The following is a 129,058-nucleotide window of genomic DNA, read 5'->3' as shown; positions in this document are numbered from 1 at the left end:
TGGCAAGTACGGTGGACGAAGGCTTGAAGAGCACGGACTGAACACAGTCTGCGAAGTTTCTTCTGATCCAGCATTGTGAATGGCGGAGGACAGAAGGCCTCAAGGGGGACCGGATGTACGGTCGAGAAAGGAAACTTAGGCATGTATTTAGGATGAGGATGCAATATCGCTTTCACCATTCCTGGGGCAAAGTCTAAGCAGGATGGCAAGACAGACAGAGCATGCAAATCCCCAATTCTTTTTAAAGTAGTAATAGCCATAAGAAAAACCATCTTCAGAGTCAGAAGCTTATCAGACACCGACACTAGAGGTTCAAATGGGGTCTCAACCAGACCCTCAAGGACTATAGCGAAGTCCCATGAAGGGATCCTGGTTCTAACGACAGGCCTCAGTCGCATGGCCCCATGAACGAAGCGAGCAAGCAAATTATGTTGCCCCAGTAGCACCCCATCAATCAAGGCATGGCAAGCCGACAGAGTGGCCACATAAACCCTGAGAGTGGCGGGGTGTGTGCCTGCTGATAATTTCTCCTGCAGGAAGTCCAGAATTGAAGCAATCTTGCAGTTAACTGGATCTGCATTACTTGCAGTGCACCAGCTTTCAAAGACACCCCATTTATTGGCATAACTTTTTCTAGTGGAAGGAGCCCTAGCACTCAGAATGGTCTCAATAACTTGAGGTGAAAACCCAGTGTCCCTTAGTAGGTACCCTTCAGGGGCCAAGCATGAATGTTCCACAGCTCAGGCCGGGCATGAAATATTGTCCCCTGCACTTGAGAAGGAAGGTCCCTCCTCTCTGGTATCGCCCAAGGTGAGCTGTCGAGGAGAGATATTATCTCAGAGAACCATACTCTGTTAGGCCAACTCGGCGCTATCAGTAAGAGGCAAGATCCTTTTTGGCGAACTCTGGCTAGAACTCCTGGGTGCAGAGAGACCGGAGGGAATTCATACAGGTGCATTTTAGGCCATTTATGTCCAGACCCAGGGGGGCTGGGTGACTCAGAAAGAAGTAGAGGGGACATTGCGCTGTCTGTTGGGAGGCGAAGAGGTCCACCTCTGGTTCATAAAATCTTAACCAGATTTGTGTCTGAGTTTCCATTCTCCCATCTGTATTTTCTGTCTGGACAATAAATCCGCTCCCATATTCAGGCATCCGGGGATATATACTGCTTTGAGTGACAGGAACTTGCCCTAGGCCCAAAGGAAAATTTCTGTACAAGTCTGTTTAGCTGGCGTGACCGCAGACCTCCTTGGTGATTTATGTAAGAGACTGCCGCTGTGTTGTCCATCCGCACCAGGACATGGCAGTCTCTCAGATGCTGGAGGAAGTGCATCAGGGCCAGAATACAGCCATCAACTCGAGTTGATGTGCCAATCGAGCTGATGACCCTCCCATTCCCCTTGAGCTGGATGACCACTTAAGACCACTCTCCAGCCCGACAGGGAGGCGTCTGTCGTTAACAGTCTGCGATGAAAAGATGCACCTAGAGTGGGACCCAAGGTGAGGAACCAGGGTCTGAGCCACATAGAGAGGGTATGTAGCCCGGTGCGTAACCCTTAACTGCCTTCAGGAAATTGGCCCGTGGATGAAATCCCCTGGCTTTGAGCTACAACTGGAATGGTCTCATATACAAAAGGCCCATAGGGATCACAGAGGATGCAGATGCCATGAGACCTAACATCCATTGATACTGAAGAACAGTACGATCTTGGCCTAGCCGGACTTTGCTCAGGGTATTCTGAATGTCTTGATTCGAGCAGGAGTCAGCTGTGCCTGCATCATGATCGAATTCTTTACGATCCGTAAATATGTCGTTCTCTGGGCAGGAGAGAGAACGTTTTCCTTGTAATTGAGTCTCAACCCCAGAGAAACCAGATGAGCTAAGACAATATTTCTGTGCTGTAATTCCTGTTCTTGCGATTGTGCTAGTATCAGACAGTTGTCTATATGCAGTAATTCAAAATACGGATGCCCTGGAGTGGCAATGGTGCCAGTGCTGCGTCCATGCACTTTGTGTATGTGCGAGGTGATAAGGCTAGGCCGAATGGAAGAACCCGATATTGGTAAGCTTCGTCTCCAAAAGCAAACCTCAGGAACTTCCTGTGTTGTGGCAGTATTTCTACATGAAAGTATACGTCCATGAGATTGATCATGACTAACCAATCGCGATGATGAATTAGTGATATGATCGTCTTGACAGTTAACATCTTGAACTGAGCGGTTCAAGCCTCGAGGTTTCTAAAATCAGACACAATCCCCCCTCCTTCTTGGGAACCAGGAAGTATCTGCTGTAGTAACCTGACTCTCACTCTAGAAGGGGAACATGTTCTATGGCCCCTTTGACCAGAAGAGATTGCAGCTCTTGTGACGGTAAATGTGCTTGTTCCGGATTCATGGAACAAGCCATTGAAACGCAGAGGACAGTGAACAAATTTAATTCTGTAGCCTTTTTCTGATGTCTTTAGGACCCACATAGAAATTCCCTAGTAGCTAGTAGAAGTAGCTTCCACGCTGCCAGGTTCTCTGAAATTGGTACCAATTTTGGTACTTCTCATTGAGGGGATGTCGGATGTTCCGTGTCTTGGGCGACGCCGTGTCCTGGGAAGCAACAGAACACCAAACATTTCGCTGGAAACCGCTGCCCCCCGAAACTCCAGAGGCGGTGGGGATAGAAAGGTTTCGTGGGGGTGTCGGGAAGGAGCAGGTAGATGTTTTGCGCACCCCGTCCCGAGGGGGGCTACCCCCACAAGGCTGGGCGCATTATAATTTTTTTTTTAATAATGGTCCTGAGGTTTTGCTTTGGAGGATGCTGAGAAGGGGTGCGACTCGCTACTCTTTGTTTTTGAGCCTCCTTTCTAGAAGGACTGGGGCGAGGCTGGGTGGCCAACAGCCCCTACCCCTGAGTGCAGCTAGGAAGGAGTTGCACTAAGGCTTCCTCGTGTTTTTTCACCTCCCGAAATCTGGTGATGAATGTATTCACTGAATCGCCAAACAGGCCAGAATGTGATACCGGGGCATCAAATAGGAATACTCTGTCCTTATCCCGTGAGGTTTAGCCACAGATGCCTCTCCATGGTGACCAAAACAGCCATTGAACGGCCGATAGCGTGAGCCACCTGCTTGGTTGCACGGAGAGATAAATCTGTGGCTCGACGAAACTCTGAGAATGCTTCCTCGTTGATTGTACTACCTGCACTCAGGTCCTTCAACAGATCAGCCAGGTATGCCTGTGACACCGTCATGGTGTGCAGCCTGGCACCAGCCTGACCAGCTGCTTGTTAAGCTTTCCCCACAAGCGTTGAGATGTTTTTTTCAATGATGGCGCTGAACCAGGCGAGAGATAGCCCGTGAGCGTCACTTCTACCTGTGGCATCATCATATACCACCATGCCTTAGCACCCGCCATAGTCGAATATGTTGACGTCGACGGCACAAAGATACGGGAAGTATAAGGTATCCCCCATGAACGAGTTAACTCGTCATGGAGTTCTTCAAAGAAGGGGACAGACTGATTTTGTGTTCACATCCCCTGGCCACCAGATGGAAATCTGTCTTCTAGTTTCAGTCATTTGGGGGTCTCTTGTATGTGTGGCCAGTCTAGCTGTAATCTGGCCAACACACAAGTAACGACCTTGAGTAATTCCTCAACCGCTTTGTCATCACGTGAGGACCACTCAGAGGTAGGCAACTCAAAGTCTGCAGACCCAAGAGATTAATTTACCCCCTCATGAACCAAAGAGGCACCGGGGGCACGCTGGAGAGAGAGCGAGTGATAGGGATGGACCCGTCTCTCGCTCTTCAGCCAGATACATATGCGAGCCCCATGATGGAATGGTGGGTGCTGGCTCTTGGAAGCGAGACTAGCGTGCAGCGTCTTCACTGTGAACAGCTCACAATGCTCACACTTGCCTCGCTCCAAAACAAGAGCAGCTTGCTCTTCCCCAAAACAAACAAAGCAAAACTGGTGTGTGTCCGATTCAGCCATAGGACGTAAGCATGGAAACACACAATGCGCACACTCGCCTCGCTCCAACGCAAGAGCAGCGTGCTCTTCCCCAAAACAAACAAAGCAAAACTGGTGTGTGTCTGATTCAGCCATAGGACGTTAGCATGGATTGTTGATTGCTCATTATTTTTTGTATTTTTTTTTTTCACACTTGAATGACAGTTTTCTGCACACTGCCTGACAAATTGAACTCTTATCAGAAGAAAAAAAATAGAGAGCTTGAGAAGCACAAACACATCACAGAGTAGTCTGAAGACAAAAGACCGGACGATGCAGCTGTGGCACATCTATTTATAGCCCCTGGTACTGGCGCATTCTAATAATGTCACCAACAGAGGCTATAATGGTTCTAGTCAATTTCATTGACGTGTTGCACACGTATTCACAGCTGGTCACTCCTAAAGATGTTCCCATAAGCGCTGAATCAAATGCAGCATTAAGTGTAGCTTTTGACATGGAACCCCATGAGGTCAGTAAAAGAAGCTGTTAAAATCGCTCCGTGATAATTAAAAGATATTTGCAGTAGATAATGTAATGTAATTTGTAATGTTTACATGCTGCATTCATGCCACTAAGGTTAACAGCATGCTAACCTTGGCCATATGCATCTATTACCCTCTGTTTTTGTATTTTATGATGGAATGTGTGAAAAAGTCCACACAAGATTATAAAAAATATTTTTATTCTTGTTTTATTAAAGAAAGACACGTATTGTAATACTGTAAATATTTGTGTTACTTTGGCAGAGAGATTAGTCTAAACAATTATAATTTTTAGATTTAAATTTGGCAGAAAATTTGTCAATGGACAAAAGAAGAGTAATTAGAGGAACATCAATGTGTCACATGTGTGAATGGTTTAAAGACTGCTGATCCATCCAAAAATTAACTTTTCTAGTGCTGCCATGTGTCCCTGTTACAAAGGACATAAATCATCCTCTGAAAGGCATTTCGTTGGGAGGACAATCATCATAGCCATGCTGTAAAATTATTTCAAATTTAATTTCCAATAAAATATTATTTAAAATGTGAGTTCTGAACAAACATATTTTTGAGCCCTGCATCTTTCAGCTCTCCAAAGCGCTCACAGTGGATGATAAAGACTGTGAAGGGAATTGGGCATATGGATGATCACTTCTGAAAGAAATGCCCACTGTGGTGGTGTTGCTGCTCTGTTCTGTGCTTTGTGTTGTGTTCGACTTCTGCTTAAATACACGTTGAGACCTTTGTTGTTTTGGAGCATGCGCAACAATTTCAGTCAGACTAACACGTTTACATGATATTTTAAGAAGACAAACTGACCGACTGAAATCAGACATTTGAAGTGCATGTAAATGTACTCATTGGGGCACTGAGGCCCCATTTACACTGCATGGTTCACTCTCATGTGGCACAGATCGTATATGACCGGTGACCGTGTAAGCAGGAAAAAAAGGCATGGATTCCGATTTTCTCAGATCGCATTCAGGCCTCACTCATATGTGGTAATAAATCGGATATGAATCGGATACGTGCATTTGCGTGTGTCATGTAAGCAGACAAATCGGATATTCCCCAGTAAATGCGAGTCGTACGTCATTAAAGTGACGTCAACTCAGGTGGACGCCACCAACTGAGATCACGTGACTTATTATAGGCGCGATGGAGGACAAAGGAAATGCACGGTGGAGCAATGCGGAGGTTTCATGTCTTTTGAGTGTTTGGGGCGAAGAGACAGTGCAGGCAAAAACGCAGGGCTGTTATCGAAATAAATCAATTTATGAAGACATTTCACGAGATATGGGGAGGCACGGTTTGGAGCGCTTCACCTTCTGGCAGCTTGATGTACTCGCGCATCATCTCATTTCGCACGGCATGGCAAAACTCCCGGACTATTAGGCATACTGATGCGTCACTTATGCCAAACAGATGTGCCAGTGTTCGATAACCAGCTCCTGTCGCAAGCCACCATAGTCCAACTCCAACGCACTTCTGCACTGAGATTGCCTGTGAAATGTTGTGTCCTCGTATGAGAGCATTGGTGACAACCGCACACACAACATTTCAAAAGTTTCTCGTCGCATACGAAAGTTGCTGATCCACAGTTCTTGACCCCAGGTTCCAACAACGCGATCCCACCAGTCTTGAGTCCTTTGCCGCATCCAAACCTCCCTTTGAACCAATGTTGCAGCGATCATCGCTAAATTCGCCCAGGCTGCAACAAGGGCTCTCCTCTTTTTTCTCCGCCGTACGAGACCAATGTTTTGCTGACTGTTTTGATGACTTTTCAAAATACTGTGGAAACCAAAACACTGTATAATTTTATTCGCGTCTTAAATCCATTGCATTTCGTGCTGTTTTACTTCATTTTCCGGGTCAGAACGTCTACATTTGGTAGTTTCAGCAGTGTATGTGTAAATGCAAAAATCGGATACGGGTCACTTTTAAAAGATGATGTAAGCGTGTTGTCAAAAAAATCGGATATTGTCAGAAAATCGGATTTGGGCATCAAGACCTGCAGTGTAAATGGAGCCTAAGTAAATGGTGTTAATCTGAAAACGTTAAAATACTGTTTCAAACATATAGCCACAAGACACAAACAACATGCATGTTAACACGATTTTAATGTGATAAAATCACTTACTAACCTTTTCTGTGTGAAGTTAGCTCCTATTTTATAACTTCTTTTGCCATGAAGACAACATTGTGAGCCCTTAAACGATCATAACGGTGACGATATAAACAGCTTTAATGAAACAACTAGTTGTTTAGCTCAAATAATACATGTGTTTTAAACTAAGAATTCATGTAAGTGCTTTTATAAAATTATGAGTTTCACATTTCTGCATTCAAACCCTTTAAAAATTGACCCCATTCAATTATTGAATGGCTTTCTATTGGGCTTAATTGTATTGAACCTGGAATATTACTTTAAGTTTAATAATATATCATTATGTGTTTTATCTTCCATTAAAACAAATCACCATTTAGTTCATCCGAAATTGATATAGGACTTTGATTTTGCCATTTGTATCATATTTTAAAAACAATTCCAATGAGAAGAAATTGTCCCTTTCTTTTTTTTTTTTCTTCCCCCAACTTTGTTGAGAGAATTTTTATATTCAGTATATAAAGTCACATTTTGACTCTCACATACTGTAGTGAATTACAGGAATTTTATTTGTCCTTATTCCTTATTTTTAAAGACCAAAACCATGAAGAAAAATAAGAAACACAGAAAGAAGAACTTTGTTCTATTTGTTTTGTTGGTGTGTTTTGTGGGGTAGTGTTGTCGAAGACCTGCAGCTGTGGGTCTTTTTTGGGTTAGAGATCAGAACTTCAGTTGGATCACAGACAGACAGACACAATGCTGCATGTTGTTCTGGTGGTGGCCTTCAGCGGCCTGCTCCATGCTGAACCTCTGGCCTCTGAGCCTCTACTGCAAATCCAAGAGAACTTTAACTTAAACAAGGTAAGTGATGCCTAGTAAGAGCTTAACCACTTCCTGTTTGTGCTTAGAAAAAGTCTTGCCTATGTTTTTCCTTAGGTCACTTAGGTTGGGGGTGTGGGGGTGGGTAAGACTGGGCTTTTCAAATCTACAGTAAAACACATTCAAGTCGTCAGCCAGTTTTTGGTTCCCTACAGCGTTGGGAGATGGTGTCATGAAGTTAGAAATGTCTTTCAGGCCTCTCCACACTGATGCAGGGACGTTAGCTGAAAAACAAGCTTCTTTTAGCCACTTTAGTTTCCTTAGTCAGTGTGTTTTGGCCTGATTATACAAGATTTTATCACGCTTCTGTGAGCTCCCTCTTTGGCATGACGAAGCTGTCTGAGTTTTCCTGTAAACCATGGTTTGTCATTGTTGAATGTTAAATAAGTCCTAGTAGGAATGCACATATCCTCACAGAAACTGATATATGAAGTAACAGTATCTGTGAGCTCGTCCAGATTGGTGTCTACAGCTTCAAAAACACTCAAAAACAAAATTATAAAGACCAAATTCCAACATAAGTGCAACAATCAAACCCAGAACTTCCCCCAGAACCAGACAAACAGAAAAAAAGAAAAATGTACACATTAACCCTGTGCACGACAGTGCCAACCGACGTCCATCCCTCTAAACTTAAACAGTCCATGTACTCCTACAAGAGCCCCCGCTAAAACGTTGCCATCAGATTGCTCAAGTTCAGTGTTTCTATAAAAATTTTGTGAGACAGAATTACATAACAGAAGAAAATATATTAAACAAACTCTTGCCAATAGGTGGGATAAACACAAAGAACGTGCAGATTCATCCATAACACTGTCCCGAAAGAGCGATACTATACAAAACAAACTCCAGCCGGTAGGCAGAACCAGCACAAAAGAAACAAAAAAGGCACCCAGTTTCCTCAGACGGTCAAGTGAATGTTCAATGAGTCAGGTCCACTCTGCTGCAACACGAGCACCACACAATAACCCACTCACTACATTGACTTCATGAAGGACATCGCAAATTGTGGACATGTAAATAATTTGCGGCCATCCTTAACATCTATTCTCAACCTGGTCGGCAACATCAGTGCAAAAGCGACTCTCCATCGATGCAAGAGTTTCTTGAAGGAGTGTTACAAAACAAAACAAACTCCAGCCGTTAGGCGGAACCAGCACAAAACATTGGTAAATGGTGGTACATATACCTAACCTCAGATTGCCAAATTGGCCCGGTTGCTAGGAAGGGTAGAGTCACACGGGGTAACCTCGTGATCGCTATAATGTGGTTTGCTCTCAGTTGGGTATGTGGTGAGTCATGCGTAGATGCCACGGTGGATGTGATGGGCCTCCACATGTGCTATGTCTCTGTGGTAATGCACAAAGTCATCAAGATGCGCGGGTTGACCGTCTCAGACGCGGAGGCAGCTGAGATTTGTCCTCCGCTACCTGGATTGAGGCGAGTAACTTTGGACTTTGGAGCGACTTGGAGAAAATTTGGAATTGGACATAGCAAACTGGAAGAAAAAGGGTAGAAAATAAAATAAATTAATAAATAAAACATGACCGAATCACAAAAATTTTACTCTGTAGTCCCGTGTTTTATGAAGTCAAAAAGCCTTCCCAACATGTCCAAAATGACTGGACATCCATAGCTAGTTGCGGCATCTCTTTTGCAGATGCCTTTCCATTTCTTCATGGATCGGACAAATCAATCCTATTGCTGTTTCCATTTTATCTTTACAGTATCAGAATTTAGGGAAGCTAAAATTTCTTGCGAAGCATTTTCAATCGCTGTTTTATTCGAATGGAGTGGGGACGAGGGGTCGTAATATGTTTGTATAACTTGTATGGCAAGACTCTCCTCAAATTACTGCTCTGCCATGACAGTTGTTGACTGAAAACTCCCGCTTTAGCGCTCTTTGAATGCAGCGTGTACTTGCATTGGATTATGAATTGAGCGCTGACACTTTTCACCACGCAACGACACGTGGAATTAAGCTTGTGTAGCAATTTGCGTCTGCATTCACGTATTTGCGTGAAGTATGTTTGGGCCTTTAGGCCGTGTCTTGTTTCGAAGGCTTCATCCTCCGGAAGTTGCATTTGTTGGCCTTCTTTCATGGGAATTCGGAGGATACATGAGGTTTATCCTCTGTGGCACTCACAACCCTCAATTCTTTGCTTCAATGGAAATGAACATAATATGTATAAATAAATTACGCCAATTTGTCAAAAAAATGTTATGTTCAAGCACAAGTAATGGTAATTCCCAAGTTGAAGTACCTCAGTAGACGGGTATAGATATGTATAATTACAGTATTATATAATCAATATAAAGTATTATAGACTAAATATACACCTGTAAAATATATTTTCATTTCTCTCTACATGATTATAACTCTCCTAAAATTTACCTCATGAATTCCCTTCCAAAGAGACTTTGTTCCCTTCTCACACAAAGCGCTCGTGCTTGTTAAAGAGTGGCGTGCTGTCATAGCAACCATGATAAGTTTTGTTTCCGTTTGTCCTACGAAGACCGTATCGTTTAAACAACGCTTGTTTAAAGAGGACGCTTTGTATATTGCAGCAAGGACACACCCGAGCTAGCATGTAGCCTTCAAAACGAGACAAAACTTAAATCTTTTATTTATTTTTTTTTTTGAGAGGAGTCAAAGTGCCATTTTTTTTTCTGGTCAATGGCTGTGCCGACACTCCCCTGCTTTGATTACTGATCATGAAAGTGTGGAATCTTAAATATTCAAATCACAGAGAGGTAATCACTAGCACACAAGCAACAGCAAGAAAGAAGCAAGCTTTTTTATTTATATAAAGTTTTTCACACCTGACCTGCGTTTCAATTTACATCTTGATGTAATCCTTCATGATCACGCAGCATGTTTTCTTCAGCTGATTGTGAAACTAATCACTATTAAAGTGTGACAAGAACATCACATGTTGTTCTGAAAGCAAAAAGAAACAAATGAAACATGGAATGTAGGCTGTAATCCACGCAGCCTGACCCAAGCAAAGTGGTCATGTTTACTCGCATGATTAATTGAAAGTGATGTGCTGCCGGCTTATGATGAGCGAACGGTTTTCAAGCGCTACACGAGTCTGTTGGGTATACTGCAGTCTTGTCACATTTTAACTTCTTGTATAGTCTCCCATTCAGCTCATGAAAACATGTTGTTGATCATGAGGAAGAATTACATCAAGATGCAGTTTGGAAAGCAGGTGCAGAATTTATATAAATAAAATAGTCTACTCCTCTCGCTGTTGCTGGTGTGCCAGGGATTTCCCCACGCATGCCATAGTTTGCCGCCCCCTGCTCTAAACAAACAGCTGTCTGTATCACTTTATGTCTGGAAAATTTCTTTTGTCAGAATATAACTTGTAATCTTGATATTTTTTTTTAAAATTTTTATATATAACTATAATCTGATAAAAAATGTTATGTAACAGTTAACACATTTTTGTACCCTGATTACCTAACACCATTACTAGTAATCCGGGATTCCCCAATCCTGTACACAGGTTTATTTGTAAGGTATTGTGGACAGTATTTAGAGTCTGTTGGCAATTCTTATAGGTGTCTGACAGATCAACGGATTGCTTTAATAAACTGATGCAGAAGAAAAAAAAACTGTTTAATGCCGTGAACTACATGTTGCACACCCACAATAATCTTACATTTATGCACTTTTGAAGCACTCTGTTTACACATAAGCACAACACTGAGCTCAGGATGCACATAAGCGGTTGTGCCATGGATTGTGTGTGTGTGTGTGTGTGTGTGTGTGTGTGTGTGTGTGTGTGTGTGTGTGTGTGTGTGTGTGTTTTTATATTTACGATTATCTGAACCGGTCCCGGGCCTACCCTAGGTCGACTCAGCCTAAAATGAGTGCCTATGACTTTTTTGCATCAGTGCTGTTGAATAATATGAAAATTTGCAAATAATTGTAAAAACAGTGAACCGCAATTTATTTTTATTTATTTCTCAGACGGTAATCCAACCGTCCAAAACTCACACCACGGCATCCCTACACTGAATATACATTATTTATATGTGCATTCATTTTAACAGTTATTATGCAATGTGTTGTAATGAAACATAACATTTCCAAAACATAACCAGTTTTAGGCTGCAGATGATGCTTGGACTGCTCGACATGGGACAGTGGTATTCAGAACTGAATTGGTACTCTATATGGTTGGCAGTGATTGGACGATGCTGGCCTTTACTTTGAATAATCAGAATGAGTTTTATTGCCCAGTGTTCTCACATACACAAATAATACTTTTTTTTGGTGATGGGAGAAACAAGTGCACACAGAACATAACAGTGAAATAAATATACAGAATATAAAACATGTTAAGAGTATAAATAGACACAAATAATAGGACATATAAGAGAATAGCGTCTGTAAATTTGAAAGTGTAATATATGTGCAAGGTAGGGGTATGTACAGTTTTTGAATTCAAAATATGTGAATTTATATATGTACATGAGATATGTATTTACATTGTTGCACTATGGGGGAGTCCTGAGGCAGTATAATTGTTCATGTGAAAATTTTTCTGAGGGTAAAAACTGTTCTTGTGCCTGGATTTCCTGGCGCTCATTGCTCTGTTGCGCTGGCCAGAGGGCAACAGTTCAAAGAGGGAGTGGACAGGGTGTGTGGTGTCCAGAGTGATTCTACCTGCACGTTTCCTCACTCTGGAGACGTACAGGTCTTGGAGGGTGGGCAGGGGGGCACCAATAATCCCCTCAGTAGTCCTGACGGTCCATTGTAATTTCCTTCTGTCTGATTTGGTGGCAGAACCAAACTATTTTCTCCTGAAGTCCACTATCAAATCCACTTTTTTGAGTGTGTTCAGCTCAAGGTTGTTGTGACCACACGAGACAGCCAGATGATCAACCTCCCATCTGTATGCAGACCCGTCACTGTCTTGGATGAGGTAGATGAGCGTGGTGTTGTCAACAGCCTTCAGGAGCTTGACAGCGTGGTCCTTTTCAGTGCAGTCATTCGTGTACAGGGAGAAGAGCAGTGGAGAGAGAATGCATCCTGAGGAGCACCAGTGCTAATAGTGAGGGTCCCAGATGTGAGTTTCCCCAGTCTCACTAGCTGCTGCCAATTTGTCAGAAAGCTGGTGATCCATTGACAGATTGGGGTGGGCATAGAGAGAGTCAGTTTGGTTAAGAGAAGATCAGGCATGATGGTACTGAAGGTCCACATACAGGATCCTTTCATAAGTCCCAGGTCTAAAGGAGTGTTGCAGGATTTAATGCAGTCCCATATTGGCAGCATCATCCACAGAACGGTTTGCTCAGTTAGCAAACTGAAGGGGGTCGAGCAGGGGTCCAGTGATGTTCTTCAGGTAGGCCAAAACCAGTCACTGGTTTACCCAATACACATTGTTCCAAAACAGCTTTACAGAAAAACGGCTGTAATGTCTGTAACGTCTAAAAAACTTGAATAACCAACACACTAACCATATATTAGGAAAACATTTTGCTCTAGAATTTTCTATTTTTTGCATGTTTATTAGGTGCTACAGTTACAAATCAAAAAGAGAAATGGAAAATGCTCACAGCAGTCATGCTCAGGTTTCAGGATACTGTCATTCTTCTGGATACTTATCCTTCTCTTCTCTGCCCTTCTGCCCTTATCTGTTGTTTGTCTGTGTAAGTTTGTGTTATGTATGAGCACATGGCTTAGTCTAGTGTTTTGTTTGCCATGTGCTCTCCAAACTCCGCCCCCTTGTTCCCTCTAGTCTCACCCCTAGTTTAGTCCTTGATTGTCTTCAACTGTTTCCTCTTGTGCCTTGTGTCTGTATTTATTGTGCTCTCTTCCTCCTGTGTTTGTCGGATCGTTTTCATTCCCATGTCTGTTCACCAGTGTTCGTGTGTTACTCCCCTGTCTGGTTAGTTTATTACTGATTATCAATTATCAGTTTTTTTTTTATCATGTTTTGTTTGGTTTCTTACAAGTTTTCTCCCACATGAGTGTTTTGTGTTTCATGTTTTGTTTTGTTTTGTTTTTTCTTTAATAAAATTATTTGTTTCACTCATTCCTGCATTTGGGTCTTCCTTACTGTGAATCCCCTGACAGATATGGACTACTTTTATAGTACATTGTGGAGCTTGACAGCTCCAGTCCCCATTGACTTTTATTGCATAGGAAAATGACCACAAGAAATATTTTCAAAACAAAATATATTCTTTTGTGGTCCACAGAAGAAATGATGTCATACTGGTTTGCAATGGAAAAAAACAAACATTTTAATTTTGGGGTGAACTTTTCCTTTTTTTTTTTTTTTTTTTAAAGACTTATTTTATTTCATCAAATTAAAAATGAAGCCAGTTGGTGTGGGAAAATGTCTTCTAAGTATCAAACTTATTGGTTTCATCTAAAACTGCCTATGTGTGTCTTGACACCCTGTATGCCAGTTATTATTCACTTATTTTGCAGGCATGGAACCTGTAAATCAATCAGTGGAGAGTATCAGCTCACCAAAACACCTGGAAGATACCAGTGCCACAATGCCAGTGGGTACAACATCATAATTGGCTCATTAGCCAAATCGTAATCATAAGTGTTCGCTGTTGAAGTTTGAGGATTTGTGACTGTCTTTCCTATAGAATGGAAGGCTGATGTTGATGCATACATGGTGCATACTAACTATGACGAGTATGCACTGGTGGTGATAATTAGTCACAAGATGGGTGGCAACAAATCCACATCTGTGAAACTATGATAAGGAATCTAAAACTGTTATCTTAAGGAATAAATGATTAGTTCAATATACACTGTGTATTCAGAGGTTAAATGAGAACAAAAAATTTTGTCTGTCACATCGAAAACAATTATCTATTTCTGTCACTCACGTCACCTCAAATTGCCAACTCTCCTTAAAACTGTGTGTGTGGGTGGGTGTGTTGAAATGTTCCAGCAGTACCATTATAACTCGTCCATCCTGTCCCAGTGGCAGAGCCAGGAGTTTTTCGCAGGGGCCAGCAATCAGACTGTGGTGGCACAGACATTTTCGGCCAGTACATGTTAAGTCTTGTGCTCAAAACCGGCTATTGTATGTGGGGTGGCCAGGCTTCAGTCCATAGTGGCCACCCCCTAGCTCCACCAATGTCATGACCGGTCAGGTGTTTATATTTGGAGGCTGCACGGGCAATTAAAACAACTTTGACTGAAAAGGAGTGTCAGCAGAGCTGTTGCACTGAGGGTAGGTGCATGTAATCGTGAGCATGTTCCGCTGACGTTTCTGTACTATTGTATATTGGGAGGTCTGAGGCTTTGGTTTGGGAATAGGAATTAAGAGAAGTGTTTCTGTGTTTGTGATCCTAAAATGCATTCTCAAATTTGTGGGCCTTTGATTCAACCATTGGAAAGTGTGTGTCTTTCAAATATGGAGGCTGCAAGGGCAACGGTAACAAATTCTACAGCCAGAAAGAGTGTGAGGAGTACTGTGGAGTTATTATGAGAGATGGTAAGAGACACACACACACACACACACACACACAGTTTCTTTAAAGGATTTTTTTTTTTTTTAATTAACTCGCCCTCATGCCATCCCAGATGTGTATGACTTTCTGTCTTCTTTGATGTGACGTTTGATGTGTAGAAGTACACCTTATGTTGCTAGCGTTGCAGTTGTGAATAATCTGTTTGTAATGTGCATTGTTATATGTTTATGTCAAATGTGTACGTTATGCTAAATAGTGCAATATGTATATAGGATGTGTAAGAGGACTGCACATTGGTGGAACAAGCATTCAAAAATTTCACTCCTAGAATGTTAAAACAAAGTAGAATTGAACTGTATTGACATGCTATTCATGTAGCTTATGGTGTCATTTTTGTAGGTAATATTGACGATATGAACTCTTATCATTGGACCTAAATATGAACATAATAAAAATGTATATTAATGAATCTGTATCATGGTTTACACATAAAATGTCATAAACATACTAAAGTTCATTGATACAGATCTGCATCTGCGCAGTTAACCCTGCGCTCAAAACGCGCCAAAATGACAGATGATTGTCGAGTTCACAAAATAATCTCCTTTGCATATTAAGATTTCGAATTTACGGTAGAGGATTAGGGCCAAGCAATAATAATAAAAAAAAATAAAGCCATCTCGAGATTAAAGTCATTATAATGCGAGATTAAACTAGTTAAATTTCGAGAAAAAAGTCGAAATACAATCTTGAGAATAAACTCATTAAATATCGAGAATAAAGTCGTTGTGTTTCGAAAAAAAACAAACTCGTTAAATTTAATCTCGCATTATAATGACTTTATTCTCGATATTTAATGAGTTTATTCTCAAGATTGTATTTCGACTTTTTTCTCGAAATTTAACGAGTTTAATCTCGCATTACAATGACTTTAATCTCGAGATGGTTTTATTTTTTATTATTGCTTGGCCCTAATCCTCTTCCGTAATTATCCGATACGACCACAAGGAAAGGTAAATGCATATCATTTCATTATCCAGAAAGATTCATATGTAAAATGACTTTTCAAATGTTTGAGGGTTGTCAGTAAATTAAAATAAATCACGATTAATCTCATGTTTTGTAACGCGACAAGTTTGAAATGACCCGACAATTACCCTATAAATGTCATGCCTTTTCTAAACCTTCTCAACAATCAACATATAGGCCTACCATAACCATTTGTTGGCAATATAAAAACATAACAGGCAGATTTGCAGTCACAACACTTCATTTATAACATGACAAGCAGTATAAAATATATCAGAATGACTCGTGACGAAATCCAAGTGCTCTCATAGTGATTAGACTTCTGAAGACTTTAACTAAAGCCCTTGAATGCAATACCATTATGACTATTTGATATAAATGTATCTCTGAAGGGAACTGAATGTCTTCAGGAAAGTTTTGATGGCATTTTCTTTTCATCTTACCTCCATATAATGAAATAAATTGTTGTTTTTAATATATATGTATAACACATTACTGTTATACAATTCATGTAAAAAAAAAAAAAAAAAACTAATGTAAAATGTGTATAATTTCAAATTTTCAGAGCAAAAATAAATATTTATTTGAAAAATTAACCTCTTTGTTTTAGTACTGTGGCTTGACTTGACTTGCTTGAGGTGAGTCACTGACTTGACTTGCTTGATTTGTCTGCACTGCACTAGAGACTTGACTCCAGACTTGATGGTTAAGACTTGAGACTTGAACATGTGTGACTTGCCCACCTCTGGTTAAATCAATATCTTCAGAAGAGATGTGATAGGTGTGGGTGAGAAACAGATCAATATTTAAGTGCTTTTTTTACTATTAATTCTCCTCCCTGCTCAGTAAATCTCCACTTTAACTTGAACATTCTTCTTTTGTTTTTGGTGATTCACATTCTTCATGCATATTGCACCCTACTGGGCAGGGAGAATCATTTCTTGGAAAAAAGGACATAAATATTTATGTTTCTCACCCAAACCTATCATATCACTCCTGAAATTATGGAGTCATTTGGATCATTTTTATGATTTTTTTGATGTGCTTTTTGGAGCATCAAAATATTGGCACGTTAACTTGTATTGTATGGACAAAAAGAGCTGATATATTCTTCTAAAAATCATAATTTATGTTCAGCAGAAGAAAGTCATACACTTCTGGTATGGCATGAGGGTGAGTAAATGAAGCAAATGTTCATTTTTGGGTAACTATCCCTTTAAAGCCATTACAACTGCTACCTGATACTTTTCTCACAGAGGCCAGTAGAGGTCAATGTTGTCTACCAAAAAGGCTCTTCTTACCAGCTCTGATGAAATTGCCCTTTTACTGCTGATCTGTGATCAGTTTAGAGGTCTTGTTATAATGCTGCAACATTACATACAGGCAAATAAAGCTCCAAACAGCCCAGCCAGGCTTCCTGTCCTCTGTTTCCCTGAATTCACGGCTGGTGATTTTGCCTGGAGAATGCTGGGAATATCCGGAGAGGAAAAAGGAACTGACGGCTTTGAGTGACCTTCCGGTCGGGGCCACATCACCTGCTCGCACACACACTCACATGGACACAAATGCCAAAGACAACCATATATAAGGGGCCCCTAAAAGTATTTGACTAATTAAGCCACACTTAAACATCTATGGATGTCATTGCATTAGATAACAAAATATCAAACGTGTCATTTATTTTAAAGAAATATAATAATATAGCAGAAGCACACTTTTCAACAAAACACTTTTACAAAAGGAAGTTTGATCGGTTTTAAATAGTAAATGAAGACAAAATGTATTTGTCTGCATAAGTCACACTTAATAATCATGTATTTCTCTACATTATTACATAACAAAATATCAAATTAAGTGTCATCTGCAAACAATTGTTGCTAGTGCTTTTCTGAGCCATTTATACAATGACTTTTAACCAACTGGTGTCAAGGTGATTTTTAGTGGATGTATAACATCAGTTTCTCTCTGATTCACTGAGGTGTCCAGAGTAAGCACAAGTGTAGTTCATTACATTGCTGACATATTCCACTAACATTTGACAACTACAACGTGTTCAAATATTTTGTCTTCATTTTGATCATTATATTGCTTTATAATGTAAAACTTAAAATTAGTTTTGACAATAGTGTGCTTGTGCTCTCTTTCTACAATAAATGCCACTTGGTTTGATATTTTGTTATCTAATGCAACGTCACTGGCATTTACATGATTTTAAGTGTCTTAATATTTTTAGGATGTAAGAATACAATCAAACTGCACAAGATGCATACACCCCAGAAAATCTTCTTTCTGCAGTGTATTTTGTGTAACGTTCTAGTAAAAAATATCCTTAAAACAAGAAAAAATTACTTGTGAGTCAGAATGACGTGAGATATTTTGTCTTATTTTCTGAAAAATGTAACATGATTTTATGGGGTTTATGCTTAAAACAAGAAAGAAAAAAACTCCCATTGGGGGAGAAAACATATTTTCCCTTTGAGTCAGGGGCGAAAATTTCATCAAAATGTTGGGGGGGACAATAAACACAACAATTCTCAAGAGCAATTTTTGAAGGGGACAGCAAGGTTTTTTTGTTGCCCCGTTTGCATTTGTATTTTATTTCTTAAACAATTATTTTAAGAATATATTATTATATTATTTACAATACACATATTTTAATGATATTTCAGGGGGGGACAACCCTCAGATAAGGTTGACCCCCGACCCCCCCGCGATTTCCGCCTATGCTTTGAGTCGCTTTTTTTTTTGCATTGTAACAATACAAACCCACACAACAATCAACATTTATAAAAACATGCAAAACCACAAAGAGTCACTCCAGCACACTACGAATCACACAAACTCACAATCATAGTTTGACTTAACCACTAATACTACAAAATCTGAACTTCCCTTTGAATCGCATTCATTTGTCACATGCATTCACAGAATGTGCTATGTGGAAATGTAAATACACATTTTTAGCAATTGTGCCTAGAATTCCTTCACTTCTCATTTATTTTATAATACTGCATCCACCTATACAGTTATTATTACAATTATTAATAGTGTTCATGAACTCAAGACTACATTATTGTAAAGCATCACTGGGAGGATTTCCTGCAGGTTCAATAAATAAACTTCAGTAAGATCAAAATGCAGCAGCTAAAGTGCTGGCCCAATAAATATGACCATATCAGCCGCATTTTATTGTTGCTTCATTGGCTTCCTGTAAAATTTCTAGCTCCACAGTGCCCTTCTATTACACTATATTCCATCGTTCACTACGATCACAAAATTCGGGCCTGTTAATAGTCCCTAGAGTATCAAAATCCACACAAGTTGGTAAATCCTTTTCCTATTTGACTCCTAAACTATGCAATAGTCTTCCTAGCACTGTTCGGGGCTCAGACATACTCAACTTATAGTTATGCTGTTTAGTTAGGTCTGCTGGAACCAGGCACACTTCTAATAATCTATAACTCTGCTTTAAACTAAATTACATCTACGCTAATATTATTCTATTGTTTCCCTGTCTCAAACTCGGGATGCATATTGCAATGTTACCAGAGCCTGCCAGATCCAGCTCCCGTCCTGCCTGTTTTTCGACTCCCACTGCTACGGGTTACTGAGTGATGATGACTAACTGCAGCCTGTGCCAGCCAGACATCACTTTAGCCTATTAAGATGGGCTTCACAGAGGATGAATTGATGCCAACTCCAAACGTAAGACATGCCACTTCCCGAATCTTGGATTTAGGATGAACCTCACTGAAATGAGCTTCCAGTTGAATTGCAATGCTCCTCACTGATCTCTCCTTGCATCACCTAAGGATGTCTATGGACTACACTGTTAAAATGGAATACACGGACTATCAATTATTTTCCAATAAAAGCCTTCATCAGCCCACTAACAAAGGACAATGCATCAATATAAACTTCTGCAGTTAATCCAGGATGGACCTCAAAGCAGGGTCCCCGCGGATCCTTAAAAAGTCTTAAATACAACTTTCTGTTTTTAAGGCCTAAAAAAGTCTTAAATTGTCTGGAATGTCTTGAATTTTCGAAAGGGAGGTATTAAATTTCCCAATTCACAGAGCGAGTGAAATGTCTCCATCTGGTTTCGTGTATTTTTTTAACCGCAATTTTATAAGTGACCAGCGCACCTTTAGGGGCAGCATTTGTTCTTTGCGGGTGTCATCTGCATTCCGTAGAACTAGAAGGCTACTGGAGGAAGTGTAGTGGTTGCAGAGTGAGAGGGAGCGGGCGCGAGCAGAAGAAAGCGGGAGAAAGAGTTGGTAAGCCAGTTAGCGAAACGCTTAGTGACATTATGGGCAAATGTCAGTTTAACGACAAGTGGTTGGAGGATGATAATCATAAGGGTTGGTTGAAGAAAACTGGCATGAGGGAGGCCCGATGTGATCTCTGCATAAAAAATATACAGTTGGGGACAATGGGTCAAACAGCCCTAGATTCCCACGTGAAAAGTGAGAAACACAAGCGCTACATTGCGGATCAGTCGGGTAGTTTACCTATTCAAATATTTACAACACCATCACCAAGTGCTCAGACAAGTACACCTGCTACTAGTAACGTTAGGCTTATTGCGTCTACCTCCAATGCGTCTAACTCTGCCTTCAGTGCGTTCTCTAACACAGCCACGTTAAAGGCAGAAGTGCTCTGGGTTTTACGCACAGTTAGCCGCCACCAATCTTACACGTCAAACGATGACATTCACACTGTCTTCCAGGCGATGTTCCCGGACTCCGAGTGTGCGCGCGCGTTTCGTTGTGGCAGAGACAAGACGCCGTATCTTGCGCGATTTGGCATTGCTCCATATGTGAAAAAGGAGCTTGTGGCACGGATTAACCAGGGAAACTTTGTCATCATGTTTGACGAAAGCATGAACAGCGCAACAAAAAGTAAACAGTTGGACCTGCATGTCAGATACTGGGCAACTGACCAGACTGGCACTCATCACGTTCAATCCCGTTATTTTGGGTCCCAATTCATGGGCCATTCTACATGTGTGTAAGTCACTTGAAAGTGACGCAGACCGAATGGCAGAACAGGCAGAAAATTCTGCAGGCTCCAAAATGGCCACGCTGATTACAACGTTTAACACAATGAGAAGACGGGCCAAAGAGAAGCAGGAGGAGTTGAAGGGAGTAAATGGACAAATTGAGGACAAACACTCTGAGCTCAAAAAAATGTAACACTTCAATCTTATTTGTTATTTTTTAAATGGCACTTTATTAATTTTTTTCTTTATAATTTTTTATACTGATTTTGTTACCATTTGCAGTGCATATTTTATGTTATGTACTTTGAGGTGTACATTTTGAGGTGCAGGGGGGCGGCTAAGGATCACCCTCTACATTAGGGCTCGTCTTATACAGTTTTAATTTCTCAGATAGTGTCAGCTGCTGTTGTTCAGCTGGTACTATTTGCCGTTTATTGCTTCGTTTTTGAAATGTTTCAAGGTGCTTGCTCCAGTAACTCAGTATCTCCTTGCTGCTACAGTGGGAACTGCACTTCCAAAACACAAGACTTGGCTTATCTAAGCAGTTTGCATGTCTAACCTGTTGTTCACAATGTGTGTGCTAAAGTTAGAAAAAAAAAACGATTACATAAAACAGTTTTAAGTTGTCGTATTTATCTTTTCTGCCGTGGTATAGTCTTAATTTTTCCATTTAGATGTTTTGAAAAGGTCTTAAAAGTCTTTAAATTTGCACTTAAAAAATGTGCAGATACCCTGTCAAAGATATTATCATTAATCTTATAGTTCATACAAAATCATTTTGTTTAAACATTGGCCCTTAACACTTACTTAGTTTAATCATTTTAAACCATGACTTGCACTACACATAAATAACTAATACTGGCATTATTTTCATGCTGTTTAGCCAAAGGGGAACTGCCCCCCACAGTGAGCCTGTTTCCCCCCAAGGTTATTTGTCTCCATTTAGCAACATCTTATGGAGTTTTGTGTTTCTTGCTACAGTCCCATTCGGCTTGCTCACTGGCGGTCTAAATATAATAATTATTTACTTATTTATGTAATTATTTTTTCTAAGACACAATTTAGAATCACATCGATGACTCTTAAGACATTACTAAAGCATTATTTTCTGTAAAGCTGCTTTGAAACAATGTTTTGTGAAAAGTGCTAAGAAAAATACAATGACTTTACTTGACTTGTTTGCCATGGCCGTTTCCTTTTGCACCCCCCACCCACAATAAAGGTCAAAATGCCCCCAAAAGATCACATCCGGTAGGCCCTGGTATTTGCAACTGCAAGTATGACTGTTACTATTGCTCACAGAGTTGAACAAACCCCTAAACCCAAGTATTAAACTTCGACACGTCCCACTAGCGATGCACAAAAACAAAAAAACACAACAATGCTGGAGACTTTTGCAAAGGCAAGGAGCACTCACAATTGCATCAAAAAGTGTACAAATACATATCTTATGAGAGATCAGTTAAATAGTCAGGCACAGTAGACATAATTGAGCCTTCTTTCTATATACATGTTGAGTCATGAACACAGATGAGTCTTCCAGCTGTGGGGTTCCTGCAAACCTTTGATGTGCATGCTTCCCACAGTCTAGCAGTGGTGTTGATAAATGAACGATATAGAAAGCAACTAGCATATGTGCGTCTGCATGTGTGTATTTGACTGGGGCCGGTAAGTGGTGCGTCTTTGCTGTAGGAAGACTGCCGGTGTGTAAATATGAAGTGTGTGTGTGTGTACATGTGTCATATCTGTTGGCAATGCAGGAAAAGGGTTTCAGACCACTGAACAGGATCAAAGCGAGTCAGCTCTGACATGAGGGTTCACTTCTCCTTCCACATACACATATGATCACACACACATATACATTTTCACACATGCATTCAATCACATCCAGACTTTCCCACAGACGGATAAGTCATATGCGGTTTTGCTGAGTATTAAAGCTCATGCACACACCTTTTAAGGGATATTTCATCCCAAGATGAAAATGTTGTCATGATGCTCTCACCCTTGTGTCGTTCCAAACCATGGAACAATACGACAAACACTAAAGTCATTTATTTTCAGTGCAAATACAATGATTGAGGACTTGATCTTTCAAGCTTCAAACAGGCCACAAAAGCACCATAAAACTAGTCAATATGACAGTCTTCTAATGCCATATAATAATAATAATAGCTCTCTTTTGCACATTCATGAGTATAGAATGATGTGTAATTTGTGAACAAATCATTAAATCAGTCAGATGAATCAGTTGAATCACAAATTTATTCACAAATCGGATTGATTCGACTCTCTAGTTCAACTTATTGACTCTATGATCCGGTCACACCAATTTACAGCTATCTGGAGGGGAAGATTATCTGTGAATGGGTCATTGACAAATAAGGTTGTCCGAGGTAATAAAAATGTAAAATCTTTTAAAACAATCTAGTTTAAAACACTGAAGTTGGTAGAAATGTTATCTTTGTGTCAAATATATATATATACAGTATATATGATATGATAATAATTTTATATTCAATATATATTTTATGTTTGCTCAGGGTCTACTCTATATGACCTGATCAAAATGTGCCTTTTCATAAAAATTTCAAAATATCAGGGGGGTTTTTTCACACAGTCTTGAGGGTATAAAAGGGGTCCTCTTTGTTTTATTTGTTTCAAATGACAACAAAACACTCTGCAAAAACTCTGTGAATTTAAATGCAAAATCCAGAAATAATAATAGCAACATAAGTGTTGGCACTCCTCAGAACATTTCATATTTCATTTCTATTTTGTCATTTTTACATTAATAAGGAATTAATGGAATTGTGGACATGACAGTTTGTAAAAACAGCCCTTACTGTTCAAGATGAGGAGAAAAACATCCAAAAACTTTGAAACCTCCAGACTTTGACCTCTGAGACATCAGTAAAGAGATAAATGAAAATTAATATTAAAATGAAAATTAATCATTAATAATTTAGTCACCCTCATGATTTTCTTCTGCAGAACACAAAGATTTTTAGAAGAACATTTCAGCTGTGTTGGTGCATACAATGCAAGTGAATGGGTGCCAAAAATTTGATGCTTCAAAAACCACATAAAGGCATCATAAATGTAATCCATGCTACCCCAGTGTTTTAAATCAATTTCTTCAGAAGTGATATGATAGGTGTGGGTGAGAAACACATCAATATTTAATTCCTTTGAAGAAATTCTTCTCCCAGAAGGGGGTGATATGCATGAAGAATGTGAATCACCAAAAACACAAGAAGAAGAAAGTGAAAGTTAAAGTGGAGATTAACTGAGCAGAGAGGAGAATATATTGTAAAAAAGGACTGAAATATTGATCTGTATCTCATCCACACCTATCATATCGCTTCTGAAGACATTGAGACTGGAGTCTTATGGATTACTTTTATGGTGACTTATGTGATATTTGTATCTACAAAATGTTGGCACCCATTCACTTGCATTGTATGAACCAAAAGAGCTGAGAAATTCTATTAAAAATCTTCATATGAGTTTAGCAGACGAAAGAATGTCATACACATCTGAGATGGCATAAGGGTGAGTTAATGATGAGAGAATTTAACTTTAATGCTGCAATATTGGCCTTTGGCGATTACTAAACCGTAAAATGGAATGACATGAAGGTAAGTAAAGACAATCTTAATTTTTGTGTGAACTAGTCCTTTAAGCCTTTAAGATTCATTATATCAATACAAATGCTCTCAAAAATACAAACTTCAACACAGTGCATTTTCACTTACAAAAGACCTGATCAGAAGAAAAAGAAATAAGACCAGAGATAAACGGCACCTTCCGTATTTTACATAGCAGTTAAACTCAAATTGCAACTAAAAACAGACCCTGGGGTCTTGAAATCCTTTCTCCTTACAGACTCTGTGCTCGACTGTGACCACAGGAAGGGCAAAGGCACTGATTGGTCAGTGAGTTTCCACTCAAGCACATTTGTCGGCTCGGTTGTGTACATAATAAAGCCCTCAGCAAAGGTTGGAATTAACTTGGTCAAACACTTCCCTTGCATATGATCAAAGCGATGGCCTTTTAACACCCTTCCTGTCTAGATTTGCCCTTCCTGCCATTTGTGACTGTTTCTTTTATTAAACATAACTTAGAAATGTATTGGAATATCATTTGTGCTTGAATGTAAACAATGTCAGAAATCAGCATCTTCAAAATTCTTGCTTAATTTGGAAGTATTAAAAATCAGTTAAATTGAGGAATTTTTATTCTCTGCTGTTTAGAAATGTATGTAAACACACAGTTGAAGGGTGTATTTCTATGTCACTAGTGGCACCATACTAAAATGCAAAAATAATGGCTTTGAAATTGAATATTTATGGAAACCGTCTGTATTTGCACTTTTCTGCCTTATATAGCAGCATGAATCTAGTTTTAGGATAGTTTTATAAACAAAAAATATATATATTTTTGTCAATTTATAATATACTTTGTGTTATATTACTCTGGTGATGGGGTTTCAAGTACTGCTGCTGGAGAGTAACTTTGCCATCTATCTCTCTCCTGACTATTGTAATCCACCATTGTCTATTTTTTATTTTTTTTTCCTGTTTTAGAAAGTTGTGTTTTCGTAATAGTGGATTTTGTTTACATCCATATTCCAAACCCAGAAAAATGAAGAGGGTCAATGATAAACATTTTAAAAAATCGAATGCTACACTGTTGTCACATGTCCAGGTATTCCATGAACAGGTATACATATTATGTATTACAAAAATAGAAGTATGGTAAGATGTATGGTATATTCCGAACATAGCCATTCATTATGTTTAACAAATACTTCTACCGCCTCTTCCACCCCTTATCTGCCATACTACTTTGGGACATTGACATGTTGGACCGCCTAAACAAATGCAGCAACAATGATTACACATTTCAGGTGATTCAACATAAAAATGGCTTACTTATAGATATAGGAGCAAGTATTGCTCACACTGAAATTGTTTTACCTTTGATGTATTTTATTATTATAATTTGTCAAGACTAACAAGACTAAAAGTGAAATGAGAAAAGATCTTCAGATGTAGCCTTGGGGTACACCTATCACCATCCATCATTAAAACATGTTTACAGTAACCAACAGCCAACCATGAAAGTTTATGGTTCGAAGATGGGGTTTTGGGGTAAATCAGAAAGACCTGAGGAGTTTTCTGTTGTTTTTTTTTTACTCTCTCTCTCTCTCTCTCTCTCTCTCTCTCTCTCTCTCTCTCTCTGTGTCTCTATTCAGTCTTTCCTTGTTCATCCCATCCCCCAATCCTCTTTCCCACCCAAACATCTCTCTCTCTCTCTCTCTCTCTCTCTCTCTCTCTCTCTCTCTCTCTCTCTCTCTCTCTCTCTCTCGCTACTCCATCTCTCTGTCTTGGGTTGTATAGGGCAGCAGAGAGAAGGGGAGATGACAATGGATAGAAAAGAGGGTTGCAGTTTTGGGGGTTTGCTGAATAGTCCCATTCAGCCTGCCCAGTCAAACAGAAACACATCTCCCCACTCACTTACAACCCATAGTTCCACTGCAAACAACCAGGGCTTTATTCCCCACAACCACTCACCGGTGCACACACTCACACTTGTGTAGTCCACAAGGAGTGATGGCATGGTCAGACATACATACGTACATGCACTCACACACAAACAAGATGAAGAGCACTGGGGGTGACATACATAGAGCACACTCAGTAACAATGTGGAGCAGAAGTGGTACTGGTGAGCGCGATCTAAAGTGCTCTCCTGTGCTCTAGTGCTGTGTCGACATGTACATGGTCACATGGAATGATCACAGATTCAGTTAATTCCTTACATTTATATAGCACTTTACTAGGCACTCAAAGAGCTTTACATAGTATAGGGGGCAATTGAAGACATGGGAGTGTTGACGTGGTAGTCAAGAGGTTTGTAGTCTATGTGTCGAGCTGTCGTTTTCAAAGTAGAAGATGCTTCCAATTCTGATTGCTATTGGAAGGAGAACTAGTACACTTCAGCAATGCAAGATGGTTTTAAAGCAAAAGGAAGAACTTTTGTTGAAGGAATTTAATAATTGGCAGTTGTTCAAGGCAAAAACAGATGTTTACTTTTAAATGTCAGTTTTTTTTCATGTTTTCAGAAAGTTTATATAGTATGTTTATTGCTCTCATTTAGTTAATTGATTGTGTTCATGGAAAGAAACACATTGTTACAAGGTGTTTACTTACTGGCCCAAGCTAAAAGAACCCACTCTCAAGTCCCTAGGCATCGCTCGGGTCTATGGAATATTGTCACCCATTTTATTGTCCGCTAGGTGAAAACTGTTCATCTGACACTTCTCCTCAACAAGCTATTTCCGCCAAACCCAAATCATAACAGCCCCACATGCTAACGCCAAAGTGCTTCTTTCAAATACTTCAAAAGAAGTTCGAAACAGCTGAGCAACAACATACTTTTTGCAAACATTCAGATACCTCCCACACTACTGGAGTAGGTGTATAGAAGAGCATTTAAATATGAGGACGCTCAAGACTACATGTAAAACATCAACTAATATGACATTAAAATATGATATCAGTGATTTTATGCCTCATTCTATGAGTGTAATTCACAAAAAATCAGTAAAAGAAGCTGTTTTAACTACTCGATGACTACTCTGTTATTGTGTGAATGGCTTTCTGCTGTTGACAGCACATAAGGGAATGGAAAACTATTTGAGTAGATTTTATTCCTTTTGTAGACTAATTAAACAAACAAAAAAAAAATCACATGACAAGTTCATGGAAAATGTCTACACAAATGATCGTACAGATGCATGTAAATTTGCACCAACTCAACATGCCGGTGTGTTCATCTTGACTTATCTTAACTGTCTGTATGGGAATTAGGTGTTGGCATCAAAGTAGGTTGAGCTCCAGGGCACACCTACCAATGACGTGTTTAGCAGCCGGTAAGAAGTTTTCCTGAAAGTTCGCCCTGGCAAGCTGTTACGAATCACCAATACAAACTCAAAAGCACCTTTTTTTGGTCAGATTTTGTTATAAATAATGTCACATCCATTCATTCTTTGATTTTGTAGGAAAGGTGCAGGAGTCTTAAGTCTGATCGCTTCACCTAAATAAGCCATATTGTTTGAGATATCTTTCATGTCTGTAGTACAGACAGTGTGGGAAACCCAAAAAGTATATACATGAAAGAGTGTATTTATTGTACTCATATCACTTCATTCTTAGTGTTTATCTAGATGGTTGCTAGGGTATTTTGGGTGGTAGTTAGGTGGCTGCTTGCTAGCCTAAGTCAAAAGATTCCACCCCCAATTCCACCTCTATACTATTCTTTAACAAAAATATGGCATGTGTAATAACCTTGTCTCAATAACTGGTTTTCATCTTTTACAGAATATTTTCTTATAGAATTTATATTGGAATAAAGATGCAGATCATTTAAAAAAAAGAGCCAAAGTGGCTCAATTTCCATTTTTACTTCTAGTTAAGCAACATTTTGATTTGTAAAACACATGTGCTGCTTTATTTGCTATTTCTTTTTTTTTCCAAATTTGCACATAAATTTGTAACTTGGATGGAAACATGAATATTGTTTAATTTAATAATTTTTTTAATGCACTATTTTCAGTTCATTGATTGTGTTTACAAGAAATGTATCAGTTTATCTTTAATACTTTAATGACAATTTTAAAATTTGTTATATTGTCCCTATGAAGACAAACCCAGACACAGACTGACTCTCACGTCGGAGTGTCCAGCTGGGTGAGGTCAGTGCCCTGTGGTTACAGAGACCTGAACATGTGTAGAGAGGAGAAAGTCTGACACCACCGCTCGCACCCTACTCCTTAACCTCAGCTGTTTGTGTGTGTGTATGTGCATACACAGGGCATTGCCCTGCCCTTGAAGTCTGTTGTACGAATACATCGCTGACCAGACATGCACTCCTAAACACACACACCCACCCTCTTTATGGTCTGTGCAGGAATGAGGCAAACAGCAGCGAGCGAGACACACAATAGCAGAACAAAAGGTGCAGGCAGCAGGGTACAGCGATGTGACAGGGCGAGGGCTGTGTGTACGAATGTGCGTATGCTCCATATGGGCACTCCCTCGCGCAAAAAGGCAGATGTCACATGGGTGGCCCCGCCCTGCAGGCCATTGGGTCACGCCGCTCAGGGACACGTCTAAATAGCTGAGCAGGAGCGAGGAGAACAGGGGCCTCTCCCCAGCTGCCTGCTCCACATACACATAACCATTTCCATGCACCCTCTGCCATACACCAAAGGCTTGAGTTCCCCTTCTATTCTCATTTTTGCTCGCTCATCTTTGTTTGCATGTTTGTTTACTTTTTCGTGCTGATTTCTGCTTAACTGTCCTTCGTCTATCATGCTTATCGTGCACACACTTCACTCTATTTTTTTGGACAAACATCAAACCATACTTTTGATTCAATCCTCAAACAAATTCCAACCATAGAGAGTGCTTCAAAAGTGGGGGTATAAACTTAAGGTGCACTGTGGTCAATGGTTCATCCCTTACAAAAAATCTAGAGCTGCTGCAAACTTGCCACACAAATTCACCACTCATTAATTTTCACATGCTAATGAGCTTTGCTGCAAACTCTTCATTGTCGTCTAAGGTTCGCTGCAGTTTTACCACTACCGGTGAAAAGCAGCAAATTCTAGCAAATATTTGGGGCAAATATCAAGCTCATTTGCATGAGAAAATATTGAATGGTGAATTTGCAGCAAGTTTGTGGTGAGTTTTTTTTTAAGGGATATTAAACTAAAAAAGCAATTTTTAGTTGATCTGAAATTGGTTTATTGTCATATCACAAGTATATATTAGCAAAATCCTATTATACAGTATATACACCTACAATATATAGCAAAAAGTCAATAGAGAATGGCCTTGTATCCCTTTTTGCTTTTCCAAAATGGTTACAACATAATACAAAATACAAAACATAAAACCAAAACGGTTCCATTTGTTGCTGTGTTGTTGATTACATCAAAATATTTAATCACAACATTAATTCATAAATTCACTTCTATATGTTCTTGCATGTTAATGTTTAAGAGCAAAGTGATCCAAGTAACAATGGCAAAACCAAAAAAAAAAAGAACTATATGAAGTTCTATGAAGACATTAAAATGTTTTACTGCATTGTGTACTTTCACTGATTCTAGAGATAAGGGACAAAACATGTCTTATATACAAAAATCATAAATATCTCTGTTAAAAATCAAGAAATTCATAATAATAAAAATATTGTAAAAGTTAAATCTAAAGGAAATTTGTATCCATTTATTACTTTTATTTTTAAATCATATAATTAGATTTGGAGCAGCTGCCCCTGCGACCCGACTTCGGATAAGCGGTTGAAGATGGATGGATGGATGGATAATTAGATTTTTTTTAAAACATGCTGTATATTTGGAAGAAAATGCAACTTAACCTGTCCTCACTAGAGGTCACAAAGTCAGACTGCCAAACAAAGTGTTTAAAAATGCAACAAATTCATAATCCCCCACTTTTCTACTGTTTCAACTGCGTGTATATTACTGTGTGCACCTCTTTTTCCGCTTGTCTACATCGCACATTTCGACTGCGTGCATTAGTTTTCTCCTCTGTGTTTTACACGGATTGTTGCATCAATCTCAAACATCTGCTGATCAGGATCCAACACAACACCAAACAATTGTGCGGGATACACATCAATCTAAAACCCTCACCGCTCAAGAACAACAACAACAAACAATTGCGGTAAGTCATGGCATCAGCTCATATTATTGCTTCCTGCATTGCATGCCACATGTTTACTATAGCTTCTTCCACCAGTAGTGAGGGGTATACATGTGATAAATGTAAGGAATTAGTCAAGCTGATGGAGAAGGTTAATGACTTAGAGGCACGCATTCGAATGCTGGTAAGAAAGGTAAGAAAAGCCAGTAGATACTCTTTCGGATGCTGGTAGAAAAGAGAACAACACACACACTTTGGCTCCGACTGTAGAGCCCCTGCAGCAGGGTGTTTGGGTGACGTCTCCCACTCTCCCATTCCTGCTGAGGTTTCCAATCGATGCTCACCACTCAGTGATGCACCCACTGAGAATCATGTTGAAAGAGCCCTGATTATAGGAGATTATGTTGTAAGGAACCTGGAGATAGAGACTTCAGCCACTATATCTGACATCAGATCAAATTTATAAGTGCTGGCTAATGCAAAAATGTAGATTTTCTACAATTGTTATTCATGTCGGCAATAACGATGTCTTTGCCAATTGGAGATCACTAGAGGTAATGTTAAAGAGATGTGTGAACTTGCTCGTCGTGGTGACAAAGTTTATTGTAGATTAGTGTCAGTGAGTGGCTGGATGTCTGTGTGGTGTCCAGAGAATAGCATAGAATTCATAGACAATTGGAAGACTTTTTTGGGGTATACCTGAACTGCTAAAGAGAGACAGACTCCATCCTTTCAGGGAAGGTGCCGCTCTCCTCTTTAGTAATTTGTCTCAAAGTCTTAATAGTAATAGCATTTGACTAACTGGGGCCCAGGTCAAGAAACTGGCTAATCTGAACGTCTGCTAGCTGCCTTGAGACGTCACACAGGTCACATAAACTCAACACATAGACACTGCATCACCTAGATATCATCTAGAGACTGTCTGTTCCCCGAACTACCAAACACAAACCCATCACTTATGCACCCATTTAGAAAAAAATGTGATTTAGGTAAAACTTAAAAATAACAAATAAAATTAAGATCATATAAAAGTAGGGCTACTAAACATTAAATATCATGACAACTCATATCATTACCTCGTCTCTTGTATGCTGCGATTAGCTAATGTTACTACTCTTACTAGAACTATTCTTTTGACCACTAAAGACAGCTTCTCTAATAATCTTCCAGATTTATCTCATATACTCAGTAAGCCAAAAAGTCTAGAAGAACTTGAAATAATAACAGAAAATATAAATACAGTCTTCTCTAGCACTCTTGATAGTGTCATCCCCTTTGGCTGTGGCTCAGGTGGTAGGGCGTGTCGGCCACTAATCGCAGGGTTGGTGGTTCGATTCCTGGCCCACACGACTCCACATGCCGAAGTGTCCTTGGGCAAGACACTGAACCCCAAGTTGCTCCCAATGGCAGTCTAGCGCCTTCCATGATAGTGTGAATGTGTGTGTGAATGGCTAAATGAGTCACAGTGTAAAGCGCTTTGAATACCGCTAAGGTTAAAAAGGCGCTATATAAGTGCAGACCATTTAGTTAAGTCTGTCGGAACCAGAAACATTAATCATGATCTATACCTCTGCAAAAAAAAATTATGGCATCTACGCTTATATTATTCAGTTTGTTTCCCTGTCTCAACCTCAGGATTCATATCCTGAGGTTACCATAGCCGACCTGGTCCAGCTTGGTGTAGGACCCATGCTACGTGTCTCTGAATGATGGCGACTAAATGCAGCCTGTGCCAGCCAGACATCACTTCAGTCAATTACAATGGACATCATGGGATGAACTGATGCCAACTCCAACCATAAGGCATGGGATACTTCATATGCCACTGCCTGAACCTTGGATTTAGGACAGACCTCACCAAAATGACCTGCCGGTTGAACTGCGATGCACCTCACTGATCTCTGCCTGCATCACCTTGGTCTAATATTGGACTACACTCTTAAAATGGAATACATAGAAAATCAATTATTTGACAACAAAAGCCTTCATCAGCCAATTAACAAGGACAATTCATCAATGTGAACTTCTGCAGTTAATCCAGGCTGAAGTTCAAAGACATTAGTCTTTAATCTTACAGTTCATAAAACATCTTTGTTTAAACATTGTCCCTTAACACTTACTTAGTTAACTAATTTCAAACCATGACTTGCACTGCACACAAATAATTATTATTGGCATTATATTCATGCTTTTAGCCAGAGGGGAACTGGCCCCAACAGTGAGCCTGGTTTCTCCCAAGGTTATTTTTCCTCCATTAACCAACATTTTATGGAGTTTTGTGTTCCTTGCCGCAGTCACCTTCGGCTTGCTCACTGGGGTTCTAAATGTAAAATTTTTATGATCTTTTAGTGCATAATGTTCTGTAAAGCTGCTTTGAAATGATGTGTTGTGATACATTTTGGCATTTTAGTTTAAGTTATCAAAGCAGCTTTAACTGAGGAAAAACTAAATGGCTCCAGTGTACAACACATAGTTAAGATAGAAAAATATTCAATTTTGTCAAATCTGTCAGAATTTTCAGAACAGTGTGAAAACAGAAAAGAAATGTATAGGAAATATTTTATCACTAAACTCATTTACAGAACACCAAATTCAAGAATTTGATAAATAAAGATTTACATTCTTGTTGGATGAATCATATTAAAATAGTATCCTTTTAGTGTGTCTGACAGAGTTGACACAAATTACAGTAAGATGTGATTTATGAAATGAACAAATGTCCATTTTCAGAATAAAGCGTTTTTTAATTTTATATAAAAACCTGTTCCCTTACATAAGCTGAGACCTTTGTCTACAAAAAATGTAACTAAACATGTTTTGTCCCTTATCTCAAGAATCAGTGCTTTATTTTTGTCTCTGGAAGTTTGTACTGGCAAATCAGCATCCAGTTATGTTTGTTATGAAGATACAGAAGTATGAATCCATGTTATGATTTTCTCTCTGTCTGTCCTTTCCATCTCTCTATTGCTGAGGTTCATTAGCATAGCAGCTGCTGAGTGCAGGGTGTTTGAGATGGAGATTGCTGGTGTGTGTGTGTGTGTGTGTGTGTGTGTGTGTGTGTGTGTGTGTGTGTGTGTGTGTGTGTGTGTGTGTGTGTGTGTGTGTGTGTGTGTGTGTGTGTGTGTGTGTGTGTGTGTGTGTGTTTTGTGGAGGGCTCTAATCAATGGTGGTCCGTCTGGGAGCTGAATAGCGATAGAGCAGAATCCAGCAGGCCGGACAAAAAAAGAGGAGAACAGAGAATAGAGCTAGAGAATGAATGCGCTTGTCACAGTGTGCTTGAAAAAGCACTGAGCAGAGCGAAAGAATAAAAGAGAGTTCAAACAGGAGAGGAGGGTAAGGAAAGACAGGCCTAGCCACCTGTCTCATTCTCTCGCTATCTTTCCTCTTGCTGTTCAACGAGAAAGCACTTTGTTTTACATGTTTAATAACATGCATTTTAATGCGGTTTCTCGCATTGAACAAAACTGTGCAGCTTGATTTTGCATAGGCAGGGTTTAAGATCACTTATGTATACATAAAAAAAGGTTTTGGGTTTAGTATAAATTAAGCTCAGCCGACAGCATTTGTGGCATAACGTTGATTACCACAAAAATGTATTTAGACTCGTCCCTTGTTTAAAAAAATTATAATAAATCAGTTACTGTATCACGGTTACAATAGAAGTGAATGGGGCCAGTCCATAACCATAAACATTCAAATACACATGCAACTGTGAAAAGTTCCACAGAGTGAAGCTAAAGCTAATGCTAAAAGAAAACATGTTAATAACTTATTATTGTATTATTAATATTGAAATATTTTTATGATGTGATGATTATTTTAATATTACTTTCATTTATATTGTGTTACATTTGATAAGCTAAATGAAGTGTTGGTTTGAATATCCAAATTATCTCAAATTAAATACCTTGAGAACCTCAATTGAACTTTTAAAATGGTCACATGTTTTTCATGACTATTACTAATTTCCAGTGTTGCTCAAAACTACAACTTACTAGATACTCCTATAAAAATTACAATCAGATTACTTGACTGATTACTTAACCAAAAAGTAATCACTTTTACTTTTACGTTACATTCTAAAAGACTTTTCTCAGAAAGGTTTTAGTTTTTTTGTTCTATTTGTCCCTTGTTGGTTGTCACGCACTCAGAACCACACGTTTCTCCTTTACAATAACTTATTAGTGGCCGTTTGCTCTTCATCTGAAATTATGAACATATGATAATTCACAAGTTAAATTCTACAATACTACTATAGAAATGTGCAACCCAACTAATGTACTTCAAAATAACTAACTGAACTGAAAGTCAGTAACTGTAATTTAATGACTACAATTCAAAAGTTACACTGTTTTTAAACTAAAAGGTGATTAGATTACAGTAACTAATTCCTTTGTAATCAGATTACACCCAGCACTGCTCATTTCACACCAGAAACCAGCAGATTATACTGTTTGAATGGAACTTTTCCTGGTAATATTTGTGGTCATTTCTAAACCAGTGGAACAACTCTTCATCTCGTTTCCCTTCTGGCAGTAATGTTCCTATAGCTCTGTTAATTTGCACACATTTTAGGTTAACATGGCCACAAACATGTTTTCCCTGCATGAGTATACTTTTACAAGGGCAAACAATCTTGTAAGCTTTGAGCATTCAATGCAAAAGTATGTGAAACCACTGACAAGAATCTGTCCATGCAGAAGAGGTAGTTTTTGAGTTCTGGAACACTTAATGGATTTGCAGAGCTCTAAATGTACAGAAAAACGAAACATTCCTGTGCACCTAACTACAAACAAAAGGCCCACTTCACATTCTCCACACTAGGATAGGAGCATGTTTCCTTCTCCTCTCTGAAGTATATTCACAAAATTCTTGTTCACATCATTGGGTTTGTACCATTCCTCCCTCTTTAGCTGGTGAAGGGTGAAGGCTAGCGCTAAGAGCGACAGGACTGTTAAAATCATTTCCAAATTCCTGCGATGATGTGTGTCGGGACTGAGGCACATGAAGAATCTATTAGGGGGCCTCTCTATTGCACTCTGGGAAGGTGGCCAACTCAGCCGCCGGACAATGGAAATCCAGCGCAACAATAACATCCTGCCTGGGGGATGGAGGGGGGCAGAAACAGAGAGTGATGCCATTGATGTCACAGTCTTCTAGTGAGGGTTGTCTTCAAAAGCATGCAGGAAGCAGCTCTGTCTACCTGCAGAAAAGTCATTCAAAGCAATTTCCTCGTGCTCTGTGAATGTAGTTGTTGGACGATAAGTCTATGCACAGCATGGCTTTTGGTTTATTGTGAAATTCTGAAATTTACAAGCTGAACATTCCACACTTTGCACAACTAGTAAATCAGGAACAGAAATCAGCATGACATCCATCAACATTGTTTTTAGTGATAAAATGTACCGCATATTGGTGTCTGTTCAACTTCAGGCCATTTTATGTCCCAGTATAATTATAAAACATAATTATACTTTTGTCATTTGGATATATGAGGGTCTCATTAAAACCATGAAAGGCGATATTAAATTATGAAAATCCATTATGTAAATGCAAGTTATTACATGTTAAAAAAATTATGGTGATCAACAAAGAGTGAAAAATTATTTCTAGTTAAGTTATGTATTTCATACTACTCATGATCTTAAAGAGAAACCTCCACCAATCGGTGTCACAGTATACAAACAGCAGCAAAAAGTGCTCTGCAGCGACCGCCCACTTCCATGATGCACTGTGCATGACACAGTGCCCTAACCAGACTTGACGCGATGCCACGTCATGTGATAAAAGGTACCTTTTCCATGTTAAACAGAGTTTTTGTCCTAACCACCAGCGACATGACGAGCGACAGGGCTTTCTATTTTTTTAATGGTTTCTATTTCTGCGAAGTCATGTCGGCCAGCGTAGACACCAAATGGGTCTAAAAATATTCTTATTACAGTATATTAAAGTCGGCATCTCACTAGCCGGTTCAGAACAACTTGATTTTGGCCGAGGGTGTCTCACACCTACCATATGTTGTGCTTGAGGTTTCGCTCTTTTCAGCCAAAGCTCTCTACACCCACACACTCAGACAAACCAACTCATTCGAACTTTCTCTCCGCTTCCCTGTCACGTGGGGATCGTGTAAGTATTTGTAACCGAATAAGGATCTTCTCTGACTCATTTCTCGGCTGCATAGTTTGGTTCAATGCTTTTATGAAGGATTTTATTAAATCGCTATGGGGAAAAAACACTTCCGGAACTAAGCTGGCTGTGTCTCATTTGGAAGGATGCATCCTCCGGAGGTCGCATTTGTCAGTCGCATACGACATCGAGGCTGTCTCGTTTCAGAAAAGCGATTAGGACACTGCAAATGCAACCTTTGAATGCGAACTTCTTTCACTGGAATTCGGAGGATGCATGACCGTGCGTTCAGACCAGAAGCGTTGAAAGCGTTGAATCAACCGGAAGTCATTCATTTTGTATGACAGCCAGCGTCTCTCGGCGGCGAGAAGCGGCGCGCGAGTCTTGAGCGGTGTGGGCGTCACAGGAAAGTTCAAGTGCAGCCAACATTATGGTAATGAGCTTTGACGCAGTTCGGCGGCAACCTATTGGAATATAGAAGTGCTCCGCTCTAGGGAAGTCTAGAGAACACAACCATGTATACTTTGGTTCCCACCAAACATTAGTTCCGAAGACTGATTATTGCCATGGTGGCTTTTCCCGTAATATTTGATCTGTCCCCGTTTGCTTACAGAGATATAAATAAAATAATAAAACGATGAGTGGACAAAGGTGTTTGAAATGGTTAGTGTGCCAGGTAAGTAGATGAAGTGGATATTACGGTTTATATAATATTATATAATAATGTATTAAAATATTTCATGAGGATATACGCTACTTGTGATATGTCGTCAAAAAGATACTGGTCAACATGTCTGGATGTTTTGTGGCCCCTTTAAATATAGTTCACAAAACCAAGCATTCTCAACGAACGTTGCCGCCCATTTCAACTATGTCAGAGCGTCCACGAATTTTCAATAGCGTTGTTGGCAGGGCAGCCAGAGCGAATTTTGACGCTCTCGCCTCCTCTGGTCTGAACGCACAGTGAGGTGTATCCTTCATTGATATTATATAGAGACTAGATCCCTATTGGCCGCTTCGCAATGAGAAATACGGCCGCCATCTTAAACCGGTCGTACTCCTAGTTTCGTTGCGCTGCAGCAGTTAAGATGCCAGAGCACTGTGGAGCATTTTCCTGTTTAATTGCGGACCATCGCAAATAGGGCCCGGGGGATTACTTTTCACAAGTAAGTTTTAACATTATCATTGGTTGTATTTTGTGAATATTAAAATTCGCCGAACCATGTGTCCTGTATCATAGCTACATGAATGACCTTTGCAGCAAAAAACTCCGCGTGAAAATCAGTTCGGTATTCAGTGAGGTATGATTAATTAAATGCGCAGATTACACTGAGTGGAGCGGGTGACCGGTCTAAGATGGCGGCGCCGCAGCTCGTCCGCGCCAGTAGGCAGTAGCTGTCGATAGGGCGTCTATCTATATGTCTATGGTATCCTTCGTGTGCACTCACAACCCACAATTCTTTGCATTAACGGAAATGTCTTTAAAAAATGACGCCAATTTGCCCGAAAATATGGCATTCAAACGCAAGTAATGTTAATTCCCAAGTCGATGTAACACAGTAAACGGATGCAGAGTAAATAATATGTATTATTAGAATAATATATAATAAAAAGTAGTATAGACTAAAAGTACACCTGTAAAATATATTTTATTTTCTCTCTACATGATTATAACTCTCCTAAAATTTACCTCATGAATTCCCATCCAAAGGGACTTTGTTCCCTTCTCACTCAGACGCTCACACTTGTTAAATAGTGGCATGTTGTCATAGCAACCATGATAAGTTTTGTTTCTGTTTGTCCAGTGACGGCTGTCTCGTTTAAACTAGGCTTGTTTAAAGGAGGACACTCGGTATACTACTGCCTTCAAATGACATGTCCTACCTAGCAAGCAGCCTTCGAAAGGAGACACAGTTGAGCACTGTTGAGGCAGGTGAAATCATGACCGATCAGGTTAAAAAGATCTGATATACTCTATGTGCACTCTTATGCTTATCAAAGTGTTGAAACACTATCGGTCTCTCGCAAAAACAGAAGGGCAAAGAGTTGCTGTAAAATAAAAGCCACACAAACACATGGATGGGGGGGGGGGGCGCTGCCTTTAAAACAAAATTACCTACAACCCAACAGCACTCTTTTATCCAGCATATGATAGGAGCAGGCCAAATAAATGACAAAATAAGGAGAGAACGGAAACTGGGGTCAGTTTGGCCCAGAGAGGAGAGGAGGCCCAAACCAGTCCAATTTTTCTTCTTTGAAGATAGAGAGAATGAAAGAGTGAGAAAGAAAGGTTCACACTCAAGAAGGTTTAATGATTTCTTTACTGGCTTGAATGCACACGCACATTCAACAACAACAACAACAACAAAATACTACAGCACTCGGTTTCTCATCACGCATGAATCACAGTGTTACAAATGTTCAAAAAGAATACAAACAAAAAGCAGACGCACAAAAAAAAATACTTTTACTCATTCATATACACCTATCCTGTCATTTAATCCCCATATCATAAATGTTATGACAAATGGTGGGGTAAAACAACTATACATCGTGCAGTTTATTTTTGTTACAATGATCTTACCATCACAAGTATTATTCCCCTTTATTAACATCAGGAGGAGAGCACTTCAAATAAGGAAGTGCTCTGAGATATCAGCGTCTATATATATATCCATATATAGCCTTTATATGTATACACATACACCCGATCACAGAGATAGAAACATCTTTGCAAAAGTAATGTTATACAATGAAACACACAAAAAGAGACAATATAACCTGGAGCTTTTTTTATACAATAGTATTTTGTTGTGTTCCTTTTTTCTATTTAGAAAAAATAAAATGTTGACCTTAAGTCAACGTTTTAACAACAGTCATCAGTGCAATATTTTCGACAAGAGGAAAAAAAATCAAGTTTAAGACAAGCAATGCATATTTGTTCTGCCTATATCATCAAATCTAGTAGATGATCATGAGAATCACATCTGTTGTATCTCCAGGTGTAGGAGGAGTTGAAAGTCCCTGGTTACATTGTTGGAAACAGTTTAACCAGGAGTGAGTGTGGGGGGCTGAATACAAAAGTACAGTCATACAATTGCATACAACTTCATGGGGCTTCTCACAAATAGACTGGTATTTGACCTAATTCACTCACCGTTGGCCACTGTATCAAAAAGAAAGAAAAAGGAAAAACTTACATAAAAGCAGCATTGAAACCAACACCAGGTGTCATGACTCTTAAAGGCAGCAGGCAGTCTTTTGAACGAGACTGCAGCAGAAGTCAAAGTCTTTTCAATAATAATGTTCATATAGTCCTGCTCAGTAGTAACTTTTCGTAAGCCTCGGCTCCTGCAGTTACCCGACCAGGCACTAAGGGTCGCAAAAGGCTTCACTTTGTATGTGCAACAAAACTCCCTGCATTTAATAGCCATGCGATGTATTTAGCTTTTACGATAGAAACAAAGAATGGAAATGCGATATGTAGCGATCGGCTGAAAGAAAACATTTATAATGTCTCAACCATACTTGGCAAAGAAAATAAAAAAGAATCAATATGTTTCGAATAACCAATCAATCTTAATTTGGCTTTGGAGATAAATTGTCCCGAGTGAAGATTAAAAAATTATGTTGACGATTAGAAATCGCTGAAATAATTGCGCAAAAAAATAGGCGTAGACGATTTTTTTACGTCCAAAAAAAATAAAAAGAGCGCACGTGGGCAACTAAGAAGAGTTAATGAGAAAGCATGAAAAAGACAGCATATATCTGATATTGTCGAATACTTTAAAGTCGAGGTAGCTGATGCAGAGAACCAAAATAAAAGTTGGATTGGGGGGGTCTCCACACGGGACAGTTTAGCCTGTAATGAGTCCGAAGCAGCTTTAGGTCACCCTACATACACTTAGGCTATATTCTTAAAAATAAGCACAACATAATTTAAAATGCATCATCTCAATGTACCTTCATAAATAAAATAAAAATCCAAAACAAACCCAGCCTGTATTCACTGTGATGACCAGGGTGTTAATTAAAAATACTGAAAGATTATGAAGTGTGTACCAAATGCGACTTTACTGACGTTTTGAGAAAAAATCTTTTTTAAAAAAGCGAAAGCAGCTTTTTTTTTAGTAACACGTTAATCATAGACATGGGTCGCACTGGCCTGAAAGCTGTGTAAAGCAATCTGCTAGGTGAAGGCAGAGCGCAATGGACTACTTTTACAGAGAAACGCAGTAAAGCTATGTGTACAGTACTTAAGAAAAAGTCAGTTGTTATGTCGAGGACATATTTTAGCATTGCTCACCAACACCGCAGCATGCCACATGATTTGATTGATGAAACGACTTAAGGAAGGTTCGTTTAAAAAAAAACAGTGTTTAGCCAAAATAGATGATGGTGGCCTTCATTCTGGGGTTCACCTCTTTCCCTTTCAAATATTCCAGCATTCAGCCACAGCATCAAGTGCCATATTGATTTCTCCAGCGGTCACATCGGTGGACTGGTCAATAGGTCAAGCCCCGGGTTGACATTCAATAAAAAGCTATAGTACCAACGCACATGAAAAACAATGTGCGTTTCAGTTTCTCGTGGCCGTGTAAAGAACCAGCCGGACAAGCCCTCATCTGGTTACAGGTACAAGGGAACTTCGCCGGCGTCCGTCAGGCGTTTGCTAGAATGATCTTTCCCAATGTGCTTTGACCCGGATCACCGCGCACCGGACGAGTACTTGGCCTTGGTGATGAGGTATAACACGATGTCTTGATGTCCTCCGAAAGCGGCTATGTGTAATGCGCTCCAGCCCTCCCGGTTCGCCAGCCGAATATCGGCTCCGAATTTCACCAGCAGTTTCACCAGCTCCAGATTTCCGTCGATGACCGATTGATGCAGCGCCGTCTGTCCCTCGGGCCCGAAGGAATTTACGTTAAACTCGCAATTGGTCATGTTCTGCAGCAGTGAATGGAGCTCTTTCGTGTTGCCTTTCTTCACCGCCTCCTGGAAGACTCTCTGAGGCGCCGAGCACGTCGATATCTCCGCTTGGCTCATGATGCTTTACTTTAAGTCACTAGTCTTAAAGCCAGTTGTTGCGCTCGAGACTACAATCAACGAGCATATATCCAAAAAGGACAAATAAACGACACACTTGGTGTGTAAATGCAGTCAGTGGCTAGTACATCCAAAGACTTAGCAATAAAAGTTCAAATGATCCACAAGTTGTGAGTTTCCCTCAGTTGCAGCACCAGGTTATAGCAGAATAAAGTTATTTACTGTGTGAACGGCGGCGTCTCCAGTTAAGCGCATCGAGGGGCCGTTAGATTCGGTGATTTACCTCAGGAAATGCGGCTCACGCATCCCGCTGTGGCTTAGCCTATTTGGCAAGGCTGACTGAAATAAACATAGGCACTGTATCATAAATGACTACTTTATGACATCTAAAATATTTGACGTTAAATGAGTGACGATATTGTACTTACCTCTTGACGTTTGGACGGGTAAAAGTGACTCAAAAACTCTGCCCGCTGTGTATGTGTCCGTAGCGCGGTGCCGGTGATTCTCTGTCCAGAGCTGCGTTGCCAGGGGGATATTTTAGACGAACTATTTTGCATAACAAAACGTCTTTATAGAATCAAGCATTGTGGAATGGGAGGGCTTGGGCGAAGCTGATAGGCTGTTGGTTGGCTTGGGGGCGTGACAAAACCCTTGAGACGGATGAAAGGGGCGCGGCTTACTTACAAAACATAAAACAGCAATAAAACGGCTGCGTTATTACGCGTTGATATGCTTTACACATAGGCTACCTCAAATGCCACACACCCGAGTAAAAGTTAGTTTATACAGCTACGTAAAGGATTTCCATAGAATGCCAAGGATTAGCTAGTAACTGGGATTGTACTGATTGTTCAGCGATAACTAGAATAAATCACGTTCTGATTCCCACAATCAAACCTAAACTGCTCAGACCATACAAGGAAAAGCTAAAGACATATATATAAAATAATATATATATATATATATATATATATATATATATATATATATATATATATATATATATATATATATATATATATATACATAGGCTACATATATTTATACATCAATCCATACCTCATAATGACAAAGCAAAAAAAAAAAAAAAGATTTTTGATAACTTTGCAAATGTATTAAAAAGAAAAACTGAAATATCACATTGACATAAGTATTCAGACCCTTAACTCAGTAATTAGTTAAAGCACCTTTGGCAGCGATTACAGCCATTTTAGGGTTTTCAGTCATTTTTCTCTGCAGAACCTTTTAAGTCCAGTCGGCCCCTGCACACACACGTTGGGTTTCCATGTTTTATGGGGACTTTCCATAGACATAATGGTTTTTATGTATAAACTTTATATTCTATCCCCTAACCCTACCCTAAACCTAACCCTCACAGAAAACTTTCTGCATTTTTACATTTTCGGAAAACATAATTTACTATGATTTAAAAGCTGTTTTCCTCATGGGACCGACAAATTGTCCCCACAATGTGAAAAAACTCAGGTTTTACTATCCTTATGGGGACATTTGGTCCCCACAAAGTGATAAATACACGCACACACATATTCTCTAAATATTTGGTACTTTGCTATAATATAGCCTAACTGTAACCCAGTCCTCACTGTTTATGGCAAACTTTCCTCTGTTATCATAAAATGAAGAGAGAGACCTTTATTGGGTTTGTTTTTAAATGGTAGCCTACCCAATTGCACACATTTCATCTCATAGCTGGACAACTCATATAAAAGCGACATTTTACTAAAAGTTCCTACCTGTCTGCACCAAATGCTATGGCTGCTACTCTTATTTTATTTATTTATTTTCTTAATTTTTGAAAGTAACATGAAACACATTTCTCTGGATCATTAAACTTTTAGGACGAGTGAAGCAGCCATTCGAGCTGTTTTAGAAGTGGCAGACTTCAATAACAACGCCTGCGCGACATCCTGTGCGCGTCAACAGTTAGCCTATTCGACGCGCTCATTCTGGCTAAATTACCTGTGTCGCGCATGCGTGAAACAGGAAATCGAGTGACAGTGTACCGTGGGAACCGGACGACTGCAATTGCTGCGCAGCTCTGTCGCCTTTACTCACACCACGTCGCAGTTTGAGGTGGAAAGACACACACACACACACACACACACACACACACACACACACACACACACACACACACACACACACACACACACACACACAGAGTATACTGTGTAGCCGTTTGCTTCGTTTGTTCAGAGGCTTCAAAGATTTGATCTGTTCTGTTTCAGTTTATAATCGCTTCGGCGCCTGTGTCGTAGTGCTGGTTAACAGAAAAAAAATAGACTTTTGCAAATGGCGCAAATGTTGGAGGCATAAAACGCATATAAACGCGCTATAAACGCGTTTTACAGACCACACTCTGGAACAAGGAACGTAAAAATAAAAAATATATAAAATATACTTTGACATATATAGAAACAAAATAACTTGGCATAGATAGCTGGAAATACTTGAAAGATACATTATTCTGTCAGATTATAAAAAGAGACTTATTTTATATCCGTTTTAGGTTTATGCCAACTGCTCCTTGTTAGGCTATATTTTAGACTACATATGATTCATTTGGCTTTAAATTCTGAACAGGCTTCTGACTTGAACGGTGTCTGTACAGTTACAGCAATACTCTTTTACAACACATAGGCCTATATTACATATTGAATATTAAATTAAGGTTGAAAGCAAAAACATGTCTGTGCTCAGTCGAAACGAGCTTTGGCCAAATGTCCAGCGTAGCCTGTAGTAGCCTATGTCCAATGAAAAGCAATTTTGGTAAAGTTCAGACAAACTAGTCGATAAATGACGTGGCATATAAAAATAGATATGACATACCAACTCCCAAAAATAAAAAATGAAAAACTCATGGTATTTTATTTTACTACCTCAGCTTTTAAATAAACATAATACCTCCAACAAGCTTTGGGAAAACCTCAAAGAGTAATTTGCTAAAAACTAATTTCCTGTCAGTTATTCAAACAGCTAAATATCTGTCAAATTAAATGCTATCAGACACTTTATTAAAAGATGTAGCCTAATCTATTTATTTAAACTTAGCTGAAACATGCTTTTGCTAACCCTCAAAAGTATTCAGAAGGCTAAATACCTGTCACTGACATAAAATGAAATGCAATATTGGAAACTTTTGAAAAATATGGCTAATTTGTTAAAACATAGCCACCATGATATAACAACCATGTCAATTTAACATTAAAATGGTAAAATTTCAGCTTAGCACAAAGGAGTTCAGATATCCTTGGTTGTTAACATTCTTTTCATACATGGAACTTAATACACTCATAAATAAACCATGACGAGCCAGAGTTCACACATACAACCCCTGGCAAAAATTATGGAATCACCACACTTAGAGGATGTTCACACAGTTTTTTTTTACTTCATGGCAAATAAACAAATCAAAGATATGACACAAACAATATTTGTTTGGTAGCTGAACATTCTGGCTTCGTGAAACATCCCTCAAACTAATTATTTTAATTAATGGCTTTTTCAGTTAGAGGAAAAAAATATGGAATCACTCAATGTTAAGAAAACAATTATGGAATCATACATTTTTTTTTTTTTTTTTTTAAAGTCACATTTAGTACTTGGTTACTCCTCTGGCTTTTATGATGGCCTGAATTCTTTGAGGCATGAACTAATGAAAAACAATATTCTCCATCATTCTGGTTCCAACTTTCTCGATTAGCGGTTGACAGATCAGCTTTGCAGGATGGAGACTTGTCATGGACCAGTTTTTTCAATTTCCACCATACATTTTAAATCGGATTAATATCCGGACTGTTTGCTCGCCATGTCATTGAGTTGATATGCCTTTCCTGAAGAAAAGCTTAAACACTCTTTGCTCTGTGGCAAGATGCAATATCATCATAAAAAATGACTTTATCGTCACTAAATGTCTCGATTATGTACGTAACTTTGGTTACCTGAGAAAAAGGCAATGGGACATTGCGTTTGCTAACACGTATAGGGTGTGTCCTTCCACACAACCTAGTTGAAACCTCTCTACAATAACGGCACTATTCTAATATTGGCTATGTTTTTTTTTTACACTCAGAATAAATATATGAACTATAGTCATATAGTAGGAATTAACCCCTTCACAAACCCAGTCAAGAAGGGAGTTTATTCATAATGAAAGTGCTTGTGACTTAATGGTAAATTACAACAGCCTGAATGCAGGCGGTTGTGTATAATGATGGAGAATCCATACTTAGTATGAAATAGCAAGTGCTCCAAACAGAGAGGACTTGTGAAGAGAGAGAAGTTACGTATAGGTTCTAAAACCTTGCAAGTGTGTTTTGAGGAGACCATCTTGCTGCAAAACAGGTCTTGTAATGACACAGTTCATCCATGCCCATGAGGAGGCCATAGTCGCCACATAAACTTTGAGTGTTGACGGAGTGAGTCCTGCACCTTATCGCTCTTGAAGAAATATGAGAATTTCATGTATGGGGCAGTTTACTGGGTCTTTGCCATGTGAAAGACCCCAATCAGTGAACACATTCCATTTTAGCTCATAGAGGCATCTCATGGATGGCGCTCTGGCCTGTAAAATGGTGTTCGTGACTGAATGCATCAGTTCTGGCGCATTTAATGCAATCTGTTCAAAGGCCACACATGCAGGCTTTGCGGCTGGGGATGCCAAACCATTCCTTGTGTTTGAGAGAGAGGATCATTCTTCTGCTGTATTTCCCATGGAGGCCCGTGCAGTATTTCTTCCATCTCCAGAAACCAGGACTGATTGGGCCAATTCAGCGCAATAAACAGAACTGTTTCCATGTCCACTTGGACTTTGCTAATGATAGAATTGAGGTGGCACACCGGAGGAAGTGCATAATAGTGTTTCGCCGGCCATACATGGGCCAGTGTGACATGGCGACATATATATGCCACTACTGTTGTGTGGTCCGAATTAATCAAAATGTGGAGATTCACAATATTGGAATGAAAAGCTCTCAAAGCTAGAAAGACAGCCAGTATCTCTAGGCTGTTGACACGTCACAGCCATTTCACACCTTTTTCCAGTTGTCGAAAGTTGGTGTCCATTACACACCGCACACCGACCTGTGTTGGATGCATTTGTGCATCAGAAATCTTGACCCAGCACAACACCATTTTGGTAGAAGGCTGGCGCTGTACATGGTGCTAGAGCAGCCAGACAGTGGCGAGTTACCGCGATGCACATTAAAATGAAATTACTTCAGTGGTAATGTGTTTTCAGTTTGAACTGATACAGACACTGAAGAATTGCCTGTATGCGCTCGTTCATGAGGTGCGCACGCATGAACTCCTAAAAAGGAGATTTACTGGCTGGAGAAAAGTGTGCTTTTCGCCCAGTTGACATTAGACCAGATTTTCCATATGGCAAAGCAGCAAGTCTCTGTATTCACTCAGTTGTGCCTCTGATTGGCTAGTAATAACCAATCGCTGAGGTAATTCAAAAGACACACACCATTCATTTTCAATGGGGCGAGTGCCGCATTGATACATTTTGTGAACGTGCAGGAAGCCACAGATAGAATGAAAACAAAGACTTTAAATTGATACGCATTTCCCTCGAACGCGAATTAAAAAAGCCGCCTGTATAACGGTGCAATTTGTATGCGTCCTTCAGTGTCTCAGAACTAGAATGGGCCGAAGCCTGCCGTCCTGCCGTTTGTGTCACAGTCTGTGCACACAACACCGGCATATCATGTTGGACCACAGATTGTGCTCGAACCTTGTAAACACCAGCTGTGATACGCCCATGAGGACTTGCCATGCATTCACGCAGCGCGACAGCAGGCTTATTAATTCATATGAAACAACCTCTATAACATTCTTTGCGAAACGAGAACACGTAAGCGACACTTTATATATATATATATATGTATATACACAATCTAATCTGGATGCTGAAGCGACCTGTTCACCAACGAAGTGTCAAGCGGCGAGGCAGAGTGATGTCGCGGAGTGGAGAGTCTTCTCGTTGCCGTGAAGATCCCACCCGCTGACTCGTGTAGTCGACAGCAAAGTAGTAGAGGGTTTCTAGACAAGAGATGAATCGCTGTCTTGAAGGAAGAAAATTCTGAGGAATAGTGTTTGCGCACTTGCTTTTATTGTGAACAGCTTCACGCCTAAAAGGGCCAGACTCAAACACCATAGCCAATAGAATATTGCCATTATTGTAGAGAAGTTTCAACTAGGTTGTGTGGAAGGACAGCAAACGCAATGTCAAGTGTACTGAGTCGTAAGGGAACCTATTTTCTATCGATGGAATGAGAAAAGTGTACAAAATTTGAATGTACACCTGAGGTAATGATTGCCATCTCCCCTGGTCCTTTACCTGACATCCTACTCCATGTCATAAATGACTGGGGAAATTTTATTGTTTTCTTCAGGCAGTCATCTTTATATGTTTCATTACAATGTCATCAGACAAAAATTCCCGCATCATCACCTTGGCCAATGCAGATTTGTGATTCATCACTGAATATCAATTTCATCCAATCATCCACACACCATGATTGCTTCTCTTTAGCCCACTGTAGACTTGTTTTCGTTTGTCTTTTCTATATAGTCACCTTCCTAAAATAGTCCATTTTTAGTATGATAATTGGTTCAGTTTTTAATGTTTTCTGAAAAACCTGAAAAAATTACTTAAGACATTATTTTAGGAAGGTGATGATATGTAAATCCCATTTCATTCAACTGATTTATTACAGTTCTGTCACAAACATTGACTCCTGTTTCCATCCATTAGTTTTACATTTGTTTTGTTGTGCATTTCTATTTTCAAGGGCATATTGCTATAAGTTTTCTATCCTCACGCTTTGACATCTTCCTTGGTCTACCTGTATGTTTTCCTTTTATAACCTTCCCATTTTATTTAAACTTGCACCAAATGTTAGGCACAGCTGACTGGTAACAACCAACTTCTTTTGCCACACTCCATGTTGGTTTCCTATTAAAGGTGTTATAAAATCCTTGCCATTGTTTCAACTGACAATTCTCTTATTGGGGCCATGTTTCCTTTCAATTAGCCAATTCTAGCAGCTTGTTAAGGTCTATGAGCGCTCTCTTTTAACTGCAGACTAATTAGCATTTGTAGACTTGTGCTGGTATTTGTTTTAGAAATGCAAATTACAAGGCAATTCCATAATTTTTGACATAACTTGATTTGGGAAAAAAATATTAATTAAAATAATGTAATTTAATTAGTTTGAGGGATGTCTCATGAAGCCAGAATGTTCAGCTATTAAACAAAAATAATTTGTGTCATATCTGATTTGTTTATTTTCTATCAAGTAAAAAGCTGGGTGAACATCCTCAAAGTGTGGTGATTCCATCATTTTTGCCAGGGGTTGAATAAACACCATGTCCAATTATTCATTATTATCCTAACATATATCCTTCTTTAATATCTCCTGCACGTGTAAATACTGAGTTTCAGGCATGTGTTTTCAGTTGTACCACATTTCAATGTCCTCAAATGAATATTTCAAGTGGAAACATTTTTCCCTTGAGCAAAAAATTTCCCAACATTTGAAAGAATGAGGCAAAGTGCGTTTGTGAGGTAATTCAACCATGTGTGAAACGGAGGTGTTCTTTAAAACCTGTCGGGATATCTCAGCACATCTGTTTGCTAATCAGAATGTGCGCTGGCCTTTTGAAAAATATTTGTTGAGAAAATGCAGGCCTCTTCCAGTGGCAAGTTTTCTCCCGAGGAGCAAATTTGCACGGTTTCTATATTATAGAAACTTATTGCAGTGGCCCAAAAAGGTATTTGGACACTTAAGTCACACTTAAAAATGTATGAAAGGCATTGCAGGACAAAACAAAATATCAAAATAATGGAATGTATTTTGGAAAAAAATAGCAGAAAAACACTTGATCAAGTTTGTTGAGAATTAAATGATAAAACATTAGATTAACTGTTCAGAATTAAGTTTCTTTCTGTCAAACGTTAGTATAACATGTCCATAGTAGGCTCTCATTTATGAGAAAGTAACAAAGTAGCAGCAAAATGGCTTAAAGTGTTTAGTTCTAAAAATCTGGAACGTGGTTTGATATTTACAGTGTGCAATGAAATTCATACATTTCCAAGTGTGGTTTCAATGTTTTAATGCTTTGTGGGACTAATACATGAGATGGCCACTGGAATCCTTACAAAAAAAAAAAATTATAATTGTTTTCAAAATATGTAAAGTTTTAAATGTATTTTTTGTTTTCATAACTGTGTTTGTTATAAGTAGTCTATACAATTTGAGCCTAAGTGAGACTCTTAAATAACACTGTTAAGTTGACATCAAAGTGACAAGTTATAAATGGGACGTCAAAAAGGTGCTAATTGAGACAGCTGAGAATAGCCTATGGGCCATTTGCTCAGTGTCAGATGTACTGTACTAAACAGTACTGCATCATTCCACCTGGGCCCATGCCTCCATTTCACATTTATCAGAAACCTAACCCAGCGAGAGAGAGCTATGTGGAGGCAAGCTAAAAACTCCTCCCAGTGCCAACAAGTGCAAATATGTGTTATTAAATATTAATATGTGAAGGCTTGAAAGTCGTTCACTGTGTGCAAATACTATTCAGGTTAAACCTGGTATGCTTAAACCGCAGTGTTCAGATTTAAAAGTTCTTCCAAAGGAAAAGGAAAAATATTTGGTGTTTCACTGCAGTGAAGGGGAGCTCTACAAAGGTCAGCCAAGCCTGCCTCTGTTCAAGGTTTTTGACGCCTGATCCAGACACTCAAGTGGTGGGGGAAGAGATCAGGCAGAGGCCCCAGAGTCGCGGGCCAGGGAATCTGCGGGGCTGGCGTGACGTCTCAATAGAGGGAGGGACTTCTGAGTCCAATTCAGCCCCAGTACCACGTGTTCAAGGAGCGTGGGAAAGAGGCAAGCTTTTCTTCCCAGCAAAGAAAGAGCTAGTATCGAATAACAGAAGTGCAGAAGAGCCGGGGCGGTCTGAACAGGGCTAGCTAGAGCTCCGACTGCAAGCAGACAAGATTATCTTGAGTGAATGAAAACACGCAGAGCTACAGTTACAGTGAACACTTTTATATTCATATTCAGGGAGCACATTTTTAAAAGGGGACACAGATGTGGGCTGCTCTGAGCATGGTTTTATTAGACTTGGCAGGGCAGTGTGAAGGACTTTGTTACCCATCCTGTTATGAACTTACAAATCGTCCTCAAAAACTTAGGAGGGAAAACAGCATTTGGCATGAATTCAGGAGCACAGTCTTTGGGGGACCGAGATATATTTGTAGATTTGACAGATTTACAAATGGAGATATGACTTAAAAACTAAACATAAACAATGGCCCATATTGATAACATTCAAGCATATTGTTTTTAGAGATAACTGCAAAAGATTATATGTAGAAAAGATAGATTCTAACAAGTTTTATAAAACAATGTCGGGTTGAACAAGTTGAACATTTCTTGTGCCATGTTGAGAAAAAAAGATAACTCAAAGTGTATAATCACTATCTGTGATAAATCATTTCATAAAAAGTAACAAACACTTTTTATAAACAACTATGACAAAGTATTCATTATATTGTTATATATTTTACAGTGCAAAACAAGTTTAAACAGTCAATTATTTTTAATTGTTGCTTTTGCACGGTTACCATGACACAATGTAGCAAATTCAAATACCTCCATTAAAATAATAATAAAATAAAAAAATCTGAGGTGTAAATCTCAATTAAAAAAAATTAAAACAACAACTACAACTTTTAAAGCAATGGGGTCAGTCCATTAAACCTGGAACTGATCTTATGCTTTCGTAGCCACATCTTCACTAACATGCAAGACCTCTTGGAACTGCAACAGCACCCTGTCAAAATGGGTCCCCTCCCAGAATACTTTTCCGCAGCCAGTGCAGATGAAGTATACTGGTATACGGGGAAGGAGGCCTGGCGGCACAGTCTCCAGCTGAACTTTGGCCCCGCTGGGGAATCTGAAGGTCTGGGGGTCCAGGGCAGTTTGTGGGGCCCAGCGGCAGTGAGGGGTGAACTCGGGACCCTCTGGGGGCCTCCAGCTGTTGTAATCTGCTTGTGTCTCATCTTGCAGTTTGCAGTCATCCCGCTTGGGTACGATGTCCTGAATAAGACCTTTTTAAGGGGACAAATAAATTTATGGAGCTCAACACATGGGTGAAGAAGACTTTGTGGTATACAGTATCTTCTGATGGAAGGAATCTAAATTGATGTTACTGACAAAAACCATGAATTAGAGTTGGAATGACAAAATAATAATAATACTGGAACCGCTTAATTTTCATGACTTTGTAGTTCAAAGTCATGAAAATTAAGACTACAAACAGACTTTGTAGTCTGTTTGTAGTTCACAGATATGCCTTTTCCACTGATATGGACGGAACACCACACTAAAATACTCTGTCTGTGTTTCTTGCTGTGTTATTCAGTGGCAGTGCTGCTTCTAAATTAAACATTAAGTGTGATCCGATTGCCAAACGAATGAGCTGGTTCTCTTGAATCTACAGCTAAAAAAAAAAAAAACACTGCACAACCAATAGTAAGATTCGTGAACAAATTTGTCTTATAAGCCAATTCTTTTGAATCTACCACGCAAAACATGCAGTGCAACCAGTGTAGTCTGATTTCAGAATGAATGATGTGACCAGTGAAGTGCGGTTCCCGAACAAATTACTCTTATGAAAAGGTTCTTTTGAATCTACAGCACGAAACACAGTGTGGTCCGATTCCTGAATGAATGAGTCTTATTAGCCATTTTTTTTCCATCTACAGCATAAAACACAGCGCAACCAGTGCAGTGCGATTGCTGAAAAAATTAGTCTTGTGAGCAGATTCTTTTGAATCTACAGCACGACCAGTGTAGTTCGATTCCCGAAAGAATGACTCTCATGAGCCAGTTCTTTTGAATCTTATGCATGACTAGTGTAGTCCAATTCCTGAACAAAGGACTCTCATGAGCCTGTGTTTTTAATCTACAGTGTGACCAGAGTGGTCCGATTTCCAAAAGAATGACTCTCATGAGCAGATTCTTTTGAATCTACAGAGTAACCAGTGTAGTCCGATTCCCAAACAAATGACTCATGAGCTGGTGTTTTGAATCTACAGCATGAACAGTACAGTCCGATTCCCGAATGAATTACTCTTATTAGCCGGTGTTTTGAATCTACAGCGTGACCAGTGTAGTCTGATTCCCGAACGAATTGTTCTTATGAGCCTGTGTTTTTAATCTACAGCGGCACTAGTGAAGTCCGATTCCCAAACAAATGATTGAGCTTTTTTATATTTTTTTTCAATCTTCAGCGCTAAAAACACAGCGCGCCAAGTGTCATGTAGTTCATATCTTATAAAATTGCATTTCCAAATATTTCTTCAGGCAAATAAGAATCATTAATGTAACCGTTAAGGACACGGAAATGTTAAGAGGAATCACAATTAGACCCAGAATCGTTACATTTCTTACGATTCTCATCCCTACCAAGGATATGGGCTAAAAACTGTTAATGTTAATAATTCACAGGATATCAAAAACAGTGGCAGACAAAATACATTTTTGTAAAATATGTAAATGTATTTAATGTTTCATTAAATCAAAAATGTTTCATACACACTGGTGGCCAAAAGTTTGGAATAATGTACAGATTTTGCTCTTATGGAAAGAAATTGGTACTTTTCACCTAAGTGGCATTCAACTGATCACAATGTATAATCAGGACATTAATAACATGAACAATTACTATTCAATTACTAAAACTACTTCAAAGAGTTCTCATAAAAAAAAATCCTCATGTGCAGCTTTGCAGATCCTTGACATTCTAGCTGTCAGTTTGTCCAGATACTCAGGTGACATTTCACCCCACACTTCCTGTAGAAGCTTCATTTAATTAATGAAATAATGGCAATTGATTTTGTAGTACCAAATGATCAGTTTAGCATGATTACTCAAGGATAAGGTGTTGGAGTGATGGCTGCTGGAAATGTATCCTGTCTAGATTTGATCAAAAATGACATTTTTCAAATAGTGATGGTGCTGTTTTTTATATCAGTAATGTCCCGACTATACTTTGTGATCAGTTGAATGACACTTTGGTGAATTAATGTACCAATTTCCTTCCGAAACAGCAAAATCTGTCCATTATTCCAAACTTTTGGCTGCCAGTGTGTCATATTGAAAAAAGGAAACAAATAGCAAACAAATACCTCTTTCTTTCATCATGCACGTCATTTCCTCTCTCTGCAACTTGAAGTACTCATCACAATTGCAAGCCTTGAAAGAGGTGTCAGAAAAAAATAAAAATTTCAATGCAAAAAGAAATTATGACATCATGTTTATCAAATCTCCAACATTGTTAAATCAAGTGTTAATTGTGATTATACATGTGGTGCAGTAAAATACAGGAAGTTCCTAGGTCGTTGACAGATCACATGTCCATGGACAACATCAAGATTTTGAGTTAAAATTTATATGAGTGTATAAAATGGAAGATTGTCCAATTTTTTATCCTCCTTTTGCCTTCACTGTGACAAATGTATTTTTAAAAGCACAAATATCCATGAAGTCTCTAGAAAAATAAATATGTGGTCATAAAATGCATGCAGCATGATAATAATTTGTTTTGATGGAGTGTAGTATAGTAAATAAATGTTTTATTTCATTCTTGGCTGTGGTAGATGCATTTGTGAACCCAGATCAGGCAGAAATGTTTCAAACAGTCTGTTAAGCCCCCACCCCCCCAGAAAGAGTTTGGCTCCAGTGATGCAAGTTAGGTGTGAGGTTAGAAGTTTGTGTCGCCTCTCATGAATTCACACCTCAGTGTGTCTTCTGTATCAGCCTAAGTGAGGAACTGATTCCCGACCCTTTTCAAACAACATATGGGTGCTAAAAGCCTCGTCACTAAACTCTCAGTCTCCACTCTCAGCAACACCAGCCAGACTGGTACATGTTAAAAAGGACACCTTAACAGGACATATAGACAATTCAGATTTCATTCATTTGTGTGTTTGAAGGGTGTAAGGTGGGATTCTCCCAAAAGAAAAAAGAAAAGAAGTGAAAATGAAATGGAAATCTTCTGTTAAGAGAGATTAGTTAGTTTATGGTTGTTTAAAGCAATGTTCTAGGTTTAATACAAATTGACAAATAAAATCGAATTCCCTCTCCGTTTGTAAAGACAAACCTGAATCATGTTTACATTAATGCACTTACAATGGAAATGTAGGGGGCAATTGTACAGCAGCAAATTATAGTTAAATACACAAACTGTCCTGATCATATTTAATCCCAAATCAATACAAGAAAATATAAAGTTAGATTTTAAATAGACAACGAGGCTACATTTAGGACTATAAATATTTTTCTCATTGCTGTAACATGTTTAGTCATGTTAACATGTATAATGTTTACATCTTGTGGCTATACTTTTGAAACATTGTACATTTTATGTTTACAGATTGGCCCATACACTTCCATTATGTGTGCCTCACTGTAACCGTGATTTTCTTTTTCTTTCTTTCTTTTTTTTAATAAACCAGGGCAAGTCAAAATTATTTTCCAAGTAATCCACGTTTTTGTAATAATTTTTATTTAATAATTACCACAGTGCATATATGTCTCCATGAAAACTGGATACACTTTTAGTTTGAAAAATATTTAGTCTGCACACTCATAAGGTGCTGTGAAAAGTGAGACGTGTATGTGTGTGACAGACACAGGTGCCCTTTGCAACCCCTGGCTGCTCACTCTCACGCTCTCTCCATTCCACCTTGAGAGATCCCTTCCCACACACTGCGAAAAACACACCGGCAACTATTTACCCAGCTCCTGAGTTTCCCATGCAAGAACAAGTCTAAACCTGCTCAGCCAACTCTCAGACTCATCCATGCACTGCTGCAACTCTTTCTCCATCTGTGTTTGCCTCTAAAACCACTTACGCAAGCTTTCACTCTTGAACGTACATAAACACGAGAGAGAGACAGTGAGGCGTGACTAGACCGAACCCGATGGCAAGTATGTCAATGCTATATGTAAGAGGCAAGGGTTGTTATTATTGCAGATCCAGCTATGATTTAACTCTTGATTGTTAGACACATCAGAGCAGGCTTTTCTCTTGTTTTGAAGTCACTTTTGCACTAAAGAATTCCAATATCGTGTCATGATCTGATCCTGAACATTTCCTCAACACTGTGAACATGTTACTGTGGTGTGTGTGTTAAGTCAAGCATTACTATTACTACTGCTAGTAAATACAGCATTGTACAATTAGGTCAAGGTATTAAACTTCCATGTATAACACTGTCTAGTGTTAATCTCGTCAACTAAATTACTGAAAATGTACTTAAAGTAATGAACATGACAATTAAATATCGACTATGTTTACAGGACATTTACATCAAATTATGAAACATAATTAATTTAGAATAAATTTGCTGCTAATATACAGCTATGAGACACTTGTCGCTCTATCGGACCTTTTAAGTACACCATGTTGAGGCTAGGGTATCCTTAATTTTTTTAGTATGCCATAACATCTTGTGCATTTCAAGCGCTCTAGCCTTTCAAATATACTTTTTTGACCGTTGGCGAATGATTCGTTTGATGCATGCGCACTCTGACTGGTTTGTGCTACTCTTTAGTAAAGTCAACACCAGATGCATGTGCAGACGAGGCACACAGATGCGGACTGTCCGCATGTCTACAAAAGCTAGGCTGTGTGAGGGGAAAAGCAGTCCACGCATACTGTACCGATGCTGACATTTGAATCACGTGTACTGTGTGTAAGATGTAGTGGCACATGGAAGACCGAAGTTTAAATAGGCCTTCAAAATTTGAGTATTAAACTTTGGTGGTTAACCATAGACTGTAAAAAAAGATGGACGATGCCCCTTCGCTCTTTTCCATTGGTGAGAACTGAAGCCGCCAGTGTCCGGATATTGCACTGACATCTTGGGACTTGAGTCTGTGCAGTTGCAATTTCGGGACCAGACCTCCGCAGTAGTCAAGGTCCCGCCCTCACTCTCGCTGAATCAATCGCAAGCACACGCCCCTGAACTTTTGACTTATGACGGTGTGAAATAATTATAGAAATTTAGATATTAAATTTAAAGCTCCAATCTCCTCAGTCCTCCGAAGATCCCGAAAAAAAGTCAGTTGGTGCTTCAGTGACTACTTCGCTCAGAGAACCTGTCAATCACAGCTGTCAATCATGATGTCACTGCACCGTTTTTATAGCATCAAATAACTAACTAAAAACAAACTTATTTTGAAAACAAACACTTGAAATTACATCAACACGATAGAAACTACAGTAAATGACAGAAACCATCTTTGGAAAAAAGATATGTGAAGTGTAATTTAATTGTTTAGTTGGTCTCACGTCCTGTTGAATAACATGGGGAGGTGGGGTTTATGACCTATACTAGGACCAGTCACCGGGGGGCGATCGAGACATTTTGGCTTCACTTTTGAGGGCTTGTGCGGCACACTTGTGGTTAACACGTTACAGAGACAAAAGAAATATAGAATCACATGGCTTGTTGAAGAGATGCTTGTTCCAAGAAATCTAATGATCAATTTTCACCTGGTGGCTGGTGGACGAAGAAACAGGCACACACACAAAAAACAAATCTAATAAGAAAGTTACATTTAAAGAGGGACCTGAACCATATCTAATGACCAGAATATCACTGAAACTTGGTGGTGTCTATGATACCTAGTAGCAATGCCCTGGCAACCATCCACATCCCCCTAGCATTGTAGCAGCCAGTTTTGCATGGACAAGCACCACGCACGTTTTCATCACAAAATGTAAAGGTAATCCAGTTACCAGAATGGTTAGCCATGTGTGAAATTTGTTGTGCCTAAGGTAAAGATTGCAAAATTCACATAGTTCATAAGACGTATCACTGTATTTGCAGCATAATTTGGGGGTATATGCTCCAGATATCACTCTCATGTTAGGCCAACATTAGCCCCCAACAAGCAAAAAACACTTCCAATTAGAGAGACTTGCTGAAGGAAGAAAGGCCCGATACAGCTCCCATAGAAAGTGGGTGGGGGAGGGGAAATGGAGGGAACCTCGCAAAGACTCCTGTTCCCTCTCTCCCTCTCACTGCCGCTCCCATGGGAAAATCCAGGACTGCATACAGGCAGCTTGTGCTGTGGCTGGGTCACATGACCGAGCTTCTAACCAATGAGGGGATAGTCCTATGATTCAAACTGAAACAGAGGCAGGTGAGCGTGGGAACAAGACTAGGATTTAGATTCCTGCCCTGTCGGCAATGCAAACCTCAGTCTTTGACACATTTGTGGCAAGCTCGGGCGGCCAATAACAACATTGGTGCAGTCTTAAGAATATTGGTATTTTGCACATGTGGGAAAAAAAATGAAACTTCAACCTCACTTTTTAATCTCACACTTAAATGAATGTTCCAGGTTCAATACAAGTTGAGCTCATTTGACAGCATTTGTGGCATAATGTTGATTACCACAACAAAACAAAACAAATTATTTCAACTTGTCTCTCCTTTTTTATAAAAAAAAAAAAAAGATGCCAAAAATCGAGGTTATAATGTGGCTCTTAAAATCCAAGTGAATTTTGGCCCAATGTTCATACATTACATTTGTACATATCTTCCCACTGCTGCTATACTTGATATATTTCCTATTTATATTTGACTTGTTTAATTCTGTGTACTTGTGGCGTTATTGTCTGTATTTATCGTCATTTTTATGTTTACTACATGTTGCACTGTAGTTTGTTTTTATCCATTGCCATGTGATGTGCTAAAAATGACAATGAACCTGACTTTGACATTTTTGGATGGTTATAAAGACAAAAAAGTAAAGCTTTCTTATTTATATATTAATATTATATTATATTTATATATAGTATTGCCCCTTTTAACTGTTCAAATGTAGCTACTTTTTCAAAATGGTAGCTTGACTGCAGTTTAACTACATTAAATTAAAAGTAGTTTTAGCTAGTGAAGCTATGATTTCCACAAATCTAGTATATGATAATAATTCTGAACTGAACCCAAGGACTATCAAAAGACATTGAAAAGAAAACCAAAAGTTCAGTTCTCTTGGAGGTAGTAATAAGATGCGAGATTGCTAGTTTACTTGAGGCATTAGTAGAAAGCTCATCAGTGTTGACCTCGCTCTCTCTCACGTGACCCTGCCACGAGGTGGTTTAGATTAGCGTTGTTGTAAGTGCTAATGGTCTGTTCATTGCCCAGAAAGCTGAACCTAACCGCTCTGGACAGTTGGACAGGACACAGTCGCCATGCAATCTGCTCTGACACTTCTTTCTTTTTCTAACAACATACATGTGTGCTCCCCTGTTGGTCTTGGAAACAAAATACACCCAGAAAGCTTCTTGGCAGCGCTGGACAAGGGGGGCTGGTTAGGGACTGGAGCTCTGCAGAGAAACACGGGAGCTGGGAAATAATGGCCTGTGAGGAGACTCTTTGTGTGGGCTTTAGCTGCAGAGCTCAGGGGGGCACTGGGGGTTTTGTGTGGTAGCTTGGCCTCTGTGAAGCTAGCCTTTCCACCAACCCCATTGATACTTGCCCCCTTCTCATAGCGGAGCTCTTTAACACTGCCCAAATAGGGGGATAATAGTCCCACTACGAGCCTTGAAACGAAGAATGGTTGATAGCTCTTTCTTTTCTCTCGCTCTTCTCATTCTTTCATCTCAGGCGGTCAGATCAATGACTCTTATATACTTCCAGAAACGAATACCCTTGAGGACGTCGCAGGGGAATTTTGAATTTAGATGAGAGTTAGGACTAGGGCTGGGCGATATATCATATATTTACTATATGTTGGATTTTTTTTGTTGCAGATATAATATGAACAAACACTGAGAATATTGCATTGGTCCAAATTCGCCTCCAACAGAATGTACTAGTAGGGTAGTTTACTCTCTCACCTTGTGTCATGACTTGAGTTTGAGAGCATTAAGGCAGATATTTTATAATAATTTATCATATAAACATCAGTAGCAAAAATGCTGGAATTGAGCCAAGAAAATCAATTCATTTCAAAGAATCAGTTCCGTTGAACAGGTTGAATTCATGATCTGGTTCAAAACCTTGATTTCATTATTTGTTCAGATCACTAAAAATTTTCAAAACATACCCATGTGGCATTTTACTTGTTTTAGTAAAAACATATACGAAGGTAAATATAGTTTACAAATTATTCAATATAATGTGTTCGTTTATTCAAAAACAGTATGGAAAGTCAATTATATTACAACAGTATGTCTAGATATTCTACTGTATTTTACTTCTTCATTTTCACACTTCTAAACTATTGAAGAGAAAATTTATAAATCTCAATTGCTATTGGCTAGTTGAGTTTACGAACGTTCCATGATTGTCAGACGTCACTGGTGGGCGATGGTATTTCCGGTCTAACGTTACGTTAGCTTCATCGACAACGCCGGTAACTGTCAGGTAAGACTAGGACCAGATAAACATGGCTTTCTACACCAGATCCCTTCAACATCTGCCAAGGATAACGATAAACGACGTACACCGAATAATTCAAGCGTCATCATCGGCTCCCAAGAGCAAGAGGGAAAAGGGTTTCAAGATATACGTCTCTTCATTCATTGACAATTATGAGGGTAAGTTATGCTATGTCTTTAGCTAGCTGTAGCCCTAACGTTAGCGATGATTCTAGGTGACGTTAGGCTAGAAAGTAACCTTTACAAAATACTTATTAAATGATTAATTTTAGTTGTTGGTCACATGTGGATTATTATATGTTCATTTTACTATCTTACATTGAATAAATGTATGGGCGTTTCTTCAATAAGGGGCACTTTTAGGCTTGTGAAGTTGAATAAAAAAACTTGTTCAAAAGTCACGTAACACCGTCTCATAAGTTGAAATTATTTGTCTAGTTTTAAGGTCTGTAAGAGGACAAACTTAGATTTCAAGAGAAGTTATGAGACTGTGTTAGTCTCATAACTAAGAAGTTATGAGTTATTCTGTTTTTAGATAACAGCAGTGAAATGTCATTTCCACCACATCTCAATGCTGTTATTTAAAAACAGAATAACTTATGTCAGTCAAGAATTGTCTAAGATAATTTTTGTAACTAGTTTTATCAGTTTTTCCACAATGTACAATAATTATACATTTGTCAATGAGATAAATTAACTGCCCTAAGGACCAAACGGTGAACAGTACACCTGTCACACTCTGAAATTTAATATTGGTTTAGGCAAGAGCTTATTAGAAAATAAATGACTTGCATTTTTATATTAAGTAGAGCATGATCTCGTAAATTGTGGATACATTTTTAATGTGTGATGAGAACTTTTTAAATATTTTTAAAAAATGTGTGTGGTGATGGAAATGACAATGAATTAACGTGAATGTAGAGAAACAGTGGAGATGTTTATTAGAAAAACAATTAAACTCATCACACTCAGTAAACTCAATTCACAAAGCCATTAAACATAACCACAACTGTTTTTAGTGTAGTGCTGAGTTTGATGTATACAACTGATTTGTCTCACAGATGAACGGTTACAGTGCATACTGTAAATAACTGACACAACTTATGGCAAGGCAAAAATATAAGCAATAAATGATGCAACAAAATTGAATTTTCATTCATCTAAATGAAATCAATTAATATAAAAGTATAATTTAGAAATAAAAATAATATTATAATCCAAATATAAAAAGTATTGTAATTTATTATAATATTATAATATAAAAAGTATTACACAAATCTACTCTTGCAATCCATATCAATTGTACTTTGGTCATATTTTTAAAAATGACATTTATGGTTACAAAGTACATAAAAGTGCCCATAGTCTAAGAATCACCCATATACTAATGACTTGTGTTGTTCAGTTACATGTATTGACAGGATTTGGTTATCCCCAGTATCAAGTAAAGATCTACAGACAGGGAGAGTCAGCATCCGTGCTACCTGTCATAGATCTTTGAGGAAACATGAGAAACCTCACACTATCAGAGTAGGATGAAAGACAGTTCAGTTGTTCGTCTGATCTAACCAGTTCTGTTCCAGTTATGTTCTGGGGCTTCAATTTGGCAATGATGGGTTAAACTGGCAAACAAATGTATAATTACCTAAACAAGTTGAACATCCTAGACAACTATCTAGCTAGCCAAACGTTTGAAGTAGGTAACACTATGATGACACTTGCCTGCCCTATTAGTGTTAGTGTTCTAGTTGACCTACCATTCCTGTTTGAAACCCCAGAAGCTGGTTGTTGCTTTGCTGTTTATATTGTGTTGTGTTTAACTTACTTACTAACCCTAAAGTAACCTCATTCTCTAACTCATAGTAGCTAACTTGAAAAATAATGCAAAATGCACCTTTGACTTTGAGATATCTGATCAGTTTGTGATCTCTGCTGATTATAACACACTTGTTTGTTTTTTAAAAGATTGTCCTTGAAGACTCCACCCCTGTTCAGCTCTATGAGGTTGAGTGCTCCTGTGTGGCTGGCAGAGCCTTAATCATAATGTTGCATTACTGTATCAGACTGTACAAAACATGTGTTTGTGTGAAAATCAATGTAAATAGTTCTCTTTAAGAAATGCACATGTACATAAACAACAAACCCATACAAGGTACCTTTTGTTATTATGAATTCAGTGTTAGTAGTTATTAGATTACATTAAATTGTATTGTCATTTAGCAGAGTACAGGTACAAAGCCAATGAAATGCAGTTGACATCCAACCAGAAGTGCAAAGAAGCATTAAAGTAGTTATCTACTAACTCATACAAAATGTCAAACGTTGCACCACAATGTTTATTTACATAGTTCATCATTGTATAGATTTGTAATGTTACAATTATAGGAGCCATGTTATTGTTGAGTGTAGTGTGACAGCTTGTGTCTTTGTATAATAAATGTCTGAATTAACTCATGTATTTGTGTTCCTCCTGGCAGTGTAAAAGACAATAAATGACAAATGTAAACATTGTCAATATTTCAGACAATTTTCTGAAAGGTATATCACAAGATACAAAAAAACAAACAGCATAGTAAATTACAAAATATATAAGCAGTATATGGAAGCTCGTAGAGAAAAATACAGTCCTTGGCGCTGGTAAACAAAAATTGTTCCACTCAAAAAGACATGCCACAGCTCCTTGAACAAGTTTTCGGCGTCCTGTGGTTGTTATGATGAAATCTTCTAGCTTAAAATGTCGACTGCAGACCCGGGTGTTATCGGTAGGAGTGAAGTTCTCGCGTCTTATCTTGACTAGCCACTGAGCTCGTATCTCAGGCTGATGCGGAAAATGATGAAAACTTCAGAATTATACCTCGATGAAACGGCACATCGAGGAACACTACAAGGTAAACTGATATGTAAGACGTTTCTTATTTACTGTTAACATTTTACATAGAGTACTCACTGATAGCTTGCCACTCACTCTTCAACAACATCTACATCGGAAATACCGGTAGTAACCTAAACCGGAAGTCACCCCGCCCACCACACAGATTTCGAACGTTCGTCGCGTCACCCTGTGCACAGAGCGAATATTGCAAAGCCTCATTTGGGATTCAAAAGTAAAGTTTGACATACTGTTTGCCTGTTATTGAGAGCTGCCTGGTTGAGATTAAATATTCTCCCACAAATTGAAGATTATGTTGAATCTGGAGAATATAGTGTGGCTTCACAGCACAGATAAACTCATAGTGAGATTGAAAGAAAGAGAGAAACTGTGGTCAAGGTTTGTGGTGTCACGCAGTCTTCCCACCACACCCACAGTAACTCACTGTGGTATTTGTCCCATCCTGTCTCCCGGGGTCTTGTTATGGGAGCGCCTCCAGATTCTGTTGCGCAAGCCTCGTGCTACATTTCACACCTCTGTTTCTTCCCTCATTCGCTCTCTGTAACCAACACACTTAAGCATGTTTGGTATGCCATTGTGAAGTCTCCATGATTCATACTCAACTGTAAATATTGGCAATGGCAGCCCTGAAGGGGAGGATGAGCCTGAGAAAGACGTGGGATGACTGGTGCCTATCCCACTCCACTGGGCACCACAGATTTCAGACCCCGCAGGCTGACAAAAAGAGTTCAGAACACAGGGTGGGTCAACGGTTTGAAAATTCAAAGTTTGGAAAATCCGGCAGTGCCGGTTTGTTTTTCCAATTACCCCCTACGCTCTACAAAAAAACCCTCTTACCTTTGTTAACCTAGCATGGATTTATCTACCAGTCTACCGTGTGCACGAAAGGTCTAAACTGTTCAAAAACTACAGATGTGCAAAACAATATTTTTATTCTACTATGGTAGGTTGCCTAAATGATTAGTCAGCAGTTAAAAAAGTTTTGTATAAATAAGCTGGTTTAGGGTTCACCTGACCCTAATCTGACTCATTTCTTAAGGCTCAGTCACATTTACCTTTGCATGCCGAAATTCTGTGGGTGAAATACACGCATGTCAATGGGAAACTGCACAACCAGGAATTCCACCGGATGGACTTCCGGTTGCAAAGAATTTCCCTATGTACATTTCACGAGGGGTTCAATTTAGTTGAACTTTGACAATTAGTTGTTGGACAACCAGTTGACCATCATGACCGATCCCTATTGAAAACCCATCGGAAATCTGTCTTTGCCAGTATATATTTTTCCCATTACCCCCATGTCAAAGTGAGACAAAGGAGTATAAAAATCAGGAAAACAGTTTTGCGAACATGAAGGCTCACTGTGCTGTGGCATAAGAGTGCAAATGAGGACCAATAAGCTTGATCTTCTCACAAAGATAATCTTGCGCACGCAAACACATAGCGTAGTGGACATAAAGTGAAATCAAAGGGTGTGAGGGGAGTAAGGTCAAGTGCTAATGATGCTGGATAAGACATGAGAGCCTGAGAGGAGAAAATCGACTTCAAAGTGTCCGTTTTCCGAGTGTTGGTGTCCAGAAGGAAAGGACAAAAACAGAGGGCTTAGAGATGGCAGCAGGGGTGGACAAAAAGATGTGTGTGAGAGAAACAAGAACAAGGGTGTAGGAAGGAAATGGGACAAGATGGTGAACAAAAGCCTGGGGGGAAGTAACTAGAAGGAGGAGATGAAGTGGAAGCGCTGAGGTTGAGGAGTGTTGGGGGTTGGGTTCAGGGTTCACCTTGGGTGTGAATGCTAAGAGGTGAAGCCTAAAAAGGCCTGAGAGAGTTCCTGTGTCACAGACCCCATCACCAAGCTCTCACCACCCCTCCTTCTCCTGTGTCCTGGTCGGTCCTGCTAAATTCCCCAGGGCCAGAGGCTGTCCCCTTTCGGTCTTCAGTGACACAATCATTATGAGTGTGGGAACTGAATCTGTCCCTCTCCAAGTGCCCCCACAACTCCATTGCTCCGCCCCACCACAGTCCCTCAATCACCCCCACCAACTCCAGCTCTCTTTGCCCTCTGCTCTCCTCTGATATCTTTCAGAGCTGGACCCCAGTAACCCCCCCCCCCCCCCTTTACCCCCATGCTACAGAGCCACTATCTCCCTCAGCGGAGCTGTCTTTCCCGGTTTCTGTCAAACCCCCCAACCCCCCATCCCAATCGTCCTCCATCCCTGACGCTATCTCCTCACTGATAACCATGGGAACTACTCTGTGGGAACCGGCTGGATCAGCCTGGCTCACCAAAATAGATGAAGAAAAGACTGAGAAAAAAAAATGGTGAGAGAGAGCAAGAGACATGCCTCCCAGAGGGAAGGTTTAAACAGACAGATAGAGACAGGTATGCAATCGGACCAATCAGGATCTCACTGGGGAAGGTGAGGGTGTGTGTGTGTGTGTGGGTGGGGAGGTGGTAGCGGTAAAGTTCTCCCACAGCGGTGGAGTTTGTCGCATTGATTTCAGGCTCTTCAGCCTACTGCTTTTAAACTGTGGCTTTGGGGCCTTCGGTGTCCCCTCTCTTTGTAATGTAGATCTTCAAAGAGGGCAGAAATCTAGAGATCAAAAGTGGCAGGATATCGAGAAGAAAGTCTGATAAGAGTCCCGGCATGTAATTAAAATATCCCAGCATGCTCTGGTTTGCCAATGAACAGGCTAATATTGCAAGTTCAGATGATATCACTGGGGAATCCCTTTTATTCATCAAAAGGTGAAACGGATGATGTTAACCTCCGCACCACCTCCTTTTCCTTATGCGCAAGCACCATGGGCGCAGTAGCATGGTTCTTGTGAGAAAACAGAATTTCCTCAGATAAGGGACGTAAAGGAGGGAAGAGAAAAGGGGCGAGCGTGCATCTTTTCTTGTCTGAATTTGGCCTTTTTTCCACTCCAATTTAATTTAACGTCATTCAGTAGTCTGGGCTCTCGTAAGCCTTTCCCAAGCCAGATAGACTGACCCCAGTGTCCATATACCTCGACTGTCCCATGGGGGTGTTGCTGCTCCTCGGTTCTTCCCACCCCAAACTGCCCAGTTCTCCAAAAGCAAACAGACTTCCAACCCTTGATAACATCAGCCGGATCAGGCACAGAGGAAGCACTGCCAGCCTCTGTTGACCCCTATTCCCAAGCCCGACCCAGAGAGGGCTTCTAAGTTACAAGCGCACTATGAATGAAATATAAGCAAATCAAAACATTTTTGCAATAGTGCAAATCTCTCATTCACCCAAAAGCAAAGCTACTGTTCAGTAATCTCGCTCACCAACCACACAAGCACACTGAGTCACAATTCTTTCCCTCACTAACAAACAAACAAACAGCTGGCTGTGGGTTCTGGGTCTGTTCACACGCTGAAGTGACAGGCTTCAATGGGGGTCCCATTTTTAGTGTCTCAATAGGCATCTACACTGTGCAAGACTAGCCACAAACAGAGTCAATCACAAGTTCAACAAAATTCCCATGGTCTGCAAGGCAATATTAGCAACAACAGATCTAACAACCCCATTAACCTAAGAAACTGTGCTTTGCCAATGAGTAATAGTTAGAAATGCATCCATCAAATTCTACATTGAAACCTATTCCTTCCCTAGTGCATGGGCTTTTTAATGGGGAAGACTGCAGCCAATTTAAGTATACTATCAAATGTTTTCTGTTGAGAAAACAGTGCATTATTATATGTACATTTCCACCAGTTGGAACCTTTAAGGAATATCATATGATATTCTGCTGGCTGTGATGGCTGCTGGAAATGGGGCCTGCCTAGATTTGATCAAAAATTACTTTTTTCAAATAGTGATGGTGCTGTTTCTTACATCAATAATGTCCCGACTATACTTTGTGATCCACTTTGGTGAATTAAAGTACCAAATTCCTTCCAAAACAGCAAAATCTATCCATTATTCCAAACTTTTGGATGCCTGTGTGTGTGTATGAGATATATATATATATATATATATATATATATATATATATATATATATATACACATACATACACACAAACACACATACACACAAACACACATATATTCGCGCACTCACACCAATAGCGGCAGAGCTGCCATGCAAGGCACTAGCCTGCCATTTGGAGCAACTTGTTACTTTTGGGAGCAACTTGTATATACATTACTATTCTTCTAAGGTTTAGCCTTCCCTAAAGATCAAATTTTGAAAATGACAAACTCTCCTTTGGCTGACGTTTTGTGCTTGTCACATAATATTTAGTGTGGATTATATGTAAATAGAGACACAGGGCTTGTTTCTTCCCTCACCTGTGTTTTTTTTCCATTGTATTTTCTGACTTTTTGACATTGACACGCAAGTGCCAGCTTTACAGGTCACATACAGAGGTTGCACTACAAATATCTGACAGACTGAGCTGTAAAATATCCATCACGGTCATACTAATATAAATATCCCTGATATTTAGTATATTTGATGTTGACTCTATATAGTCAACATTTTCAGTTAAAAAGGCCTTTGTGTAGTAAGTGTGAGACTGGTGCTCCATTTAATAATTTGAAGAGCTGGGGAACATACTTTAAAAGTGAATTTACATTATTGATGTTTCTTACTGAAAGCGGCAGGACACGTCTGGCGATCTTTTTCCCAGGCACACATACAGCACGCGAAGAGTGAGGCGGGTGGGACAGAGAGTACGTCTAAAAAAGGATTTTGAAAGTGTGTGCATTCTGCTGCTCTATGCCAGAATAATCACATAAGGGCATGTATATGCGCGAAAACTTATGTGCATATAAAAAACACAGAATGTATGATAGTCCTAATTGTAGAGAGCACATCAATATGAAGACAAAAGCTAATCCATTTAAAGGTTGAAATCCTGGCCAGATGTTTTTTTTTTCAGGTCCACAAAAAGAGGATCAGCCCAGGAAAAAAAGGACATATAGTCACCCTATAACAGATAGAAATAGAATACATCCTATAAAAAAATTCATGCCATAATTTGCCATGCCATATTTCTTTTACCAGTCATTTTATGTATTTAACATAAACATAATAGTTAATTAAATGCTAAGAAAAACTTATGCATGATAGGAATTATTTAACATTTTTATATTTTAATTTACACTAAATATTTGACGGGCACAAAACATCAGCCAAAGGAGAGTTTGTCAAAAAAATTTGATCTTTAGGGAAGAAGGCTAAACCTGGGCACAGCAGGAGGACTGAAAAATGTGAAGTATAGTTAATAAATAAATAAATACACACACACACACACAAAAGTTTGGAATAATGGACAGATTTTGCTGTTTCGAAAGGAAATTGGTACTTTAATTCACCAAAGTGGCATTCAACTGATCACAAATATAGTCAGTTCTATAGTCAGGACATTACTGATGTAAAAAACAGCACCATCACTATTTGAAAAATGTCATTTTTGATCAAATCTAGACAGGCCCCATTTACAGCAGCCATCACCCCAACACCTTATCCTTGAGTAATCATGCTAAACTGATCATTTGGTACAATCACATATAATTTGATAGAATTGCCATTATATAAAACACAGTTGAAATCTATTTGGTTCGTTAAAAGAAGCTTAACATGCTTCCTGATTAGTAATGGGAAGATCGGATCATTTTACTGACTTGAATTTTTGAGTCTTGTTCAGCAAAATGAACAAATTTTTATTCAAGTCATTTCGTTCATTTGAGCAGAATTAAATTAAAATGTTACATTTTCAATAGCCAAATCCCCCCAACACATCTACTTTTGCAAACTTTGATTATAGTCCCAATAAGGAAAAGTTGCAGCTAAGGACAAATTATGAGAAACAGAAATGATTAGTTCACCTCTGTAATCTTGTCCGAGTCGTATGTTCTTTTGTCACGTGACAGCCGTATGTGAATATCGTATACGGCTGTCACGTGACAAAAGAACGAACGACTTGAACCAGAAGACTCGAGAGCTGAACTAATAATTTCTGTTTCCTGTGTGTGTGTGTGTGTGTGTGTGTGTGTGTGCGCGCGCGATAGCATATACGGCTGTCAAGTGACAAAAGAACAAACGACTCGGATCAGATGACTCGAGGTGAACTAATCATTTCTGTTTCCTGTTTCACGTTACAAACGAACAGAGGTTGCGCAATGCACATGAGCGGCCAACACAAAATGAATGAATCGCTCTCTGAGACTACTCGTTCTTCTGAGTCACATAAAAGATTCGTTCAAAATGAACAAATCGTTCATGAACAACCCATCACTAAGCGTCATTCTAAGCAGCAGCCGGAATATGCTGTAAATTTAAAAAAAAAATTAAAAGTTTGGCTTTACGCAATAACAATGGCTATTAGTTGTAATCTGACCAACATAATGTTGCATTTGGTTGCGCTACACCGCTACTTGCTGGAAAAAGTAGCTCGCTACTGGAAAAGCTACACTGTTGTAAAAGCAGCTAAACTATGGTCAAGCTACTGAATAATGTAGTTAAGTTAGTAGTGTCACTACTTGTAGTTAACTACTCCCAAACACTGCTTGTACTGAATTCAAACTTCTATTGAATTATTTTAAGTCAAAATGTATTAAATCAATTGTATTATCTAACAATATATCAAACCACATGATATCTGCAAACAAACAATTTATCAAGTTATGTTAGATATTTTCCCAAGTCCCCTTACACAATTATATAGAATATGATTGTTATATAGATGTGAATGTCACAAGATTTTTGTTAATCTAAATTTATGAATACATTTAATAAGAATCTTATGTTCATATTAATAGTTTTGAAATAATTTAGCAATATAGGCTACAAAAAGAAAGATGTAAAAAATTGAAATAAAGATAAAACAAGAAAATCCATAAAAAAATTTTCATCTTCTCTTTACATTGCCATTTTACACACAAGTTTGGAAATGTACAGCTTGGGCTGACATAAATACACAATTAGTCTGTTTGTCAAGTTGTCTTCATTTTGAACAGTGGCCCTTTCTATATTTTTATAATTTTAAAACCTAACAAACTTCTTTTGTTAAATGTTTTGCTTTAAGTGTACTTGTGCTAGACTCTCTTTAAAATAAATGCCACTCAGTTTGATATTTTGTTGTCTAATGCAATGACATTTAGACAATTTTGTTTTGTGTGGGTGTGGCTTAAGGTGTCCAAATACTTTTGGGGCCCCTGTAACTCTCAATTATTCCATACATTTGTTGCAAAGGTAACATTTCAGAAAAGCCAACTTGTTTAAAGTAAGAGAACCAGTGAGATAAACATGGCTTAATCTAAATGACAAACTAAGCCCCATTTAGCTGCTCAACTAAAGTAAAGTGGTGTAGCATTTACACTGGCAACAGCAGGCGAGTCTGCAGAGCTGCAGTGAACCCTGCACATAGCCTGCACTTTGGAGACATGCTGTGTCATTTTCAGAATATACGCTCATGAAAGATGACTGGAAATAAAAATGGGTTTGAATGGCAGCTTTTGGAAAAATACAACTCTGCAGTCTGCAACAACATGGAAACTTGCAGATAAATTCAGGGGTGGAAAAGGTGACAGATATACACACATGGTGACAGTCTGTCTCCCTTTCATGGTAAATCATAGACACACATGATGTCTTCCTCCACACACACAGCTCATAAAAACACCCATCAACACACAATTTCACACGTGTCTATAAGGGAGGGAGAAAGAGAGATAGACAGCAAGAGATAGAAGGAAAAAAAGAGAAATATTGTAAATAAAAATAGTAAACATTGTATATACTAGGGGTGTAATGGTTCAAATTTCTCACGTTTCAGCTTGTATCACTGTTTAAGGGTCATGGTTTTGGTACGGTTCGGTATTTGCTTTGTTAAAAAAATTTAAACAAAAAAATACTGCCAAATCCAAAGAATAATCTATTTGGTAAACACTTGAACAGGTTTACCCTTATATAACAATCATTGTTTTACAACAGCAACCATAGTTTAACAATGGCATTTCTAGTAAAATCATAGTAACCACAATATAAACATGGTTACTGTCATGGTTACAATATATTGTAAAATCATAGTTACTATATAGAAACTACAGTATTACTGTTATAAAACCATGGTTAATTGTATCAAAACCATAATTTCTGCTCAGAAAACCATGGTGACAGCAGTCATGGTTACTACAATTTTACTGTAATAAAACCATGGTTTATTTTTTTCAGGGTCCTTAACTAAACAAATAAATAAAAAACATTCTCTAATGACTAAATCAACATTTTAACTCAAAGGTGCTATATATTATATTTTTACTGTACTAAATCATAAAATGACCATAATATGTCATTAGAGAATTAGAGGAAACATGCTAAGTTGAAATTCTGGCTTCTCCGATAACAATGCTACAGTCAGTATATTCTACTTAGAAGTTTCCAGTCCGGGCCGGAATTTTTGTTTATGTTTTGGCCTGTGTGATCCCGCCCACTGCCCAATAGTATTTCGACACCGCCGGGTAGCCAGATTTGAACATGTTTGCAGCCATGGAAGCCAGTCAACAAACTAGATCAGAGATAAGAGATTCCACATGACCTAAAAAGCCTCACAATCCATCTAATAACCACCATAACCAGAGGCATAGTAAAATATGGATAAATATTGGAGATGCCTTTGGAAGATGGAGACAGCTTAAAGTCCAGAAATCCTTTAAAACGGATGCCGAGTTGGCTAATTCTGGCAACCCGCATGAGCTTTGAGTCTGGGAGGCAGACAACTCTCCAATATTTTGAATTTGGACTGCAGTACCCATTTCAAACACTTGTTGTCTATCTTACATAGCACCTTTAATACCTGCAGTAATACGCTACATGCATCAACATAAATTGCACTTCAAACTCATCTCAACATATATTCAATATTCGGAAGCTGTACGTCACTATAGAAGAATAACCTTGCTATTAGAGAAGGGATGTTGTGATAGTGCTGCTCAAGTATTTTAATAATACGTGAAATCCCACATGAACACCCCAAGTGCTTTAGTTATTGTTTCATGTCTGTCTGAATTAGCACTGAGAGCCTGATTACAAATGGAAGGGAGTGTGTGCAGTTTCGGCTCACATGCGGCTCTTGCCCTGGGTGATGTTGGCATAAATCATTAATAGTGTATCAATGTATTACTATAACAGCATCTTAATGCCATTGATCATAGTGCATTATTGACGCTCATGATAGATTACAGCCACGCAAGGAAACAGGAAGAACTTGCCTGCACGTTTTAAATTATGGACATGTGTTACCAGTATACAGAATTTGTGTCGAGCGATGTCTGAAAACAGTGCCTGTTTTGTAAACGTCCTTTAGAGGTGGTGGTGGGGGGGGCTTGGTGTGCATCAATATATTCTTTCTGTAAATGTATGTTAGCATTTCAAGCATAGTTTATGTTTGTTTCTTCTGACTGAATAGAGTTCATCCAACTCAAAGAGAGCATATACGTTTTTTGTGTGCTTGATGTTTCCATCCTATCCATGTAATATCCCCAAATTTGCATAAAAATATGTGGATGGAAATACAGCTATAGGCACGCTCCCTAAAAAAAGGTTATACCAAAAGGTAGGTTGCATAATTACGCTGCCTTGTGAGATATATTCTTCTAGTCAAATTCCAAGGCAAGTTTTTTATTGAATTGAACTAGTTTAGCTGCCTAAGAAGAGCATTCCAAATCATTAACTTATCCTTATATTCAATTTCAAATAGCGTGCAGCTTTTGATGGCATCTGCCTACGTATGGGGCAGCATATATTTAAAAATGTAAACAGACAAATAATAAAAGACAGCAAACTTTACAGAGGCAATTAAGCTTCTATAAAACAATATGAATAAAACTCTCTTTGTGCCAAAACCAGAAAAAAGTGTAGGGCGAAATTTCACCTTGACCTCGTTTTCTATACCCCCACTTTAACTCTATGATACCCTGCACTAATTTACAGCTGGTGACCCTGTCAATGTTTGTGACCAATATTTTTAACATGCCATGTCAATTCTAACCCATAAAAAATGTTGAGCTACCCTATACGGTCAAACGAAGCTGTCAGGATCAAATGTTTAGATCCCCAAATCAACATGAAATGAGGTTAATAGAAAAACATTACAAGGTGGCACCAGAAATTTAAGACAATTTGGAGAATTCCTAGAGGGCACATACACAAGAGCTTGTGTTTGTGTCTGAGCTTCTTTAAAAAAAAACACATTTTTGTGCGCTGTATGGAAGTGATATATAGTTCTGTCTTTCCGTGAGGTGAAAGAGTGCAGCCCCTCCCCTCTGAAGAACATAAGCAGCCCTGTCTGCCCGGAGCCAGTTCTCATGACATCATCGCAGCACAGGAATGCTCTCAACCAGAAAGCAGTGCGAGGAAGAGCTCATTTCATCTCCCTCGCTCTCCCATTCCATTCCTATCTCTTTCTGAAAAGATCCGTCAATCATTTACCCTCCCTTTGCCTTACTTGGGAAGAATTCACTCTCTTCTTCCTTTGAGTGTCTCTTATGTTCAGTGTATCATTATCTTTTGTGTTATTTTCTCACAGATTTTCACCAGGTTTCACTTGTTATTAGTGGCACTTTCTAAGACAAGCATCACTATTATTATTGCTCATACTCCGGGTTTCTGAACAAACCCCTAATCCAAAGAATGAAACTTCAGTGCGGGTTTGTACAGTACTATGGACATGAATGATACCTCAAACCGTGCTGCTTGTTTTGTTTTTTCTCCCCAATTTGGAATGCCCAATTTCCAATGCGTTCTATGTCATCATGGTGGTGTAGTGACTTGCCTCAATCCAGGTGGCAGAGGATGAATCTCAGTTGCCTCCGCGTCTGAGACCGTCAATCCGCGCATCTTATCACATAGCTTATTGAGCGCATCACCATGGAGACATAGCACGTTTGGAGGCTTCAATCTATTCTCCGAGGCATCCACGCACAACTCACCAAGCGGCCCACCGAGAGTAAGAAGCAAATTATAGCAACCACGATGAGGTTACCCCGTGTGACTCTACCCTCCCTAGCACTGGGCCAATTTGGTTGCCTAGGAGACCTGGCTGGAGTCACTCAGCACACCCTGGATTCGAACTCGTGACTCCAGAGGTGGTAGTCAGTATGTCTTTACTCACTGAGCAACCCAGGCCCCCCCAACCATGCTGCTTGTTGAGAATAGGTGTGCTATTACTTTTATAAGCGATCAGACTTGTGATTTTCACCTGGCAGGTGATCAAATGGGGTGAAAAATGTATATTGACATACCCACATCTTTTGAGACTACGTGGACCCATATCTAGGGACCAGAATATCATAGAGAGTTGGTTGTGAGCTCTGATGACTTGACACTAACCAGAACACCCAAACAACCACCCAGTAACAAAATAAAAACCATTCAGAACACTTTAAAGAGCAACATGCAGGTTGGACACCCCTATATAGCATAGTGTATGTTGATGATAAAACAACTAGATTTTCTGAACTGGAGTAATATATATTTAGCCATTAACGATATTTTGAGATAAATTGTGATAAAATAACTTCCGCGTCTATAAAGCACTAACCGGAAGTGACGATGGGCGAGGGAGTCTGGTCAAGTTCAAGCTCAGGTTACAATGGATGCGAATGAAGAAACCGAGTTCTCCGGTGTGGACGAACATGCCTATGATGGCCCACAGGCCTATAATTATTAGCAAATTAAGAGTTAAAATTATTAAAAGTAAGACTTACTCTTGTGTGTTGAAGGTTTATTGCAGGTTATTTACAACGTTTTGTCTTTGGACAGCATCTGTGGGATGCTGTCAATTATGACAGACTTTTGATTTGTCCCTCATTTAAAAAAAAAATATGAATTGAAGCAGTACAGTAATCCATTTACAAATCACAATTGTAGTCTATGGGGCAAATGGACCTGAGGGTTTGAAAGCTCCCATGAATTCTTAAGTAAACTGTAGTAATGAAGTAAATTGTTGTCTAAATTGTCCTTTTGAAGTTTAATTTTCTAGGTGGAGTTAAGCCGTAGTCACACTAGGCTTTCTTTGAGCATGTGCAATTATTTCAGACAACACAATACACATGATGTGATGTCACCTTCAAGGGCTTCTAGATTTAATAAAAAATATATCACAAATAGCAAATAATATATTTTATTCAAAATATACCACATACTCAAAAATAAACAGCCTTGAAATATGTATTATTTTTATAAGCCAAGAAGTCGCGTGAAGTTTAAATACTCTGTTGGTCACAAGTCTTATCGTCCTACAAATTCGCAGGTCAGAGTTTGCCAAATTGAACCTTCTTTACTCAACTTCATGCCATCCCAGATGTGTATGACTTACTTTCTTCTGCAGAACACAAATTAAGATTTGTGGAAGAATATTTCAGCTCTATGGGTCCATACAATGCAAGTGAAAGGTGATACAATATGAAGGTAAATGGTTGCAAAACTCGAGAGCTTGTAGATTTGAATTTGAGAACTTGTACAATAAATATTTGTATTTGTAAGTTGAAAAGTACACTCACAGCAACGATCTGAATACTTGTAAAATAAAAATCTGAAGTTGAAAGATTTGGAATTGGGTGGACATGTTTTCTTTAGTGCTGGCTCAAGTAAGTGCAGGGGAGTCATTATATTGATAAATAAACATCTACAATTCATCTCTCAGATTAAAGATAAATTAGGAAGTGTCATTATTGTTTTAGCAGTAGCCCTATTGTTTTAGGTTGGTTTGGCTAATATTTACACACCTAATGCTGCTGACCAGGGCTTTTTTATAGATCTTGAAAGGATGTTGCAAGCCGCTGGCACCCATCATGATATAATATTGAGAGGAGACTTCAATCTTTTAATGGACTCAGTCAGGGCAGGACTGGTAATCTGGCATACCGGGCATTTTCCCGGTGGGCTGACGCACTTTGGGGCCAATCAGGGGTGGACTGGCCATCGTAAGAACCGAGAGGGCCAGTAGGTCGGCCTGAATGGTCCGCGATAAGCTAAAATGTGCCACCGCGTTATGCAGAATGGACTACAAAGCGGTGCTGCGATATCCAGAAAAGGACAGCGAACAGAAAAGGCGAAGCACCCCCATTCCTTCAGTGAAATATGCTGGTGGTGAAAAATTTCCCTCAGCCACAGATATTAATAATGCTTTTAAAGAATTAAGTTATGACATCTCTTATACATATAGAGTAGGTGGGGTTTATTTGAGGCCGTCACTCTTCTGATAACATTAGGCGTTTCATCAATATCATGTGGTCAGTAGTGAATGATCAATCTCCGGTCGCTGCCATCTCACTTGATGCCGAAAAGCCATTTTATATGGTAGAATGGGATTATCTTTTTAAGATTTTGGAAATGGGTTCGGGAGTACATTTATTGGTTGGATTAAGTTTATTAGAAACCCTGTAGCATGAATAGGGGCACTCGGCAGGGTTAACCACTTTCCCCATTATTGTTCTGTTTTGCTGAATGATATTTTATTATTTGTCTCTGACCCTACTAGGTCTATGCCTTGCCTCCACAGAATTATTAATTCCTTTTCCAAGTTCTCAGGATACAAAGTCAATTGGGCTAAATCCAAAGTTATGTCTCTGACAGCGTACGGTCCAGTAGCGGCCTTCCAGCCGGGCACCTTCCAGTGGCCCAAACAGGTCATTAAGTATTTGTGTAGTTCATTTTAACCCTTTAATTAAAAGATTTGAGCGATGTGGACAGGTGGGCTTCATTACATTTATCGATGATTGGGAAGGTTAATGTTATTAAAATGAATTGTATTCCAAAATTCAACTACCTGCTACATTCACTCCCTATACATGTCCCCCTCTCTTATTCCAAGCAATCTGACAACATAGCAAAGTCCTTCATTTGAAATGGTAAATGTCACAGACTACATTTCAACAAATTACATAGGCCATTCATGTGGGCCGCCACAGTAATGAATCAAAAATATTTTTACACTTCTCATAATAACAAAAGATTTCTAACGTTGTGTTTTGCGCCATTGCTTCAGCTAACCATCTCTCCCTCCCAGTCAATCCGATACACAAGCATGTGTGTGTGCTCCATTAGGAGTGTGGCAAATACGGAAATTACGCACAATTTAACTTATATTTAGGAAAAGCCCAAGTAAGGGTCGCTCACTCTTATTCTCTGCGATTGCAGGAAGCAGCCTGGCTCTGACACAATGGCTCACATCAAACAGCAAGGCTCTGCACTGCATTACCGTCACACACACACACACACACACACACACACACACACACACACACACACACACACACACACACACACACCAATGCCAGCCAGGCCAATCAAAACACAGTGAGCAGAAAGCACAAACAGAGCTGGACAAACAGGACATTCCAGCTGCCGGGTGCTACGGATTCCTCACCGCGGCTAATCGCAGAGCCAGAGAGTGAGAGCGATCAGGGTGCCAACAGGAAATACGCTCCTATTATATACACTCTCTCGAACACACACACACACTGCGGCTTAAGTCACATACACTGACCCCGTCCCCATAGATAGACTCATTGCATTAGATGGATACATAGGAGATGTAAGCAATGGTACACTGACTTACTACACACTGAATACCGTGCAGTACTGTATAGTGCCTTTGTTTAAAACATTTTATGTGAAGCACAATGCACTTGGCAGTCCGATAAAATAATGTTTGAAATTGTTTAATGTTAAAATTAGGGCTGTCGATTTAATGCGTTAATTCAGTGCAAATAATTGTACAAAAAATAACATGTTAAAAAAATTTACGCAATTAATCGCATGCCCCCGGACCAAAGGAAGATTCCAGAGATATGCAAGCTTGTAGCAGAACACCACAAACATGCGTTACATTCTTGCGTTCAAAACACTTGGAGCGCAAATCCGAACTAAGGGATCTCAAGATGTGTTTAAAGATTGAGTATTAAACTATATTTAACTTGACACAGTGACCTAAACATTTTATGTTTATGACTCAACGCACCCGGGATGCTACACAAGCATGTCTGACGTAGGTGTAAATTGACGGGACCTTAAACAAGCCACTCATAATAAATCTCCAACTGATTGATAAATTCACTTGTGGAATGGATTGCTGTGAACTGTGTGCCAATGATTGACTTATGATCAATAATATGATAGTAAACAATATATTGTATTCTAAAGCCACTTTTTGTATTGTCTTATCAATGATTAACTCTTCTGCTACAGGAATGTAATGCATTTTAATTATCTGAATATATATATATTAATTATGTATATATAATTAATTAATCGGGACACCGTGTAATTAATTCGATTAAAAATGTTAATCGTTTGACAGCCCTAGTTAAAATTTTACATTTCTTTCTTTCTGGTGGAAATGTAAAGTCAAGCAAACTACACTGTGCAATACGGTATTGCAAACGAGATACACTTCCGATGTGGGAGAAATGTGGAGAGGTTAGACAAACCACAATGTTTTGCAACTATTGATTTAAGGTTTAAGGTAATCTTGAGAAATCACATCAAGCTTAGATTTCCACTGACTGACAGAAAATAGCACTTGCACACAAGCCTGGACCAATCTAAGCCTCAGATGACATGCCCATCCATTCCCTGACCACCCGATGCATACTGCGCACAAAAATGTAAAAAGCCTGGCTGAAATCACCAGTTCCAATCCGATTGGTTGGTTTTTATGCAACTGCCAGGAGTAAGGGCACACAAGCTTTTATCAGTCCTCCTGGAAACAAAGTAATGTTTACAAGGTACTGGGTTGATCCAATGAAAGCATGAGGAAGAACTAGTCACTGGATTTGCCAAAGCTTGCCAGATTAGTGGCATAAAATCTTTGAAAGCTACTCAAATATTTATCGAAGCAGAAATCATGTGGTTTCAAGCATATTAATCTATTCCTAAATGACACAAAAGTTGTCATTTTTCACACTTAGTTTAATTTGTAAACAAACAACATCCAACATTGTATGTGTGTAGTGCAGAGTAGTGTACACCGATCCCATGAGATTTACGTCATTTATTTTCGAAAGTCATGAAAATTCCACCATTTATCATTTCCAGCACAACTCAAATTCTGTATTGCCACGTCTTTTTTCATATCTAAAATTTTACGTATCCTAAATACATGTTTAAATAGTATTTTCACTCCCTTTGCATAATCTCAAGCATGCTCTTCACTGACACTTTTGTTGACTTGTTTAAGACATACATTAACTTGTAAAAAACTTGTCCGATACTCCCTGCTAATTCAGAGTCTGGGGGATGGAGTTTCAACTTCTCTCAAGAGATTATGGGAGAAAGATTTAAACTTGGTATTGGAGGAGGGAGTGTGGGCTAGGATTCAAAAAAATGTCAAGACTGCATCTAGAGATGCAAGGGTTCACCTTAAGCAATTCAAGACATTACATGGATTCTATTGGACCCCCTTTAGATTGTCTAGGCTTGGTCTTAAAGACACACCCACCTGCTGGTTATACCAATCAGAGGATGGAGACATAACCCATGTCTTTTGGGGGTGTGTTAAGATCCAGGAATTTTTGTTGAAGGTTCAGAGACTTGTGTTTGATATATTGGGCACTCAGGTTTAATTTTGCCCCAGATTCATTTTGGGCGATGGGGTGGTTGGTTCGGTCCTAACCAACGTCATGAACGCCAGACAGATTCTTTTAAGGGGTTGGAGGTTGGCTGGAGTGCTCTCATTTCAGGTGTGGTGCTCTGAGATGGGGAGGGTAGCGGCCTTTGAAGGAACTTTTAAAAGACTAGGGAAATTGAATTTGTTTATGGAGAAATGGGGCGGATATCTGGCATTGCTGGACGTGTGATTATTATTATTTTTAATGTATTTATTTTTTTTAGGTCTAAAATCATGTGTATATACGCGTATGTGACCACAGGGAAGTTTGTTGTGGGTCAGGGCGGGGTTGGGGATTGGGAGGGCTGGTTGTGGGGTTTAAATGTTGATTCTATCTATCTATCTATCTATCTATCTATCTATCTATCTATCTATCTATCTATCTATCTATCTATCTATCTATCTATCAATAAAACATTTTAACAAAAAAAAACTTGAAAAAACCCCGAAAAGATGCCAACACTACTGAACAATTGAAATAAATAAATATTGATAGAAATCATTTTCACACAATAAATATTGAATCATAGTTTTAATCATTTGCATTTTTATAATGGTTTATCCTACTTTTTCAAACCAAATTTTATAATGGTTTTTCATATTGAATGTCTGCATCTGATACAAGAATAAAACATTACAATCTAAAATATAGGAAAATCAAAAGATCGAGTTGAAAAAACAAAACAAAAGTGGTTGTTCACTTCACATGTCAGACATTCTGTCGAAGGCCGGGTGTACATGGTGCGGGTTTTGACACTAGGGAGGTTATGAGCCCCTGCATACGTTACAAATCAGTTTATCTATTAATTGTACAGATGCAGCGGTACACGACACAACTTTTGTTCACTACCACAAAGCAATAGTATGAACTTTCTAACTATTTATCATTGTAAAACAAAGCCAGAGGAGGATATTGCTTTAATTCCTTGTGGCAGTTAACTGAAAACTCTCCATCATTTACTGAATTGTTATTTACCGATCAATTATGGATCATTATTTCAAATTATGTCTGACATGCTTAGCAGCCATATCACCCTGTAGCTCAAGACTTGTTGCCCACTGATTGAGCCTGGCCAGTACCTGGATGGGAGACCTCCAGGGGAAAGCTAAGGTTGCTGCTGGAAGAGGGAGGCCAGCAGGGGGGCTAACCCTGCAGTCTGTGTGGGTCCTAACACCCCAGTATTGTGATGGAGACACAATACTGTAAAAAGGCACCGTTCTTCGTATGAGGCATTAAACTGACTCTCTGTGGTCATTATTAAAAAAAATAACAATGACCACAAAATGACTTCTCATAAAGAGTAGGGGTGTAACCCTGGTGTCCTGGCCAAATTCCCCCAATGGCCCAGCTCAATCATGGTGTCCTAATAATCCCCATCCATTAATTGGCTCTATAACTCTCCTCTCCACCAATAGCTGGTGTGTGGTGAGCATAATGGGGCACTATGGCTGCCATCGCATCATCCAGGTGGATGCTGCACACTGGTGGTGGTCGAGCACTGTCCCCTGTTCACTGTGTAAAGCACATTGAGTGTAGTGTCAGAAAAGCGCTATATAAATGAAAAGCGCTATATAAATGTTTTACAGATTCAGAGTTTGAGGGGAGGCTGTCTGATTGCATGACTGCGTACATCAATCATTACAGCAGTATGTAACCGGCAGTTACTGCATGATTATAAAACACAAAGGAGTAAAAATTTATAAGAAAATGTGCAATATCGGTGCATCGATTTTGACATTTATATTGGATTTATTCTAATTGGAAACACTAAGTTTGCAGCAGAATTCAGAATTATTTGTGTTGAGCACCTGTATAATTGTGCTTCAGATGTGCTTTTGTCTCATCTGTGCATGTTAATATACTACATGCTGAAGAAGATACATGAGGTCTTGTCCATATGAATGTGCTTTAAAGCCGCACATAGCCGATAAAGTCTGAAAGTCTTGTTTCAGTGCAGCGATTGATTGACAGGTAGATCTTTTACCCTAGAAATCCTTGGTTTCACTGGACTTGTGCTTGGGGGGGGATTGCTCCCAAGGATAAACCAGACGTAAACCAGAATTTCCCAAGATGTCAAGCAAAGAGGCATGGAGTTTGAAGGTAGGCCTTAAAATACATCCACAGGTACATGTCCAATTAACTCCCATTAGCCTATCAGAAGATAATTTGGCTAATTGCCAAAAGGCTTGACATCATTTTCAGGAATTTTCCAAGCTGATTAAAAGGCACAATTACTGTATGTAAACTTCTGACCAACTGGAATTGTGATATAGTCAATTAAATGTGAAACAATCTGTCTGTAAACAATTGTTGGATACATTTCTCGTATCATGCACAAAGTAGATGTCCTAAACAACTTGCCAAAACTATTGTTTGCTAACATTAAATCTGTGGAGTAGTTTTAATGACTTCAACATAAGTGTATGTAAACTTCTGACTTCAACTGTATGACATATAAAATTAGACCATAACAGACATTTTTTCAACTCATTCTGCCAGAGTGATTAGCATTTTTTTTCTAGGTCAACCTCTAGGTATGGCAAAGGATTTGTTTGAAGAGCAGAGAACAGTAAGACCTTTCTGTCAAATCCACCTCAGTTATGTGGTCACGAAAAATATGGGAAAGCCCTGTTGTAACACGACCATTTTCTGCAAATGTGTAAAAGCTTCATGAACAATCAGTTTGTTGTAATGCCTTCTGATTTGCCAACTTCACGTAGATCACAAAAACATCACCACGTGCACCAACAATTTTCACGAGATTTCTCCAGACAGTAAAAACAACTAAAAACAGGTCGGGAGCTAACCCGACAGTTGAAGAAAATGCTATACATCTAAACCAGACTTTATGCTGATAATCAAAAATCTAGCTACATGAGACTAGACCTGAACTACTCTTTTCAATGGGGGTCGAAAGAAAGAAAAAGAAAAGGAAAGAAAAATCTAACAAGTTTCCTGTGGTTTTCAAAAGACGCACTTCATGCAATCTTTCCTCCCTCTTTCCCTCGTCATCTTTCAGTCTCTCCAACATGCAGATTCAATTATTCTCACATTGACTTTCTCTCACGCACTTTCCCACACACATCTCCAGCACATTGGGCTCTGCTCTGGTGCAGACAGCTTGTCAGTCAGTATGTCAGAGTGGCCTCAGAACCACGACTCATAGGCTATTTGCCACAAACACGGTGTGTAATGCAGTGGGAAATATTTGGGATGGTTTCCCTCAGAATGTCTTGGCGTATCTTAGAAATGTCTCTCTGCTCTTGACTCCTCTAACTCTCTCTCCCTTTCCTTCTGGCCCTATTTAGGCAAGGGTCGGGGTAGACCAGCATGGTAACAGCTACTCACAAACTAACTGGATGTCTGTTTTTGCACTCATTAGCCTAGATTTAAGTTTTTCCTTCCATTAAAATTAACATGAAACAGCATTGACGACAAATGTATGTGCCTGATCTCATGAAAAGTCTGTGACTGTGGCAGCATTTTTTGCAAAATGCTATTACGTGGCTTGTAATGCGGCAATTCCAAGGTAAAATGCCCACTGTCGGTGTCTTTCCATCCAACTATTTTTATGCAAATATATATATTTAAAAAAATATATATTTTGTCCGCCACAGTCTAGGTAATTAATGGGAAACACTGGGCCTGTCCATTCACAAGTGGCGAGACACATCACTGTTGGCACTTGGGCATAATGTTTTTTTCCCTCCCCTTTTCTCCCTAATTTGGAATGCCCGATTCCCAATGCGTTATAAGTCCTTGTGGTGGCCTCAATCCGGGTGGTGGAGGACGAACCTCGTGGAGTTGCCTCTTCATCTGAGACCGTCAATCCCTCATCTGAGACGGCTCCCTCATGATAATGCGCATTATGTAGTGGATGGAAATGTGCAATAATTCAGTCTAATATTTAGAAATGTGCTTAAAAATGCAAAAATTTTGGATGGAAACCCAGCATGTGTGGTGCTAAAATAACCCCAACATCCCAAACAGATGAGGTTTTTTTTAAGGTTAATGCTTTATGGAGTTTAAAAATCAACAAAAATCAACCTCCCAACCCTAAACCTTAAACCCATCTGATAGTGTCATAAAGAGCAAATAATACAATTGCTAAAGCATCCACTTTATGTGTTGACTTGCATGCTCTTCAGGACTTGTACCCCGGTCCTTTGCATCGGCAGTGCAACGCTCTCTTAGTTGATCTACCATACAATTTGATCGCACTCAAACAGAATTGTAAATGTAGTTGGTTATGTAATCCAAACATCAAAATAGTCTTACAAATCATGTACTACAGTAAAAATGTTTTGATGTCTTTTAGAATAACATGCACTGAAGGGAACAAAAAACCAGACATTTTCAGAATGCCTAAGCTGTTCTTTTCAATACAATGAAAGTGAAAAGGAACTGACTAAAAAACACCATAAAAGTGTAATAATAGTAGTCTACACGGCATTTCTTGGCTTTGCGAATCTGAACTTAAGCTGTTATTCACTGAAAATCTTGCTTGATAGCCACGGCCTCTATTTACTTTAATTCTATGGAAATTAGCAGCTTGGACATTCTGCTTTAAATAACTCCTTTCGTGTTCCACGAAGAAAGTCACATGGGTTTAAAAAGACATGAAAGTGTGAACATTCTGGAAAAAACAAATAAATAGTGTTAATGTTTATTTGATGTTGACTTGAAACACAATCAACTTCTGGTTTAGACCGCACATTACACAATGTGATCAAATGTGTCAAGAGAAAAGGGAGTAAAACAGGAATGGAAATAAGCTCAAACAGCCAAAAGCATATTGCACACTTGCTTCAATACCAAAAGAACCTCAACGTTGTACTGTATTTTCAGTTTCTTCTCTTTTTCTCAGCCGTTCAAAGACACAGAAATCGTTCTTTCGAACACCATCTCACTCTCTCTTCCTCTCTTTCCTTCTATCTTCTCATCTTGTTTCGGTTCCCGTTCAACCGCCACAGCCAAGCCCCCTCCTACCCCCAGCCCCCATGGGAACTCCAGAGCTAGTGCCAGTGCAGCATCTGTGATACAGAGAACCACGTCTTGCTGCCAGTCTCACTTCTAAAAAAGGCTCAGCAGTTATCTGATGCTGCAGTATGATGATGGTTGAGTAAACGTAGAAAGTTGACCTCTGTGGTTTGGATGACATCTGTGGAGCAACATTTGTGCAGAGTTTTAATTGAGGGAGGGATTGTGTGGTGTGACTAAATACCAGATTGAGGAGTGGAAGTCCATATGAAGAACACAGGGTTGGCTTCAAGGAATCATAACCAAGAGGAGCAAAAATATTTTGTGGTGTTTTCCGAGGCAGGCATTACTATTGCTTATGCTTTCGAATAATGGACTTTGGCATGTATCTCGCATTGGTTGTGCGCCAGCTATGAACTATACCTCAGATTGTGCTGGGCTGCATTTCCCGATAATGCTGGATCTTAGCTTATATCCAATTATGATATTTTAGATTGCTTTATATCACCATAAAATGCATTATTTCTACATAAAATAGGTTAACCACAAATAGGACACAGCCTAAATAAACCTGAATGAGCGAATTCCTCACTTAATTGTTCGCTCACTCTCTTTATAGTGAATGACACACAGTGCACAATATAGGGAATAGGGAGCGATTTCAGACTGTTCTGAAGCGCAATAACTACTTAAAAGTGAAATGCCTGTTGATTAAAGTTATCTGATTACAACGGTCACAAAAACATAAAATATTCTTGTGAATGCAAGCGGAGCCGCCTCCGTTCTGCCGTCTCGCTCATTGAAAATGAACAGGTAACTTGCAGGTGTACAACATACAGTGCCACGTAAAACTACCTGTATACATTACTAATAGATATGTTTTTAATTGTATGACCTCATTTGATTTAAACATGGGCCTTATGTGTCTGCACAGTGCATATTTCATTTGTAACAATTTGTGCAATACATGTTAATGTTAGTACATGATTTGCAAATCTATAACGCCTATTCCACGGCTTACATACCACCTGTTTGTGCGTTTGCATTAAGTCATTATGTTATCTTTTATTCATATAAGATCTATCACACAAGTAACATTAGTATTTCTTACTGCCACGAATATAAGCCAATCCTCCTTAGTCCAAAATGCATCTGTGACTCTAGAGCTCAATTCGGTTGCATGTCTGTGCTGTCTGAATTAAGAACGTGCAGTAAAAATGTTTAATATTTTTTGAAAATAATTATGCAAATATGTACACCCCTAGTATTTTACAACAATGAATGAATTAACAGATTAATTTAAACAAGTCTACAGTATGTAGACATCTTTTGCAAAAGTCTGTTTTGTTAAAAGATGAAATGACCTTATCATTTGGTAATAGAGGGCCCAAGGCACTAAATCCAATAAAAATTCCAATACTTCTTTAGAAATATTTCTTCCTCAAATGTACTAAAAGAATTGTTAAGTAAGTGGAAACACTATCAGAACCGGAATAGTTAAATTCCTTAATATTCCCATCACTACTTGTTCCTTTTCTACTTGCGCTTCCCAAACATGAAAGAACAAGAATATGCTTTATGTGCAACTTAAGTACTTAAGTAGTGCTGTCTGCTTGTGAAGTGCTGAAATGTTACCTACAATCTCTCATCAAACACTCATAACTTCATTACAGCTTTTTACGCAAGTTTATGAATAGATCAAATTTACCTTGGTAATGAAATGTATAGTTGTTTTCTAAAATAATCTGCTTAATTTATGATGTTTTCATGATCTACATAGGCTTACAATGCAAAGTTATCAAGACATCATTCATGTATTATTTAAGTATAGTATCGTTCATGTCTGTACCACAGTTAATGCGGGATCAGTTACTTACCAAGTATGATCAATAGTTATAGTGATTCTTGCCTTGGCTAAATCCATTTCAGATTTAAAAACCTTTTAAATGCACACATTTCTTTTTTAAATTGCATATACACAAATATGGCACATCAAGAAACGTTATATCAGGTTTTGATATATCAGGGTCTTGTGACCGAAGGTGATGTGGCAAGTTTGAATATGTGGACCTGCAAAATGAGATACAAGATTCTATTCTTTGCACAAAAATGCTGAATATATCAAACAAGTCATATGAACCAATTTAATGATACTTGACAGCCCAATCTCCATTCACTTTCACTGTATGGAAAAACAGCTCACAGTACAATTTCCTAAACTTCTCCTTTTGTGTTTGAAAAGATTTGGAGCGACATTAGTAAATTATGGGTGAAATACTTCTTATAACATTAACTGCATCCAAGTGTGTCTGTAAATTGTTAACAGTACTTTTAGAGAATATGTTAGGTACATTCCTGACAGAAAGCATGACTTGCTACTGATCTCAGCTTTAATCCACTCGGCAGTCTAGTCAGTGTGGTGACATACATTTGAACTCAGCTTAACTGTGAGCCTAGCTTAAACCTAGTGTAGACAGAGAGGAATTCACTGGAAAAGCCATTGATAAAGCAATGAGAAAAGAGAGAGTGAGACAGATAGATTGTGGGACAGAGAGGGGATTATGGCGGGACAGGCAGGAGAGAGGTTAATGATTGACAATGAGTATCAATGGGCCACACAGTGGGCTCACAGGGGCTTCAGGAATGCCTCGAACCACAGAGCTGGGGGGCAAGTCACCCAGCCACTGTTAATCAAAGGACTTTACAATCAGATAACAAAAGGGTTAACTTAGCATGGGTGGGCTTCCACATACCAGCCCTGGGGTGCACCTTCAAAACAGCCTTTTGAACCCCCTTCCCATTTCCTGCTATCACAGATACCTTCTCAGTGTTGAGGGTAACGCGTGTGTAATGTAATCAGATAAATGTTTTGAGTAACGATTAGATTAATGCAATTCTAATTATTTTAGACCATAAAAGCAGAGTTACTTTATAAATAAAGTAACATGTTGCTTTTGTACACCCCTACTGTCCATGTATTGCGAGAAATCAGGATTAAAAGTGTGCAAACTTCTGGGAAGAGACATAGTGCATGATGGGCATTGTAGTTCTATTGTTTGAGGCCAGAGACTATTTAGCTGAGATGAGTCAAGAAATCGGAACACCCAACCAAGAAGCTCTAGCACCCAACATTCAATAGATGTAGAAAGGAAGTCCTGCTTTGAATGTGACTGATAATAAACTAATATTTTTTCACTTAAGTCATCTTCGTGCACACTTGTTATAAGTTGAGCTACGGTGTGTACAGACGCCACTGTTTGATCACATGCAACTTAAAAGGCGCATGTTGATATAACTTGAACGGAATAATTTGACATGAGTGTTGTACTGTAGCTAGCATGACCTGTAATGTCTCTTGTATGCAATGCATAGCTCATTTGTATGGAATGTATAGCATAGCTGAAGAGAAGGATGCTTTGAGAAAAAGGGAACACAAAAATAACTCAAAAGTAACGCTTTACTTTCCATAAAAATGTACTTTTTAATTAATTAAGTTTCTTGATTTAATAGTAGCGCAATATCAAGTCTATATCAATATAAATATCTAACAAGTTACTTTTAAAAGTAGCGTTATCCAACACTGTTCACTATACCTCACCTTCACATTCCAACACTTCCATCTTATTCAGACCTTAAAAATCCTGCCGTTCTATCCATGCTAAAAAACGAAACAGCTTAAACCAGCCAAAGACAGTTTGCTGGTCTTAGCTAGTTTAAGATGGTCTTGGCTGGTTTTGGCTGTTCTCTCAACCCGACCGGCTAGATATCGGATAAAACCTTTTTAAAACCAGCTAACTAGCCTGATCAGGGTGGTAGACCAGCTAAGAACAGCAAACCAAATAAGGCTGGTTTAAAAGTTGTTTATCACGCAATTGCAATCACTGCAGCATATTATCACGCAATTTTTGCGAATATAGCAAGAGAATCAATTAGCCTAAGTTTACATATTCAGCATATTACAATATTTTCAACTGAAATGCCAAATAAATAACTGTCGAAGGGTACATGTTGATAAATTCTAAATTTCTTGACACCGTAAACAAGGTTCGCACACTTTCAAAACTTTTCCACAATCTTTCCAGTCATTTGTGAATAAAGATTTTGAAAAACATTTAGATTCAGACTGACTAGCTAATGAATCGGCTATAACTGATTCACTGAAAAGAACAGACTCAAAAGAACACTCTGCTCAAAAATTGGGCATGACTATGGCAACAGGACAACAGCGATATCTAGCAGATCAATTTTTTTTGACCAGCCTGGGAGACCAGCTAAGACCAGAATGCCTGCTTTGGCTGGTTTAAAAATAGTTTTATTTATTTTTAATCAGGGGTCTCTATGCATTTTACCAACAATTTTGAAAGAACTTGAACTTATTCTGAGCCTGATATGTGCAAATATAGCATGCGAATCAATTAGCCTGCTAAGTTTACATATTCAACGTAATACCATGTTTCTATTCGAAATCGATAATGCCATTTGCTAACTATTGAAGGGTTCATAAAAATTCTCTGGTGATAATGTGATATCAGCTGCATGTGCCATCAAGCTTTCCTGGCGATCGCTGATGTAAATGTAGGTTGGGATAAAACAAGGAGATCAACAGTGCTTTTTGTCATGTTGTACTTTCACGGTGTGTGCAGAAAATATTAAAATATTTGTTTATAGACATTGTTTACATTGAGCCCAATTGATCTCTGACTGTGCGTTTGTAGGGCTCTTTTTCTGTGACCGATTAAGACATAACATGAATTGTGCAGGCGGCCTATAACGGTGGATGACTGTATAGACAGCCTTATGAGTCCTGAAATTAATTATTTGACGACCTATAAGCTTAATCGATCAAATTATTAACGAAAATGTATCGATTTTCAATTCATCATTAATATCCCTAATTCAGACTGATTCACTAATGAATCTGTTTTGACTGATTCACTGAAAAGAACAGACTCAAAGAAACAATTGGATTAAAAATTACACCTCACTTTGGCAATAGCACAAAAGCAATATCTAGCCAATTAAATATATTAGAGCAGAGCATTAAGAGAATTACTTTTGCATTACTTTTAGGGTTTTATTATATTCCAGGACGTTTGCAGGTCTGGAAAACACAGCTTTGAACTTGATTTACAGATTTATATAACAATGAAAGCCCAGCACAAAAGAAATATACAACACGTTCAAAACAATATCCACATAAATAAATGAAATATATTACACTATACTATTCATACTGAAGTACTGTTTGTTGACAATATTTACATGATCAGCTACAACAGGAAGCTACCCCTTAGTGTCTCATGGAGATTGTATTCTGTTGGTGAATTGAATCTTGCACGACACTGGTACATTTTGTTCAGGAAAGCACAAAGACAGCAAACGTGGAGGTGGATGAGACCTCGGGCAACAAATGGTGGAATGCCACAGATCAGGATGGGAGCAGGTGGCCACCCACTCAGGAAAGGTAGGTGGCCACAAAACTGACACATTTGTAGAAACAACCACCCATGTGGAGCTTAAACGATCCATGTCTGGAATTCTGAATCAGCAGTGTTCTCTGGAGGTGTGAATTTGGTGTGGCAGAAAGTCTTCTAAGTGGTACGAGGTGTGCTGTGAACGTGTGTGCAGAATGGCGTAGTCATGGAGTTGTTTGGATGCCTTGGATTAACAGTTATGAGATAAACAATAATAGGTTGCACTTAGTTTTATAAAATAAACGGATCATCCGAAAATTTTAATTCCATAATGTTTTCAGCCGTGTGTCATTCCAGACCTCTTTAACTTTATTTGAATATGAGAAGACAGAAAAATACAAAGCTAAACGTAACCAAATACTATGCACAAGCATAAAACATGAAACTTTCAGGCATATAACTGACCTTTATGATGCCTGTATAAATGGAAACATGTATAAATCATTTTTATAGTTTCAATTGCAGCCTTGAATCTCAAAATCACTGGTAATAAATAACCGTAGACCTGCGGTGGAGCCGGAGGTGCAGCTCTAATGGAGATCAGGTAATACAGCAGAAATGAGTCAGCAGCTATCTGCCACCATCTCTCTCACTGTCTTACACCCTAGTCTGTCTCTGACTTTGTTTTTCTACATCTTATCTCTCCACTTGACCTCTCTAGCTCTCTCTCTTTCATCAGCAAACTATTCCAATTTTTATTTATTTAAACTTCAGTGCGTGACTCATTCCAGATCGTTCGCGCTATGGACATGAATGATACTTCAAATAGTGCAGCTTGTTGAGGAGAGATGCAGTATTACTTTTCTAAGTGATCAGACTTTGCATGTTTGCCTGTTGGATGTAAAATAACAGAAAGAAGTCACACAAACTTGAACTAAGTCATATCTAGGGAACAGAACTTCATAGAAACTTGAGGGTGAGCTTTTTTGAGTTGGGTCAATAAGCCACCACCCGCATCCAACCAAAACACCATTGCAACCACATGACATTGGTTGCAATATTGTTTGTTAGCCATAACATAAATCATCGCCAGCTCTCTGTAACAGTAAAAGATTTCAAAATTAGGGCATTCTTGCTCGTAACCATGCTCCTATTTTACCCTCTTTACTCTCTCCATCTGTTTGTGCCCTATTATTTCTCCATCCCTCCATTAATTGCTTATTTCCTTATCCAAATCCATTGTCCAAATTCCGATCAAAACTTATGTGAGAGGAAATGCCTAAAACACAGAAGAGACACTGTGCCTCCTGCTCTTGTTCAAGCGAATACCGCAGTGGCACCTCAAGCCAATGATTCACAGGATAAGTGTCTCTAGAGAAGCCCTCCATCTCCTTGAGCTTCCTTCCTGCCTCACAACTCATACGTCTAATGATAAGACACAAATGCTTTGAGACAATGCCATTCAAGTTCTGCCTGATAAGGGTGTTTGAAAGATGAGAAAAGCAATAGTTCACCATGACAGATGTGGTCGCCGTGAATTGTCATTGTGTGGAGTGAGTCAAGATTATTAAAAAAAACTCTCCTTTTGTATTCCACAGAAAAAATAACAGCATACAGGTTTGGGACAAGAATGAGCAAATAATGACAATTTTTCATTTTTGGGTGAACTTTCCCTTTAAAAGTGTCAATAAAAGTAAGCATTCATTATATAAGAGGACACGCACAGACATGCAGCATATGTTTGTTTATAGCCACACACAACTGACCTGGCATCGACTAAAGATGTCCGCACTGGTAAGGTGGACGTGGAAGTGTCTGAGAACGTACACAGCCTGGTCACGTGCCTTTTCTGAGCAGTCCAATGTCAGACAGCGGCCCTCTCCCACCTGTGACCTTAACTACACACAAACATCCACATAGATGCACAAGTAAATTCACTATATAGAAGCTTTGTTAATCAGACTGTGAGTGTGTGTGTGTGTGTGTGTGTGTGTGTGTGTGTGTGTGTGTGTGTGTGTGTCTAAATATGTTAAAAATACACTTACAGTTTGGTAGGGCTGACCTGCAGTTAGAATGATGCGACCTTCAGCACGGGCCAGCTGAAGAAGGGGAATATAACAACATCTATGACTGCAAATATATTACTTATTTAACTAAATTTATGAGGTTAGTTGATTGAGGTATGGCTTTGATATGAGAAATTAAATGGTCAACAGTCCGCTCAGTGACCGACTGATGCATAATGCACACAAAATCATTTCACACTTGTGAAAATCGTAAGTTGCAATGAGATTGCCTGACTGCAACTATATATAATGAAGTCTTGGTGCATGGGTTTTTATCAGTCCGTCAGAGAACAAAAACATGTTTTAAAAGGTACCAGGTTGACCTGTACACAATCTGAGTACTTATGTGTAGCTAACCTTTTTCTGCCGAATTTGAACAGGTTAATGGATTCAAATCTTTTTTTAATTAAAGTGTTTAGTAGCATGCAGATATTAATGAGTAGAACTGCGCATTCTTCTTTGTTTTCTGTCTGTGAAATAATTTGTACTTATTTCTATTTAAATTCTGATTAAAAAGTCAGTCAAAACATTTTCCATTGTGTTTGTTTTGCTCAGGGTGATCTGGTTTAGATCTGGGTGTTGTCTGCCAACTATGGCAAGAACCTTTGTTATTTTGCAATATATAGACTTGTGGAAGCATATACAGGTGAAACAGGAGAGGCCCTAGGACAGAGCCTTGGGGGACACCACATGTCATTGAAGTCCACTCAGAACCACAGTCACCACAGTCTCCGAGATTACAGTCTACATTACACATCATGTGTAACTAAAATAAGGTTTACAATCACATATCAACAGGTGTCTTATTGTCTCACCTCTGCTGCTACTTTATGGTCATCCGTGTTTTCCAGCATCTTGACATCCACCCCCAGACAGCGTAGGAAACGGCCCAGACCCTGCAGCATATTATCACAGACCACACGCAGCTCTCGTGGGGTGATAAAGGGCCCCTGGTACTCCGAATTCACCTTCACGCATTCATCCTCCCTGGAGTGGGACTCATTCACCTTCTGCCGAGCCTGATGACACAGTCCAACATCATGTGTGTAGAGTGCTTTCTGATCTTTCTCTAAACTGAACTGTTCTAAAGATACTAATCCACTACAATGCATAAACAGATTTGACTAAATTTGAGTTTTAACCATTTAAGAGCCCCTGAAATAGTTTGACAGGTGCAGTTTTTTTCCTGTGTTGATGTATTTCCAATTGAACGTGGAAATTGTGGCAAAACATATCAATAGGCTTTTACCATTTCAAATAGCCAATAGCCCTTAGTTTACATTTCACAGCCATAATTTGCTCCTTGCTATTGATAGGTTTGCATACACTACTGCATGCAAGATGAGTCAGCAATATATTTAGTCTGCTTTCTCAGAAAATAATATATCTCATAAAAGTTTAATATTATCAACTTGTAGGTGTACACTAGCATATACATAGATACCCTAAAAACTCAAGACATGGGCCAAAGCCACAAAACTTCAATTTTGATTTAAAGTGTATCATACATTACACATAAAATATGCTGCGACTTTAAATAACAGACTATAAAATAATTAAATTATAAAGCAAATAATTGTAATTATACAGAATTTGACCCATGATATGTGAAACTCCCAAATACGGACAATTATGTGCCACATTTTAGTTGGTGCCCTTAATTAAAAAAAATCATAAAAACTCTGCATCCTCATTAGCTACTTTTATATTGAATTTTATAACCGTTACCATGACAACAGAGCAATTTTAAGAACCACAATCTCATAAAAGTGCAGTCAACACCTGCAGTCCGAGCCAGGCAAACTGACCTCTCTTCTCTTTGACTGCTTGCTCTTGTCTTTAGGCTTCTTCTCCTGGCGGCTCTTGGCCTGTTGGGCAGAGGGGATGGAGCGGATGTCCTCCGGCAGCCCGTAGGCCCTTGGGTCCTGGGAGAGGGTGAGGTAGACGTCCAGCAGGCAGAATGCATCGGTGGCTGAAGAGACAGAACGAGAACGAGAAAGAAGGAGTGGTGGTGGTGTAGTGGGCTAAAGCACATAACTGTTAATCAGAAGGTCGCTGGTTCGATCCCCACATCCACCACCATTGTGTCCTTGAGCATGGCACTTAAATCCAGGTTTCTCCGGAGGGATTGTCCCTGTAATAAGGGCACTGTAAGTCACTTTGGATAAAAGCATCTGCCAAATGCATAAATGTAAATGTAAAGAAAGGGGAAACAGAAAGAAGGCAGCACCATGAAGAAAACAAAGAGAGTAATACAATAAAAAAAATACAGAGTGTCTATTTGCACCCTCACAAATGTTCACTTCATTCTTCATAGGTGTAAATAGCATCTGCCATACAGTGTAGCTATTTGCACCCAAACAAAAGGAATATACAACAAACTAGACAATGGGTTTTGCTGCAGTGGCGTGGGGTGTAAAGACGGTGTGAAAGTGTAGTGTTGTCCTAGCGAACGCGGTTCGAATCTGCGTTTTGTCCCACTCTTTTTCCCATCCGATTTCCTGATTGAACTCTTAATACTTCCTTGAAGTTGGATCGAGTGGCACAGATGGTAGCACACTCGTCCAGGACACACATGCATGCTGTTGGTTCAGGAGGACCCAGGTTCGAGTCTGGCTTGGGTCATCTCCTCTCCCCATCGTCTATCCCCTGCTTTATGGTCTCTCTAAACTGCCCAATTAGAAAAACAATAAAAAAAAATAATTAAAAAATAACTTCCTTTAATACTACTTCTAATAATAGATAAAAATGTATATAAATGTTGATTTCATCACAGTGATTTGGACACGTTGAATGTCGAGGAGTGCAGAAAAGGGTTTGATCCAGAGGTGGGGATAGTCGATCGCACTTATTCCCATGGCTCGGCATCGCTGGTGTGTACATTGCATCACTGTATTACTAATATTGTAGTGACCATGTTTTTAGCAGAACCCATAGTTTTAATGAAATTAACCATGGTGTTAGTACAGTAATAGTGACTTATGGTTCACTTATTATAAGGAATTTTACCTCTGGAACAACCTAAAGTCACAATGGTGAGTTTATGAATAAACCCTTACCAGATTTCACCTACAACAATTTAGCTTCCAATACAGATGTTTAACCACTATAATAGCGCATGCCATGCTTCCATTCAACATAAACTGTGCATTACCTGCATAGCGGAGTTGACTGATGCGGAGTGGCCGGCGTTCCCAGTTAGAGAGCTGCTCAGTTTTGTTCAGTGGTTTCCCCAGCACCTGCTGCACCATTAGACTGAGGCCCTTCTCTGCTGGACCTTTACACACCACCTCTGACCTAGACATTCTCCTGACACACCAACACCGCTGAAGCTAAGGGGTCGGTAAGAACAAATATTGTAGGTTTTAAAATAGCAACATAGAGTGGGGTCCAAAAATGTATAAGATTTATAAATGATAGTTGGTCCCCCTTTTACTTTAATGATAGCACTTAATGGAAACAAGAAATTTGACTTCTTGTACAAAGGTGTTAATACGGGCAATGTCTCTAAAATGCTTAGTTTCTATTTTTGTCATGTCTTGCCAGGTAGTCCCACCCACAGCAAAATCTCATTGGTCGAAAATCATGCTCCAAGTAGCGGTTCATTACACGTGAAAGAGTAATAATTGACTGTGATTTAGTAGTTTCATGCAGTATTACGTTCTTGGTGAGGACAGAAAAATTACTTGATGCTCAAAATTTCTCATTTCATGTCTATTTAGGACAAAGTGTAAAACTTCAAGTTTATTTCAATGATTTTTTCAGCTGATGATGCAAAACAACAACACCTCCTGATGGATGTGGAGCAGGTCCAGAACCCCCTCCATCTTTAGAGGCTCCTCCCTGAGGTCAGGCCACGTGCTGACCAGACTCCTCAAGTCTCCAGACATCCCATAACCTAAACACAGAAACACACTGATATCAATGATATTCACAGACCGAAATCTAATTTCCATATTCACACCAAGCAATATGACATTTTTGACAATGTTGGGACTGCTAAAGTGTGTTCTGAAGAGTGGTTGGGTCACCCTGAGGTCTCCTCACCCAGTTTGAGGATGTTTTTGTCTGACAGCAGAGCTCTGATGAAGTTTACTGTGGTGTTGTGGTGGCTGATGCTTTGTGCACACAGATCCAACAGAAACACTTGTCCTTGTACAGCCAGCTGGATCAGAGCCACACACTGAGGAGATACAGTGCCAAAACCAGCCCTCCATTCCATGTCAATTCCCACCAAACTGCCGGGCTGAAGGAGAAATGGAAGAGATAGCTAAAGATACAATTTTTTAACAAATGCACACATGGGTCATTCTACAATTGCAGTTGAATTTGCATCTGAAATTTCCTTGAAAATGTAACCAAATCACACAAATCATAAATTTTCGTGTCCATGCAAAGTGCAGCGCGGCACGCAAAGACTGCGCTACATCTTATACAATTTTAAGGAGAGTGCAATTTTTGCAAGCCCAAAACACAAGTGGGTATGCCTGGGAGTGTTTGCACTATCTGTGGGTGTATGCGCACAATGTTATTGAAGTGGCGCAAAGGGCAATTTACTATTGACCTGAGAAATATGTCTAATCTCAGCAAATGTCTAAAATCAGTTCTTGCATTTGCAATTTGGAGATTCCACGATGGTAATAAAGTCCAAAACACCAAACTCCATGTCCAAACTCTGAAAACATAGTAGTGGAACATCAAATTATGTCCCTGACAATCACAGTTGTAGCCATTTTATGAAACAAATTTTTTTTTTTACACTACCGTTCTAAAGTTTAGGGTCACTTACTCATTCTTTATTATTTTTTTGTATTTTTTGTATCACATTTTAGAATTATAGTAAAGTCATCAAAACTATGGAATAATAGAAATGGAACTATGGGAATTATGTTGTGATTTAAAAATTCCAAAATAAATTAAAACGATATTATATTTTTTAACTATCCATAAGTCATGGTTTATTTTTCAATTATTATTATGTTTAGGCTATATTTACAATTGTATTTATGATCTAATTTTACACCTGTTGTCTTAAGAGTGATTGTGAAGTCACTGCAAAAGGCAAAGTTGGAGAGGGTAAAAGGTTTGGATTTTACACAAGGTGTGTTTTATAGGATTTTTTGACCGCTTAGTTGTTTTGTTTATATTTTCATTTCATTTGAAGTGACATTTTTATTTATATTTTTCTATAATAGGCCAATAATGGGCCTTCACTGTAAATATTATTCATGATGTGTGTGTCAGTAGATGACATTTTTTTATAATGCTTACATTCTCAATAATTTAAAGGGCACATCCAAATCCTGAACAGAATCACATTTTCCAAGCGTATAAAAGAAGCGTGTCACAATCATAGAAATATGGCTGACATTCATCAAGGATACAGTTAATGCAAAACATAATATAAATCCATATTTCTATATTTTTCTCATTGCATACAGTCCAATTACAATACCAACTTCTTATGAATGTGCTGTCTTGGTTTACATTGCTGTTGCTTAAGGGAATGGACTATATAATAGGGCACAGATGGTGCAATAACAGGAGAAGAACCTCAGAATTAAATTGCACTCGATCCAGCCCATTAGCGCTTTGTGCACACAATTTGTGCTTAGTCTAGTGCCTAGACTAAGCACATGCTTTCCATGCCATTGACTTTGCGTGTATGATGCTTACATTGGAGCTGCAATTAGTACTCTTAAAATAGGTCCCTAAATGAACAATATGTCATGAATTTAACCATTAAAACATAAACCGAAGTTTAAGACATTTTACAATAATAAACTTTTGAAAGGATATTTTACATGGAAAAAAACACTCAACCCCAGTACATTTGGAGTATTCACATGCATATTTTCATGTATCAGTATAAGAGATTTACAAAGAAAATTTATGCAAATCCTTCATAGGATTTGTCCAATTATTAGACAGACTTTTCTTTATTAAACGCATTGAACACAAGCTAACACTAACCATTTCTAACCCTAACTGTAATATTACCATGTATCTTTAATTTATCATGTCTCCAGGGCAAGTAACACATTCGCATTCACTCTCACACACACGCAAAATGCAAAACACAGGTAAGGCATGTTGTACCTTTAAAACAGCCCGTTTGCACTGCTCCAATTCATCTAATGCCTCTACAAAGTGGATGTCTTTTCTGGCCAGAGGCAGCTGGTAGTATTTTTGCTGATCAGACTGGGGAGGTTTCCAGGACTCCGTTTGGGCGCTCACAGTACACATCTCTCTGTGACAGAATGAAGTGAACATTTGTGAGGATGATAGTTAGTGAGCCCGTGTGTGTACTTATTTGACCCAATACTTACAGCTGCTTTGGCGAGAGGCTCTGAATTTTGTCCCATACCCCAAAGGGAAGTCTGTCCCTGGGTACATGGTAATGTGCCGCCCATTGGGCAGCAGTCTTGAGGCTACAGTGTTTCACCAAAAGCTGCACCAACTGAATCTGCAGCTCCGTATTACCCACAACCATAGCCTGAGTTCAACACACACATTTAAAAAAAGTCAGATATTTTGGTCTCTAGATATGGCTTGGGGGCCTCCTTCAATGCACGTCTATGTCTACTGAGTAGGTACGTGCAGAAGGGGTGGCTCTAGTGGCTCGAGCCCCTGCCCTTTTGCACGATATGCAACCTAAAAAGAAAGCTTGCACACCGAAATTAAATGACGTCTTTTTTACGCTTAATAATAGTACTTAGGGGTGTAAATATACATCAATATTAAGATGAAACCTTGATGTATCGATTATGGAATTAAATAATCAATTATAATGACTATAATAATACTCAATGTGTCACAGAGGCTGTCTCATATCACATGCGCACTCTCACAACAGACGCTGAGCGCGTGACTGAGGAAACAAATGTGCACTTTATGTTTCTGCCTCGTCGTTCATAATTGCATGCAACTGCATAAGCAAAGTAAGTTGTTGTTCTTTTCTTCCCCAATTGCAATGTATTATGCATACTGTGTAGATTTTGTAGAATACATTTAGGAAAGGTAGACGATACTGTCCTGCGGATTTCCTTGCGATCATAACTCTCCTATATGTGTTACACGCCTTTGCGTTTTTAATCCTGTGAGCCTGCTTGGCTTAGTTGAGCATTAAAACATAACAAAGGTCTAAAAAAAATATTTTTGCGAAAAAATAGAATAATTGATGTGTGTCCACCCAGTCCGACAGAGATTGTATTCCAAAACCCCCACCCGGCGGACAATTTTGAAGCGACTGTCCCTTAAAAAGCATTAGAGCCCCTGCCTCTCAATATGTCTGTGCACGTCCCTGCAATGGAGGAACTTTAATACTTTTGGTTAGGGGTTTGTTAACTTGAAGTACCTAACCCTAAGAAAGAGCATTAGTAATAGTGATGTTTACCTTAGCAAACCCAACCAATAAACATGCTGAATTGCAGAATCTAAACAAGAATAGTATTGTTACCTGAACATGGTCTCTCCAATTGTCTTCTGACATGGTTTTCTGTCAGATGAACACACAGAGGTGGACAGAATCATTCCAAATGCACAAAATATAACATTATACTTTATTAAGCCATCTAAGTTATCGAAACATGAAACATAAGGGATTTAACTTCGTAAGTGATATAAATGTGTTAATGTATTGTGATATAAACATAATATTGAGCAGTAAATAATATTGGGTTGGGTTTAGTAGGATTGTGAAAAGTGGAAAATGTTAGGCTACTTTATATTATTTTTGTTAATATTATTTTTCACAACACAGAGGTGGAACAATTGATTGCATTTTGAGGTACTGTAAATGATAATAAAAACCTAAATTTTACAAAAGTTTACACCAACATAATGTTGCTCAATATGAGCATTGACTCTTGACACATTTTGTGAAAGACAGATATTTATCAATAACAATGTTTCAGGTTTTAAATCTAGGAAAGTGGTTACTGAGCACAGTTGAGTTGCTAAAAAAGGCCAGTGAAAACAGGAAATTGGGAAATCTCACCTCACCAAAAGTCTTGTACATGAGAAACCTCAGTGAATCTAGCTTCCTCTTGTAGATTGAATTAGAGCACAGACCTGCAGAAAAAACCCACACGGCACTAATGATGTTTACGTTACAAATATTAAGGATATACAGTAAATGTATTTGACGTGGAGTCACACACACACACACCTGGGTCGATGCAGAATTTTTCCATGAGTTTAAAGACATGTTTGCTGAGCAGTTTGGGATGAATCTGGTCTGTCTGGTGTTTGGAGAGAACCAGCTGTGGGTACTGACTGAAAAAAACCACATGATGCATATTGTCAATATTTTCTCAGCATTAGGGATAAACCAAAAGAGTTCCCTCACCTTTTGAGCAATGAATTTCCATTCATTTTTCAGACATAAGTGACCACTGGAGAAGGATTTTAAAAATGTTATTTTATAAAGATTAGACTGCACTCTACAAAGAACAATTTCTAGCTGATAAAATATTTTAGCGCTGAGCACAGCAAAACTTTATTTGAACAGCAGAAATTTCTATAAGTTTTAAAAATTGTATTTATTTATGCGTTTCCAGACCTGGAAATCACAATTTTAATAAAACCTAAAACATTCTGGTATTTCATAACCATGGGAACCCTGATTATTGACATTTTGGCCTAACAATTTATCCTGATTCGGAAAAAATATTAATATTTTTCTCTTATGACCGACATTTAAATGCATGGCCTATATTCTAAATCTATACTGTCTTGTTTTTTAAACTAATACACACACAAAACCACAGAAGAACACAGCAGAAAACAAAACAAACAAATCAGAAAAAAAAACTGTTCAAGTCAAATTTACAGTTTATGTATTTACGTTTCAAAGCAGCTGTATAGGAAATTAAGTTATAACAGAATGAATTAATATAATGCCAATATTAGTTATGTTTAGAAATATTAGTGGTTTAAATCAGAAAACAAAGTGTTGTGGGTCAATGGTTAAACAAAATGATTTTGCATGAACTATAAGTTTTAGTGTTAAAGTCGTCCCGAATTATCTGTGGAAATACACGTATATGCACTGCCCTTTGATTTTGGCCGTTGAAGGCTTTTGCTGGTGGTTAATTCATTTTCTATGTAGTTCTGTTTTTTAAGAGAGTGTTGTGCCTTGTGCCTACTTTGACCAAGATGATACAGGTATCATTCAACGAGGAGCATCGCAGTCCAGATACAAGCTTATGGCAATTAATTTTGGTGAACTCAATCCTGAGCCCACGTTTCAGACAGTTTCTCATGAAGAATCCCATGTCCTTGAGTTTGCTTCAATTCATCCTCTGTGAAGTCTGTCTTAGTAGACTGAAGTGAATTCTGGCTAGAACCAGCTGATTTTGGTCATCATCATTCAGTGCCATTTAGCAGTTCATACTAAAGCTTTAATTTAATCTAGAATTTTACTTGTTTCATTTGGAATCAGGCAAAAAATTATTATAATATACAATGGAAAAAAATGGATATCAGTAATGTCCTTTTGAAACATGGTATAGAAAGGGAGTACCTGTATATTGTTTAATATTACCAATCTGCTATTGATATAACGGGCACAGCTCTGCACTGGTTCACTTACATTAGTGAGCAGCAGCAATTTGTCACCATTCAAAATCACAAATCTTCTAAGGCTCCAGTTAAAAGTGGTGTTCCTCAGGGCTCTGTCCTTGGTCCACTCCACTTCATAACATACATGTTACCTCTGGGACAAATTTTCTGATGCTTTGGTCTTAGCTTTCACTGCTATGCTGATGATACCCAAATTTACATTAGCTCCTGCGCTTCTACTAGTATCTGTGAGCTAAAGCTATGGTTTTCATCAAAATCTCTCAAATTTAACTCCAATAAAACTGAAATAATATTGGTCCAAAATCCATAGTTTCAAGAGAACTGGAGCACAAAATTGATATGGATGGTGATATGGATCCAACCCTCCCTGAGCGTACATAATCTCTCTGTGTTATATTCGATTCTTATTTATCATTTGTGGTTAATGTAAATAACAGTGTTAAAACAGTTTTCCTTCACCTCTGCAACATCTCCCATATTCATTCCTTTCTCAGTCAGAGGGATGCTGAAACTGTAACTCATGCATTTGCTACTTCACGTTTAGATTACTGCAACTCACTCCTATTTGGACTCCCTGCTAAAACTCTTTCATGACTACAATATGTTAAAAATGTTGCCGATTGCCTCTTCTCTCACACTAAAAGGTCTGCCCACATCACTCCTATCCTCCAACAGTTACACTAGGTGCCTTTTTCTCATCGTATACAGTTCAACATTCTCATCCTCACATGCAGTATAAGGAACTACATAATCTTTCCCCACAGTATCTGACTGAACTTCTCCAACCCGACTCTGTGGCCTGAATTTTGAGGTCTTCTGATACTGGTCTGCTTGCTGTCCCCATATTGACAGTAGAATGGCTTCTCAGGCTGTGAAATATCTTCCTTCTCCTCCTCAAAATGCATTTAAAAACATATCTCTTTTCCCTGTATTATCAGTCTTAATTCTGGTCTATGGACTTCTGAGCTCTGTATTTTCGTTTTTTGACTTGGCTTTAGTGTATTGCTGGTATTTTTGATATTTTTTGTATTCGTTGATTTTGAATTTGTGAAGCGACCTTGAGATTTAGAAAGGCGTCATGTAATAAAACGTATTATTAAAATTGGAAACAGCAATGTATTTCATTTAAAAAAACAATACAATATGGTCACTGATATAGCAATATAAGTGTCCACACAATGAGGACCATAAGACATTACAGCATAATTGTCTGTTACAGCATAATTTTCTGTAAAGCTGCTTTGAAACAATGTGTATCATGAAAATCGTTATACAAATAAAAATGACTTGACTATATTTTGCCATATTTCACCAAATCCCATCTTAAACAACAGCATTCCCCACCTGAAATACTTTATATTTTAAGATAATCAGCATTTGTATCACTATCATACAGTATTGGTCATTGGCATCAGTATCAATTATTGATAAACCCAAATAAGACGATAACTCCTTTTAATTTAAAGAAGTTTTCCATTCTCATATAAACAAATAGCACAAAAAAATAACAGCCAGTGCTAGTGCACACAATGCATGCCTCTGTTCACCTGAGCAGCTGCTGGATGTTGAAGTTTGGATCACACCACGAGTCCAGCAGTGAGACCAGCCTCTGCTGCAGGTCAGGGTGTCCACGCACATACACCTCCACTAGCGGCAGCTTGTCCAGCAGAATGAGAGGCACACACATCTACCACCACAAAAATATGACAGTGGAAATTAGATGGATGGTACAGCTTTAAAGAGCAAAGATCCTGTTTGTTCATCATGTTGAGCTGGATGAACTGACCTTTTCCATGTCCAGATCTTTCTGAAGTTCCACCTTCACACTGAACACCAACGCCTGTCATAAAAGGTGACATTTCATGTCACTACATTACAGCTAGATGAACAATATTAGTAACCATATCAGTACTTGCAATTTATTCCTGGCTCAAAATGGTGGTACCATACTGATCAAAAAAGTGACGTTAACAACACAAACGTTGCCAAAAAAAAAAAAAAAAACGACCTGGCAAATGAATACTAGTGTTAATTCTGTCAGCTGTTTTTTTTTATTTAGTTTTAGTCTTAATCCTGTGTCAAATTTCCTTTTTAGTTTTTATCATATTTAGTCAACATTATCCTATTTGCTTTTTTTCTGTTTTTGTTTATGTAGTTTTAGTCAATGAAAACTGTTGACATTTTAGTCATATTTTAGTAACATTTAGTCATATTGATATTTTAGTCACTGAACACTGTAAACATTTTAGCCATAAGAGTATTATTGATAAGCATATGTCAATCTTGTCTATCCAAAATCAATATATCTATCTATCTATCTTATATATCTATCTATCTATCTATCTATCTTATATATATATATATATATATTAGGGCTGTCGATTTAACGCGTTAATTCAGTGCGATTACTTTTTTTTTAAATAACGCGTTAAAATTATTTACGCAATTAATCGCAATGCCCTGGACCGTAAGGAAGATTCCTGAGAAATGCAAGCTTGTAGTACCGCATTATAATTTTTTAAATATTTAAAGATAACTAAGTATAATTATTTCATAATTTTATATTGAATTATTGTTATATAAGGGGTTTCTCAGCAAATATTTGTATATGCGATTATTCACGATTAATTAATCGGGACACCGTGTAATTGATTACAATTTTTTATTGATTGACAGCCCTAATATATATATATATATATATATATATATATATATATATATATATATATATATATATATTACACACACACACATTTTATTGTTGTCATTTTTGTGTTATTTTTCACATACGATTGATCTTGTCATGATGATCTCATGAAGACGAGCGTTTCAGTGCGCATCAGCCGGCGGAACTTTAAATCTCTCCCGGTCTCGACTCCCGCTCAGATTGAGTCTCTTCCGCGACTGGTTGAAGCGCGGCTCTGACCGCACAGAGAATGACAGTTTTGGAGTTTGTTTTTATTTACATGTCACGCTCCCGTATTATTTGAACTTTAATTAAGGATGAAATAAAGATATATCGCCAAGCTGTGATCTGTGTTTCTATCAGACATCTCTCATCTCGCGTGTCATCATTATAGATATATATGATCTCAATTTATGTTAAATGACATCAAGCGACTATTCAACAATGGAATTGTTGAATAATGGAATTATTTTATTATTATTGAAGAGATTTGTAGTTACAAATGACAATTCACCTAGTACAATGTTTGTTAGTGTTTTCCACGAAGACACCCACCAGAGTTTTGTAGACAGCCAGAGACGGCACGAAATTTGACGGAGGTGGCCGCCTAGTAATTCTCTATGCAGGACAAACCCTGGCATTGGGACAAATTGACCAATATCAGGGCTTATTTGTCTCAATTAAATTTTCTATCCCAGGTTACTAAAGTAACAAGCCATGAGAAGCTGTGTTTTTTGGGCATAGGAGAGGGGTGTTCGTAGCCACAATGCAACAAGAGACCACAATTTTCAATAATTAGTTTCATTTATTCATTAAAAATGTCACGAGATGTCTGGGTCATATTTCACCACAAAATCTAAATAAATAAATGATAGTGTGTTTAAAAGAAACTATTGCCTATTTTTAGGAATACTGAAATTTTTTCGGATTGCAAAATTACTTTCAAGACAAATAAGCCCAATTAATATTTCATTTTCACATTACTGTATTGCAAATTATTTATACATCATATTTTGATCAACTGGCTTTAATTTATGCTGATCTGAATAAAAATAATCACTGTATTACATTTTTGTTAAGTAAAATCAGTCCAGTAGGTATGGTTATCAGCAAATGCCGATAAACTTGAAATGCCAAATATCGGCTAGTCTACCACTAGGAATCTTTTTTTCCTGGAATAATATAATGTGCAAACAGATAATGTGCAATCAGGATTAGACTTCAGCTAATTGGTCAAGGGGGCATGTTTATCTGACAATACCAATAATCTCAAAATAACAAATATTGTCTGATTAAACGTAGTCGCAAAAAAAATATTTTCCCAAGCTAATATTGGTGCCTGTTTTCACAGAAGAGGTACCAATGAGCTTGTGATGACTGCTGATGACTTCCCCTCACCTCTTTGTAGCAGCAGCAGTCCTGCAGGAAGGTCACGTGTTCCAGCAGCAGAGGTCTTTCCAGTGACCTCAGCTGATAGACCTCAAGCAGTGGGTCCATGTACCCGGGCTGAGAGTCTGTGATGAGCTCCAGAGCTCGCTGCTGTAAGCGCAGCCTCTCTTCCTCATTCAGACCCTTCAGACTGGCTTTGGGATTATTGGTCTTCCAGCGCATGAACTCAGTGAGGATGAATTGGCTCAGGCTGGAAGATTTGACTTTTTGGATGGTAACACAGTCCTCCAACAAGTCCAGGAGTCTTGTTAAGGGCTCCTGCATGTGTGAGAAACTGGCTGCTAAAAACTGACGCAGCTGAAAGAGGAAGATGGGAAATTTTCAGGGGAAAATGTTTTTCTTGAATTGTGCAGTTTACAATCAATCTAACAATTAAAATTCTGCAAAGATTATGTAAAACCTAATGTTTAGTTTTTGTCAAAACTCAACAGCAGTGTAAATTGTCCCTGCAGTCCCATTTGTGACTTCTGCATGTTTATGAAAAATAAATGGTATGAACATTTTTAAAATGGAATCAAACTGAATCCAGACCAAATTATGGATTTTATGCATTGCATTGACTAAAGAATAGTAAATGTTGTCACAACAATAAGTAAATACATCATTATTCCTTGCCATAAACTAAGGATGTTATAAGTGTCTTGTACAAAAAAACAAAACAAAAAAAAAACAATCCATGGGAATAAACATTAGTAAGCTGGATATGGCTAATACGTTTAGTTATAAATCAAGTCTATTTGGTGGCAAAATTGCTGATTAGTCTGATGAATGTCTCATACCATAAATATATTGTGCAATCAAAACTATATGGACAATGTACTGGTACAAAAATGAATCAATAAAATAAATAAATCAAAGGTTAATTGCACCGGTTTCTTTTAAACATATGAAATTGTTAAAATTGTATATATCGTGAGCAACAACTTGCTACAAATAAATACATAAGTAAATCCTTTAGCTACGTTTTCAATGGCAGCAAAAATAGGTGCTTCTCTTTCACCATGTGGTCCCGTTTTTTGGGGGGCCAAATGATTTGTTAATTCGTAGTAAGTTGTTGCTCACGATGACATCACAGACACTTAATTTTGTTGTTTACAAAAATCCTTGAAGTATGGCAAAAATCGTGCAAACACCTTTATGCATTTTTAAGATATGAGTAATCAAACATAGTGGCCATGTTTTTTTGGGTTACCCTGTATATATAATTACATTTTGCATTTAATTGTATTTACAATGAGGCCTAGTGGATGACTCAAGAATTTGTAAAACTACAAAGCACTAATTTTTATTATTTAAAAAAAATCTAGAGCTAGTTTTGTAATACTACTAAATGAATTGCCAAATTGACTTATTGATTTATTTAATTATTTAATTATTTATAGGCTGCTTGATTTAATTTAAAGGAATAGTTCACCCAAAAATGAAAATTCTCTCATCATTTACTCACCCTCATGCCATCTCAGATGTGTATGACTTTATTTCTTCTGCAGAACACAAACAAAGATTTTTTAAACATATTTCAGCTCTGTAGCTCCATACAATGTGAATGGTGACCAAAACTTTGAAGCTCCAAAAGGCACATTAAATGCAGGACAAGTGCAATCCATGTGACTTTAATTCATCTCTTCAGAAGTGGTATGACAGGTGTGGGTGAGAAACAGATCAATATTTAAGTCCTTTTGTTACTATAAATTCTCCTATCTGCCCAGTAGGTGGTGATATGCATGAAAAATGTGAATCACTAAAAACAAAAGAATAATGTGAAAGATTTATAGTGAAAAAGTACTTAAATATTGATCTGGTTCTTACCCATACCTATCTCATTGATTCTGAAGATATAGATTTAACCACTGGAGTCATATTGATTTTACGCTGCCTTTTTGTGCTTTGGAGCTTCAAAGGTCTGGTCACCATTCACTTTCATTGTATGGACCTACAGAGCTGAAATATTCTTCTAAATATCTTTGTTTGTGTTCAGCAGAAGAAAGAAAGTTATGCACATCTGGGATGGCACGAGGGTGAGTAAAACGAAGAGAGAATTTTCATTATTTTTATTTACTATTCCTATGAAGTCATTTGCTACGTCCCTGATGCACGTCCTTTCTCTCATGGTAGGTATGCAACACATATCTTCCATCTTTTTTCCATCTGAACTCTCACGAGACCGTCACATGCTCTGCTCTTAAGGAGAGTATAATGGCATGTTTCTCTTACCTCCTGCAGCTCTTTCCTGTTCCACAGGCCGTGGAGGTGCTCCAGCAGGGCAGGCAGGTCAACACCTGGGGCACAAACACATGTCACCAAGGTTACACACAAGCCTGCTTGTCAACTCTGTGAATCAATTCCCCATTGAACGCTTCACGAAATCTCTGCAATCTTTCCATATTTAAAAACTTTGGGGCTTTTTGCCTCTTTGATACACTCTTTACATCTTGAATATCCACTTCTACCTGTAGGAAAGAGGTTGCCCTTATACAGACGAAAGAAATTCTCCTTTATTCCGGAGTTCATCAGATAGCTCAATGAAAAAAAGCAATTTTTCTCTGAATTTTCTCAGTAGTTATGTTAATGCTATTATGAACTTTTTGTCACCGCATGTTCTCATATTATTGATGCATATTTGTTCTAAATGTTATACGTCTTTGTTATGCATTATAATGGTTGACTATGTACAATCTGGCACAAAGTATTTTATTATCTTTATTGAATAGTTCAAGGAAAGACTGTCAGGAAACATCACTGGACAAAGAAGGTGTATTGAATTTTGATTTTATGTTGAGTAGCTTGTTGCTTGGGAAGCTACGGTTTCAAAGTAGCTTCGCCAACACAGCTTTATGGTCAGATTAAGATTTATGTTACTTGGTACTTTATTTTTTCCTATGTAAGAAAATGTTGTACGTTTTTGTACATGTAACGTGTATGATTACGGCATCTCAAACAATTATTACGACATGTCATGAGACCAGGTTTGGTATACCCTAGCCTTAAAGGAATAGTTCACCCAAAAATGAAAATTCTTTCTTCATTTACTCACCCTCATGCCATCCCAGATGTGTGTGACTTTCTGCTGAACACAAATGAAGATTTTTAGAAGAATATTTCAGCTCTGTAGGTCCATTCAATGCAAATGAATAGTGACCAGAACTTTAAAACTCCAAAAAGCATAAATAGTAGTAAAAAAGGTAATCCATACGACTCCAGTTGTGTGGGTGAGAAACAGATAATAAACAATATTAAAGTCCTTTTTGCAAGAAATTCTTCTCCCTGTCCAGTAGGAGGCGATATGCATGAATAATGCGAATCAACAAAAACACAAGAAGAATGTGAAAGTTAAAGTAGAGATTGACTGAGCAGGGAGGAGAATATATAGTAAAAAAGGACTTAAATATTGATCTGTTTCTCACCCACACCTATCACATCTCTTCTGAAGATAATGATTAAACCACTAGTCTTTTGGATTACTTTTATGCTGCCTTTATTTGCTTTTTGGACCTTGAAAACTGGCACCCATTTACTTGCATTGAATGGCCCAAACAGCTGATCCTCATTTGAGCAGTTGAAAGAATGTCATCCACATCTGTTATGGCATGAGTGTGAGTAAATGATGAGATAATTTGAATTTTTGGGTGAACTATCCCTTTAATGAGAATCAATTGGGAATTAATTAGACAATGACAAATGGTTTCTATGAGACAGGTGGATGTGGCTACAGAAGTTATTACACTTTGACAACAGATTATGAATGCTTTTAAGGAATGACGTGCACCGTAATTGCACAAAGAGGACCAAGAAGGTGTATTGAATTTTGATTTTACGCTGAATTTAAACTTTGCTTTTAAACTTTTCTAACTTTGCCCGCCACGATAAGATTTTAAGAGAAACTTTTCCCTTTTAAATCCAGAATACAGGTTTAACTATTTGACATCATTTGTAATGCACTCCTTGACACTTTCTGTCCTAGTCAGCTATTGTTACATGTGGATACTTCACACCGCATTTGAATTGGGCAAAAAGGGTTGGAAAATTAACATTTAATACGCGTAACAGGGAGTAAAAGGAGGGGCCTATTGTTGGTTAAGAGGTGTTGGGGCTTTGTGTTTTGGGGAGGGATTTCAGGCCACAAAACTGTGAGAAGATGAGCCATTTTTCAGGAGGAAGGCGGGGGTGAGACAGGACAGGCCCGTGACAATGGGAAAACGGAGGGGAGGTATATGGTCCTTTGAGTAGCCATGAAAGCAACTGCCTCACTCATGCTGTGTGGCCAACACCTTTCTTCTCTCTCCCTCTTCTTCCCAGGGCCGGTTTTCCTGCCCCCCTCCCCTCGCGTTTGTCTCGGATTTCCCCCGGAAAGGGCAACACGATGGTCACGGTGTAAAAAAAAATCCAGCCTTCCTAACCGACAGCCTGGGAAAGTGGTGCAAAGGGCTTTTCTCAGTCCACTCTAGGTGCAAACTCCTCCCCCACCTCGCCCCGTCAGGCTGCATATTCTTGCACGGAGCTTAACGCATTTGCCCACAATACACCCTACACATGCTTAAATGAGTAGTTAACCCAAAAATGAACAGCAATTTATGATAGGATTTTTCAGATTTGGTATGTGAATTCCCTTTAACAGGCTCTTTTAAACTTTGTTTAGGCTAGTCTTTTCCCATTAGGTAACTTTCCGTGATTAGTGTGACAGCAGCGTGTACACATACTAGTACAATGACACATATTCCCTCGTCTTTCTCTCCACCCCACCCTAACCCCATTCTTTAACAGGTATTAACATACACGCATACATGCACGCTTGGGGCGGAAGGACATTCAGGAATGTGGACTTTGCAACTAGTCAATGGGAAGTGAGAAAGTGAACGAGTTAATGAAGGAGACTTGTATGTACTTACAGAAGTCTATAACATCCAATACTTCCACTCATGGAGGGAACGACCCGTTAAAGAAGCTCGCCAATTATTATTTAGGACATTGATAAGGTGTACTAGAAGGTTGTTAAGTGGTTTCTTAGGCCACATCCACACTAGTCCACTTTTGTTTGAAAACTCTGTTTTCAGTTTCCTAACGTCATTATATACATTGAAAAGCTCTGTTTTCAGTGGTCCACACTACTACACTTTCATTTGAAAACACATTTATTTCGCTAGTTTTAAGCCTCTCATCCACACTAGAATGTGGATTCCTGCACCAAATAATAGATTGTTTTTGGATTGAATAGATTGGAATTTAAATGTGAAAACTCTCTACATTACCACATAACTCCATTTTCAATTTCCTTATGTATTTTGGAAAAAAATGGCATGTTTATATAGGAGACCATTTTCAATATGCCCGGTTTTCATTGGGGGGAAATGGTGTTCTAGTGTGGATGAAAGGCGTAAACTTAACTAAATGAATGCGCTTTCATAAGAAATCGTATTAGTGTGGACAATTCATTACCTGCATACTTTGGAAAGTGAGGAATTTTCAAAATGGAGAGCTTTTTTTTTTTTTTTTAAATAAGTTTTTGTTTAAAACGCATAACTTTTGCTACATTCACACCCCTTATCCGCAGTAGAAGTGTTTTTGTCAAGTGGAAACGAAGCATTTAGAAAATGCTCTTTAGCAACATGTACTAATAAATAGGGTCAATTTTGATTCATGTTGACATACTGTACAAATATTTAGGATTAGGGGTTTGTTCAAATCCCTAATCCTTCGAATGAGCAATACATATGATGTTGCTCACCTTAGCAAACACCACCAATTAAAAAATCTAAATAAATGGCCCCATTTTAAGTGCACTAGCATTAAGTGTAGAACTATGCTATAAGTCATAAGTGCAAAGTCAATGGGCATGGCCATAAAGTTTTGTTATATTTTCGAGAAAGCATGCGCTAAGTCTATGTGCAAGTGGGATTGCCGAAATCGCTTGCGCAATGTGCTGATGGATTGGGTAAAGCGCAATTGAATACGGAGTTCCTTCTCCGGTTATTGCACAGTCTGCATCCTATTATATAGTTCATTCCCTCAAGCACCAGCGATATTAACAAAGGCAGCACATTCATAAGAAGTTTGTTGTGTAAATGGACTGTATGCACTGAATTAGAATAACAGACATATGGACACACTCCTTTTATATGCTTAGAAAATGTTAATCTTGATATACGCTCCATTAAATTATAGGGAATGTAAGTATTATTAATAATGTTCATCTACTGACACAAATCATGACTAGTATTAATAGTATTGTGTCTGTGCGCACTTCACTTCTATCGGTCGATTTTGATTTTGTATCAATTCAATTAATTCATTGAAACATGAAAAAATTAAACCAAAATTATTTCTAAATTCTAATTACACTTCAGACAACATTTTGCAGTGACTTAAAATCACTCTACGATAAAAGGTGGAAAAATACCCATAAAAATTAGATCATGAAACAATTATAACCATAAACAATAATAATTTAAATAAAAAACTTATCAGCTACAACTCTGATTGTCAGGGACTTCATTTGATGTTCCACTATATTTTCAGAGTTTGGACATGGACTTTATCACCACCTGCTGGTGAAATCTCCAAACTGCAAAAGCAGAAACGGAGTTTAACCTTTGCGCTGAAAACAGACCTGCTTTTGAAACGTCTTAGCGCAATGAACTATTTCTAAGGAAAATAGAAAATTGCACTTTACACCACTTAATTAACATACAATCACCCACAGATAGTGCAAACACACATGCCCACTTGTGCTTCACGCTGGCATGGAAAATGCACTTTGAATTAGTGCTCTCACAAAAATGGGATATATGTAGTGCACGGTTGTAGCACATAGCGCTGCACTTTGTCCTCTTATGAAAACAGAGCCCAAAGTGTTTAAAGGCACAATTCTGTTTAAAACTCACCTTTCGAGTGTCCTACCAGGCTCATTCTTGCACACCTGGTGGCGCTGTCTCAGGACAATGCTTCCACACCCTTAACAAAAAAAAGAAGTTCATTGCATTGATTGTAAAATGCATGAACAAACAGATTCCCATTGCAGATTTGGTTAACAGGTTAGAACATGGCAAACATAGTCTAAACATGACTACTATGCATAATTCTCTTGCCTGGTGGTTTTTATTAACATTCATAACCAGTTTATAACTGATCAGGAGAGGTTTGGTGCTGATTTTACTTCTAACTCTCAACCAAGAAACAAGGAAAAAAAAAAAGATATTCAGAAGTTCTGACTCTCAGGCTGGGAAGTTATTGTGGGATTTGCAAGATGACCTGAACAACTGAAAGTTTAAAAACATTTCCTCCATGTAGCAATTCCCAAAAATGCAGCTTTGGCAGCTGGCCTCAATATTGTTTGTGCTATGCATGTAGGATATTTGAGTCTTTTCAATGAGTTCTCACAAATTCTCATGCAGTTTTTGTCAAGTCAACAAGATTTTTACTGACTGAATAAAGTGTTATATGTTGTTCCTCTTAGCATCAGCAATGCTTCAGGCCTGTGTAACCTTCCAAGAAATTATTAATATTTACACTTAGATTAAAAGAGTAAATATATTGTATGACAATATGTGTTTTTTAACTTAACAGTTAAATCGACTTGTGTTGAGCAACATGTGAACAAGTGCCTCAGGTGTCAAGACTCAATAATCACAATCCAGTACCCACATGTACACATTTCAGTCACACACACACACACACACACACACACACACACACACACACACACACACACACACACACACACACGGTCTCCCTCCCTGTGGGAACAGCAGCCCAAGAAAGGGCAGTCTGCCAGCTGACTAGGCGACGTGCTTTAGAGGCTGAGGAAGTTTTGTTTTTTTGGTCTGGAGTCTGGGCTGTTTCTTTCAGCAGTCTCAAGGAAAGCTCCTCCTGGCACTAAACTCAAAACTTCTCAGTTTATATTATTATCTCTTCTGGTCTTTACTGTCATCTAGTGGACACAGCTGGAACTCACATTGTGACCTGCACCTCTCCGCTGTATTGGTCAATTTGTGTTCAGGTCCTATTTATACTCTTATACTAAGAAAAATTAGAGGGTCAAAGTAGTAAGGCTTTTTTTGTTTTTGTCCACATCTAATAAGTTATTAAAAAATGCATTGATTTATATACAACAATTACTTAAATACATCGTTTTCAATTACTGACCTATAAGTAATTTCAATATTTTTGTTCTAGGGCTTAAAGTAAAAATAAAATGAATTAAAAGCTGAAATTCTTGACAAGTGTAAAATACGTTTTCATTATTATTTATTTAAAAAATATGCAGTGAAATAATTTTTTTTAAAATATTAACAATATTTGAAGAACTTTGAACAAAAAATCATAAATCAATTGATGTAAACATTAAGTAGTTCAAAAATAGAGATAACCCCTTTAGACCCTCAAGAATGTGTGTGAAGAATTAAAACAATATCAGATAATTTGACTTATTTTTTTAAAAGGCACATTATGTTCAGGTCATGTTGTACAACCATTAAAATTAAATAATATACACACACACACACACACACACACACACACACACACACACACACACACGTGGCCAAATGTTTGGAATAATGTACAGATTTTGCTATTATGGAAAGAAATTGGTACTTTTATTCACTAATAATGTGGCATTCAACTGATCACAATGTATAGTCAAGACATTAATAATGTGAAAAATGACTATTACAATTTGAAAAACAAATTGTATCCCCTTTTCTCCCAATTTGGAATGCCCAATTCCCACTGCTTACTAGGTCCTTGTGGTGGTGCGGTTACTCGCCTCAATCTGGGTGGTGGATGACAAGTCTCAGTCAATCTGCGCATTTTATCATGTGGCTCATTGTGCATGACACTGCAGAGACTCACAGCATGTGGAGGCTCATGCTATTCTCCGCAATCCACGCACAACTTACCACACACCAAATTGAGAGCGAGAACCACTAAATCGCAAACACGAGGAGGTTACCCCATGTGACTACTCTCCCTAGCACCTGGCCAATTTGGTTGCTTAGAAGACCTGGGTGGAGTCACTCAGCACACCCTGGATTTGAACTCATGACTCCAGAGGTGGTAGTCAGCGTCAATACTCGCTGACCTACCTAGGCACCAATGTTCAAAACTTCTCAAACTACTTGAAAGAGTTGAAAAAATCCTCCACGAGCAGCAATGACAGCTTTGCAGATCCTTGGCATTCTAGCTGTCAGTTTGTCCAGATACCCCGGTGACATTTCACCCCACGCTTCCTGTAGAACTTAGATGTGGCTGTCTTGTTGGGCACTTCTCACGCACCTTACAGTCTAGCTGATCCCACAAAAGCTGAATGGGGTTAAAATCCATAACACTCTTTTCCAATTATCTGTTGTTCTTTACCCACTGTAACATTTTCTTTTCGATTTTCTGTTTCAAAAGTGTCTTTGCAATTCTTCCCGTAAGGCCTGCACCCCTGAGTCTTCTCTTTACTGTTGTACATGAAACTGGTGTTGAGCGGGTAGAATTCAATGAAGCTGTCAGCTGAGGACATGTGAGGCGTCTATTTGACTCTGATGTACTTATCCTCTTGTTTAGTTGTACATCTGGACTTCCACATCTCTTTCTGTCCTTGTTAGAGCCAGTTGTCCTTTTGTCTTTGAAGACTGTAGTGTACACCTTTGTATGAAATCTTCAGTTTTTTTTTTTGCAATTTCAAGCATTGTATAACCTTCATTCATCAAAACAATGATTGACAGATGAGTTTCTAGACAAAACTGCTTGCTTTTTTTTTTTTTTTGCCATTTTTGACCTAATATTGACCTTAACACATGCCAGTCTATTGCTGTGGCAGCGGGGGCGTGGTCAAGCGCCCGTCCGGGAGAGAAAAGCGGTAAGGGCGCTCACACCTGAGCTAAAATGATGACTAACACCTGTGTCTAATTTCAGTAACATGAGGAGAGCGGCATAAAAGGGCAGCAGTGACGGAGCATGGGAGCCCGACAACCCGTCCAAGGAAAAAAACCCCACAACACCGTTATTGTATACAGTAAACAAGAGAAATAAAAAGCTTACCCCTTAAGCTGACACCTGTTTCCGTCCCTTCCTTTGGCGGTTGTCACATTGGTGCGAAACCCGGGACTTTTTTTTTTTTTTTTGAGTTATGGAACAAGGTCGCCCCATAGAGTCCTCCCAGCTGGCGGAAATCCTCCAGTCCCTCGCTACTCTCCATCAAGGCCACCAACAATCCCTGCTTGAGCTCCGGCAGGATCAAGATCGGCGGTTCTTCGACATCATGCGGGCTCAGGCAGAGGACCGACTTGCTATCCGGAGCCTCCTCAGCCAGGAGGCTGCGTCGGCCCCAGCCGCGACCCCGGACATTCACTCTACGCTGCCCCCGCCCACGTTACAGAAGATGGGGGTAGCAGATGATCCTGAGGCCTTCCTCGACTTATTTGAGAAGACGGCTGAAATCTGGGACTGGCCGCCCGAACAGTGGGCAGCCCGTCTAATTCCTCTCCTGTCGGGGAAGCACAACTCGCGGCACAACAACTGCGGCGACTAACCTCCTGGCTTACTCTGACCTAAAGAGGGCCATTCTGCAATGGGTTGGTCGGGCCGGAGGAGAATCGCCAGCTCTTCGGAGCATGAAGCTTGAGAAGTCCGACCGCCCGTTTGCGTTTGCTCAAGCGGCTCGGGGCGCCTGTCGGCGTGGCTGCTTCGCGGGGGACCGCGGCGTCGAGGAGTCATCGATCAGGTGGTACTAGAGCAATTCGGCAGCGACTGCCCAGGAGAGCGGCGGAATGGGTCCAGTGCCACCGTCCGGCGTCGCTGGAGGCAGCTGTTCAGCTCGCGAGAGGACCACTTGGCGGCGATACCGAGGCGGATGAGCCCTCCCCTCTCTCTCTCTCTCCCTTCCCTGTGTCTTCCCCTGCTTCTCCCCCTGCTCCCTCTCGCTCTGCTCTCTCCCCAGGGCCCGTTCCTGCCCCCGCAGGCGTGGAGGATACACCAGGCCAACTTCCCGGCCGTGGGAGAACCCGCCTAACCCTTCCCGTCCTTCAGCCGCTCTCCTCCTCAGGTGGTGGCGCCTGCCAGCTGCAGGTGCGGCCGTGGCGCCTGGGCGGTCTGCTGGAGGTCGCGGAGACCCGGACCACTTCGGGATCAGTGTCCGCTGATGGAGGTGGGGGCGGTGGTGCGGGTCTCCGATGTCCCACAGGCTGCCCCGGTCGGGCTGGAGCGTGCGGGTCCGGTAAGGATTCAGGGGGTACATACCAAGCATTGATGGATACCGGCTGTAATCAGACCACCATCCACCAGCGCTTGGTTCAACCCGAGGCTTTGGGCACAGCTAAGCGGGTGAGGGTGAGGTGTGTGCATGGGGATATTCACAAGTACCACATGGTGACTTTAGCGATCAAATTCGGGGAGAAAAACATAGTGTGGAGGCAGCGGTTAGTTCCGCCTCACCCATCCGCTAATCTTGGGTACTGATTGGCGAATTTTAGAAGTGTATTAGAGGGAGTTTGTGCGGATGGGTCCTGCATGAAAGTGAAGAGGTGTGTGATGTGCGATGCTTTGGCAGGGAGGCGGGCAGGGGCCGTCCTCGGCTGCTCCAGTGGCGAGGGAAGGGGCGAGGGGTCACCCCTCCTCTCAGGGAGTTCCCTGAGGGGACTTTCCCTTGGAGCAGTCGCGGGATGAAACCCTTAAGCACGCTTTTGACCAAGTGAGAGTGATCGATGGTCAACAACTCCGGCCGGTATCGCCATTTCATATCCGTATTTTTCAGTTATTAACGATCGGTTGTACAGAGTGGCGCGGGGCGGCTCAAACAAAGGAGGAGCTGACACAATTGTTGATTCCACTGAGCGCCGGGAAATGGTTTTCCAGGCGGCTCACTATAATCCTATGGCGGTCACCTAGGGGAGCGGAAAACACTTTTCGATCTAATAGCCCGTTTCTATTGGCGGGCATTGGCGGCGACGTCCGCAGGTGGTGTCGCGGCGTGCGTGAATGTCAGCTGGTAAACCCACAGGCCACCCCAAAAGCGCCTTTGCGCACCCTTCCGTTGATCGAGGTTCCCTTGAGAGAATTGGAATGGACCTCGTCGGGCCATTAGAGCGGGCGTCACGCGGACATCAGCTTTGTGTTAGTCCTGGTGGATTACGCATAGCGGTATCCGGAAGCAGTGCCTCTGAGCAACATCTCAGCGCGTAGTGTTGCGGGGCACTCTTCAAGATAATCTCCGGGTGGGGGTTCGAAAGAAATCCTCACCGACCAAGGCACTACTTTTATGTCCACGAACACTCGCGAACTTCACGAACTATTGGGCATTAAGTCGATTCGCACTAAGCGTGTACCATCCTCAGGCGGATGGACTGGTGGAACGATTTAATAAAACACTCAAAAATATGATTAAGTAAATTGCGTGCGCAAGACGCTAGGAATTGGGATAAGTGGCTGGACCCCTGTTATTCGCGAGTACTGAGAGGTTCCGCAAGCCTCCACGGGATTTTCCCCATTTGAGCTGCTGTATGGGCGGCGCCACGCTGAGTCCTCGGCGTCATCCGTGAAGCTTGGGAGGAGGGACCTTCTAATGCTAAAAATGAAATTCAATACGTTCTTGATCTTCGAGCAAAACTCCACACACTGGGGCAATTAACACAGGAGAATTTGCTCCAGGCTCAAGAACGCCAGCGCCGGCTGTATGACAGGGATGCTCAGCTACGAGAATTTGCACGGGAGATAAAGTACTTGTACTACTCCCAACATCGAGCTCGAAATTACTCGCCAAGTGGCAAGGACCCTTTGTGGTCACCACGACGAGTTGGGGATCTCGATTATGAGGTTAAGCGTACCGATAGAGGGTGGCGTCAAATATATCACCTCAACCTCCTGAAATTGTGGAGGGAAGAGGCAGCCTCTGTGGCGTTAGCAGCGGTAGTTCGGAGAGGCGGAGCTCGGACGGAGGTAAACAAAGCCCGCAATCCTAACACCCGGTTCCTTGTGGAGACCACCTCTCCCACGCCAACTCACAGAGGTTTCCGAACTACAAAGGAGTTTGCAGGCGTGTTCTCTCCCCTACCGGGCGCATGAGACATCATACAACACCACATCGAGACCGAGCGGGCGTGAGTGATGCGTTGCCACCCTATACGCTTGCCCGAACACAAAAAGAAAATAGTTCGGGAAGAATTGGGCGTGATGCTTGACATGGGAGTAATAGAAGAATCTCACAGCGATTGGTCCAGCCGGTCGATCCTTGTTCCCAAGAGCGACGGGTCTATGCGTTTCTGTGTGGATTATAGAAAAGTCAACGCGGTGTCTAAATTTGGCGCATACCCAATGCCCGTGTTGATGAACTGCTTCGATCGGTTAGGTACTGCTCGGTTTTATTCGACCTTGGATCTAACGAAGGGATATTGGCAGATCCCTTGACACCAATATCCCGTGAAAAACGGCCTTCACCACGCCGTTCGGATTACACCAATTACGTGGCGCTTCCTTTCGGTTTGTTAGGGGCACCAGCCACGTTTCAGCGCCTCATGGATAGGATCCTCAGACCGCATACTGCTTACGCGCTGCCTATCTAGATGATATCATCATTTATAGCAATGATTGGCAGCGGCACTTACAACATTTGAGGGCTGTCCTGAGATCGCTGCGGCGGCGGGGCTCACGGCAAACCCGAAAAAGTCGCGAGTTGAGCGTGTGGAGGTGCGGTATCTGGGGTTCCACTTGGGTCATGGCCAGGTCGTCCCCAAATTGACAAGACACGGCGATTGCGACTTGCCCTAGACCCAAGACCAAAAAGGGGGTGAGGCAGTTCCTGGGGCTGGCTGGCTATTACAGGCGGTTTGTACCTAATTATTCGGATGTCACCAGCCCGCTGACTGACCTTACTAAACAGGGGCTCCAGATCCAGTCCAATGGTCGGAGCAGTGCCAACAGGCGTTTACACAGATTAAAGCTGCACTTTGTGGGGGCAGCTTTTGCATGCACCTGACTTCTCTCTCCCTTTTGTTTTGCAGGCCGGGCGCTTCAGACAGAGGGTTGGGGGCCGTACTCTGCTGAGGTGGTGGAGGGAGAGGCGCCGGTGCTGTACATTAGCCGAAGCTCTCCTTGAGGGAGACTAAGTACAGCACCGTAGAGAAGGAATGTCTGGCCATCAAGTGGGCGGTCCTCACCCTCCGATACTACCTGCTGGGGCGGGCCTTCACCCTCTGCTCGGATCATGCCCCACTGCAGTGGCTCCACCGCATGAAAGATACTAGCGCCCGGATCACCCGTTGGTATCTGGCCCTCCAGCCTTTTAAGTTCAAGGTGGTCCACAGACCGGGGTGCAGATGGCTGCGCTGACTTCCTCTCCAGAAATGGGGGAGTGGTAGGCAGGCGGATGACGCCCGGCCTGAGTCGGGCGGTGGGGGTATGTGGCAGCGGGCGTGGTCAAGCGCCCGTCCGGGAGAAAAGCGGTAAGAGCTCACACCTGAGCTAAAATGATGACTAACACCTGTGTCTAATTTCAGTAACATGAGGAGAGCGGCATAAAAGGGCAGCAGTGACGGAGCATGGGAGCCCGACAACCCGTCCAAGGAAAAAAAAACCCACAACACTGTTATTGTATACAGTAAACAAGAGAAATAAAAAGCTTACCCCTTAAGCTGACACCTGTTTCCGTCCCTTCCTTTGGCGGTTGTCACAATTGCATACTGGCAACCCAAAAACAAACACAAAGACAATGTTAAGCTTCACTTAAAAAAACAAATAGCTTTCAGCAGTGTTTGATATAATGGCAAGTGATTTTCTAGTACCAAATTAGCAGTTTAGCATGATTACTCAAGGATAAGGTGTTGGGGTGATGGCTGCTGTAAATGGGGCCTGTCTAGATTTGATCAAAAATGACTTTTTTAAATAGTGATGGTGCTGTTTTTTACATCAGTAATGTCCTGACTATAGAACTGACTATATTTGTGATCAGCTGAATGCCACTTTGGTGAAATAAAGTACCAATTTCCTTCCTAAACAGCTAAATCTGTCCATTATTCCAATCTTTTGGCCGTCAGTGTATGCATGTACGTGTATATATATGCATCAGTGGCGGCTGCTGGTCTTTCAAAGAGGGGAAGCTCATTTTCGGCCTACATTATAAACTTATTTAAAAGTAAATTCTGCCCTACGTTCCTTTTCGAGAAAATGCACTGTGACTCTGTCGTACCAACTAGGCGTCTTTTCCAGTGACTTAACCAGTGTCTTCTCAATGGCCAGCAGAGCTAGGCTGCTTAAACGACCTTGGCCCATTGTGTTACGGGTGTAGGACTTGAGACGCTTTAAACAGAAGCTCCTTTCTACACCTGCAGATGTAGCTCCAATTGTTGCCACTAATGAGAACAGTTTGTAAAGCTGAGGCATTGCACTGTCCAACTCCATGTCTTTGAAGAACACCAAGTAATCACACAGCTTTCCCCTGTTACCCTGCAAGTCCTGATCTGAATACAGGACTTGAAGTTCAGACCTCAGTCTCCCTGAATCAAAGTGATGGCCATAACTTTTCAGGACACTTTGGAAGGCCTCCTCTGGAAATTCTTGTCTCATGTCATCAAATTTCCCTGGATTGACTAATTCTAAGAAGAGCATACTTTCCAAATTTGAAAAACGTTGAGGAATCTGCTCCAAGATGTTATCAAGGATGGCCATGTAGAGATTTCTGTAGTGCTCTTGGGGATCCTGCAATTGGGTCAGACGGCTTTCTCATGGGCTCATCTCGTGGGTCTGATGTGAGATCTGCTGTTTTGGCATAAACAGCTTGGAAAGCCCCTCTGACCTTTTCTCTTTGACAAATGCAAGAAGAGATTCAATTCTTTTCTTGTAGTAAAAACATCCATCAGCCCTCTGCTGGACAACATCAAAGACCACATCAGTCTCAGTGAAGATTTGTTCATATGTGTACAACATGAACACAAACTCAAAATCCTCCAGTTTCCTCAGAAAGCCTTTGGCACAATCCAGTGTATCATCATCAATTGTCGTGTCTGCAATGATGTTTTCAAATGTCTGCAGGAGGCCATCATAATTGTTTGCCACAGTGCTCACTATCCGTGATGTGAAATTCCATCGAGTAGGAGCGTTTCTGGGCAACCTTGAACAGCCTGCAGACTCCAGAAAAGACGTCCTCTTTGTGGATTTTGAAAAAAATGTGCCAAACCCAGAGAGTGATGCAAAAAAATTCTGCACTCAGGCAAGCATTTAGCCCCCTGTGACAGCACCAGATTCAGTCTGTGTGCATAGCAATGCACAAACATTGCACTTGGGGCTATTGCTTTCACTTTGGCCTGCAGACCATTGAGTGCTGAAGCCATGACAGCAGCCCCATCATAGGTCTGTGCCACAAGCTTATCCTTAAAATTGTAGGCCTGCATGTTCTCATTTAAAACATCAAAAACGGACTGAGCATCTCGCCCTCCAGAAACATCAAAAAATCCAGTAAAGCGCTCCTGAATTTTACCTGCACTATCCACATAGCGAACAATGACAGAGAGTTGGGCACGGCAGGATATATCAGTTGTTTCATCCACCTGCCATCCAAAAAAGGGAGCATCCTGAATTTCATCTCTGATCTGATCAGAAATGGTGGCTGCAAGAGCAGAGATCAAGTCATTTTGAATGAAAACACAGTTGAGGACTCTAATTGTGTGGACAGTACAGAGTCATATTTAGATAATGTTTCTGTGAACTCCCTGTAATTTCCCTTGTTGGATGATTCACTACTCTCATCATGTCCCCTAAATGACAGCTCCTGTCGGCCAAGCAAGGATGTTACATCAATAAGGCGGTTTAGGAAGGCCCTGTTTTGTTTGACTGTTTCATTATGTTTAGTCACTTGAATGCGAGCACCTTCATTGATTGCATGCTCAACCCTGATCCTGCCTATGCAACTTAATCTTGCACATGCACTCACATGTTCATTGCTCTTTTCATGTCTTTTATATGCCCTGTCAAAGTTAGACAGATCTCCAGACCCCACTTTTGACCAAACAACACATCCGTGAGATGGTTTCATCAAGAGGCATGGCCAGCAGTACATTTTATTTGTCACAGCACTTCCAGTCAGCCAGCTAACTTTGTCATACCAGGAGAGCTGAAAAGACCTGTTATTTTTCCCTATTTTTTGCACTAAATCAATCTTAGGTGTTGATCTGCCCTGCTGTTTAATTCTAATTTTTCCTCGTAAGGAAGACTTTCAAATGGCTTCGCCAAAATCAGGTCGACAATATTAGCACCGTCTGCCATCGTGCGCAGTTTCACCCGTACTGACGCTAGCCTAGCCTACTGTATGAATGAATGAATGAACGAACGAACGCTCTAAAACAAAATATATTAAACTTGGTAAAACTGAAACAAGGAATGTGGTGTATAATTGTGTGAAATGTATTATACAAATTGACTAGCAATTTCGCCAAACAAATATAAAGAAATAGGTTGCAGCAGTTTGTCTTTCGACTACACTTGAGAAATCCGCGATGGGACTGAGCGCGAAATAGCTTCAGTGACTTCTTATAGTACAGATTCGCTGTCAATCAATCACGCGGAAGCCCGGAGTCCGGGCCGGCCCACTCCTCATTCACCCCCAGAGACGCTGAGCGTCCGTGGGCGGGACATAATCGCAGCATTTATCCAATGACCGTCTATTTTCGGAACACTGAAAAAAACTGTTCAGAGCAGCCCCATTGAAGTCAATGGACGCTCGGCTTCAACAGGGAAATGCACTGACGCTACGGGAATGTATGAGAAGTAAATCGAGTCAGCCGACCTGCTATATGTAATGTAGCTGATTCTGAACGAACTCGTCTTCGAGATGAACATGTTCTAACGCATTTTTAGTCAATAATTTGTTTACACAATAGTACATATTTGACCATTATTTTTTTGACATTATAGGGGAAGCTGAGCTTCCCTTGCAGTCTTAAAGAAATCCCCACTGTTATGCATGTATGTATGTATGTATGTATGTATGTATACATGCACACATATCTAGAATAATGTTTGAAATTATTATTGTATAGTCATTGTGGGACATGTGTACAGTGATTAAGATGTGATTTCAAAGAGCAAGGAAGAGCAAAATATTTTAATAGCATTTTTATATGATGAACTTTTAAACTTTATATGGCATCTACAGCGCTCCTGCACGAAATGCTGAATAAACTAAACGGAGTGTCTATTTACACTAAGTGCAAATAGCCCAACTTGTTGGCAGAGGCTATTTACACTAACTCCACCCACCAATGCACAGACCAAACTCAAGACAGCCAAAACAGATTTTTTTGGGGGGTCAACTGCTGCTTCAAATGCATATTTGAATTTTTTAAGATGGGGCAGAGACATTAAACTGGTTAACAGGTTAGACATTTAGTGAATTAAGAGATTGGATAACTAAGTGACTATTTGCACTCCAACAGTCTGGTGCAGTGTTTCCCACTAGTGTGCCGTGGAAAATTATCAAATTCCACAAAATAAATAATTTCAGGTATCCAAACTCATCACCTTTTGGAGAAATTCACCATTTTGAAACCATAATCGGTGACAATTGTGATTGTGAAGAGCAATAATTGATGAGCAAAAGTGATATTTATAGGCATTAAGGGTCTTTCTCGTGACTCACTTCAGCGCTGCAGAAAATGTTTTTGCTTCACCAATAATGTCTTTGAGAGTACAAAGCAACAAAAAAATATGTAAAAACTGCACAAATTTGTGGATATATTGAATGTCTCATTTTCTTTTAATTAAATATTACCTAATTGTTTACTAATATCAGAGCCCCCAGTTATTGAACTAATTTAAATTCACCAAGAAAACGCTTCGATCTAAATATGAACGAGTCCTTTTATTACTTTCTGCTATCAAAGCAACTGCAAGCTTTGTTCTCTCTTCCAAATACATGTTTTCAGTGTTTATTGTGCACACATCTCGCTTTTTTACATGACAAACTCGTAAAATCGGCCCACTGTGACGCATTCTGCAAATCTTGTCACGTGGAGGGCAATACGACCCTGTCCGTCAAAATGACGGACAATGAGAAAGTCTAACGCAAGCACTGTATGTGACTTGTTCTTGCTTTTGTTTTTTTTTGCATAGCCGAATTTCAAACATTACAAGTAAACACGCTACTAAGATGGACAGAAAACATGGACAAGTTCTTGAAAAGGAAAAATATTAATGATTAGCCTATGTGGATAGTGGGGTGCCGTAGAATGTTTTAGTCGTAAAAAGTGTGCCGTGTCAGAAAAAAGGTTGGGAAACACTGGTCTGGTGGAAACACAGAATTTTACAACAAACCGCGCCCACTTATGCATTTGTAGTAGCACTGGGTGTATGACGGTATGTGTTTGTGTTGTCACGCTGGAGATCCGGGTTCTAATCTCACCCGTTCACATACTTTTTCCCATTTCTCTACTCTTCATATTTCCTATAATACTCCTTACCATAATAAATAAGAGATTCCTCACAGTGACGGTTTAGAAGTTGAGAGAAGGATTTGATCTGAAAATGTAACTTATTTAGGACACAGGGACCTAAATATTTTGTGTTTATGACGCAACCACCCAAGACGCTACACATGATGTGCTCTAAGTATTAAACTATTTTTAACTTGACACAGTGACCTAAACATTTTATGTTTATGACGCAACACACCCGAGATGCTACACAAGCATGTCTGACACTTGTTGAAATTGACAGGCTCTTAAACAATCCCTCATAATAAATCTCCAACTGATTGATAAATTCACTTGTGAAATGGATTGCTGTGAACTGTATGCCAATGATTGAATTATGTTCAATAATATGGTAGTAAACAATATATTGTATTCTAAAGCCACTTTTTGTATTGTCTTATCAATGATTAACTCTTCTGCTACAGGAATGTAATGCATTTTAATTATCTGAATATATATATATATATTTATATATAATTTTTTAATATTTAAAGATAACTATTATTATTAGTTAAATTATAATTATATAATTTGTATAATTTCATCATTATATACTGAATTATTGTTATACGAGGGGCTTTCTCAGCAAATATTTGTATATGCGATTAATTAATCGGGACATCATGTAATTAATTTGATTTAAAATTTTAATCGATTGACAGCCCTAATATATAATTTGTAAAATAACAGTGCAAAACTAAGTTGACATAAAACTGTTAATGAAGCTTTTTCCACTCATTATGCTTTTCGCTTAGCATTTTAGAAACAGGCCAAATCGTTTCATTTATTTTTTTATGCACTTTTTAAAAAAGTTATTTTTATTTTTTTGCAATAATAACAAGGTGCCATTTTATCATGTATTCATTGCATGCTCTTGTGGACTTAAAATATTTTAAATGTATATCTTTGATTTACAACTTTATTGCATTTTTGCATAGATTTAAGCAGAGAACATTACATGTTACTTTGTTTAGAACCCTTATGTCCAAGTTTTATAACTCACATAAGCATTTTTTTTTCCTTCAGAATTGTGAAAATCATAAAAACTAAATTTAATTCTCAATGTATCCAGAAGCGTGGAGCTCTATTTTTACACCACATGACATTTTAAAGTCATGAAATCTTTTTTTGTATATAGTGCTATTGTTTTTTAAATAATAAAATGTCTCCCCTATTCTCCTCGTGGTGGCATAGTGAATCGACTCAATCTGGGTGTCGGAGGACGGATTTCCGTTTCCTCCGTGCCTGAGACCATCAATCCGTGCATCACGTGGCTTATTGAGTGAGTTACAGCGGAGACCTAGCGCGTGTGGAGGCTTCACATTATTCAACACGGCATCAATGCACAACTCACCACACTCCCCACCGAGAGCAAGAACCACATTATAGCGACCACAAGGAGGTAAACCCAACGTGACTCTACCCACCCTAGCAACCAGGCAATTTGGTTCCTTAGGAGTCACTCTGCCCTGGATACAAACTTGCGACTCCAGGGGTGGAAGTCAGCATCTTTACTTGCTGAGCTACCCAGGCCCCCCCATATTTCTCATTTTTATCACCTCGGATAAACTTCATCCTAAAAATGTATTCATATGAACCTAAAATCACCCTTTTTCAAATATTCAAAATGAATCGTTTTATCCAGTCTTCTTTTGATAACTGAAACCAAAACAAACATTTTCATCTAGTTTCACCAAGTTTTACTTTTTGCATCCTTTATTAAAATATCACTATTCCGTTTCATTTCTTTAATTTTATTGACAGTTTGCATGCATAAATCCACAGAGAGTGTATTGTTTCCTTAATTTTTGCTTGTATTGTATGATTAAACCCAAACAGAGTAAATCTTACAAAACCTGTCAATAACATGTCCGGATCACAGTTCATCACAAAATCAAAGCCTGTTTTAGGACATAAAAGGGTTTTGCATAATGACATTATTTTCAGAACAATTAAACACATCCTCCACCCCCCAACTTACATTACTGCAATGCCAAAATCACACTTTTGCACTACAATCTCACTGCTGCACTACATTTTACGTTTTAAGTATACTGTATATGTGTTTTAATATGTTAGTCATTTGAAAATACATATTTTCCATTAGTAAAGAATCGGGCTGTCTGTGAGCAGTTTTTAAGTTACAGTGGATGTGTCTCTGGGAGTTCATCGGCGTTATGAGAGTTTGCTCTTTTGTTATTCAAATGACGCAAACAGTAGAGCCAAGCTGCAGCCGCATCAGGACAGCGCTTAATTTTCACATTCCGGGAATGGACTTAAACAGAGTTGACAGGAAAACAAACTGCTGTGAATAAATGCACACATCAGACTGATGAGAGTGGTTTCCGTTTTCTACGTGTTCAACTTTTGAAGCTATTTGGGTTAGAAAATGAAGAGTCGTAAAATTTAAATGGCCGATTGCGGCGCGGATGATGATGTCATCCGAATTCACAAATCATGAAGAATCACTTGCGACATTATTTACATGTCTACGACAGCGCATTTATAGCCAATTGAAGTCTGAATTTCAAACCGCAAGCTATCTTTACCGAGGTGAAATATTTGCCTGGCCGATCAGCTGCAATGAGTAATACATGAATGAAAAGTAGAAGGCTTAAACCCTCCACATATCTGACTACTTCAAATGAACATATTAATGACATGTGAGACATTTGAATATAAAACTTACTTATGAAGTCTTAAAAATATGAGTGATGTGCCACCTCACCACATTATAGTTCAATTCAAATGTACTGTCGCATTGATAACAACTTGATAACAAACTTTCAATCCATTTTACCCTAATGAATATATAGTACCTATAAAACTCGGAAGGGTGCATTTAAAAGTAAAGTTCAAAGACTTGGCAAGAACGAATGTTCCATTACATCCATATTCACAGCTAGATACATTTTACAAGGCAGCAAACACGTTTTAATGTACATAATGTGATACGAACACTACCAATCCATTCTCAAATATTTTTCCACATGATTTCATTTAAGCTTCACTGAATTTGAGTCACGCACAGGCTAATGTCAACTGATGGTAGCATGACAACATGACTCGAGACATCAACTCTGACAACTACTGTTGTTAAAAACGATTATTTCTAGATACTTTGTCTGAAGTAGTGTTGTTTATAAATATTCAACTTACTTAAATAACGCGGACGTCAAACGAGGAGATGGTGTGTTTGAAATAAATCTTTCCCTACATCCGGGCGGAACCATTTAACGCGGGAAAGGTTTATTAGAGGCATTTGACGATGTGGCACATTCATATTTTCTCGAGCTCGCTGGTCATGTTTGCAAAGTTAATGCAGATGCAACCAGTCAGAGTTTCATAATTATACTACTCAAAAATATAATATTTGTCACATGAATAGTTTTGTCTTTAAATGACATAAGTAGTCGTATAGGTCTTCTTCATCGTTTTATCGCGTTTGGCAAACCAGCTAAAGGTGCATATCCGCCACCTACTGGGTTGTAGTGATTAAAGGGAAACTACAAGAACTAAATCCAACTAAACAAGCCTGTTTCC

The 129,058-nt window shown here is 39.3% G+C and overlaps 2 protein-coding genes across 5 annotated transcripts; both read right to left on the bottom strand.

Annotated features, from left to right (window-relative positions):
- Window positions 1-39,133: 39,133 nt before the first annotated feature.
- Window positions 39,134-42,417, bottom strand: LOC127635434 (notch-regulated ankyrin repeat-containing protein A). Its single transcript, XM_052115484.1, has 2 exons — window positions 42,307-42,417; window positions 39,134-42,217 (listed from the first exon to the last, which is right to left on the bottom strand). Exon 2 carries the CDS (start codon window positions 41,876-41,878, stop codon window positions 41,540-41,542), a length of 339 nt encoding a protein of 112 aa, XP_051971444.1. The 5' UTR covers window positions 41,879-42,217; window positions 42,307-42,417; the 3' UTR covers window positions 39,134-41,539.
- An 8,528-nt stretch (window positions 42,418-50,945) lies between these two features.
- LOC127635426 (exonuclease mut-7 homolog) lies at window positions 50,946-128,740 on the bottom strand. 4 transcript variants are annotated; one of them, XM_052115468.1, is made up of 21 exons: window positions 128,675-128,732; window positions 120,678-120,733; window positions 112,958-113,027; window positions 108,294-108,358; window positions 106,029-106,376; window positions 103,731-103,784; window positions 103,492-103,631; window positions 100,530-100,636; window positions 100,359-100,432; window positions 99,819-99,857; window positions 98,689-98,855; window positions 98,459-98,609; window positions 96,407-96,605; window positions 96,148-96,257; window positions 95,514-95,691; window positions 94,168-94,331; window positions 93,175-93,378; window positions 92,339-92,392; window positions 92,060-92,191; window positions 54,108-54,174; window positions 50,946-52,025 (listed from the first exon to the last, which is right to left on the bottom strand). In XM_052115468.1, exons 3-21 carry the CDS (start codon window positions 112,980-112,982, stop codon window positions 51,688-51,690), a joined length of 2,616 nt encoding a protein of 871 aa, XP_051971428.1. In that variant the 5' UTR covers window positions 112,983-113,027; window positions 120,678-120,733; window positions 128,675-128,732; the 3' UTR covers window positions 50,946-51,687. The 4 variants fall into 4 exon arrangements, with proteins under 4 accessions (XP_051971428.1, XP_051971431.1, XP_051971429.1 ...); XM_052115471.1 differs by having other exon boundaries at window positions 106,029-106,337; XM_052115469.1 differs by lacking the exon at window positions 120,678-120,733 and having other exon boundaries at window positions 128,675-128,740.
- Between the last annotated feature and the right edge of the window lie 318 nt (window positions 128,741-129,058).

The sequence above is a fragment of the Xyrauchen texanus genome, chromosome 43 (assembly GCF_025860055.1).
Source record: "Xyrauchen texanus isolate HMW12.3.18 chromosome 43, RBS_HiC_50CHRs, whole genome shotgun sequence".
NCBI classification, from domain to species: Eukaryota; Metazoa; Chordata; class Actinopteri; order Cypriniformes; family Catostomidae; genus Xyrauchen; species Xyrauchen texanus.
The sequence above is the reverse complement of the archived record's forward strand: the minus strand, read 5'-3'. Positions and strand labels throughout refer to the sequence as shown.

Bases quoted from the DNA above. Each gene is read 5' to 3' on its own strand.
- LOC127635434 (XM_052115484.1), bottom strand. From the start codon at position 41,878: ATGAGCCAAGCGGAGATATCGACGTGCTCGGCGCCTCAGAGAGTCTTC.
- LOC127635426 (XM_052115469.1), bottom strand. From the start codon at position 112,982: ATGAGCCTGGTAGGACACTCGAAAG. The intron at 96,606-98,458 runs GTACAACATGCC...TTTCTCCTTCAG, and splicing joins GCAAACGGGCTGTTTTAAAG to CCCGGCAGTTTGGTGGGAAT. The intron at 96,258-96,406 runs GTGAGGAGACCT...TTCTGTGTTTAG, and splicing joins CAAAAACATCCTCAAACTGG to GTTATGGGATGTCTGGAGAC.